The sequence below is a fragment of the Schistocerca serialis genome, chromosome 11 (genome assembly GCF_023864345.2).
Source record: "Schistocerca serialis cubense isolate TAMUIC-IGC-003099 chromosome 11, iqSchSeri2.2, whole genome shotgun sequence".
NCBI classification, from domain to species: domain Eukaryota; kingdom Metazoa; phylum Arthropoda; class Insecta; order Orthoptera; family Acrididae; genus Schistocerca; species Schistocerca serialis.
In genome coordinates this window covers 144,847,226-144,980,061 of record NC_064648.1, presented here as the reverse complement: position 1 = coordinate 144,980,061, position 132,836 = coordinate 144,847,226, and the positions used below count along the sequence as shown (strand labels likewise).

The window sequence follows — 132,836 nt, the reverse complement described above, 5'->3', positions numbered from 1 at the left end:
CTGACACATGGTCGCCATCTATTGATCAATTTTCACAATATTTTTTTTTTTCTTCTGCCATATCTTTTCCCCCTTCTCTCATAATATTCTGTTGGAATTTGACATCATTTTGACCAGTAGCATTATTTCTACAGCGTTCTGAAAGTTTGACTTTTATTATAACCACCCTGTATTTCTATCATGAGTGGGGTGCTGAACTGTCTGTTCATGGTAGTTTCAGAGAAGTAATTTAATAATGTTTCACAGGATGTCTTATTATGTGCACCACGAATAAAACTATAATTTTCCCACTTTATTGTTGGTTGATTAAAGTTTCTACAGATAGTTACAGTCTGATTGGAGAACTTAGGTACAAGTGAAGTGAAGTTTCCTCTAAAGTTTATCATTCCATCAGCTGAATCTGGTGGGCAACAGAAATATCCAGTTATCATTTTATACCCACCCCTGATACTGAGTCTTGCCCAGTCTCACATGCAGGTTCAGTTTCTATCTTGGTGGATTTGAATTTCTTGTGTACTGCAACAAATACACCACCTCCATTTCCCATTTGTCTATCCTTTCGGTATACACTTAAAATTTTCCCCAAAAATCTCACTGCTATCAATTTCATGTTTCAACCAGTTGTCTGTACCTAGAATTATCTGACCTTCACTGCTTTTTAGGAGCACTTCAAACTCTGACACTTTGTTGTGAATTCTTCAGCAGTTAACTATCAGGATTTTAATAGCATCACCTGTCGGAGGTATTTCTTTCGATCTTACACTGATACTTCTTGGTTTCCTACAGCTATTGTTATGTGGACTGGATGGACAGTCGCCACTAATCTAGAAAAACTTTGCATGCACACCACACACAGTTAATTATATGGATATGGTGTCTGTTCTTTCGGAAATGGCCGAAAGAACAGACACCATATCCATATAAGTATATAGTTCTGGCAATACTGGCCATGACCTTCTTCTTCTGTGCAGATGCACACACTTTCCCCGAACTCTTACGGGACTTGGTAAGAATGTCTTCGACGAGTAACGAGTGTGTTGGGGTGGGACACTACGAATGTAGTGTGTGGACATACAAGGTAAGAATGTGGGTCTCACAGGTGGTCTGCGCGAGATAGTCCCTGCAGTCGCACTATCCTCTGTGTCTTCGGTGACTCAGACGGATAGAGCATCTGCCATGTAAGCTGGAGATCCCGGGTTCGAGTCCCAGTCGGGGCATACATTTTCTTCACCTGTCCCCGTTGATATATATCAATGCCCATAGCAGCTAAAGGTATTAGTATAATTCTAACATACAGTTAGCTACCTGAGTAGCAGCCTCTGATGTGTAATGCACATGTATTTCGCAATATTGCAATATAAATGGGTACTGACACAATCAATGAAAGATTATGCAGAAGTGACATGATTAGTAAAATGTGCAAATTTAGAATTGCAAATTGGCACAAGAATCTTGTACACGCAGTCTCATACAACGAAAAATCCTGAAGTCAATGTGTGAACTGCACTTCTTTCTTCATTTGGCTGTTTCTGTGCACACTTCTGCTCTGGTGTGCTAAATAAGAGTGTAGTATCATTGCCACAGATACTACTACTACGCCGTGCCAACACAGGATTGGCAGCCCGTCGTGTGCTGAGCACAGCACACTCTAGCGGGCTGTGCACCTCGACAGAACTGGAGTGTGCCTCGTTCACTTCTTAGCTAGATTTCAACCTAGGCAGATGCACTTTCATAATCAGCCCTCAGCCAGTAATGTTTGCATTATCTGAGGAGGGCCCATCAGGCTTAGTCCCTTAGAATATGTTGTAATTATTCATGGTATTCCATGTTTCCAGTTGCAGTCCTACAAACTACTGATGATAAGTAATTTTCATTGTACTATGTGTTTTCTTGAATAATAATCCTTCTCTCTAACAGTGTGCCGTACCGCATATTATTGCAACCTAGACTCCTTCAGCTCCTATCAACTCGGCCTCCTACTTATTTGCATTTAGTATCGAGCTGAAAACACCCACGCGTTTTGTGCCTCTAAACAGTGAGACACAATAAAGAGCACTGCAACATGAGTTTATGTCGATCAAAATTGTTAAAATGTGCAGCACCAACAGAGCACATCTTGTGCCCGTTGCAGCTAACAGTAACTGACAAGCTTTAAACTGTCCAATTAACAGCTGTAAAAATGTTCTGGTCGATTCGTTAGCATCTGCACTGGATATTATTTTATCCAGTTTTAAGGAATTCAGTTTACTTGTCAACTGGTTTAGCTCTGGGTTGTTAGGTTTAGCTCTGGGTTGTTAATTGGTCTTATAATTATTCTATTTTCAATGGAAGTTTGAATTCTTTTGCTGTTAAGAGTCTGTCTGAGCCATAGTCCCTCTTGATATGAAATACACTGCAAGCTGTCTGTTGTCTGGCTGTGGGAGGTGTGTCGTCACGGCCTCCTAGCCACCTAGATGTCATCTGCCACCCATGGTGGGTGACCACAACCATCGCTGCTCATCATCGGACATCTAGTGTCAGCTGTTGCTCCCGAAGGCACGACATGGGGACCATGAGTAATCGTAGGAGCGCATATCTGGCCAAACTTTGGAGGTACTGAACTGGCCACAACTCAGAGCGACAGATGTTGCAGGGTTCGTTGCGGTACCAGCGCATTCCACGGGCAACTGTGACAGCATGCACTGGGTGGTCTAGAGGATGGCCATCATGCTATACATTGCTACTGGAAATAAAAACTTATTAATGGTACCACTATTTCATTGTGCCTCAGTGTAAATCAGTCATCTCCCACACCATTTCTCTCACTCATCCTGATGCATAGTGGCCCCGAATGTGCTGGTTCGCTACAATATCACAAAATATTGCTATTCTGTGATCTTTATGTTTTAATAGTAAGAGTATCAGTTCATTCAGCAGCTCCACAAACAAGTCTTCATTGTGATTTGTGGGGCAGTATACTGAAAATACTAAGTTTTCCAGTTTGGCAACATTTTGGTTGCAGTTCCAAATTTTTCCTCTATGCACAGGTCAGTAATGCCTATAAATTCACAGACTAGATTCAGAATATTTTTAACATAGACAGATACACCATCATGTTTAACACTTGTTCTGTAGCTGCTGGTGTGTATTTTTAGTATTGGAAACAATTCTTAATGAAATGGTACTCAAAATTTTAATTCTTCATTGTTAAGCCAGTGTTCAAGCTAGTGTTCATTTACTGAAAGCACACTCCAGTTTAATTTTTCAAGCCAGCATTGAGATTCGTTAACTTTATTATTAAAAGATTGCACATTAATGCACAAAAACATTGCACTTAGTGATATAATTGGTAACAGGATGTATGATTTTCTTCTGCACACTCCATAGTCTTAGCTTTATTTGCATATTATGACAAGTGCATTCTGAACAAATTACATTCACAACTACACTATAGTGAGAGTACACCTACCACTTGTATGAACTCAGTAAACATTGTAAGGGATTAGAATTCGTGTGAACCAACATATTTTACTTTGTATGTGTAAACATCCTTCAGTACTGTGTTTAGGTGCTGATGTCGCACATTTCTCGACACATTAGCACAACAAGTGATACTAAAAATACACATACTCCAAAAAGAATTCGTCAAATACATGAGGTTAGTTTAAACTGTATAGATAGTGGAAAATTGTCAGACTGGGGTTATTTATTAATCAGTGAAAAGGAGGATACAATAAAGAGACAAATTTCTACTTACATAAAGTGTTTAAACATTAAAAAGTAAAGAGGCGCAATGTAGGGGGCAAAATAAATATTCATCTGCAATACTGAAAATGGCTGTTATGGTTAGTACTTAGTAAGCATCAATTCCTCTTCATGATCTTTTGCATCTCTTTGGCATGGATTTCACCCACCAAGGGAGATATTCTGTCATTTACAATGTAATTTTATGCCATTCCTCCTCTAGAGCATTCTGTAGATCATTTCTATGGGATATCTGATGATTCCTCATATTTTTGTCCAGTACATTCCACAAATTTTCTATTGGATTAATGCTTGTGTTTGCAGTGGTGTCTGCAACCAGTGGGGACTGTTATACAACAGCCACAGTCTTCAGAATGAGATTTTCACTCTGCAGTGGAGTGTGCACTGATATGAAACTTTCTGGCAGATTAAAACTGTGTGCCAGACCGAGCCTGGAACTCGGGACCTTTGCCTTTCACGGAAAGTGCTCTGCCATGGTAGAGCAGTTGCCCGCGAAAGGCAAAGGTCCCTAGTTCGAGTCTTGGTCTGCCACACAGTTTTAATCTGCCAGGAAGTTTCAGCCACAGTCTTGCATCAAGAGCTGTAATAGTTTAGATCATTATCTTGTGTGGAGATGTAATCCCCAGAAAGAGCCATATTATACAGGTTTTTGGATAGATTGGTTTTTAGGATGCTTATGTAAACCTTGTGGTCAATAAACCACAAATCCCCTATACCACTTGCACTCATGCAGTCCCAGACAAGTACTGAACCTCCTCCATGTTCAACTGAGGCTGTTATATTTCTCTTTTCAAGTTCACAATTTTTTTTCTTCACACTGTTACTCACACACTTTACTTAATCAGCCCAAATCAACTCTCATCAGTATGTACAACCTTATTCCAGAAATGAAACCCACTGGATTCACATGGTGTGTGTAAAAAGTTCGCTGAATGATGGTGTATTTGAATGGCAAGTGGGTGCATTTGTGCGTGCAAGTGCATGGGTCTTCAGAGACTTGAGGAGAATAAATACATGGCATGCACCGCATGTCACTGGCTATGTTAACAGACTGCGACCAGTTGAACTTAGCCAGTGTGAGGGGAAGTGTCACAGCGCAATGGAGCAATGTGGAAACATCAAGTTCTGCTACAAATTGGGGAAGACTGCAACGGAGACACATGGAATGTTGGTGCAGGTGTGCGTGAGGGAATCTGTGAGCAGAAAATGTGTTTCTGAATGATTTAAACTATTCTGTGAAGGGAAGGAAACAACTGAGGATGAACCACGTTCAGGTCAGCCATCGAGAAGCACAACCCCAGAAAAGATCGAGAAAGTGAGACAAATGCGGGCACAAGATCAGTGACAGACTCTCAGACTGATTGCAGAGGAATTGGGCATTTGCAAGGACATGGTGCACACCATCGTCCGAGATGATATGGGTAAGTGGAAGATCTGCTCCTGATTTGTGCCACACAAACTCACATAATGTGCTGCGAATACATAGAAAGGAAGATCCCTTATCATTTAGCTACAATATAGCAGGTCAGCAACTGGAAGCAGTTAATTCTATAAATTATCTGGGAGTACGCATTAGGAGTGATTTAAAATGGAATGATCATATAAAGTTGATCGTCGGTAAAGCAGATGCCAAACTGAGATTCATTGGAAGAATCCTAAGGAAATGCAATCCGAAAACAAAGGAAGTAGGTTACAGTACGCTTGTTCGCCCACTGCTTGAATACTGCTCAGCAGTGTGGGATCCGTACCAGATAGGGTTGATAGAAGAGATAGAGAAGATCCAACGGAGAGCAGTGTGCTTCATTACAGTATCAGTTAGTAATCGTGAAAGCGTTACAGAGATGATAGATAAACTCCAGTGGAAGACTCTGCAGGAGAGGCGCTCAGTAGCTCGGTACGGGCTTTTGTTGAAGTTTCGAGAACATACCTTCACCGAGGAGTCAAGCAATATATTACTCCCTCCTACGTATATCTTGCGAAGAAACCATGAGGATAAAGTCAGAGAGATTAGAGCCCACACAGAGGCATACCGACAATACTTCTTTCCACGAACAATACGAGACTGGAATAGAAGGGAGAACCGATAGAGGTACTGAAGGTACCCTCCGCCACACACCGTCAGGTGGCTTGTGGAGTATGGATGTAGATGTAGATGTAGATGTAGACAAGCAGAAAGCAAAACGGATGGAAACTTCCGTGTGTGATCAGGATTCGTTGCTTTTGAACACAATCGTCATGGGAGATGAGACCTGGTGCTACCAGTTCGATCCGGAATCAAAACGGCGATCGATGTCATGGTGTTCACCATCTTCCCTGTGACACAAAAAAAAAGCCGTCTGCAAAGATCCGAGGTGAAAACACTGTTGATTGCCTTCTTTGACAACAATGGCACCATCTACAAGGAATTTATTGCTGCAGGTCAAACAATTAATGCTGCATTTTACCAGTCCGTTTTGAACCAATTGCTACAGCTTGTCCGGCGGGTTCGACCAGAGTTGCACAGGGCTGGAAAATGGATGGTGCTCCATGACAATGCCCTTGCTCACTGTGCAACTTGTGTGTGCCAGTTCCTGGCACAGAAGATGGTAACCGTTCTTGAGCATCCTCCGTTCCCTGCTGACGTGGCTCCTGCAGACTTCTTCCGGTTTCGTCGCTTGAGGGTGGCCATGAAAGGTGAACAATGTGTGGACGTGAATGCGATCAAAGTTCATGTGACAGCCATTCTGTGATCGATTCCACAGGAAGCCTTTGCTGATAGTTTCCAGAAGCTGTACAAATGTTGTCAAAAGTATGTTGTAGCAGGTGACGACTATTTTGAAGGGCGGTAAAGAACATTTGTTTTATCTTTTGTTTTGTTTGCTGTCTGATAGCATTCACTGAACTTTTTAGACACACCATGTGTGTTCTCTTTCAAAAGCACCTTGCTTCCGTCTGTCAATTTTACTGACACTGTTCAGCCTCCACACCCAGTTTCATAAAGCACATTTGTTACAGTCTGTACTGCAACAGACTTTGCTATATGGATCTGAAATCCCATGGCAAGTTTTGAAGGGCTTAGTTTTGGTTTTTTAATTACAATAGAGCATCGATTATCTGAATGTCGGTCAACCGAACGACCGCTTAACCGAACTGTGTACTACTCGCTCGCACCTGTTACTCTCCCACCCTACCATCCATCACCCCCCCCCCCCCCTTCCTCCCAAACCAAGTTTCCCACAGTAGTCGCCGCACTGGGCCACCACTGGCGGAACATTGCTTCTAATGGGGCCTTCACAAGGCACTGCTTACTGGCCGAGCCACCAGTTGCTGTGTTTCAACAATCAGCACACTTCTGTCAGCTCGGCACTGGCAGTAGAAGTAGCGGCAGTATCAAAGCTGTTCACAGCAACAGCTGCGCCAGCTTAGAGTTGAGGTGTGCCGCTGCGCACAGTTTGAAGGATTGTGTGCCCCCAAGAAGAGGTTCTCACGGTGCAAACTGTCACCTTCTGTTCTCTGTGACGACCACTTCTGTGCTGCTGCGTGAAGAAGTGAACTTGACGATACAAAATGCTTAAATGTAAACGTGTTGTTCTTTCTATGAGGGACAAGGACGAGATTATTAAAAGGTTAGAAGAAGGTGAATCTGCAATCGCTTTATCCAATTTTAATTTTGTATACTGTGTGTATTGTTCATGCAAAATGCGTATGTAATATGTATATATTTTTGTTTAATAAACTGTGTCACATGCTATATATTCCTACTGAAGTTGCCTTTGTATGTTACTTTGTAATACTAAAAGAGATGCCTGTTTTTATGAATAAATTTGCTGTACAATACTTCTTTTTGGCAAATAAACATGTACAGTTCGATTATCCGAACAAACCAGTTTTCCGAACACCCATGTCCCCCATTACTTCGGATAATCAACGCTCCACTGTACTTCTTTAAGTAGCTGTCACTTTTTTATGTCAGATACAATTGCAGGACTATGGCTTCGTGGTTGGTTTTCGTGTTTTGTTTTGATTAAACATGTGTATAATAGCCTCCACTGTACTGGTAGGTCTGTCAATGGTTTTTCCAATTTATTGAAAAGATGCTTGATGCACATTTCTCTCCCTTTTGTAGTTTTACAATGCTTTTGACCCATATTACTTAAATATCACTCAACAGCTTTGAAAACAAAGAGGGAACTATCCACTACAGTGGATGAAGCACAACTGCATGATGGAAGGGAAAATCGTACATATCAGTGCAGCACCATACCTGCAGTCTTGATTACAAGACTAAAACTTTTTTGGCATCAGCTGCGGCACAGTATTAAATAACGTGGATTTTTTCACAAATCAAGCAACGTATGAATTCAAATAGTGTTTCATTTCTCGTATGGATATTAAATGATTTAAAGAAATAGTTATTGTTTGTTATGGTTGTGCTTGTTATATTCTGTGTGTTATGGTTGGATGAATACCTTTTGGAGTCAGTGGATGTCACAACATAACAGATGGCGAGTGTTCATTAGAGACAAGGGTATCGACAGGAGTGCCCCAGGGAACAGTGATAGGGCTGTTGTTGTTCTCTATACAGGGTGTTACAAAAAGGTACGGCCAAACTTTCAGGGAACATTCCTCACACACAAACAAAGAAAAGATGTTAAGTGGATATGTGTCCGGAAACGCTTAATTTCCATGTTAGAGCTCATTTTAGTTTCGTCAGTATGTACTGTACTTCCTCGATTCACCGCCAGTTGAAGGAAGGTAATGTTGACTTCGGTGCTTGTGTTGACATGCGACTCATTGCTCTACAGTACCAGCATCAAGCACATCAGTACATAGCATCAACAGGCTAGTGTTCATCACGAACGTGGTTTTGCAGTCAGTGGAATGTTTACAAATGCAGAGTTGGCAGATGCCCATTTGGTGTATGGAGTAGCACGGGGCAATAGCCGCGGCTCGGTACGTTTGTATCGAGACAGATTTCCAGAACAGAAGGTGTCCCGACAAGAAGATGTTTGAAGCAATTGATCGGCGTCTTAGGGAGCACGGAACATTCCAGCCTATGACTCGCGACTGTGGAAGACGTAGAACGACGAGGACACCTGCAATGGACGAGGCAATTCTTCGTGCAGTCGACGATAATCCTAATGTCAGCGTCAGAGAAGTTGCTGGTGTACAAGGTAACATTGACCACGTCACTGTATGGAGAGTGCTACGGGAGAACCAGTTGTTTCCGTACAATGTACAGCTTGTGCAGGCACTATCAGCAGCTGATTGGCCTCCACGGGTACACTTCTGCGAATGGTTCATCCAACAATGTGTCAATCCTCATTTTAGTGCAAATGTTCTCTTTACGGATGAGGCTTCATTCCAACGTGATCAAATTGTGAATTTTCACAATCAACGTGTGTGGGCTGACGAGAATCCGCACACAATTGTGCAATCACGTCATCAACACAGATTTCCTGTGAACGTTTAGGCAGGCATTGTTGGTGATGTCTTGATTGGGCCCCATGTTCTTCCACCTACGCTCAATGGAGCACGTTATAACGATTTCATACGGGATACTCTACCTGTGCTGCTAGAACATGTGGCTTTACAAGTACGACAGAACATTTGGTTCATGCACGATGGAGCTCCTGCACATTTCAGTCGAAGTGTTCGTACGCTTCTCAACAACAGATTCGGTGAACGACGGATTGGTAGATGCGGACCAATTCCGTGGCCTCCACGCTCTCCTGACCTCAACCCTCTCCACTTTCATTTATGAACGCTCTCGTCTACGCAACTCCAGTACCAAATGTAGAGACTCTTCATGCTTGTATTGTGGACTGCTGTGATACAATACGCCATTCTCCAGGACTGCATCAGCGCATCAGGGATTCCATGCGACGGAGGGTGGATGCACGTATCATCGCCAATGGAGGACATTTTGAACATTTCCTGTAACAAAGTGTCTGAAGTCACGCTGGTACGTTCTGTTGCTGTGTGTTTCCATTCCATGATTAATGTGATTTGAAGAGAAGTAATAAAATGAGCTCTAACATGGAAAGTAAGCGTTTCCGGACACATGTCCACATAACATATTTTCTTTCTTTGTGTGTGAGGAATGTTTCCTGAAAGTTTGGCTGTACCTTTTTGTAACACCCTGTATACATAAATGATTTGGCAGACTGGTTGGGCAGCAATCTGCAGTTGTTTTCTGATGATGCTGTTGTGCTTGGTAAAGTGTCGAAGTTGAATGACTGTAGGAAGATACAAAATGATTTAGACAAAATTTCCCTTTGATGTGATGAATTGCAACAAACCTGTATTGTCAGATACAGCACTAATAGTGTCCTGCTTGACACAGTCAAGTTGTTTAAATATCTGGGCATAACGTTGCAAAGCGATATGAGGTGGAACGAGCATGTGAAAACTGTGGTAGGGAAGGCAAATGGTCGACTTTGGTTTATCGGGAAAATTTTAGGAAAGAGTGGTTCACCTGTAAAGGAAACTGCATATAGGACACTGGTGCGACCTATTCTTGAGTACTGCTCAAGTGTTTGGGGTCCGTACCAGGTTCGATAGAAGGAAAACATCGAAGCAGTTCAATGGCAGGCTGCTAGATTTGCTACCGGTAGGTTCAACCAACGCGTAAGTGTTATGGAGATGTTTCGGGAACTCAAATTGGAATCACTGGAGAGAAGGCGACATTCTTTTAGAGAAACACTATTGAGAAAATTTAGAGAACCGGCCTCTGAAGCTGACTGCTGAGCGATTCTACTGCAGCCAATGTACATTGTGTATAAGGACCATGAAGATAAAATACGAGAAATTAGGGCTTATACGGAGGCATACAGTCAGTCGTTTTTCCCTTGCTCTATTTGCGAATGGAACAGGAGGGGAAATGACAAGTAGTGGTACAGGGTACCCTCTGCCATGCACCGCATGATGACTTGTGGAGTATCAATGTAAATGTGGATTACAGTTTTATTGACTAATCCCCCCCCCAATCTGACTTCACATTTCCTTCACTCACAGAAAATGGCCAAGTTATATTGTGTATATAAGGGCTTCAGCCCTCTGTACATGGAGCTACTCAAATTAAATCTGTTGCCGATATGAACTGATAAGTGACCGATGATCGCAGATCATTTCCTGTGTATCTAAATAGGGCACCGCAGATGCTACAACTACAGAGTGACTCGCCAGTAACTTGGTTGTATCATATTATCAACTACTTGCTAGTGACTCAGTATTTGATTGACAAATGATCTGAGTTGCATTGTGTGCTCTAACAGAGTCTGTATTGGTTTAATATGAAGACGAGAGAGCCGGTTGTGAACATTAGCTTTGCACAGTAAGTTGAAAAACATCTCATTTTATACCTACAACTACAAGATGCCAGGTGGGATAAGACAGAGAAAGTGTGGCGTGAAGTGGGAAAAAAATTTCATATGACATGGATGTAGAGTACTGTACACCTATTGTTTAAAAGAAAATTACCATTACATCACTGGGAGCAAATGAATATAATAGCAGGAGTATTTTTTTGTGTGTGTGTAGCAACCTGCACCATGCTGTAAAATTACACTGTCAATTGGACATGAACAGTGAAAATGACAGAAACCCCACAAAACTCTGGTACATGTAAAAACAATGGTAATTGCGTACAAATGATTTGATGAGCACAAAACACACCACGTTTCCATCTATATAAAATTCATGACAGGCGTGTTTTCAAAATAAACGTAACACTGTGTTATAGTGGAAGACATCAAATATGCGAAATGACTGTGGTAATGTTTAGTCATTCCAGAAAAAACTATGAATTTCAAATCTGTCTATTGCAGTTCCTTGACTGCCATGTACAGCCTGCATTTTATGTTTCTTTGGATGTGTAGAGGAAACTTTCTTAATTTTCTCACACTTTTGTAGTAATAATAGAGAACCAGATCTTTCATTTTCTTTTGCTTGAGGCCCACAACCTGAATAAATTTGAAGACTGACAGTTTTCTAACAGACTGTGTATGTTTCCAGATACACTTTAGAATGGGCAATGCCCAAAACCAGTAGTATGAAAAATAAAAGTTTTATACACAGTCTGTTAGAAAAATGTCATTCTTCAAACCAGATCTTTCTCTGAGCTTGAATCTGTATTCAATATGTCGAATGTAACCAGTAGACATTTGGCAGTGAGAGAAATTTCTCCCTCTCCTCTATGCTCACATATGGGAAGTGCAGTGTTTTGTTTCAGAGTTGCGTCGTGTGTGGAACTGCACTGCCAGCTAGTCGGTTACCAGTTGCCAATTTAGTCATGGAAATATGATGGTGGTTCAAGCTCATTAAATCATATGTACATGAGCACAATTATATTTTCATGTATCAGAAACCCTGGCTTCTCTGCCATTTTCCTGTTATTTTCACTGTTCATTTCCACTTGACAATGTAATTTTATATAATGACAAAGGCTGCTAGTCACACAAAAGAATACTCCCAGTAAAATTTATTTATTTATTTTTTGTACATTTACTCCCATTGATGTAACAGAAATTTTATTTTAAACAGTATCTATACAGTATGCTATTTGGGAGCTCAATCTAATTCCGTCATTGCAATAAATATTGTTCAGTATTTGACAATAACTTTATTATGGAAGCATAGGATGAGCAAAGAACAGAAGATACACAAAAATTGTAAACAATGGCAATAACTACACTGACAACAGTGAAGATCCTTTTTATAGTCTGCGTGGCAAAGTGTACTGTATTGTCACCACATCAGCCCCATCCTTTTTAAAACCAGTTGAAACTGGCGTATGAAGAAACGTGCATGTAACCTGCCTGTTGGTCCTTGAGAAAATAGCTGGTGAAGGCAATGACTGTTCCTGGTGTGAGGTAGATGCTTTGGTGTCTTCTGTTGGTGCCAAAGACTCTGCCTGCTTATTGGAGTGCAATGTTGCGGTATGAGAAGAGGACGTAACCTCACGGCATATGCAGGCATGAGTTCCACTGTTGACACTGCCTCCTGTTTACTGTCTTTTTCAATCTTGAAGGAATGGCTCCCATGTTTGAATACTCTGTACGCTCCTGAATATGGCGAATGAGGATGGGGGTTGATCCTTGAGCCACACATGTGAAATGGAAACTCAGGGTAGGAATATCAACAATGTAGGAATAGACAGATTGCTATTTACCATAAAGAAGAAACATCAACTTACAGACAGTCACAATTAAAAAACACTCACATGTAGCTTTTGGTCACAGCCTTTGTCAGTAAAACACACACACAAGTACACACGAAGGCCAACTCCAGCATTTCAGGTCAGAATGCCGGTATTCTGATATCTTCTTCACAATGCACAGCAATCTGTCTTTTCCTACATTGTTTTTGCTAAGTCTCTATTAACAAACATCTGCCAGTCTCTGTGTCTGACAGGAAAGGTATGCTGAATGGACTTCATTCTGAGACTGGGTGCATAGCTTCGGAATGACTGATTGTGTGGATGTGAATGTAATAACTTTTCTTGAGACCAAGAACCTTATGTTCACAAATAACCACAGTTTTAGAAAGCATCGCTCATGCGGAAACTCAGCTTACCCTTTTCTCACATGATATACTGCGAACTATGGATGAAGAAATGAAATGAAATGTCGTGTGGCTAGGGCCTCCCGTCGGGTAGAGCAACAGGCAGATTCAATATTTCTGGAAGGTATTTGATACAGTGCTCCATTTCAGGCTGTTAGAGAAGGTATGAGCATATGGTACAGATTCAGAGATTATGTAACTGGTTCAAAGACTTCCTAAGTGATAGAAACCAGTATATTTTTCCTCAGTGGTGACTGTTCATCAGAGACAAGGGTATTGTCAGGAGTGCCCAAGAAAAGTGTGATAGGACTGCTATTGAAACTTCCTAGCAAATTAAGACTGCGTGCCGGATCAAGACTCAAACTCAGGGACCTTTGCCTTTCGCAGGCAAGTGCTCTACCAACTGTGCTACCCAAGCACGACTCACGCCCCATCTTCACAGCTTTAATTCCACCGGTACCTCATCTCCTACCTTCCAAACTTAACAGAAGCTCTCTCGTGAAATTTTAATCTGCCACTGTAGAGTGAAAATTTCATTCTAGGAACATCCCCCAGGCTGTGGCTAAACCATGTCTCCGCAATATCCTTTCTTCCAGGAGTGCTAGTTCTGCAAGGTTCGTGGGGAGCTTCTGTGAAGTTTGGAAGGTAGGAGATGAGGTACTGGCGGAATAAAAGCTGTGAGGATGGGACGTGAGTCGTGCTTGGGTAGCTCAGTTGGTAGAGCACTTGCCCGCGAAAGGCAAAGGTCCCGAGTTCGAGTTTCGGCCCAGCACACAGTTTTGATCTGCCACGAAGTTTCATATCAGCACACATTCTGCTGTAGAGTGAAAATTTCGTTCTAGGACTGCTATTATTCTCTACATACATAAATGATTTGGCATACAGTGTGTGCAGCAATCTGTGTATGTTTGCTGATGATGCTGTGGTGTACAGTAAGCTGTTAAAAGTTGAGTGGTTGTAGGAGGATACAAGATAACTTAGACAAAATTTCTAGCTCTAAACGTAGAAAGACTTTAAGTTAATGTGGATGAGTACAAAAAACAAACCAGTAATGTTTCAGATTCAGCATTATTATTGCCCAGCTTGACACAGTCCCATCATTTAAATATCTGAGCGCAACATTGCAAAGTGATATGAAATGGAATGAGCATATGAGGACTGTGGTAGGAAAGTCAAATGCTGGACTTAAGTTTCGTGAGAGAATTCTACGAAATTGTGCTTCATCTGTAAAGGGTGGTCCGACCTATTCTTAAGTACTGGTTGAGTGTTTGGGACATGTACCAGGTCGGATTAAAAGAAGACATCAAAGCAGTTCAGAGGTGGGCTGCTACATTTGTTACTGGTAGGTTCCAATAACACGTAAGTGTTATGCAGATGCTCCGGGAACTGATATGGGAATTCCTGGAGGGAACGTGACATTATTTTTGAGGAACACCATTGAGAAGATTTAGAAAACTAGCTTGAAACTCTCTGCAGAATTCTAGAATTATTAGTGTCCTACTTGACATAGTTATGTTATTTAAATATCTGGACGTAACATTGCAAAGTGATACGTAATGGAATGAGCATTTGAGGACTGTGGTAGGAAAGGCGAATGGTCGACTTCAGTTTAGTGGGAGAATTCTATAAAAGTGTTTTTCATCTATAAAGGAGACCACATATAGGATGCTGGTCCCCCCCATTCTTAAGTACTGCTTGAGAATCCTCAACTGCCTACCATAGACAATTTGTGCAGGTGAGCACTGTATGCCCTTCTCCACTGCCGTTCCCAACCTGAGTAGATCCAATGGCAATTAGGGCTCACGTGGAGGCATATAGGCAGGTGTTCGCCCTTGTTCTATTTGCAAATGGAACAGCAAAGGAAATGACTAGTAGCGGTACGGGCTACCCTCCACCACGTACCGTAAGATGGAGTGCGGAGTATCAGTGTAGATGTAGATACTGTCAAGACAAGTTTGCTCAGAATCCTGAACTGCTCACTGTAGACAATTTGTGCTGGTGAGCACTGGATGTCCTGTGCGACGAGCTCAAAGATGTGGCTACCAATCTTATTATGCTGGCATGTCAGGCACATATATGGCCATATGTGACAATCTTTCCGCAATCCTGGCCATACAACTAACTTGGCTGTCACTTGGGCTCACAGGTGTGCTAAGTTATGCAGCATGCCTAAAACTTCCTGATGGTATTGTTCCAATATGTAGGGTCACTGTTTCCTTCCTGCTGTGTCACACAAAATACTGTCTAGCATATCCTGAGCTGGCACACACCTGAGATGCAACATAATTCACTGTTCTTGTACGAGGCAGTGCAAAACAGGATCCTCCTATTGTTTTAACACTTATCTCCGCCCAATGAATAGAGTTTAAACTGGGAAAGTTATGAGACAGGCAATCTGCAACCAGGTTGTCTTTCCCTGCTATGTGGCACACATCATTTGATAACTGTACAATATACTCAACCTGCCTGTATTCCCCCAGCAACCTAGGATCAGTCTCTCACTGAAAAATGGCCACCAGTGGCTTGTGATCAGTAAAATTTCCAAAATGTCTCCATTTGATGGATGAGCACAAATGTTTAATTGCAAAATAAATAGCATGCAACTCATAATCAATTGCACTCCATTTTTGCTGCTGTTGGCCGGCCGCGTTGGCCAAGCGGTTCTAGGTGCTCCGTCCAGAACCGCGTGACTGCTACGGTCGCAGGTTCGAATCCTGCCTCGGGCATGGATGTTTGTGATGTCCTTAGGTTAGTTAGGTTTAAGTAGTTCTAAGTTCTAGGGGACTGATGACCTCAGAAATTAAGTCCCATAGTGCTCAGAGCCATTTGAACCATTTTGCTGCTGATGAGTCAGGTTCCTGGAGAAAAATGCAAGTTGCTTCCAACTGCCCTCAACTTTCTGTCGCAATTTTGAAAATGAAGAAACTGCATAACAGGTTGATTAATCCACAGTCTTTTATTGTGTACATGATTGGTTTTGGAACATGGAAAGTTCCATCACCTGGTGTAAAAAATAAAATAACTTGACCATCTCCGGTTACCCTCACCCCAATGTTGTCATGGAACCAAAGGTTCCATGCCGGAAGGATAACAGACATAAATTCCATAAAAACCATTCCATCCATGCTGCATGACTGGGGACAGAAACACAAACACAACCTGTTGTATTCTGTGTCACACAGCATGAGGGGGATAGTTTTTATGGGATTTATGTCACTTTTACATTTTGGCATGCAATCTTTGGTACCATGACAATATTGGGGTGAGTATGACCTCAAATGGTTAAGTTATTTTAGTTTTTACACCAGATGATGGAATTTTATATGTTCTGGACCAGCACATAAACAATAAAAGATTATGTTAACCAAGGCTTCCGTGGCTGTTGTCACAGTCAATAAAATTCTTCTGGCTTTGAGGCCACAAGTCAACTATAAAATTCCAACGTTTCAGCGAGTATTGCAAGACGCCTTCCTCTGGGTGTATTACTAACTGCTAATGAGCACTAGTTTGGTTACTTATGCACTATGGAGGAGTGCTGTCATTGGATATGAGGGTCAGGAGAAAGGGTATTACCGTATTTACTCGAATCTAAGCCGCACTTTTTTTCCGGTTTTTGTAATCCAAAAAACCGCTTGCGGCTTAGAATCGAGTGCAAAGCAAGCGGAAGTTCAGAAAAATGTTGGTAGGTGCCATCACAACTAACTTCTGCCATCGAATATATGTAGCGCTACACAGGCATGCTTTGTAGGCACAAAGATAAATACGGGTGCCAAAACCTCTGCGTCAGTAAATAAATTTAAAAAAAAAAGGTGAAAGACGAGCTTTTTTTCTCCGCCCCGAGTTTCGACCACTGCATTTTCATACATTATCCAATGAAGCAAATACAAATTCCGTATTGTTCATCTTCGAATGTAGCACAATTTAAATGTACTACTAAAATCCGACTGGCAAGACTGTTTGGGATGTTTGTCAATATGGCCAACTCTACGTTCTGAATTTTTTCCTACCTGTAAGAATAGATGGTTGCTAATAGGAACCTGATGAAATGTGAATCACATGCAGTATTCTCTTCACCATAAGATTAATATGAATATAAACATTTTGCCATGTATTCTTTCGTGTTTGCTGCTATCTCATTTAAATCCTGTCTGCCTAATAAACTACGAAACTTGAGTGAGACAATGGCAAACGCGGAAGAATATACGTATCATGTCATGTTTATATTCGTATTATTCTTATGCATAATAGTGATACAGTCAGAAATGAAGCACGGCAACTGACTAGATTTTTAAATCTAAGATGACTCTAATTTCTGTGCAGAATTTGATGTACTAAAGAAGCGGGCGCAAAGATTTTCAAACGGAGAAAAATTTTCGCCTAACTCTCGTTCAGAACATGTTCTATCATACGCAGTCTATTATTTGGTTCTTGTTGATCATTATCAAAGAAAGCAGCAGTGTAAGTAACAACAAATAGCAGGCTCTTGCCATTGTTTCGCTAATGAGACGATTATTCTCTTTTTTTTTTTTAATTGTAAGCGGCGGTAGCGCACACAAAAGCAAGCCATGCCGTGAGCAGCGACAGGCCGTAAACACGCACTATCAGAATGCGACAAACAATGCATGACACTGTACAGTAATGCATTTTCAGCTTAGAGTGACTGACGTAAACACCGATAACAAAGAAAACGGCACTTATCAGATCAAAGCAAAATAAGCAATCGATTCAAATCAGACGAAGCACGTGAAAAAGGAAGGGTACCCGTATAAATACGGACGGAGAGCCTGACGTATAGCAATGACTACCTGGTAAAGCTTAACTGCTAAGCTTACGACTCGAACCAAACTACTGTAGCTGTATCGTCATTCATTCGACCTAAATTGTGTCTCATATTGCAATGGACCAACTTTGTTTCGATTTGGAGGTGCGGCCTAAAACTTTTCTCTCCCCTTGAATTTCGAGTCTCAAATTTCAGGTGCAGCTTAGATTCGGGAATTTTTTTTTTCCTTTATTTCGAGTCTCATTTTTCAGGTGCGGCTTAGATTCGAGTGCAGCTTAGATTCGAGTAAATACGGTAGGTGTTCTTTTATTGGTCTTTGTCCGCCCCGATAGCTGAGTGGTCAGCGCGGCTGTCTGTCACGGCAAGGGGTCCGGGTTCGATTCCCAGCTGAGTTGGGAGATTTTCTCTGCTCAGGCACTGGGTGTTGTGTTGTCCTTCATTATCATTTCATCATCATCAGTGGAAGGCAATGGGAAACCACCATTGGAATCACTTCCCTAGAGGGTCATGCAGTGGACCTCTCTGACGAGGCTTCCCCCATGACAAGACCTGCCGTAAGGCAGAAGACAAAGTATTTTTTTTAATTTTTTTATTGGTCTTTGCATTCCGTGTTGTCTTTGGCAGAAATGGGCATTTTCCATTGGAGTTTCTGTTATTGGTTACCATTGGTGGAAATCGACGAATAGGAAACTGAACAGTGACTGCAGCATAGCATTGTTTATTAACTGCCTAGTATCGGCTAGGGTATTTCAGTGCTCTGTGTACTCTCCGCCACTGTGGCCCACCACATGCCTGTTGCATTGCTAGAGCTGTTCTTCCGCAAAGCTGTCACGGCTGGCAGCCAAGACGCTGGAAGTCGGTACCTGTCTTCTCTATTCATGTTGTCGGGTCGCTTCGCTATTTATATAGCCACTCTAATCTTCCTCCTCAAATTAAACTTATAATGATATTAAGCTGATTTTTCATAGCAACAACAAAATAAAAGACATTCTGGGCTTGACAAAAGATACAATTGACAAGTTTCATGCTGCTGGAGTATATGAAACTGGGTGCGAATGTGGACTGGTGTATGTAGGTGAGACTGGGCATCCAATAAGCAGGTTATCTGAACTCAAGAGAGATATCCGTCTCTAACAATACAACAAATCAGCAGTGGCAGAACTCCAGGAACAGTACAGGATAAAGATCGAATTTGGAGAGGCCCGTGTACTGGTGAAACAGCTGTTTAGTTTGAGGAAGAAGATTAAAGAGGCTACAGAAATAGCCAAGCGCCAACAACATGAATAGAGAAGATGTGCACCAACTTCCAGTGTCTTGACTGCCAGCAGTGACAGCTTTGCAGGACAGGTCTAGCAAAGCAGCAGGTGCGTGGTAGACCACAGCGGCGGAAGGTACACAGAGTGCTGACGCGCCCTTGCCGATACTAGGCAGTTAGTAAACAACGCTACGCTGCAGTCGCCGCTCAGTTTCCTATTTGCCAATTTCTACCGATGCCGAGCAATAACGGAAACTCCGATGGAAAAATGCCCATTTCCACCGATGACAACATGCAATGCAAAGACCAATAATAGACCACCCAATACCTTTCCTCCTCACCCTCATATCCAGTGACAGCACTGCTCCATAGTACATAAGTAACCAAACTAGTGCTCATTACCAGTTAGCAACACACCCTGAGGAAGGCGTCTTACAATAGTCGCCGAAATGTCAGAATTTTATATTTGACAATGTGGCCTCAAACCCAGAAGAATTTTATTGACAATAAAAGATTACATATTAAGCAACTGTTGTGCAGTTTCTTCGTTTTACAAAATGGACTTTCATAGTTGCGGCTGCCCCATGAGGAGAACTCTTTCTGTTGCCAAGCCACTTCTGCTGCTGTTTTCCTTGCATGTACCGTAGGTGCCAAAGGGATGTTCAGTCCTGGGTGTCTGAGTAACGTTGCCTTGAGCTCTCGGAAAGCTGTTTCGGTATCCGGAATCCACAGTATCTTATGATTCCCTGCAGTACTCTTCCCTGTGAGTAATGCCGTGAGTGCTTTTTGGATGGCATCTAAGAGAGGCAGCAAGCATAAGAATCTGTGAAGTCCCTTATAAGTTGTGGGAAGAAGCATCAGTCATACTGCTTTGATATGCCTGGCAATGGTAACAGTCCTGCCAGGTAGACAAAGTAACCCACAAATTTAACTTTGTGTTTTCCCAATATGCAGTTTGATAAATATAAATTATCCTAGATTCATGTAAGTAGCTGAAATGCTTTCAAAGGTGTACTTCATACTGTTCTACTGTGCCAGAAAACATGAGAACGTCATTCACTTAGCAAAAAACAAACAGTAACTCTACAGGCACTTCATGCACGAACTGTTGTCGTGTTTGTGTGACATTCCTGAGACCAAATGGTATAAAATGGCATCCATACAAGCGAAATGGTATAGTCAGTGATGGTTTTTTAATGTCTGCTGACACCATGGGACTCTGCTAATATGTCTTGGCATGTTCTATCACATTGAATATTACTAGTAATGCTCTTAAAATCCATTACATTGGCTACAGGGCAGTGGTCTGGAATTGTGAGTCCATTAAGCATACTGCAATCTCCACATATCCTCCAGGAATTATCTTTCTTATGCACTACGAGGATTGGGGAGACCTACACACTATCAGAACTGTCCACAATACCTGCTTTCAGCAGTCGGTCGAACTCTGCTTGTGCTGCAGGTAGTTTCTCCGGATGCAAACACCGCAAGCCGAATGCAATGGGTTCACTTTGTGTCATGCGGATGTGATGCTGAATACTATGTGAGGATTTTCTGGTGGCATTGAAAGCTTCAATGAGTGCGGAATGTCTAGGAGTAGATTATGAAAAAGTGGTTCCTCAGACAACATACCATATTTACTCGAATCTAAGCTGCACTCTAATCTAAGCCGCACCTGAAAAATGAGACTCAAAATCAAGGGGAAAAAAAATTGCCCGAATCTAAACCGCACCTGAAATTTGAAACTCAAAATTCACGGGGAGAAAAAAGTTTTAGACCGAACCTCCAAATTGAAACAAAGATGGTCCATTGTGACATGAGGCACAGTTGAGTTCGAATGGATGAAGATACTGCTACAGTAGTTTGGTTCGAGTAGTAAGCTTAACAGTTAAGCTTTACCAAGTAGCCATTGTTATGTGTCAGGCGATCTGTCCGTATTTATACGGGTACCCTTTTTTTTTTTCATGTGCTTGGTCTGGTTTGAATTGATTGCTTATTTTGCTTTGATCTGATAAGTGCCGTTCTGTTTGTAATAGGTGTTTATGTCACTCTAAGCTGAAAATGCATTGTTGTACTGTGTCATGCATTATTTGTCACATTCTGATAATGAGTGTTTACGGCCTGTCGCCGCTCGCTTACAATTAAAAAAAAAGAGAGGAATTGTCTCATAAGCGAAACAATGGCAAGAGACTGCTATTTGTTGTTACTTACACTGCTGCTTTCTTTGATAATGATCAACAAGAACCAAATAATAGACTGTGTATGATAGAAGATGTACTGAAGGAGAGTTTAGCGAAATTTTTTTTCCGTTTGAAAATCTTTGCAGATGCCTCTTAAGTATATTCTGCACAGAAATTAGAGTCATCTTAGATTTAAAAATCTATTCAGTTGCCGTACTTCATTTCTGACTCAATCACTATTCACCATAAGAATAATATGAATATAAACATGACATGATATGTATATTCTTCCTTGTTTGCTGTTGTCTCACTCTAGTTTCATAGTTTATTAGGCAGACAGGATTTAAATTAGATAGCAGCAAATGCAAAAGAATACATGGCATAATGTTTACATTGTTCTACCTTTTCTTTTAATTTATTTACTGATGCAGAGGTTTTGACACCAGCATTTATCTTTGTGCCAGCAAAGCATGCCCGTGTATCACTACATATATTTGACAGCAGAAGTTAATTGTGGCGGGACCTACCAACATTTTTCTGAACTTCTGCTTACTTTGACTCGATTCTAAGCCACAGGCGGTTTTTTGAATTACAAAAACTGGAAAAAAAGTGTGGCTTAGATTCGAGTAAATATGGTAATGATTTTGCCACAGCACACAAATCATTATGTCTCCCACGGTGGTTGTTGCATAAATCAAAGCTGAGGTCGCATCAACCAGAATTCGGGCTGTTTAACATTTCCATATCAGGTGTATGTACTCGCTTCTTGCATATTTCAGAGGGACAGTCGACTAAAAAGCAAACACCTGCCACAATGGGACCACGGAATGGTTCTTCAAAGGTAATCACCCCATGCTTTAAGAATTTATCCCACTGGGAGACGAGACAATCAATTCCCATTTCGTAGAATGTGGTCGCTGACAGATCCACAACCACATCCATTCTTGCAATTCCTCAACCAACTGAAACTGATGTCTGTGCATGTCTTTCTTCTGATCTCCAAAGATGTCAAAATCACACAGTGAAACATCTGGGCTGAACGGAGGATGTTGCAGTGTTTCCCAACCAGATCACTCGAGCATAGCCTCCATCTGATGTGCAGTGTGGGGGTGCGTGTTATCATGCAACAGGAAAATTTTATCCAATAGCCTGAGGGCAAACAGCAAAGCGAACAAGGGAAACATTCCACATCTCCCTCACCAAAGATGTTCACACAAGTTCCGGTAAGGTCGTGTTGACCTTTCACATTGACTGCAGGTGTCTCTCTGCTCATCTAGTTTCTCAAGTGTGGAACAAAAATCAATATGCAGTGCTATGAAGGGACTTCGCAGAAACTAACGTGCACCATAAAAGTCAAAATGCCCAGGAATGCTGTCACACAAAAGCATCCTGTTGCACGACATCCACCCTGACACACCACTCGGACAATGGCTACGTTTCACCAGTTTGGTTGCAAAACACTGCTCGACCTCTGTTCAGCAAGGATGTTTTACCATACAATTTTCACATCTTTGGTGACCAAAAGAAAGACGTGGACATCAATCTCAGTTGGACAAGGAAGTGCAAGAACGGATACAGTTGTCAATCCATCAGCCACTGGGTCCTACAAACAAGAACTGATCATCCCATCTGCCAGTGGGATAAATATCTTTAACATGTGTGACAAGTGTTCTGTTTTACTAGGTGTGGTGGCTGATGGGAGCAACCAATACAGAAATTCCATAAATTCACTGTAACTACATTAATTAACATGTTGTTGTTGTTGTGGTCTTCAGTCCTGAGACTGGTTTGATGCAGCTCTCTATGCCACTCTATCCTGTGCTAGCTGCTTCATCTTCCAGTACCTGCTGCAGCCTACATGCTTCTGAATCTGCTTAGTGTATTCATCTCTTGGTCTCCCTCTACGATTTTTACTCTCCATGCTGCCCTCCAATACTAAATTGGTGATCCCTTGATGCCTCAGAACATGTCCTACCAACCGATCCCTTCTTCTAGTCAAGTTGTGCCACAAACTCCTCTTCTCCCCAGTTCTATTCAATACCTCCTCATTAGTTATGTGATCTACCCATCTAATCTTCAGCATTCTTCTGTAGCACCACATGTCGAAAGCTTCTATTGCCTTCTTGTCCAAACTATTTATCGTCCATGTTTCACTTCCATACATGGCTACACTCCATACAAATACTTTGAGAAACAACTTCCTGACACTTAAATCTATACTCGATGTTAACAAATTTCTCTTCTTCAGAAACGCTTTCCTTACCATTGCCAGTTTACATTTTATATCCTCTCTACTTCGACCATCATCAGTTATTTTGTTCCCCAAATAGCAAAACTCCTTAATTACTTTCAGTGTCTCATTTCCTAATCTAATACCCTCAGCATCACTCAAATCAATTCGACTGCATTCCATTATCCTCGTTTTGCTTTTGTTGATGTCCATCTTATATCCTCCTTCCAAGACACTGTCCATTCCGTTCAACGGCTCTTCCAAGTCCTTTACTGTCGCTGACAGAATTACAATTGTCACAAAACTCAGCACTCAGGTATGAAAACACAAAACTTTTGTATTGTTGCAACCACTTCACATTTCTCCCACGAGAGCGAAGCAGTGAGCAGTTAGGCAACAGGTACTGAGAAAGCGTATGTTGTGTTTGAAACGCATTTACATCAGTCTGCCATAACAGTGCGACAACACTCCAGAGCAGAGTTCGACAGAGGCCTACCGGCTACCAACTCCATTTGACAATGATATGCACAGTTTAAAGCTTCTGGATGCCCCCGCAAGAGGAATTGATTGATAATGGCTGACCTTGTGTTTGCAAGTTTCACATGTAGCCCACATAAGTCAAAGAACAGAATATGCAGAGTGCTGAAAATAGCACAGCCAACTGTTTGGAAGATTTTAAGGAAATTACTGAAGCTGAAGCCTCATTGCTTGCAATTGCTCAAGTCCTGACTCCCAATAACAAAGTCAGATGTTTCAAAGTTTTGGCACAGCTTATGGAAGAGGATGGGTTTTGTGAAAAACTCATATTTAGTGATGAAGCAGTGTTTTTCATGAAAGGTACAGTGGAGCAGCACAATCTTTAAAGCTCAGGGACAGAGGATCCGCACGCTATCGTGCAAGCCATTTGAGATTCACCAAAAGTTAATGTGTTCTGTGTTTTCTGACAGTTTATAGTGTATGGTCACTTTAGTGTGAACTTCATCTACCGGCAGGGTGGTGCTCCATCCCTTTTCCATCATGAAATTCGTGAATTCTTAAAAAGGAAAGCGAGAAACCGATGGACTGGTTATGGTGGGGCTGATCAGCAAATCATGTCATAGCCTCCACCTCTCCCCACATAACCCATGTAATTCTTTTTTTTTTTTGTATGTGGGGTTATGTGAAAGACTCAGTGTTTACTCCTGCTTTACCAACAAACCTACCAGAACTGTAAGTGCGCATCACAAATCTATAAAAACTTTCTGTGCCAAAAATGATATTTGCAGACTCAGTAAGGGTTCCTGGGTTTTTCTAAGTGTTTGCCAAGCCCTGTGACAATACATCAAATAAGATGGCTAAAGCAAATATGTGAAACTGCTTCAGTCATTTACACTAATCTTGTACTCATGATTAAAACTAGCCCCTCAACAGAATGGAATGGGACAAAATGGAAGGAAACAAGTCAAGTGTTCTCAGGAAGAAAGTGTTGACATTGGATGGGGAGGCGGCATTGCTTGCTAACATTTCATATTAATCTAATCTTCCTACATTCACTCATGTTTCTGCTTCCTTAAATTTTATTGTATTGTTTGCTTTGCTTCGTGACGCACTGCGAAGGTTACAGAAAGACTCTGACATTTCACCGACAAGTGTGAAATCAAAAAATAAACCAATGAAAACTTCAGGTGGGAAGGTAATTTAGATTTTGCAATAAGTGGCTGGACAAATATAGAGCTTACATTATGCATCAACAAAAAGCATAAATAGGTTAAACAATTTTAGTTTTTTTCAATGGTGAAAGAGTCAGTCTGGAGAAGAATACACTTTTCCCGACATTATTTTGCACCTGGAAAGGAGGGAGGTGGTGGCAGAGGGTAACGTGAAAGGTGGTATGTATTGTCTCCAAAATATTGTTTGGCACATTTGTATGTTTGACCAAACAGATGATGACATTATGAAATGTTCAGATGACACTTTCCCTATTCTTTCAATTTCCAGCTGTGCGAAGGCTGTAACATGTGGCCTTCATTGAGAACATCCAGTATGAGTTTTGCTTTTGTCATTAATAAATTTTATCATTGCTAGTTCCTTAGTTCTGATATTGTGTTCTGACTTTCAGTGTCACAGATGGTGTTTCATAACCTCACTTTCAACATCTGATATTGGTCCAAGGCACACCCAGTGTGGAGGTAAAATAGCTAAAAAGCTTTAGTGTAAGGTAATCAGTGAGATTTTGGACAAGTTTAATCATAGGGTTCCAGCACACATCCTCGTTGCCATATATGCATTATGTGTATTGGGTGGATAGTCATAAAAAGTCAATAAAAATGGCGAGTTCCGCATTGTAAATAAACCTGTTATTTACTGAAATACAGCAGATGATCCATGTGCAGTCAGCATTTACAATTTCATAAAAGCCACAATTGGTACAAAAGTGTTACGTTTTCAAAAAAAAAAGGGGGGGGGGGGGAGACAACAACAACAACATAAGAGGATTGATAAAAAATAGCAGAAGGCCCATAACACTTCATTGGGGAATGCCAGAAATCAACGTTTCACTCAGTGACTTTCCGTCAGTTACTACGAACTGTGACCTCTCTGACAGGAAGTCACGAATCCAGTCTCACAATTGAGACAATATTCCTTACTCACGCAATTTCACTACAAGCCCCTTGTGTGGTGCAGAGTTAAAAGTCTTAGACCTACTGATCCCAGATGTCAGGGCCTCCACATGACATAATGATGATGTGCTGTGTGATGTGGTACATGTGGAAAATGGAAGGGAATGACAATTTTTTTGAATGTAGTTTGTGGTGACACTGATTTGTAGCATACCTCTTGGCCTGTGTTAGGTCAAAAGCTGACAGTTGGAAAAATGGCACTCAAGGCTTCAGTTAATTTGGACAAGAGGGCACATAACATAATGATGACACACTGACAGGGCCAAGTACAACAATCTTCAGATCAGGTATCAGGAATTATAAATACAGTAAAGCAGAATAATATTTCTTTATTTATTTTGGATTCTTCACTATTTTTGTAAACGATGTATTTATGAATTCATGTACACGACTGAATGGAAATGTATTAGACAGTGATGACAGCTCAGAGCATCCCCAACTTCCGCCACGCCTCCATCAGCTTCGGCTGCTCCACGCCTTCCCAGTGGCGCACTGGTATCTTTGCAAAGAACCTGCAGAAGAAAAGGGGATGAGTTTGCTTAACATCTACAGCTACATCTATACTCTACAAATCACTGTGAAATGCAAGGCTGAAATGCAAGGTGGAGGGTATGTCCCACTTTACCAGTTATTAGGGTTTCTTCCTCTTCCATTCATGGACAGAGCATGGGAAGAATAACTGATTTAATGCCTCTGTGCATGCTGTAATTATTCTAATCTTACCCTCACAATCCCTATGTGAGCAATTATATAGGGGGTTGCAGTATATTCCTAGAGTCATCATTTAAAGCCAGTTCCTAAAACTTTGTTAGTAGGCTCTCTCAGGATAGTTTACGTCTATCTTCAAGAGTCTTTCAGTTCATTTTCTTCACTATCTCTGTGACACTCTCCCACAGATCAAATGAACCTATGACCATTCCTGCTGCCTTTCTCTGTATACGTTCAATATCCCCTGTTATACTTAAATTCTTTTATCTTGGCGGCTCGCGCATCCTCGCCCAGACACGGGAGATTGCTGCGTTGCCAGTTCCAAACGACGCACGCGCCAAGAGAAGCAGCGCCATAGTATATTATAGTTCACAAACTTACGTTTAGAGGGGAGCGCGCAGTTTATGAAGTAAAGCCACCACGGGCGCATGAACCCTTTCGCTGCTACAGAGTGCTCCCCGCATTCCGTGCTGTGTGCAATTTTGTCATCACTGCACTGCTCGCCTGTGCAGACACATGGTGTTCTGACTGCCTTGACACACTTATTATTTGATTTCACAAAAACTATTTGGCGCAAAAATTTGATTTTTACACCTCTTCTTGACTGATACCTTCCCCCATAAAAGACTTAATTTTGTATCGATGTTCAATGCAGTTATTGTGCAGCAACCATTGCGCGTAATTTTGAAGAGTTTGTAGAGGTAAAAGTCCATAGCATATAATTTCCGTATGGTCGATTTTAGTTGCCACAATGTTGAGAATGAAATGTGGACAAGATATCTAAATTTCATACAAAGTTTACTGTATAACAATATCTCATTTAATTTAAGTACCAGATAGGTGTCGTATGTAATATTGAGAAATATCCCGTGTTTCGTGACTGTAATAAAAGTTTTATTTATACCAAAGCCATTTCGCTTTTTTCTAAAACGTTCTGATTAAAACGAAGTTGGCAAAGTACACAAAACTGAATTGTGGACGTAACAAAACATAGAAACTAAAATATATTGTCAGTGAGGCGCAGTGCCCAAACAATTTGTGTTTGTCACAACGGACAGCAAATACTTGCCAAAACATAGATCAGTCGACGAAAACATTGAATATGATGCTACCAAAGCAGCGAAGCAAAGAATTGCATCAGACAATCAAGTAGCTCGGCAATGTACGAGCCGAAATTTAACTCTAAATAATACTTTTAATACTGTCGCAAAAGAATATGCCTCAATATAATAGTAAAACAGCAACTGCGGAAGAGAAGATATACAAACAAAACAGATAACATGAATATTGTATGTGTGCCTTTTCATTGTTTTTAATTGCTGTGAAAAGAAATATTGGAGGACAAAATTAGAAAAACCGAAAACTTATTATGATTATAATGAAGACATAAAGCACTAGAAATATTCAAAAAATTACATTCAAACGAATAAAATTCATGAAGTAAGAAAGAAGTAAATAAAGAAAATATTAAGTGCCGATCGAGGTTTGAACTCAGAACCTTGTGCGTGGCAGCCAAACATTGTACCCATTATGCTAACGCAGCTCGTCATGAAACAGAGTTCCTGGAGGACCCTAAAATATCATGCAAAATACCGACAAACACTGTTGGTATGCCTATGAATTACTCACGTTTCGTTGAAGTACAATAGGAAATAAACAATTACTGCTGTTCTTTATTGCGAAAAAGCGGTTCGTGAGAATGATACAAACACCTTTCCTTGCTATCGCCTGAATTAGGAGGCTTATAGCTTGTTTGGTTTAATTAATTAATAGAATATGAAGCAATTAGTATAAAGAATGCTTTTTCCAGCAGAAAGTCTGCTATCAAGACATTGCTTTTGTTCAATTACTTTATTTGTGACAGAACGTTTCTAAAACTGAAGACACTCGTCCGTGCTCTGCACTGCAGTCGAGCTCTGGCAATGTCCTTCTCTGTTCATTGGCTGACCGTGTTTTGTGACGTCAGATGCGCAGAACGAACCTAAACTCGGCTGCCATTGTAAATGATGCGCACTTTAGTTCTATTTGGTATAGGTCCAACACACTTGAGCAATATTCTAGAACTGGTCACATGAGCGATTTGTTAGAAATCTCCTTAGTAGACTTAGTGCACTTCCCCTGTATTCTATCAATAAACCAAAGTCTAGCAACTGCTTTACTCACCACTGAGCCTAAGTGATAATTCCATTTCACATCCTTACGAAGTGTCACACCCGGGTATTTCTAAGAATTGGCTGATTCCAACAGTGTCTCATTGATATTATAGTCACAGTGTTTTGTGGAGTACACAACTTCACATTTCTAAACATTTAAAGTAAGCTGCAAATGTTTCCACCATTCTGAAATTTATCAAGATATAACTGAATATTTATGCAGCTTCTTTCAAATAGTACTTCCTTATAGGAAACTGCACCATCTACAAAAATCCTGATGTTACTATTAATATTGTCTGCAAGGTCATTAATACACATCATCAACAGCAAGGGTCCTGACACACTTCCCTGGGGCACACCTAAAGTTACTTCTCTGTCTGAGAATGACTATCCATCCGAGATACCACAGTCATCAACCCTTTCACAAATTTCACTTGATACCTCTTATGATTATACTTGTGATGAAAGCATAGGGGTGTTACTGAGTTAAACACTTTTCAGAAATCAGGAAATACTGCATCTACCTGACTGCCTTGATCCAAAGCTATCAGTAAATCGTGTGAGAAAAGTATGAGTTGGGTCTCACATGATCGATGTATTAGGAATCCATGCCGTATGGTATGGAGGAGGTCATTCTGTTCGAGATACCTCATTGTGCTCGAGCTCAGAATATATCTAGGACTCTACAACAAATCGATGTTAACAATATTGGACAGTAGTTTTGTGGATCAGTTCTACTACCCTTCCTGTAAGTGTGACCTGTGCCTTTTCCCATGAACTGGGTACAGTTATTTGTTTGAGGGATCTACAACAGATTATAGCTAGAAGAGGGGCTAACTCAGCCAAAAATTCAGTATAGGATCTGACAAGGATTCCACTGGAGCCTGGAGCTTTGTTCAGTTTTAACTATTTCAGCTGTTTCTCAACACCACTGACAGTAATATTTATTTCATTCATTTTTCAGTGGCATGGGGATTAAATTGGAGCACTTCTCCTGGGTTTGCCTTTGTAAAGGAATGCCTAAACAAGGAGTCAAGCATTTTAGCTTCTGCTCTGCTACCCTCAGTTTCAGTTCCTGTCTCATTCGCTAGGGACTGGACACTAACTCTGGTGCCACTAACAGCCTTTACATACAACAAGACGGGAGGACGACGGTTCAATCCCGAGTCCAGCCATCCTGATTTAGGTTTTCTGTGATTTCCCTAAATCGCTCCAGGCAAATGCCGGGATGGTTCCTTTGATAAGGGCACGGCCGACTTCCTTCCCCGTCCCTCCCTAATACGATGAGACGATGACCTCGCTGTCTGGTCTCCTCCCCCAAACAATCCAATTCATACAACTAGAATTTCTTTGGCTTCTGTGAAAGATCATTTGACAATATTCCGCTATGGTAGTCATTGAAGGCATCGCACATTGCTCCCTCGACAGCCAAACACATTTGCTTCAACATCTCTCTATCTATAGCCCTATGCTTCGTTTTACAGCTATTATGCTGTAATTTCTGTTTCTTCAGAAGTTTCTTTGAGTGATTGTATACCACTGTTTGACTGGCCACATACCTATCCAGTTCATGGTCAATCATTCTTTTCAACTTGAGCCATTGTTCCTCTAGATGCTCTTTCTGTGTGCTGGAAGTTTCAAGTTGTTTGCTGAGATACAACACTGTTGATTTTTCAACTAGTTTACTTAATGTCTAGGTAATGGCCTTGCCGCAGTGGATACACCGGTTCCCGTCAGGTCACCGAAGTTAAGCGCTGTCGGGCGTGGCTGGCACTTGGATGGGTGACCATGTGGGTACCATGTGTTGTTGCCATTTTTCGGGGTGCACTCAGCCTCGTGATGCCAATTGAGGAGCTACTCGACTGAATAGTAGCGGCTCTGGTCAAAGAAAACCATCGTAACGACTGGGAGAGTGGTGTGCTGACCACACGCCACTCCTCTCCGCGTTCCTCAGCTGAGGATAACACGGCAGTCGGATGGTGCAAATGGGCCACTTGTGGCCTGAAGATGGAGTGCTCACTTAATGTCTATATCTTTCTATTTGTTTTAGTTGTCCTTTGCCCTTTGTTAATCATTGTTGTCACAACCATGTCATGGTCACTAGTACCAGTTTCAATGTGGACATCCTCAAAGAGGTCAGGTCTATTTGTTGCCATTAGATCCAGTACATTTCCATCATAAGTACAGGGCTATTGCAAATGATTGAAGCGATTTCATAAATTCACTGTAGCTCCATTCATTGACATATGGTCACGACACGCTACAGACACGTAGAAAAACCCATAAAGTTTTGTTCGGCTGAAGCCGCACTTCAGGTTTCTGCCACCAGAGCACTCGAGAGCACAGTGATACAAAATGGCGACAGGAGCCGAGAAAGCATATGTCGTGCTTGAAATGCACTCACATCAATCAGTCGTAACAGTGCGACGACACTTCAGGACGAAGTTCGACAAAGATCCACCAACTCCGTTCGGTGATGGTATGCGCAGTTTAAAGCTTCTGGATGCCTTTGTAAGGGGAAATCGGCAGGTCGGCCTGCAGTGAGCGAAGAAACGGTTGAACGCGTGCGGGCAAGTTTCACACGTAGCCCGCGGAAGTCGACGAATAAAGCGAGCGGGGAGCTAAACGTACCACAGCCGACGGTTTGGAAAATCTTACGGAAAAGGCTAAAGCAGCAGCCTTACCATTTACAATTGTTACAAGCCCTGACACCCGATGACAAAGTCAAACGCTTTGAATTTTCGGCGCGGTTGCAGCAGCTCGTGGAAGAGGATGCGTTCAGTGCGAAACTTGTTTTCAATGATGAAGCAACATTTTTTCTTAATGGTGAAGTGAACAACACAATGTGCGAATCTGGGCAGTAGAGAATCCTCATGCATTCGTGCAGCAAATTCGCAATTCACCAAAAGTTAACGTGTTTTGTGCAATCTCACGGTTTAAAATTTACGGCCCCTTTTTCTTCTGCGAAAAAAACGTTACGGGACACGTGTATCTGGACGTGCTGGAAAATTGGCTCATGCCACAACTGGAGACCGACAGCGCCGACTTCATCTTTCAACAGGATGGTGCTCCGCCGCACTTCCATCGTGATGTTCGACATTTCTTAAACGGGAGATTGGAAAACAGATGGATCGGTCGTTGTGGAGATCACGATCAGCAATTCGTGTCATGGCCTCCACGCTCTCCCGACTTAACCCCATGCGATTTCTTTCTGTGGGGTTATGTGAAAGATTCAGTGTTTAAACCTCCTCTACCAAGAAACGTGCCAGAACTGCGAGCTCGCATCAACGATGCTTTCGAACTCATTGATGGGGACATGCTGCGCCGAGTGTGGGAGGAGCTCGATTATCGGCTTGATGTCTGCCGAATCACTAAAGGGGCACATATCGAACATTTGTGAATGCCTAAAAAAACGTTTTGAGTTTTTGTATGTGTGTGTAAAGCATTGTGAAAATATCTCAAATAATAAAGTTATTGTAGAGCTGTGAAATCGCTTCAATCATTTGTAATAACCCTGTAGGGTTCCAAACTATCTGTTCCACGTAGTTTTCAGAAAAGGCATTTAGTAATGTTTCACAGGATGTCTTATCATGCCCACCACTAAAAAAACTAATTTTCCCGGTTGTTTGTTGGATGATTCAAGTCTCCACCAGTGATTGCATTATGACAGAAACTTACATACAAGTAAACTGAGTAGAAGTAAACTGAGCTTTTCTTTGAAATTTTGAATTACATCAGGAGATGCGTCTGGTGGGCAATAGACGGTTCCAATTATCTTTTTACATGCACTTTTGATACTGAGTCTTGCCCAATCAACCTCACATTCAGCTTCAATTTCTATCTCGATGGCTATGAGTTTCTCATCTACTGTGATGAACACACCACCACCATTTCCCATTTGCCTATCTCTTTGATATACACTTAATGAGGAATACTGCTATCCCACTGCTATCAATTTCACATTTAAACCAGCTTCCTGTACCTAGCACTACATGATCTTCACTGCTTTTCATTTATCAATGAAGTTGTTAGTGAAGCACCTATTGCTCGTTTAGGGTACGTGTGCAGGAAGGAATCTGCTGGGCCCTTTTCAGGGGAACCATCCCAGAATTTACCTTAACTGATTTAAGGAAACCATTGATAAGCTACATCACCATCACCATCATCACCGTCATCATCCTCCTATCAAGGATTAGGCTGTCACCTGTTCCGAACTCTCAAACAAAATCATTCCCATCTTTTTCGAGGTCTTCCAATATCTCTTTTCCCATTTAGCTTATAGTTCAAGATCTTCTAAGTAATTCTGTGACAGGCATTCTCATGAGTTGTTGTCACCAGTCTTCATGATATTTTTGGATTTTTTAAATTCACGCTGAAAATATTTAATTCTGTTCTAATATTTTTGTTTCTAATCATATCTCTTCTTGAGTAGCCCTTTGTCTTTCTTAGGAACCTCATCTGCTGTTTGAATTTTTTTTTTCTTTGGTAACCCAGCTTTTGTTTCTATAGGTTACCCCGGTAACTGCCATTACTTGACAGAATTTCATGATGGTATGATGGTACCACACACAGCTTGGAATTTGCGTATTTTCTTTCAATATCAGAGCCAAATCAAAAGATAAGGGATTTGAGGCATTTTTTCTAAAACTGAGTTATCCAAAGCAATTCTTTATCTGACGGGATATTTTCCTCAGAATGTCATTATTTTTATTTTGTTGCTAGAAGTTTTAAAGTTGTACTTCTTGCAAATTTCGTTCAGCTTGTACACTGATCTTTGGAGGTAATGTTCATTCTTCTAAATAATAACTATGTCATCAGCAAATTTAAGTACATTCAGGTATTTCTCACTTGTTATCTTAATTACTTTGTTTACTTTCCATTTCCATTTGCCAAGAAAGTAGTCAATGTAATTATTAAAAAGAGTAGGTGATAGTCCATACCCTTGTATAAAATCTTGGTTAATATTTTTTTCTTCTAATCAAATCCTACCTGTGTCTATTACAATGTGTGTAGTTTTGTGAAGACTTTTCACTATTTCTCTATTAGATGATAAGGATATCCACATTCAGATGTAATCTTCCTTAGGCTATAATGGTTCACACAATCAAAAGCCTTCTCCAGGTTGATAAACGCAATAAGAGTTTCTCTGTTAAATTCTCTGTGTTTTTCCATGATGTTTTTATTTACAAACACTTTGTCTGTGCATGAACAACCTGATGTAAATCCGTTTTGTTCTGAGAAGAATATGGGTCCTATTGTCTGTCCAAAACCATTTCAGGATTTGCAGTGAGGACGGACGTGGTGGGGGAGGGAGCCCACATGACAGGTAAAGGCCACATTCCACCAATATCATGCAACCTGCAGCCACAGCAAACCCCCAAAGTTGCCAAGTCTTCACCCAACCATCACAATAGTTCCTGCTTGCAGTGAGCTTCAGCTGCAGTCAGCTTGCTGTCCTGTCTAATCATTGCACCCATTTTTATGGTTGTAGGAGTTATTCTTTTATTTTTTATTACTGTTATTTGTTGTCACCAAGGCCACTGCTAGGTGTTTTGCCACCCTAGGCAAGAATTGAAAAATGATATCCCCCTCTTTTTTCCTACCAACAGTCTCCTCAATATGCCCCCTCACAACCACCACCAACAGCCAACGGCACAACAATGAAAATCTATTATACTTTTCATTATTAAACTAAAGTGATCAGATGTCCTCATTTTCTGGGGATAGTCCTCAATATTTATGCTTTGTCCTCAATACCTTTAAAACTGATTGAGGACAACAAATGTCCTCTGTTTCTCATTTTTTGTCCTCATGTTTTGAAATTTCCCAAAATAACCAAAATAGGAAGAATGTGCCAAACATTTTACACTAGAACTCAACTGAATATACCAGTGCAACCAAATTTTGAATCAATTATTTATTTTATTTAACTGCAAGAAAATGGACTAATAAAGATGTGAAACTATTTTCTGATGTGAATAAATTTGTTCTTGAATTTAGAAATCATGTTATACTGATGGAAAACATGCTGAAGCTTCAAACTAGGTCATCTGGTATTTGTGATGTTATTTCATTTGTGTTTTAACTGAAATATTTTTAGAATGACGAATGAATCTCAGATTTTTCAGCACTGACTTTCTGCAGTTAAATAGATAAATAGTGAATTGTTTGTATTTTCTATTGAGAATTTTACAACTTCTATTAGCAGCCCCTGTGGCACAGTAGCAACTGCTTTAGTTTTGAGTTAGGTAGAGGTAATGTGTTTACCTTCGGCAAAGTAAGTGAAGACTTACTTCGTAACTGTTCCATATTCTCTTGAAGAGAATTAGGTGCTTTAATTTTTCCTATTTTTCATTTTTCTCCTCATTTGCTCAATCTTTTTGCTGTCTGATTTGAAATTAATTTTTACTGCCTTTCCTGACCTCTAAAATTTTGCCACCCCAGGTGACTGCCAGGTCTTGCCTTGTGGTAAAAATGGTCCTGGTTGTTACCGTTACTTGTTGTTACTATTATTCATTGTGTGGTACTCAAGGATGCCAGGAGAAAGTTCATCATTGATGTTGCTCTTTTGGCCAGGGGATTGCCATACGAGCACAGTCGGGAGAAATGGTTTGCATGTTACATGCGTACCTTGAGAATAAAAAACTGAATGGTGTTCCACTGCTCTCCATTAACAAAGTAATTGACAGAACTCATAACTTAACACCCCTGGGAAAATATGTCTTATGAAAAGGAGAATACCAATATCAATTCATTTGCAGAGGAAGCACTCTCATCATGTTTTTTATTATTATCACAGGAAGGAATGGCCAACTCTTTGGGCAAGTATGTGTGACCTTAAAAAAGTCCTGATTCTTTTTACACAACCTAGGCTTTCACTATGGACATTTTTGTGGCCGTAGGTTGTTGATAGAGATGGAAGATATAGTTGCATGGCAATGCCAACTTTTAAGAGACACCCATAGCATAAATATCAACAAAGTTGTGTGGCTTGACAAAAATAGGTCAATATTGGTCAAACTGTCAAGCAGGACTGCTCATAATGACACAGCTAAAGGAACAATGGCAATGGCTTTAGGCAAGGGGGCAAGCTTATTCTTCTTCATGAAGATAACTTGTAAGTTTTTCTGCCAGTCTCCTACTTTTCAAAGCAAAAGAAAACGAGATTATCATTAAAAAATGAACCACATTGCATTTACATGGTTCAAAGATTCACTAATATCAAATCTAGAAAAACTGACAACATTTGTTCTAGGTAATGCTCCTTGCCATTCATTTGTTGTTGATAATGCATGTACCATGGCAAACTATTGATAGGCTTCAGCATCATAATGTCGATGTAAGTGATTATCTTAAAAAGGTAGAGTTTATGGAAAAAATATCTCTCAATAAGCCACAACTCCATCTACATGAGATTGATGAATGGGCAGAAAAGCATGGGCATACAGTCATTAGGCTGCCACATTACCACTGCCATTTAAAGCCAATGGAGTTAATGTGGGCTCAAATTACAGGTTATGTTGCAAGGAATAACAACAAATTTACCCTCTGCAGTCGAAAGAATCACAAGAGAAACTGTCAGGAAGGTCATGTCTGAAGACTGAATGAAAGCTGTCAAACACACAGAGCATCATGGAAAGAACATGGCAGTATGAAGCTCTTTTGGAAAATTCAGTGGATGAGATAATAATTTCATTAAATGACAACGGTGCTAGTGACAATGATACTGACACTTCATAGAAATGAGAATGATGTAAGTGGACTTTTTCTGTAGAAATGGAGCACAGCTGGATTCAGCTGTATGTTTGAAGTGTGCAGTTAACACCCGTAAGTACCTACATAAGAAAATTATATTGTCGTAAGCTTTGACATTTTAATAAGAGAGCCTTAATAGCACCTAATTCCAAAGGAAGGTCATCTCAGGAATCCCATCTGTATCATACAAAACAAATATTATGTTTACAATATAACTGCTGTAATAAAAAGGCCCTATTATTTACGTCGCTTTTGTTCTTTCTAAACAAGAGAGGCTGGCCTATTTAAAGTACATTTTCCCACCATGATAAACACACTTGATCTTATTTTTTGCAGTGTTATAGCGATCTGTTTCTCGTGTCAAAATTGTACAGGCACCTGATTAGTAGTTGACAGACAAGTGGAGCATTGTGCATCATATTTAACTCAAATTATCTTGCATTAGGGACCTCTGACAGAGTTGTGGTTTCAAACATATGAAAATATGATGTATACTTAAGAATTCATTGCCGGCCGGTGTGGCCGAGTGGTTCTAGGCGCTTCAGTCTGGAACCGCGCGACCGCTACGGTTGCAGGTTCAAATCCTGCCTCAGGCATGGATGTGTGTGATGTCCTTAGGTTAGTTAGGTTTAATTAGTTCTAAGTTCTAGGGGACTGATGACCTCAGAAGTTAAGTCCCATAGCGCTCAGAGCCATTTGAACCATTTTTAAGATTTCATTCACATAACTTCAATAAGAAAAAGGTTTCTCACATGTCGAAAATTTGGTAATGTTGTGTGAAAAAGCATTTTTGTAAACCATCCGTATATCTTCTTAATAATTTGTTGTTACACAGATAAAACAAAAATCAAAACATAGTGTAACTCTTCCAGAATACATTGACACAGTTTCTATATTTATAAAGTGAATAGTTTGCCTATTTGTGCGAGCTGGATGGAATGTAAGATTATGTGGGTGGCAACTCTATCCTGCATTTCTGCATGCTCTTGCCAAACCGTCAATCCTAAAGTAATTTTGGACAGACCATATGAATCTGGCCATTTATGCTGTTACTTAAAGAGTTACATATATGATTGATGTATCTTCAAGCGCAATACATGTTAAAAGATTTATTTTTCATATTTACTTTATTTCTTTGATAGATTACAAATTTTAAAATAATGATAACAGAAAGTGTAAGTATCCTCCCAAGAAAAAACATACAAGATGAGTTTTTGAGCAATTTGTTCCTTTTGAACTTTCAAACCTTCTTGCTCACTCAACAGAAGTGATGTATATGTCCATAATTTCTGATCTCTACCACATTCAGGCAATGAAAATTTGAACCAAGGCTGGGATTCGAACCCGGGTCTTCTGCTTACTAGGCAGATGCGTTAACCATCTATGCCACTTGGTGCCGTGGTTAGACACAACTGCACAGACTATCCAAGCATGCTTCCCCCCTTAATCCAAATTCTGATTTGATCACTCAGTGCAGATCACTCTTCACCCGACACTGTGCAGGACTTCACATTATGCGAGAAGCAAAACGTGTAAAAAGGGCTAGGAGACACTGCTTTGGTTGTGTGCGGCAAATGGGAATTTGGACTGAGGGTGAGGTATCCTTCAGTAGTATGTGCAATTCTCACTGACCACTGTGTCAAGGTGGCGTATACGATTAACCCATCTACCTTGCAAGTGGGAGGTCCAGGTTCAAATCCCTGTCTTGGTACAATGAATTCTTGCCAATGAATTCTTTCAGTCTCTGAATGTGATAGAGATTGCCATTTGCGACAGCAGCTGTTATGTCCACTAAAGTTTCTTACGAAATAATTCTTGAAACTGAAATCTTTTGAAATAATTCTATAAACTGACAACAGAAGGCAGCACTAATCAAGGGACAAATAGCAAGACATCCATACATTGCTCTCATGTGAAATCAGTCCAGTTTTTTAGCAATGTATGACTCAAACATTGAGAAAATCACGGCCTGACCTATACTTGGGTGAGGGCTCCTTAACACAAAGTTGTGACCCAAGCTACAATTACATAGATACCCCGCAATCCAACATAAGATTCATGGCAGGGGGCACTCTGCTTCCCTGTTTCAAGAGTGAGGGGAAACATGACTATCTATATGCCTCCGTATGAGCCATAATTTCTCGTATCTTATCTTCATGGCCCTAACGTGCAATGTATGTTAGAGGCAGTAGAATGATTCTGCAGTCACCTTCAAATTCCAATTCTCGAAACTTTCTCAATAGTGTTCCTCAAAAAGAATGTTGCCTTCCCTCCTGGGATTTCCATTTGAGCTCCCAAAGCGTGTCCGTAACACTTGCGTGTTGCTCAACCCTACCAGTAAAAAATGTGGCAGCCCATCTCTGAATTGTTTTGATGTCTTCCTTTAATCCAAACTGGTATGAATCCCAAACACTTGAACAGTACTCAACTATAGGTTTCACTAGCATCCTATAGGTGGTCTTCTTTACAGATGAATCACACTTTCCTAGAATTCTCCCAATAAACCAATGTCAACCATTCGCCATCCCTAATATAATCCGTACACATTCGTTTCACATCATATTGCTTTGCAGTGTTATACACAGGTATGTAAAAGATGTGACTGTGTGAAGCAGACACTACTGCACTCAAGCTCGGCCTGCAAAATATAAACATAGCAACTTTGAAAGTTGGTCTGAAAATCAGCATAGTGTCTTACATAAAATGCAAAAACTATTCCTAAAATTGCGGAGCAGCAACAAAAAGGTGCATTTTGAGAGTTACTTGGGCAGACAGAACAAGCAAATGTTTCAGTGACGAGTGTGAAGTTGAAGCTGTTAACTCTGATTGTAAAGGCAATTCCGAGAAACGTAGCCGCGTGATGGGGTGACAGGTGGACTGCGGAAGTTCTCTGCTGAATTACAAAAAATGGGAAAAGACTATGATGACAGCCGGATGGGAGGCGTGTTTTGTGATACCAGAAAACAACATTTGGACTTCAATGGGCCAGCCCAGACGGACTAGGAAGAAATGCAGAGCACGAGCAGACGTGGCTTACTTCTCCTGGATGTCACGCAGCACCTCTTTCTCCGCGGGAGTCAGCCCATCACGCAGGATCTGCAGGTTGGACTGCAGCTCTCGCACGCTGTTGACACCGACGAGGTGCGTCGCCTGCCCCTCGCGCGTCAGAGCGTGGTGCACCGCCAGCCGCGCGAGCTCCACTCCCTTCTCCTGTGTCAAGAAACAGAATTGCTTCTGTCATTTCAGAATAGTGTATTCAATCCTAAATTTAGTGCAGGACCTGATGTTGTTGTTGTTGTTGTTGTTGTGGTCTTCAGTCCTGAGACTGTTTTGATGTAGCTCTCTATCCTGTACAAGCTTCTTCATCTCCCAGTACCTACTGCGGCCTACATCCTTCTGAATCTGCTTAGTGTATTCATCTCTTGGTCTCCCTCTACGATTTTTACCCTCCACACTGCCCTCCAGTACTAAATTGGTGATCCCTTGATGCCTCAGAACATGTCCTACCAACCGATCCCTTCTTCTAGTCTAGTTCTGCCACAGACTCCTCTTCTCCCCAATTCTATTCAATACCTCCTCATTAGTTATGTGATCTACCCATCCAATCTTCAGAATTCTTCTGTAGCACCACATTTCAAAAGCTTCTATTCTCTTCTTGTCTAAACTATTTATCGTCCACGTTTCACTTTCATACATGGCTACACTCCATACAAATACTTTCAGAAACGACTTTCTGACACTTAAATCAATACTCGATGTTAACAAATTTCTCTTCTTCAGAAACGCTTTCCTTGCCATTGCCAGTCTACATTTTATATCCTCTCTACTTCGACCATCATCAGTTATTTTGCTCCCCAAATAGCAAAACTCCTTTACTACTTTAAGTGTGTCATTTCCTAATCTAATTCCCGCAGCATCACCCGACTTAATTCGACTACATTCCATTATACTTGTTTTGCTTTTGTTGATGTTCATCTTATACCCTCCTTTGCAAGACACTGTCCATTCTGTTCAACTGCTCTTCCAAGTCCTTTGCTGTCTCTGACAGAACTACAATGCCGTCGGTGAACCTCAAAGTTTTTATTTCTTCTCCATGGTTTTTAATACCTACTCCGAACTTTTCTTTTTTTCCTTTACTGCTTGCTCAATATACAGATTGACCTACACATTGACCTGATACATATGTATTTCTCAAATCTATGGCTGGTCTTTTCAGTTTTTAGCATCGAGAAGTTGTAACAATGAAAAATTGTATGAAATGCAGGAGGATCTGCAACAAATTGACGCATGGTGCAGGGAATGGCAAATGAATCTCAATGTAGACAAGTGTAATGTGCTGCGAATACACAGAAAGAAAGATCCTTTATCATTTAGCTACAATATAGCAGGTCAGCAACTGGAAGCAGTTAATTCCATGAATTATCTGGGAGTATGCATTAGGAGTGATTTAAACTCGAATGATCATATAAAGTTGATCATCGGTGAAGCGGATGCCAGACTGGGATTCATTGGAAGAATCCTTAGGAAATGCAATGCGAAAACAAAGGAAGTAGGTTACAGTACACTTGTTCACCCACTGCTTGAATATTGTTCACCAGTGTGGGATCTGTACCAGATAGGGTTGATAGAAGAGATAGAGAGGATCTAACGAAGAGCAGCATGCTTTGTTACAGGATCATTTAGTAATCACGAAAGCGTTACGGAGATGATAGATAAACTCCAGTGGAAGACTCTGCAGGAGAGACGCTCAGTAGCTCGGTACGGGCTTTTGTTGAAGTTTTGAGAATGTACCTTCACCGAGGAGTCACGCAGTATATTGCTCCCTCCTACGTATATCTCGCGAAGAGACCATGAGGATAAAATCAGAGAGATTAGAGCCCACACAGAAGCATACCAAGAATCTTTCTTTCCACGAACAATACATGACTGGAATAGAAGGGAGAACCGATAGAGGTACTCAAGGTACCCTCCGCCACAAACTGTCAGGTGGCTTGTGGAGTATGGATGTAGATGTAGATGTAGGTTTTTGTACGATTTAGAGTAGGAAACTGACACATTTGGTTACTAACTTTAGGATTTTGCTTTTCATAATCGGTACAGTTAATATGCTGGCCACTCCATGTAGCTAATAATTTAAAAGACCTACACAAAGAAATAAGGGGCTGGACTTTATAAATTCTGGAATGGACTGAAATTATGCAGAGTCTGAAGCTATAGCCCCCACACACCCTTAACACTCAGGTGGGGTTAAGACATTGCAGTACACTGTCAAACTTTGCTGGCATTCTGATGACATTATGTCAGAGTTTGACTGCTCGGTTATTCATCCTGGGCTTGTTTTATATGTCCTTGCGTCTGGTCTATTTGGTTTTAATAATTTTCACACTGAAGTATTTTATAGTTTATTCGGTTATGCTGTGTAAAATGGGCCTCAACCATTCCTTCGATATTTGGATATGCACGAAAATTTTTGTAACGTCCCTGCTACGTGTACGGTGGTGACACACACGGGTGGTGTGGCCCCGCACATCAAGGCGGTTGGAGGGTTGCTGTCTGACGCTTCCTGGTATGAGATGAGTTTTCTTAACCATGGGTTTCAGTGTTGCTAGCTGGGGCTTTTATTTTTACTTGTCTTCTTATTTTGCCCTTTTCATTGTAGGAAAATGCACTTTTAACACGTCAGTTTTTCAACTGGTCAATTTTGACGTCCTGCATGTTGAGGGTATCGATATTTTATTTTGAGAAGGTTGAGCCCCCCTCCTTCCCATGTCAGGGCTTAATTGTTTTACTGGCAAATGAGTATTTCACAAACGTTGTCAAAGCACATAGATTATTGGGATAGGTATCTACCACTATAAATTCCAGGATGGAGTGAAACAATAGTATACACTACTGGCCATTAAAATTGCTACACCACGAAGATGATGTGCTACCGACAGGAAGAAGAAGCTGTGATATGCAAATGATTAGCTTTTCAGAGCATTCACACAAGGTTGGCGCCGGTGGCGACACCTACAACGTGCTGACGTGAGGAAAGTTTCCAACCGATTTCTCATACACAAACAGCAGTTGACCGGCGTTGACTGGTGAAACGTTGTTGTGATGCCTCGTGTAAGGAGGAGAAATGCGTACCATCACGTTTACGACTTTGATAAAGGTCGGATTGTAGCCTACCGCGATTGCGGTTTATCGTATCGCGACATTGCTGCTCGTGTTGGTCGAGATCCAATGACTGTTAGCAGAATATGGAATTGGTGTGTTCAGGAGGGTAATATGGAACACCGTGCTGGATCCCAACGGCCTCGTATCACTAGCAGTTGAGATGACAGGCACCTTATCCACATGGCTGTAACAGATCGTGCAGCCACGTCTCGATCCCTGAGTCAACATTGGAAGCGTGTATTCGTCATCGCCGTACTGGTGTATCACCCGGCGTGATGGTATGGGGTGCCATTTGTTACATGTCTCAGTCACCTCTTGTTTGCAATGACGGCACTTTGAACAGTGGACGTTACGTTTCAGATGTGTTAGAACCTGTGGCTCTACCCTTCCTTTGATCCCTGCAAAACCATAAATTTCAGCAGGATAAGGCACGACCGCATGTTGCAGGTCCTGTACGGGCCTCTCTGGATACAGAAAATGTTCAACTGCTGCTCTGGCCAGCACATTCTCCAGATCTCTCACCAATTGAAAACGTCTGGTCAATGGTGGCCGAGCAACTGGCTCGCCACAATACGCCAGTCACTACTCTCGATGAACTGTGGTATCGTGTTGAAGCTGCATGGGGAGCTGTACCTGTGCATGCCATCTGAGCTCTGTTTGACTCAATGCCCAGGCGTATCAAGGCCGTTATTACGGCCAGAGGTGGTTGTTCTGGGTACTGATTTCTCAGGATCTATGCACCCAAAATTGCGTGAAAATGCAATCAGATGTCAGTTCTAGTGTAATATATTTGTCCAATGAATACCCGTTGATCATCAGCATTTCTTCTTGGTGTAGCAATTTTAATGGCCAGTAGTGTAAAAAGGATTGTTGCTATTCACCACGTAATGGAGAAGTTGAGTTCCAGATAGGCACAACGAAAAGACTGTAGGAAAGTGACCTTTCAGCCGACAAGGCCTTCATCAAAATTAGACAAAACACACACACATACAGAGAGAGAGAGAGAGAGAGAGAGAGAGATATGCAACTCATACACATGATAACAGTCTCTGGCGGCTGAAGCCAGACTGCGAGCAGCAGAGCATGATGGGAGAGGCAACTGGGTGGTGGGGATAAGGAGGAGGCCAGAGAGGGCAGGGGGACGAAAGCAGGGTAGGGGTGGGGGATGGTAAAGTGCTGCTTGTGGGATATGCAGGGATGAGATGAGAGAGGGTAGGGCAGCTAGATGCAGCTGGGAAGTCAGACGGAGGGTGGGATGTGGGTAGTGGAGAAGGAGGAAAGTAAGAAGACTGATGGTGCGACGGCAGAATAGAGAGCTGTGTAGAGCTGGAATGGGAACAGGGAAGGGGCAAGATGGGTAAGAACAATGACTAATGAAGGTTGAGGGCAGGAGGGTTATGGGAGCACATGACATATTGTAGGGAGCGCCCCACCTGTGCAATGCAGAAAAGCTGGTCTTTGGGGAAGGATCCAGATAGCACAGGCTGTGGAGTAGTCACTGAAATGAAGAACATCATGTTGGGCAGAATGCTCAGCAATGGGGTGGTCCAGCTCTTTGTTGGCCACAGTTTGTCAGTGGCCATTTGCGTGGACATAGAGCTTGTCCCGTGTAGAATGCAGCACAGTGCTCGCTGCTTAGCTTGTAGATCATATGACTGGTTTCACAGTTAGCTCTGCCTTTAATGGGATAGGTGATACTTGTGACCGGACTGGAGAAGGTGGTGGTGGTGGTGGGAGGATGTACGGGACAGGTTTTGCATCTGGGTCTACTACAGGGATATGAGTCATGAGGCAAGGGATTGGAAGCAGGAGTTATGCAGGGATGAGGACATTGTGTAGGTTCAGTGAGTGGTGGAATACCACTGTGACAGGGGTAGGAAGCATAATAGGTAGAACATTTTTCATTTCAGGGCAACAGAGGTCCAGAGGTAGTCAAAACCCTGGTGGAGAATGTGATTCAGCTGCTCCAGTCCTGAGGGAAATGCTCGTCTATGGCTGGACAGTGGGACTTTGGGGGGTGGTGGGTGACTGGAGAGATAAGGCATGGGAGAGCTGTTTTTGTGCAAATTTGGGAGGGTAAAATACTATCCCTTCCCCTTTCCCACCCCACGCATTCCAGCCTGAGATGCTGAAGATTGGCGGTCGTGTGTACATGAGGTGTGCTTGCTTTGTGTGTGTGTGTGTGTGTGTGTGTGTGTGTGTGTGTGTGTGTGTGTGTGTGTGTGTGTGTCTTTTACTGATGAAGGCTGTGGTGAAAGCTATATGTGAGTGTCTTAACTGTGCCCGTTTGCAGCTTGACATGTTTTCTTTACAGTATGTAGCAATCTGTTTTTTCTTACATTGTTGATATTCTTACCTGGAGTTTCCATTGTCTGATATATTAACATTTTTGTACTGAATTTTTATTTATTACTAATATGTGTACTTGAATTATTGTGCAATTAGTAAATAAAAATGAAATGTTATTCTTTTTAAAAATTATGATTAATATTTATCAATTAAATTTTAAAATGAATAATAAATATGAAGTTCAAATAAAAATACATAAACAAATAAAAATGCTTCCAAGATGTCTCAAACCTCTGACTTTGCAATTTGTAGATTAGAACAATGCGCATTCAGCTAGTGGTGATTCTGTTGACAAAGAGCTTGAAATGTTTTATACTTTCTACATGACATCATGACATTGTTTGGAAAGTTTTAAAGTTTTCTTTTTTAGTTATGTATGAGGTTCTGTTCTTTTGGACATGTCAGGAAGAACAGACACAATTTTGACGCAGTAGCCATTACGAATTACGAAGCAAAGGAATTACAGACGTTGGCTGTGGGCAGGTGTTGATTGAAATCAAAGGTGAATGTTGACAATTAGTGTCCACTCACAGCCGACATGTGTAATTCCCTTGTGTCTTTAATTCATAATGGCTTCTGGATCAAAATTGTGTCTGTTCTTTCAGACATGTCTGAATGAACAGACACCACACAGTCCTTCAATTCCTTTGCTCTTTTTTGAGAAGTGAGTTGCACTGGGGAAACTGAGAGGGCCACTTTGATAAGATGTTGCTGTAAGACGTACTCTCCATCATATTATCTGTGATAGCTATATTTAGATTATATAACAAGTTTAAAGTGTTTAAGCAAACATGCTCTGCTCTCAAATCCTAGTGCACAAATACTTTGAGCTTTTACTCTGCACCCTGCGCCTTGTACCTTTCACCTCCCCCGTATGTCTTACCTTCCACCCTGCAACTCTTATTCTGAACCTTTTACTAATTACCCAGCAGCTTTTACTGTGCCCCCTTTACTCTGCACCCCTCAACCTGCACCTCTTACACTACATCCTGCACCTCTTACCCTACACCCTGCCCCTCTCACTCTGCATCATGCACCTTTTACTGTAAACCTCGTACCTTCTATCCTGCGAACTTCTCTACCCTGCCAGTAACTTGTGTATCACTTGCATGCTGGCTTCTTCACACCCACCTTGCAGTAGTCGGCTACCGCCCGGCAGGCCTCCTTCAGCTCCTGGGGTGCCGGGTGCCACGGCGCTGGACCTCTGTTGCTCAGCAGACCCATCGCCACACCCGCTGCACAGATCACGCCCACGCCCTTCTCCTGCACGAGGGATTAAACCGTGCCACTTCATTCATTCACTTACACACTGCGTTCCATAAATCCCATCGAGAAGGAAAGCCTTCGGGGATGTGGAATGTGTCGAGGCGGACGTTCATAGGCAGAAGCATCCGCTGCTGACTACTTCTCTAAACTATACTAACAACAAATTAAGACTGGCGCTAATCTGCTCATACAGAGAGCCATAAAGACAAAGAAAAATGTGATTAATAACCAAATACACTACTGGCCATTAAAATTGCTACACCACAAAGATGACGTCCTACAGACACGAAATTTAACCGACAGGATGAAGATGCTGTGATATGCAAATGATTAGCTTTTCAGAGGATTCACACAAGGTTGGCGCTGGTGGCGACACCTACAACGTGCTGACATGAGGAGAATTTCCAACCGATTTCTCATACAGCAGTAGACCGGCGTTGCCTGGTGAAACATTGTTGTGATGCCTCGTGTAAGGAGGAGAAATGCGTACCATCACATTTCCAACTTTGATAAAGGTCAGATTGTAGCCTATCGCAATTGCGGTTTATCGTATCGCGACATTGCTGCTTGTGTTGGTAGAGATCCAATGATTGTTAGCAGAATATGGAATCGGTGGGTTCAGGAGGGTAATACGGAATGCCGTGCTGGATCCCAACGGCCTCGTATCACTAGCAGTTGAGATGATAGGCATCTTATCCGCACGGCTGTAACGGATCGTGCAGCCACGTCTCAATCCCTGAGTCAACAGATGGGGACGTTTGCAAGAGGACAACCATCTGCATGAACAGTTCGACGACAATTGCAGCAGCATGGGCTATCAGCTTGGAGACCATGGCTGCGGTTACTCTTGACACTGCATCACAGGGCAGGAGCGCCTGTGATGGTGTACTCGATGACAAATCTAGGTGCACAAATGGCAAAACATCATTTTTTCGGACAAATCCAGGTTCTGTTTACAGCTCTCATGATGGTCGCATCCGTGTTTGGCGACATTGTGGTGAACACACATTGGAAGCGTGTATTCGTCATCGCCATACTGGCGTATCACCCAGCGTGATGGTATGGGATGCCATTGATGACACGTCTCGGTCACCTCTTGTTCCCATTGACGGCACTCTGAACAGTGGACATTACATTTCAGATGTGTTGCAACCCGTGGCTCTACCCTTCATTCGATCCCTGCGAAACCCTACATTTCAGCAGGATAATGCACGACCACATGTTGCAGGTCCTGTACAGGCCTTTCTGGATACAGAAAATGTTTGACTGCTGTCCTGGCCAGCACATTCTCCAGATCTCTCACTAATTGAAAACGTCTGGTCAATGGCGGCCGAGCAACTGGCTCGTCACAATACGCCAGTCACTCCTCTTGATGAACTGTGGTATCGTGTTGAAGCTGCATGGGCAGTACCTGTACACGCCATCCAAGCTCTGTTTAACTCAATGCCCAGGCATATCAGAGGCGGTTGTTCTGGGTACTGATTTCTCACGATATATGCATCCAAACTGCGTGAAAATGTAATCACATGTCAGTTCTAGTATAATATATTTGTCCAATGAATATCCGTTTATTATCTGCATTTCTTCTTGGTGTAGCAATTTTAATAGCCAGAAGTGAATAACTAACTGAAGGACCATATTTCGACTCATACACAACTTACAATAAAAAAATTTAGAAAGAAACTTAAACAATCAAAATGCATGGGAGTATCTTTCAAAGATTTCTTAATCAAAACTGGCACCTAACAGGGTGATGTACTGCCCTGTTCTCTTCAAGTGCATATTAGATAAGGGAAAACAAACTGGCTGGGAAAGAGTTAATGAACAAAGTTCACATTGGAGGTTCAAAGAACAGTGTAAGGGACATCTGCCTTGCATTTGCCAATGACCTGTTGATCCTATCAAGAAACAGAGAGACAGTCCCTGATAAATGGTTGGAGGAGGTAAGGGAGGACCTCAAGAGCACTGGACTGAATCAGGATGACACTTCTAATTGTTCCAAGTACAGATCACTATGATGGTGGTGAATGTCCTGAGGAATTTCTGACAACAGTAATGATTCCATTACCGAAAAAACAGGGAACCAATAAATGTAGTGAACACAGGACAATCAGCCTCATTTCACATGCAGCCAAAGTGATGTTAAGAATAATTAATAAGAGATTTGAAAAAGTAATGGAGGAGAATCTTCACGAGGAGAAGTTTGGCTTTAGACAGAATACAGGCACCAGAGATGCAATAGGGCTCCTAAGAATCTTGGCAGAAAGGTTTATTGAAAAAGGAAGAGACCTATATACATGCACTTCATCGATCTAGAAAAGGCATTTGACAGTGTGGTTTGGGACAAGCTGGCGACTATAATGAGGGAAAAGAGAGTGGGCTGGAGAACCAGAAGACTTGTTAACTCATTATATCTTAATCAAAAAGCCTCAGTTAAAGTGAGAGGAGAAAGTACAAACTGGATCGGACTAGGAAAAGGAGTAAGACAAGGATGTTGTCTATCATCTGCCCTTTTCAACCTCTACATGGAAAATATGATTGGCCAGTGCTCATTAGGTGACAAAGGAGTAGAGATTGGAGGAAGAAGTGTAGGGTGTTTGAGGTTTGCTGATGACATGGTCCTTCTAGCCACGGGATTTGGTGGACACCATTGAAGCTAACGGAAAAAATTATGGAATGAAAATTAACACAAAGGAAACAAAAGTATTGGCACTAGGAGGAAATAAAGAAATAAAAATTGTGCTGAATGGAGAAATATTAGAACAGGTGCAAAATTTTAGAGTATCTTGGAAGCAGGATAGACACTGACTGGAAGTGCACCACAGAAATTAAGAAACAAGGATAGCAATGGCAAAAAGAGGCATTTTATAAGAAAAGGAGACTTTTCTCCAGCAGTCTGGACAGGGAACTCAGGAAGAGACTCATAAAATGTTTTGTATGGAATGTTCTTCTGTATGGCACTGAAACATGGACTCTGAGGAAGAAAGACAGAGTAAGGCTAGAGGCTTTTGAGATATGGACATGGCAGAGGATAGAAAGAATAAGTTGGATGGATGGAGTAAAAAATGAAGAGGTACTGAGAAGAGTGGGAGAGAAAAGATAGTTACTAGGTGTAATAAAAAGACGAAAAAGAAATTGGATGGGGCATATATTAAGAAACAATGACAGACTGATAAAAACAGTTTTAGAGGGTTATGTAGAAGGGAAAAGGAAGTGAGGAAGGAAAAGATTTCAAATACTGGAAGACGTGATGGATGGTACAACATACAGCAGCCTTAAGAAGGAAGGAATGGATCGCAGAAAATGGAGAGGCAAAGGACTTGCTAATATAGCAGAAAACTGATGATGACAGATCACTGGTTCGAATGCTGCCTCGGGCATGGATGTGTGTGATGTCCTTAGGTTAGTTAGGTTTAAGTAGTTCTAAGTTCTAGGGGACTGATGACCTCAGATGTTAAGTCCCATAGTGCTCAGAGCCATTTGAACAGATCACTGGTTGGTGAATTTAATGCGTCCACAATGAGCAGAAGCAAAAATGTGGCAGCACAGAGGGAGAAGGTAAGTGGCCACAGAGAGAATGCAATATTTTTGTGCTGCAAAAAAGGCTTACAGAAAGTCATTATTGTTAACTGACTTGGTTCCTGGCAGCCCTAAATGAATAAATAAATAAAATAAAACCCTGCATGTTGTCAAGTCTAAAATGGACAGCTGGCATGACTGTTCCACATGTTAGAGGTGTCTGAAACAGTAGAATTTCTGGCTAACAACTTGGTCTTATTCTGGGAATCCAGGGATCATCCTGGACTTCCTGCTCTCTGCAGTTTATAACTTCAAATTGCAAACTGGAAAGTTTTCATAGTGGATAATTACACTACCTCAAGTGATAGTTCTGAGGAGGAATTCAGCATTACATCTTATAATGCAATAGTACCTTGAATTCCGGGGGAATCCAAACATTTGTGGTAAAGAAGAAATGGAATGTCCTAAAATGCCTTTTAAGTTGTAAGTTGAAATAGAAGTACTACATTGGAACATTAAATGTAAATTCTCTTCTCTCAGACTGGAAAACAGAAGGAATTGAAACTATTTCTTCAGAATACCCAGATCTAAAAGGAATATCAAGGAAATTTTGACTGATAAAGTAATGACAAATGGGCAGTTTGATTCAGATCATTACCTCTCTAAAGTTTAAATAAGATTTCTACCATCAAAACAAAAAAGAAAACCCAGAAAGTTATCAAATATAACTCCAGTATGGCCAACATTACAACAGAAAATTTAAAAAAGAAAATAAGACAGCTAAAACAGGAGTTTGGCACGAACTCCAGGTACAGATTACTTATGTCACAGAGAAAACATTAGGTTTGGTTAAAAAATAAAAAGACGACATGGTGTGACAAGGAGTGCAAAGAAGCACTAGAACAAAGAGCTCAAAAATGGAAAAAAATATCTTTAAAAAGGAACAACACCCAGAACAATTCAGACATCAAAGAAAATCAACATAAAAAACAATCCAGAAAATCAAAAGAATCTTTGAAAAATTTTATCTCATAGAAATTCTAGAAAATTCCACCAAAATAATAACTAGAAATTTTTACCAAATTTTTAAACATGTGCTTAAAGGGTATCAAGCACCAAGTTTCTGTTTCAAAAATGAAAATGGCAAAATAGGATTAAACAACAATGAAAAATGTGAAATAATAGAAACTTTTTTTGTCAGGTTGTTAAACTGCCCTGTTCAAACAGTTAAATTAGAGTTTCCAGCAATACCAGAAAATATTGAAGATTTCCCACCAATAGAGCTATAAATTCATGAAGCCACCAAAACATTCTAAATGAGCAAAGACAGTGGCAAAGACTCGTTACAGTAGAATAACTGAAATGGTCAGAACTAAAGATGTAGTCACGTACACTTGCTTTTTAAGAACTTTCGGAAAATGAAAAAGATTCCAGAGAAGTGGAAAATAGCACAAGTCACCCACACAGAAAAAGCAACACAAGCAAAATATCAACAATTACAAAGGAGTGTCACTTCCGCCATTGGCATACAAAATATTATCAAAAACTCTCCTGAACAGAGTTGAAGAAACATTAGATAAACGACTGGGTGAACAACATTCGTTTTGAAAAGTAAAATCCTGCACACGAGAGATTTTTAACTTAAAATCACTAATTTGCCACAGAATGTTAACCAGTTAACCTATAATAACATTTACTGATTTCAACAAAGTATTTGAGTTGGTAGCCACAAGAATAATTGTAAAATCATAATAGAATTTGGCAAAATTAGTGAAGGCATTTTACGAAACTCTAACAAATATTATAATCTTCATTGTGCGCTCTAAAGTTAGAAGTATCTTAACCAAGTGAAATAAAAGCTGGTGTTAGACAAGGAAGACAATTTATCACTGCTACTGTTTAACTGTGTTTTAGAAAAAATATTTCGATCTGGAATTTGCAGCTAAAAAAATCCCAAAATTGAACCAATAATTCCAGAATAGAAAACAAATGGAATTTACAGTGAACTGCCTGGCTTTTGCGGGCAGTTTTGCAATATCTTCAGAAAATCTGACAGAAGCAGTTATTCAAATAAATCTTCTGGAAAAAAATAATGAATAAAACTGGTCTCAAAATTTCAGCTGTAAGAATAACACTCATGACAAATATTTAAAAAGCTCAAAAATACATACAAACATAAATAGGTAAAATAGATAGCTAGTAAATTTAAATACCTGGGAGCAACTACATAGCAGTATGGACTAGACAGAAGTCAAACATAATAAAATGGAACAAGCATATAGCCTGACAAAAAACCCACAAAAAATTTATATCTTTAAAAAATTAAAACTAAAGACACTGTACAGTGGTAAGACCACAATTTTTAAACCTGTGTGAATGCTTAACAATGAATAGAGCTACGTAAAATTCACATATGCTATCAGTGCAAAATGCTTTGAAAGTGTAAAAAATAGTAGCTCCAGTGCTACCTGGGTGTATTGCAACATGTTTTTGGTCGATTTCAAAGTGTGATAAAAGGTGAAATTGCTATATTTCAGCAAAATTTATTAAAATCAGAATATTTCAGTGAAATTTATTAAAATTAGTATATTTCAATGATTTTACTACTTAAATGCTAAAATATCTCAATACACAGGTGCTAGACACAAGATTTTTTAATATATCCATGATATAATGTGAGATCATCACATAAATATGACAAAAGAGTAAAAATTGCAAATACTTGTATGATGCTCTACTAACCTGTCCAACACACATGTATTTATGCACTACCAAGTTAACACAGAGTAGGTAAAACAAGATACATTGTCATTGAAAAGTGAACACTAAACCACCGATCTTTTACTTTTACCTTGATAGAATAATGAACAAATAAAAGTGAGACAAGAAATAAACATCAAAGTCAAGATACATAGCAGGAAATCATCATCTGCAGATGTCTTCAAACATTACGTTTCCATGCTTTGTTGCATGTGAAAGTAGTAGAGTTGTTGATTTTGATGCTTATCAATTTCTTTGCTTCATTTTTATTTGCTAACATTCCTTGTCCAGATACAAATACAGCATCCTTGCATTAAACATAGAAATGTTTTTAGGAAAGCGGCAAACATACATTTGTCACATGAATTTTGGAATGGCTGTTTCTTCTGTCATCTGCCGTGTTCTTCCTCTTTATTTTTTGTAATTATTGAGCAAAATTTTCTAAAATACAAGTAAAGCTACATTTTTTTTTTTTTTGTAAATGTTTTCACCAGAAAGATATGGTGGTACTAGAATTGCATGCTTTTGATTAACCCTTATGGTGTAACATTTTGTTAATTCATGTTATAGCTTGCTCATTTAGAAGTGTAAGCACACTGAAAAACATAAATGCTAAATTCGAATTTCAAAATGCTGAATTTTCAAAGTTTATTTGCTAATTTCATGTAGCTTTAACAATGAAGTACATGCTGGACAGAACGGAACATTCAAAAAATGGATTACTAGAAAACAAATGGGCGCAACACAAACTACAGATGTCTGCAAAATGAGAAGTAATGAGGAGATAAACTAAAATATGGGGAAAATATCAGAAGCTGCACCAATGTCAATAATCAATCTTCTTTAGACACCTCCACCAAATGAATGAAAACAGACAAACAAAACAAACATTCTCATTTTTCAGGAAAAAAGAATTTGATAGTACTATGGATTACAGAGTTGTGAAAAGAACTAGAAAGAAGCATCATCAAAGAATTAGAAATGAAAGAAAAAACTTTTTCAGAATAAAATACTAAATTCTGAAGAATTTCAAGACAGAAGGAATAAGAAATGTGGACCATATGAGTAGAAGAATGGAAAGAAAACCTGGAGAGAAGATGATGGAGTACTAGAAAAATAAGAAAGAAAGAAGATCAAAAATTACATTTCTGACTTTGAGTTTTTGTGCAAATTTATGGTTCCAACAAGTTCCCATAAATGTAAATATGACTTTTCCTTCAACAGTTTCTAGTTCGATTTTGATAAACCAATTTGAAAGTTACTATCATTTTCAGATTTGGAAGAACTATCAATTACTTCTCTTGTTGAAGCATAAAACTGTAGTGTTTCACCTGCTGACACAGATGGCTTATAATGTCGCTGTCAGAATCTGTGGAGGGGTTAACACTTACGGTGACATCACACAATTCGTCCTCACTGTTGCTCTTCCTGAATACACTATGTGATGACTTACAAGTTCGTGGCACCCTCCGTCGGTAAAGCTGGAATTCAATATGGTGTTGGCCTATCCTTAGCCTTGATGAAAGTTTCCACTCTCACAGGCATACCTTCAATCAGGTGCTGGAAGGTTCCTTGGGGAATGGCAGCCCATACTTCACAGAGTGCTGCACTGAGGAGAGGTATCGATGTTGGTTGGTGAGGCCTGGCACGAAGTCGGCGTTGCAAAACATTACAAAGGTGTTCTATGGGATTCAGGTCAAGACTCTGTACAGGTCAGTCCATTACAGGGATGTTATTGTCGTGTAACCATTCTGCCACAGGCTGTGCATTATGAACAGGTGCTCGATCGTGTTGAAAGATGCAATTGCCATCCCTGAATTGCTCTTCAACAGTGGGAAGCAAGAAGGTGCTTAAAACATCAATGTAGGCCTGTGCTGTGATAGTGCCATGCAAAACAACAAGGGGTTCAAGCCCCCTCCATGAAAAACATAACCACACCATAACACCATCGCCTCCAAATTCTACTGTTGGCACTACACACACTGGCGGATGACATTCACCGGGCATTCACCATACCCACACTGTGCCATCGGATCGACACATTGTGTACCATGATTCATCACTCCACAAACGTTTTTTCACTGTTCAATAATCCAGTATTTATGCTCCTTCCACTGAGCAAGGTGTCGTTTGGCATTTACCGGCACGATGTGTGGCTTACGAGCAGCCACTCGACCATGAAATCCAAGTTTTCTCACCTCTCGCCTAACTGTCATAGTACTTGCAGTGTACCTCGATGCAGTTTGCAATTCCTGTGTGAAGGTCTGGATAGATGTCTGCCTATTACACGTTACGACCCTCTTCAACTGTCGGCGGTCTCTGTCAGTCAACAGATGAGGTCGACCTGTATGCTTTTGTGCTTTACGTATTCCTTCACATTTCCACTTCACTATCAGATCAGAAACAGTGGACCTAGGGATGTTTCAGAGTGTGGAAATCTTGCTTACAGATGTATGACACAACTGACACCCAATCACCTGACGATGTTCGAAATCCGTGAGTCCCACAGAGTGCCCCATTTTGCTCTCTCATAATGACTACTGAGGTGACTGATATGGAGTACCTGGCAGTAGGTGGCAGCAAAATGCACCTAATATGAGAAAGACGTATGTTTTTGGGGGTATCTGGATACTGTTGATCTCTAAGAAATAAACTTTCAACTATGACATCCTGTCATTCTCTTTGTAGATAGATGAAAAAAATGCTGTGATGTCAATTGTTGTGAACGGTAAGATGTAAAGTGATGTCAAATTCGACAAAACGAGAGCACTACAAGGTATCCCAATACAACTTAGAGGCCAGGACTGTGAAAACCTACTCACCAACAGCACTGAGCAGGGTGTATACGTGGACAAAGAAAAAAAAAATCCCGGATTTCACGGTAAAAAATACACGTTCTCCCGGGTGAAAATACACTTTTTCTTTGTTAAGTGACAATATACTCTTCGGCACTGTAAAACTCATCAATCCTTTGAACGTTTATGGTTTTATATACCAACGTAGAATTTCCCGGCACTTCAGAAAACGAAATTCCCGGGAGGGGGGCTATTACAAAGGTATGAATTTGAATTCCATCAAACTCCGCATGTCACTTTCCGAAGCATTGAAATCAAGATTGCGATGCAATTTATAAGCCAGTCATAGCTCATGTCACTTGATCTCGCCACCTGATGACAGCATAGGACACGTGACGTAGTCAACCGATAGCAAGATCACTCTTCAGTAGCGCGAACACACAAATAAGAACAGTTCATGGCTTAAATAAAGATACATCACACAAATGTGCCAGTAAAATGTTTAATAACAACGTAAATGTCTGATCTGGGCTCAAAATTCTTCCAAATGGTCGTCCTCAAAGAGTTGATTTTTAAATGTGAGTCAAACGCTTTGTGATTTAAGAAATTCATCGTACATTCTCGCACACAGTTCATCTTGTGCAAAAGGAAATTTGCTTTGAATGTAATGCTTTTCAAACCACCATTCGCAATATTTTCCTGCGACCTGTTAGAAATAGGTTCGTTTCAGCAGTTGCCATAGAGCGCCAGATAACAGGCGTCACCGCGCTTGCGCAGCTACGATGACGCAGGAAGCCCATATGTTCGTACGTGTAAAACATTAAAAGATCTTATATTATGTCATAAAAGAAACAAGACATCAGAGGATACTTCAAGAGCACCGGAATTTCGCGAACCACACTAAAATGCGTAATTTGGCTTAAAGTGCACATTCGTATGCCCATATTCGGATGTAAATTTTCTTGGAGTACGTGCTGTATTATCTCATGTTTGGTTCTTTATTATGGTATAATGCCATACACGGACTTGAAATGCAGTGAACAGTTGAAACCAGCCAAGAGTGTGAAACTAAACTCTTCATTCCAAATAAATTGACTGCCTCAGCAGAAAAGATTAATAAAAGTCAAATATCTTTAGCAAACCTACAAAAATAACTTGATTTTTCTGCAAGGTGATTAAATTCTTGACTGTCAGAAACGTGGTAATAAAATTTTTGCTTTCCGTCACTAAGCGAACGTATTTTAATTCATTTGATAGCTCCCAGCAACAAAAATCTGTTTCATCATCATTTAATGTGAGAGCAATAAACGAAGACGAAACAACAAAATCAATGAACGTAAAGATGGGTCACGTGGAGATGACCCACCTCCCCACCACAATTCTGACTCCTCTGTGCATCAGCCCCAGATTTACTATATTCCCGAACTGGGGCAATGTTAGGTAATGGCGCCCAGCCACACTTCGGTAACCAGAAGCGGGAGAAGGTACTACGCATACGCGACTAAACTGCGCATGCACAAGAGCCCGCCCATAACTGCTCAAACGACTTGTCACGCTCATCGGAGGCAATTTGTTGTTATGAAGCATTGCATAGTCCTCCTAAGCCTTCGACACTCTGTGCTGTTGGCAGACACTTGTATGTGCACTGTGTTTTGTTGTTGTATGTGGCGCATTTCCTTTGCAACTAAAGTTTTATTTTCATTTTTTTTCTCTCATTCACGTTTTCTTGCTGCAGTATTATTCTGCAGTAGCAGGATACAGTAATATCCTTAGTTTAAGTATTGGTTCTTAACAGTCAGAAATCACAGAAATTTAACGGAAAACGAAAACAATGAAAAATTCCTGGAATTCTAAACAATTCCCGGGTTTTTCCCGGTTTTCTCCCGGATGAAAAAATTCCCGGGTTTTTCCCGGATCTCCCGGTTGCCCCGGGTTGTATACACCCTGACTGAAGGACATGAGTGGTGACACATCTATAATTGCCATTAGTACTCAGGAGTTGGTGAGGAGGCCCGAGTGAACTTGTCACTAGCTCAGAAGGTAAACTTGGGGGCCGTACTCAAACTTGACGACAACACTTAGTGATCGGCAGAATATGTACGTTTACTTGTCGACAGTCAGAGGGTGAAGTTAAGCACCGTGAATCAAAACTGACTGGTGGACATACCTTGAAGAATGGCATGTGCCGCTGGAGTGTGTCATCTAGGAGAGTGTCTCTGGCGAACGACAGCACCGTGTCCACCTTCACACTGGTGCTCTTCTCGATAATCTCCCGGAGGGCCTCCGGATGGTACCCCGTGATGCCGATGAACCTCGCCTTGCCTGCCGCTACAAACTCCTGCAGCACCGGAAGAGTCTCCCGGATAACTAAGTCCGGCTTGTTAGCGAGATCCAAGTCGTGCACCTGGAAATGTCGAGAGGGGAAAAATTATTCACTTACCAACTGAAGTCAAAGGTACTGCGATGTTTCCGTACTTGCAGAGGAACACGACAATGTCAGTACTGAAACTTCCTGGCGGAAAAACTGTGCGGTGGACCAGGATTGAACCTGGAACCTTAGCCTTTCACCTGTGGGTGCTCTACTGACAGAGCTATGCGAACACAACTCGTGACCCACACTTGCAAGGTGGCGCTCCACATTTGTAATACGTTCAATGAAGGAAACGTTTATGTACACCATCAGCTGTTGTACTCTGTTGGAGTGTGTTACTACGAGCTGTGTCTGGAAAGTAAGTACTGTTTCATTCTACTGCCATCACACCACTAGGCTCGCAGTTCTGCACACTCACACTTGTCTCTGATCCATTGTCATTCCACTGCTGCTGGGTTGTGACACATTTACATTTGTTAGTGATAGTTAAAAAGGTTTAAGACAATCTCTAAGCCCTCCAACTGTGAAGTGCGTTCTGTAATACAGGTTCTGAATGCAAAGAATGTTAAGCCAGCTGAAATCTATTGTCAGCTTGTGTAGATTTATGGCGAAACTTAATTACTAATGGAATGTTGAGAAATTGGGTGGGACAATTCAATGATGCACGGAGCGGGCAGCCTTCTGTTGCCAGTGAGGGTTTGTGTGAAAAGAGGTGTTCACAATACGAATGCTTTGTAATGACTTCCCAAAAATTTCAAAAATTGTTTTGCACGAGATTGTCATAAATTGCATAAATTTTAGCAAGTTGTGTTCCCATTGTGTTCCGAAAACGCTTACGGATGTCCACCAAATGAAGCGATTTGGCAGTGATTACCTGATACAGTGATGGGGGAGACGAATTCTTAAACAGAATTGTGACCAGTAATGAAACATAGATTTGTCATGTTGCTCCAGAATGAAAACAACAGTCGACACAGTGGAGGCACTCATGAACCCTCAAAAAACAAAACTTCAAAACAACTTTGTCAGCACAAAAATCAGGTGCACTGTGTTCTGGGACAGACAGGGCATTCTGTTCCTTCTCAGAGGTGAAACAATCAATGTGGTACAATACTGTGAAACACTGAGAAAACTTTGATGTACAATTCAAAATAAAAAGGTGCGGAATGCTCAGTTTGTGCTGCTTCATTACAATGCATGCCCTCCCCCCCCCCTCCCCCCCCCCCACCCCCCATTCAACATCTTATTCAGCAATTCGGTTAGGAGCAATTCAATCACCTGTCATACAACCCAATCTTGCACCTGACTACCCCTTGTTCTTGAACTTGAAGTGTGATTTTCGAGGAAGACGCTCTGATAGCGATGATGATGCAAGAAACATTGTCAGCAGTGGCTGTCTTTACTGTTGGTGTCTTTCTATGAAGAGGAGACAGGAGACAGAAAGGTTGGTTTCCCACTATGACAAATGTGTGACCAATGATGGTAATTATGTAGAAAAATAATTCTTGTAAAAATAAATTCTGGTTTGAAAAAAAAATGTTTTAATGTAATGACACAATTTCAGAGACTTTACTGGTCTCATACAGATATGATTTTACGCATCTAGACTGAAATGGCAAGTGAAAATTTGTACCGAGGCCAGAAATCGAATTCAGGCCTCGTACTCATTAGGCAGGTGCATTAGCCACTAAGCACACTGGTTCACACAACAGCACGGATTATCTTGGCATGCCTCCCTCCTTGGTCCAATTCATACATTAAATCATATCTCTATGAGACAAGTAAAATCCCTGAAATTGTGTCATTTCATTTGCAGGTACCTGCACCTGGGTTTCTGGCTGGATCCCCATTTACGTCCAGTGCTGAGGTGCTATTCCAGAACATGGAGAGCCTTGGCAATTATAGAATTAAATTTTCACTCTACAGCGGAGTGTGCGCTGATATGAAACTTCCTGGCAGATTAAAACTGTGTGCGCCGGACCGAGACTCGAACTCAGGACCTTTGTCTTTCGTGAGCAAGTGCTCTACCAACTGAGCTACCCAAGCACACCTCATGCCCCATCCTCACAGCTCTAATTCCGCAAGTACCTCGTCTCCTGCCTTCCAAACTTCACAGAAGCTCTCCTGCGAACCTTGCAGAACCAGCACTCCCGAAAGAAAGGATATTGCGGAGACATGGCTTACCCACAGCCTGGGGGTTGTTTCTAGAATGAAATTTTCACTCTACAGTGGAGTGTGCACTGATATGAAAGTTCCTGGCAGATTAAAACTGTGTGCCGCACCGAGACTCAAACTCGAGACCTTTGCCTTTCGCAGGCAAGTGCTCTACCAACTGAGCTACCAAGGTTCGCAGGAAAGCTTCTGTGAAGTTTGGAACGTAGGAAATGAGGTACTGGCGGAATTAGAGCTATGAGGACGGGGCGTGAGTTGTGCTTGGGTAGCTCAGTTGGTAGAGCACTTGCCCACGAAAGGCAAAGGTCCCGAGTTCAAGTCTCAGTCTTGGCAATTCTGTTTGTGTGAATCACTGTGCCAAGGTGGCTTAGTGGCTAGTGCACCTGCCTAGTAAGCAGGAGACCCGGGTTTGACTCCTGGCCTTGGTACAACTTTTCACTCACCATTTCAGTCTACATACACAAAATGTTTTTATGTGTTTTTTTTCCCCAAAATGGTACTTCCTTTCCAGACACACCTCATAGTTCTGGTATATGTGGACATCTTTTGGCACTGGACAAATATCTATTTCAGCATCTTGCATTCAAATGTATTAAACATAGCTGCCTTACATACCCTTAAATAGGCAGACATCTCTATTCATATTGTATGTCAGTAACACATTTCTGATAATTGGACACATCTATACTACCACTGAAAAGGTGGCATATATACTTCTTGCAAGACCTGTGCAAGTTACTCTCATTACGTTCATATTGCAACTGCTGTAAAAATTTTGGAACTGCCGTGGTGAAATACACATTGCACTTTCCTGTAGGCTACAGCATTGCAATTTTACTGTGTAATTTCTCTTATAGCAAGCTCAGTGAGTACTGACAGCTTGAGAACAGCACATTCCAACAAAATTTATAGAGCAGCTGACGGCATATATAAATGTGCGCTTCATTTTTCACAGCTTAACTCTCACCTTCCAAACCTCACTCACAGTCTACTGTCAAGTAAAAATTCATCCTGGCAGCGTAAACACCCATCAAATATATTGTGTGTAGTAGCCACCAGAAAGATCGCGGGAGGCGCACATTGGCACGGCGCGTCACGGACGGTAGTTGCCGCAAGTAGAGTCCCGTCCACCAGAGGGCACGCGAGAATCCGGAGGCGACCTCTGCCGGCATGACAACAACAACTCCGGCACCACGGGCCGTGCCCAGTCAGTTAACATCGGGCATGCCTAGGACACAGTCCCGGTCTACGCTAAGTGCAGTGCAACGTAAACGTGAACAGTGTTACTACACAATTGGCGACGAGTAGGGTCGTTCTTTCGCGTGTTGCGTCGTTGTTCCGGTTTCGCAGCTTCTCCACGGCATGGAGGATTTGGTGCGAGTTTTGGTTGCGCAGCAGACGGAACTCATGGCCACCATGAAACAAGTGCTTCCGGCGTTGCTCTCCACGCCGTCTGCTCCGGCGCCGTTCCCTCCTCCCTTTCCCCCGTATGACGAGACGGCGGAGGATTGGGACGCATATGAACATCGCCTTCGGCAGCATTTCCAGGCGTTTCATGTTTCCGATGCGGAGGTATGTCGTGCTCTCTTCTTGTCTTGGATATCTCCCTCGCTGTATCAAGTTTTGCGGCAACTACCGTCCGTGACGCGCCGTGCCAATGTGCGCCTCCCGCGATCTTTCTGGTGGCTACTACATTGTGACAGTTGAAAGTGTTTGTCAGTCTCAGCACGTTCCAGAACTGCTGCTGCTTCCTTGTGCAATTTTCTGAACAGCATGTTTAATTCAGTTCTTACATATCACATGTGGTTGGGTAAGCCACAGACCACTGCCAATTCCTCTCCATCAGTGGTACTATTAAGGTACACGAAACAAGCCTCCCTGGAGATTACGATTGAGAAAAGCAATCAGGCGTATCCTGGGCATCGAGAAATGACGGCTGATCCTTTCACACGAGAAACATCCATGTACAAGCCTTTTTTAGAGCCACAGCTAAGTGGTGGTACTATTCCAAAATTCCCTGTTGGAAAATCAGTAGTATTAGCATTCTAGGGTCAACTGTACATACCGTCATGGGATGTAATGGTGTTGTGGCACATGATGTTATGTGAGCAAAGAGAAAGGACACAGAGGACTGATAACATTTACTTAATTTAGCCATTTTACTGGTTTTTCAGTTCTGCGCCTGTGAATTATATTACTTTATGAAATACAGCAAACATCTACTTTTTATCTATTTCTATTTACATCAATATGATAGAGGGAAACATTCCACGTGGGAAAAATATATCTAAAAACAAAGGTGATGTGACTTACCAAAAGAAAGCGCTGGCAGGTCGATAGACACACAAACAAACACAAACATACACACAAAATTCTAGCTTTCGCAACCAACGGCTGCTTTGTCAGGAAAGAGGGAAGGAGAGGGAAAGATGAAAGGATGTGGGTTTTAAGGGAGAGGGTAAGGAGTCATTCCAATCCCAGGAGCGGAAAGACTTACCTTAGGGGGGAAAAAAGGACGGGTATACACTCGCACACACACACACATATCCATCCACACATATACAGACACAAGCAGACATATTTAAAGACAAAGAGTTTGGGCAGAGATGTCAGTCGAGGCGGAAGTGCAGAGGCAAAGATGTTGTTGAATGACAGGTGAGGTATGAGTGGCGGCAACTTGAAATTAGCAGAGATTGAGGCCTGTTGGATAACGGGAAGAGAGGATATATTGAAGGGCAAGTTCCCATCTCCAGAGTTCGGATAGGTTGATGTTAGTGGGAAGTATCCAGATAACCCGGACATGCACAAGGCATGTTTAGCCACAGGGTGATCCTGATTACCAACAAACACTGTCTGCCTGTGTCCATTCATGCGAATGGACAGTTTGTTGCTGGTCATTCCCACATAGAAAGCTTCACAGTGTAGGCAGGTCAGTTGGTAAATCACATGGGTGCTTTCACACGTGGCTCTGCCTTTGATCATGTACACCTTCCGGGTTACAGGACCGGAGTAGGTGGTGTTGGGAGGGTGCACGGGACAGGTTTTACACCGGGGGCGGTTACAAGGGTAGGAGCCAGAGGGTAGGGAAGGTGGTTTGGGGATTTCATAGGGATGAACTAAGAGGTTACGAAGGTTAGGTGGACGGCGGAAAGACACTCTTGGTGGAGTGGGGAGGATTTCATGAAGGATGGATCTCATTTCAGGGCAGGATTTGAGGAAGTCGTATCCCTGCTGGAGAGCCACATTCAGAGTCTGATCCAGTCCCGGAAAGTATCGTGTCACAAGTGGGGCACTTTTGTGGTTCTTCTGTGGGAGGTTCTGGTTTTGAGGGGGTGAGGAAGTGGCTCTGGTTATTTGCTTCTGTACCAGGTCGGGAGGGTAGTTGCGAGATGCGAAAGCTGTTTTCAGGTTGTTGGTGTAATGGTTCAGGGATTCCGGACTGGAGCAGATTCGTTTGCCACGAAGACCTAGGCTGTAGGGAAGGGAGCGTTTGATGTGGAATGGGTGGCAGCTGTCATAATGGAGGTACTGTTGCTTGTTGGTGGGTTTGATGTGGACAGCCGTGTGAAGCTGGCCATTGGACAGGTGGAGGTCAACGTCAAGGAAAGTGGCATGGGATTTGGAGTAGGACCAGGTGAATCTGATGGAACCAAAGGAGTTGAGGTTGGAGAGGAAATTCTGGAGTTCTTCTTCACTGTGAGTCAAGATCATGAAGATGTCATCAATAAATCTGTACCAAACTTTGGGTTGGCAGGCCCGGGTAACCAAGAAGGCTTCCTCTAAGCGACCCATGAATAGGTTGGCATACGAGGGGGCCATCCTGGTACCCATGGCTGTTCCCTTTAATTGTTGGTATGTCTGGCCTTCAAAAGTGAAGAAGTTGTGGATCAGGATGAAGCTGGCTAAGGTAATGAGGAAAGAGGTTTTAGGTAGGGTGGCAGGTGATCAGCGTGAAAGGAAGTGCTCCATCGCAGCGAGGCCCTGGATGTGCGGAATATTTGTGTATAAGGAAGTGGCATCAATGGTTACAAGGATGGTTTCCGGGGGTAACAGATTGGGTAAGGATTCCAGGCGTTCGAGAAAGTGGTTGGTGTCTTTGTTGATGAAGCAAATTTGATGAGATGGGAGGGGGCTGGGCAATAACACTCTATAGCCACAATTTTACTTTGTGTATCTTCTTTCCATATTATAATCAACTGCTGAATATCATCAAAAGCTAACTCGAAGATAAGTGCTATAGACAGCATATTTATCTGCCAGTATCACATTTCCTGACACTATATCGCAACAAATGATTACTAAAAGACGCGTTTAGAGAGATCTTTAATGCTGTGTATCTTAGCTCTGATGGAGCTTAATGTTCTCATGTTTTCAGTTCTAAACTTCATATGTTTAATATTTTATGTGTGTGCAACCTGTGGCATTTATAAGTTTGCATGATTAAACAGTGATGTTTCGGTGAAATGATGGCTCTTGTGCTGTGATTGTGATATTTGGATGAATGTATGAATACTGAATTGTGATCAAATCAGGCAGTGACGCAGAAACAATCTTGTAGTCCGTTGGTCCTTATTCCCTGTCATATTTGCATAATGCAACAAACAACTGCTGCGAGAAAGAGAGATATCTTATTTGTACATAACATTCCATATTACAGAACACACTTCTATTAAAACCCTTTCACAGCAACAGACATGCTCTCCGCATTATATGCTGAGGGCGACTTTTGTTCTGGCTGCACTGCTCACCAAATGTTGGTACCTGTGCTGAGAGATGACATTCTGAGTAGTATGAAATACTTGTCATCCAATTTTTTGAAAACTGTAATGTGAGAAAATTTGATTTTTGCACACCTTACAGTCGGATATCCTCACCCGATAAATAATTGAATTTCTTTTCGTTATCTGTCATATTTGCTGCACTGCATCAGAGTAAGTAAAACATTGCATGAAATCTTAAAGAGTTTGCATAGATAAAAACACACTGTATAAACATTGCATATGGTTGACTTAAGCTCATACTTTGCAGTGAATGAAATGTAGATAAAATTTTGAATTTTATTTAAAATTGAGAGCTGAATGGTATCAGGTCATTTCGAGTTGTTGAGTTTTATATCCGACGGATGGTTGTGTGAGATATGCCTATTCACATCCTTGGGCATCGTGATTCATGTGCTCATAACAATCGTCAAATTTCAAACAATTCGTGACATTGAAACAAGGTTTTTAGAAAATGATAGCACACAATGAGGCAAATATGTTGTGTGATAAACACTCGAAACTTTTTTATTCACTGAGATATGGAAGTAACCCGTCCACAGGAGTGAGAGGTTGGCAACTCAGGGTGCATACAGACATCCGTAGCACCGTAGAAAAACCCAAGCAGCGCATGTGTACACATCCTCAGCACCTGGGGAATGGTGTAGCAGCATTTGTATCCATATCCACAGCAGTGATAGAGTTAATAAGGAAGTCTCAGATTCTTTTAGAAAATGTGATGGTGAATAAAAAAAATTTGGAGAAAGGAGGATCTAACACTGACATCTTTAGTTGGTGTCTCAAACAATTATACTACAATGCAGTTCAATGCACACATGCCTTACTTATTTGGCCCTGTTAAGGCATTCATCACCAATATGTCATTAACTGACATTAAGTTATAGTAATTGTAATAAGAATGATGGATTTCAATACATCTTCAATGCACCATTGCCTTGAAGTGATGTACTTTCATACCATGCAAGCTATAATATATAAACAACCAAATATGAAAATTCTTTAGCCATCAACATGATGTTTTCTGTCATTTTCTTTCAATAAGATGTATCTATAATCACACATTTTCAAAAAATTGTTAATGGTCCGATGCTTTGAAACAGCGCATATTCATAGGACATAAGTTATAATGTGAAAAAAACCTATTATGAGTACAGCAAAATCAATATGGCATCTCTGAAGTTCTGCTTGTGACGTAGATCTGATGTAGAATGACTGGGCCTAAGGAAATGAGCCTCTGGGAGGCCCATAACAGCTGTACCCTGTAGAACCCACACCCCAAACCCTCTTCTGCATGGAGCTAACCAGCATTTCAAGGCACAGACTACTACCTGTTCAAAAAACATCACTCAGTTACTACAGTTCCAAAAATGTTGACTGTCATTGTGTAGACTTGTGTGGGAAATATTCAAAGTGCATCCTGATAATCTCAGTTCTGTTATCCATTAGTCAGAACTGTATATTAACATATATTTTGGGACAGCTCTGTCTCAAAGCCTTTAACTACAACCTGCATCTCCTCTGCACATAACTGGAGTAGGAAGAGAATGTGGTGATTCGTGTTCAACATACCGCTGACAACGAGGTCATTAGAGATGGACCATAAGCACAGATTAGGGAAGGATAAAAAAGGATAGTGGCCATGTCCTTTCAAAGGAACAATCCCAGCATTTGCCTTAAACAATTCAAGAAAAATCTCAAAATACCTAAATTGGAACAGTCGGAGGCGGGTTTGAACTGTCGTACTCCCAAATGCGGGTCCAATGTGTTAATAACAGTACTACCCCACTCATGACAACTCGATTTGTATTTGGCAATCGACATATCGACGTACACCGTGAATGCTTGCCTCCATCATTTTAACATCACTTCCTTAACTCATCTGAAAGCAAACAAACTATGCCCTTAGCACAATGAACAAGGAAAATTTTACAAGCAATATGCCAGTATGCTGCACTGCCACTGGCTACAGAAGGAAAACACACCCCACCAAATGTTAGATTCCAACGCTTTTCACCATACTTCACAGTTTTCAGTTTAATTGACCACGTTCTGTTTAGCAAAAGTGACAAAAAGCAGATTACAGAGTACCTGACGGCTCAACACAAAAGTTTTGTCTCAAGTACAGATAGTGTTGAGGATCAGTGGACAAAGTTCAAAACCATCGTACAATATGCGTTAGATGAGTATGTGCCAAGCAAGATCGTAAGAGATGGAAAAGAGCCACCGTGGTACAACAATTGAGTTAGAAAACTGCTGCAGAAGCAAATGGAACTTCACAGCAAACATAAACATAGCCAAATCCTTGCAGACAAACAAAAATTACGTGAAGCGAAATGTAGTGTGAGGAGGGCTATGTGAGAGGCGTTCAATGAATTCGAAGGTAAAGTTCTATGTACTGACTTGGCAGAAAATCCTAAGAAATTTTGGTCTTATGTCAAAGCGGTACGTGGATCAAAACAAAATGTCCAGACACTCTGTGACCAAAATGGTACTGAAACAGAGGATGACAGACTAAAGGCCGAAATACTAAATGTGTTTTTCCAAAGCTCATTCACAGAGGAAGACTGCACTGTAGTTCCTTCTCTAGATTGTCGTACAGATGGCAAAATGGTAGATATCGAAATAGATGACAGAGGGATAGAAAAACAATTAAAATCACTCAAAAGAGGAAAGGCTGCTGGACCTGATGGGATACCAGTTCGATTTTACACAGAGTATGCGAAGGAACTTGCCCCCCTTCTTGCAGCGGTGTACTGTACGTCTCTAGAAGAGCATAGCGTTCCAAAGGATTGCAAAAGGGCACAGGTCATCCCCATTTTCAAGAAGGGACGTCGAACAGATGTGCAGAACTATAGACCTATATCTCTTGTTGATCAGTTGTAGAATTTTGGAACACGTATTATGTTCGAGTATAATGACTTTTCTGGAGACTAAAAATCTACTCTGTAGGAATCAGCACGGGTTTCGAAAAAGACGGTCATGTGAAACCCAGCTCGTGCTATTCGTCCACGAGACTCAGAGGGCCATAGACACTGGTTCACAGGTAGATGCCGTGTTTCTTGACTTCCGCAAGGTGTTCGATACAGTTCCCCACAGTCGTTTAATGAACAAAGTAAGAGCATATGGACTATCAGACCAATTGTGTGATTGGATTGAAGAGTTCCTAGATAACAGAACGCAGCATGTCATTCTCAATGGAGAGAAGTCTTCTGAAGTAAGAGTGATTTCAGGTGTGCCGCAAGGGAGTGTCATAGGACCATTGCTATTCACAATATACATAAACGTCCTTGTGGATGACATCAAAAGTTCACTGAGGCTTTTTGCAGATGATGCAGTGGTGTATCGAGAGGTTGTAACAATGGAAAATTGTACTGAAATGCAGGAGGATCTGCAGCGAATTGACACATGGTGCAGGGAATGGCAATTGAATCTCAATGTAGACAAGTGTAATGTGCTGCAAATACATAGAAAGATAGATCCCTTATCATTTAGCTACAAAATAGCAGGTCAGGAACTGGAAGCAGTTAATTCCATAAATTATCTGGAAGTATGCATTAGGAGTGATTTAAAATGGAATGATCATATAAAGTTGATTGTCGGTAAAGCAGATACCAGACTGAGATTCATTGGAAGAATCCTAAGGAAATGCAATCCGAAAACAAAGGAACTAGGTTACAGTATGCTTGTTCGCCCACTGCTTGAATACTGCTCAGCAGTGTGGGATCCGTACCAGATAGGGTTGATAGAAGAGATAGAGAACATCCAACAGAGAGCAGCGCGCTTCGTTACAGGATCATTTAGTAATCACAAAAGCGTTACGGAGATGATAGATAAACTCCAGTGGAAGACTCTGCAGGAGAGACGCTCAGTAGCTCGGTACGGGCTTTTGTTAAAGTTTTGAGAACATACCTTCACCGAAGAGTCAAGCAGTATATTGCTCCCTCCTACGTATATCTCGCGAAGAGACCATGAGGATAAAATCAGAGAGATTAGAGCCCACACAGAGGCATACCAACAATCCTCCTTTCCACGAACAATACAAGACTGGAATAGAAGGGAGAACCGATAGAGGTACTGAAGGTACCCTCCGCCACACACCGTCAGGTGACTTGCGGAGTATGGATGTAGATGTAGATGTTCATCAATTTCTGCTTTTCTCTGGGTGATCACAAAGGAAAGATCTCTCAAAAACATGTGTTTTGACATATAATTTGTGATCATATCACGTCGGAAAATAGCTCAATTACCTTGTACCCAGATAGCGATTTCATTTTTTTGAAGAGTTTTTACCTGCTCTTACCCATCAGGTGAAACTCATTACCACTAATTTTGTATAAACACTGTGGTGAACATTTAATTTCCTTCACATATGTAGATTTTATACAATGTATTGGAGAGGATTACAATTTTTAATCATCTATGTCAATTACATATATTTTTGCTGGTATTTTGGGGGTTTTAACATTTTCGTGGATTCTGCGTTTTTTCCTCAATTTTGCATTTTTTATGTGTTGACAGCATGAAAATGTAAAATAAGAGTTTCATTATATTTTCAAAAGTTACGAAATATGGCATTATCCCTATTCTATATAAAAATGTTGGAAATGAAAGGGTGGCAGATTACTTGTATTATTAATAACTTCTTAGTTATTTTGTGTTGAAATTGGATACTGAATTTTTGGTTTATGGCTGAGGTTTGTGCATGACTTTAAAGTGACAGTCCATTGTCCACATTAGAATATGATATCACACGAATATACTCTACTTTCAATGAACTCTACTCTGGTAACATTTTTATTCTATGATGTCACATTTTTTATCCTTTTGCATCACAAATCTTGCCATAAATGTCATGTTTTTTTAGAGATATTAGAGCAATGCATCAATTAAAATGTTTATCTCCATACAATACAAGTATAAATGCGAAAAACGAGCAAATACATCACTTTAACTTTACATTCACTTTTTTAGTACAATTTGTTGTGCAAAAGTTTCGGGAAATGTGGTGTTGGCAGATAAGACTGTAACTTCTATTCCAACTTTTAAGATGGCTCCATTAATAGGGGAAAATGAATTTTTGGCGATGAAACCGGGATACAAATCCCTTCAGAATTTGAGGGAAATGGAACCTGCCATGCCAGTGATGAAGGGCGACATCATCAAATGCCTTCTGTTGTGTTTAAGGCAATTCGTCTTTCTCATTATAATACAGATTTTGCGAAGCTTTAACACTAGTCAAGCACTGATGGATAAATCGAATAGTGACTCACCGAGCTTTGGGTTATGACAATGCTTTCTTTTTGGAAACTTTAAGTGGTGTGAGTCTTACATTCTGACAACAGTGAGGTCATTAGAGATGGAGCAGAAGCTTGAATTATGGAAGGATGATGAAAGAAATTGGCAGTGCTCTTTTGAAAGGAACTATTCCGACATTTGCCTGGAGTAATTTAGTGAAATCCTGGAAAACCTAGATTTCTATGGTTGGATTGGAATTTGAACTGTCGTCCCCTCAAATGCGAGTTCTGTGTGCTAACCACTGCACCACCTTGTTCGATCCCATTAATTTGATATAATAATAGGTATAATGTACATGCTTGTTTATCTTCTAATGTGATAAGTATGATGCCAATAAGCATAATGTAAATGGTAACTATATTTTTCGCTTTAGCATAGCAATGAAAAACAATGACATAAAGAACATACAGTAGTTCTTCAAAACCAGGCCATTGGAAAATACACAAAAAGTGACAAAAAGTAACACCAACATTGCCCATAAAATAAAATGATTTCTCCCTGTTCCAACAAACAGGTAGGCACCTAACCTCCCCTTTCACTGTTTCTAACTGTAACTTAGGAGGAGACTCATCACCTGTATGACGTCTACGTAGTCCAGCTGCAGCAGCTCGAGGCTCTTCGCAAAGCTCTCCCTCGTCTTCTGTGCAGAGAAGTCGAAGATGGTGCGTGGGTCTTCCATCGAATAGCGCGCGACCTTGGTGGCGATGTAGTACGCCTTCCGAGGGATGCCCTTCAGGGCCTGCAGAACAGGTAGCAGTGGGCAAACATTAGGAACACTGGCTGACCAATTCTTTTACACAAAGCCGAATATTTGCTGCGGTGTTCAATGAACTTATCAGAATGCAGCCGTGTGACTTTTTTTGATAACTGCTAATATACTGACAAGTGGATGCCCTATCATTTTTGAAGCACAAGTGTGTGATGAAATTTAACAAAACTGATAATTCACATTGCAGACTCATTCAGTTTTAATCTGCAAAGTTTATCAGACTTCTGCCAGCAATGGTACATTTCCTCCCTGTGGAGGTAGACAGTGTTAAAATTGAGTTTCTAGGTGAAGTTACGTAAACTTTACAGTAGAAGAGTGATATTACACTGTGCACTTTTGTTTTTGCTAGATTTCCTTGCACAGTTCTCTCTCACTCACTCACTCAAGTGTCTCAACAGCCAGGGTCAATACTTCTAACATACATGTACTGGTTTCTGTAATTATGCCTCTGGCTCATTTCTTTTTGAATACCCCTTATACTTCACTGTGCAATGTGCATACTTATTACTTACATTTCCTGCCTTTTATATTATTATTGAAGAAGTAATTACTGGGTATTTTACCATTTTGTAATGAATGTACAATGCTTATCTTTATACAGGCACAGCCAATCATGGTTGAGCAGTTAAAGTGTATAGAAGTAAGTGTCACTCAGTCCTCGCCCAGTGCTCCGTGTGTGAACTTCATTGTCAGTTCCACTTCAGCCAGTACCATTCATTTGCCATCCAGCACTGAAGGAACAGAGTTGCTAAGTTAGCTGTCTGCGTTACCACTTGTGAATATTTGTTAGATAACCACAGGCTATATGAGTTGCTGACCCATGCTATTATATGGGGTGTTCAAAACGTCTCTCCGCAGTGCCGTATGATTGTTAGCCCACATGCCGTATGCCGCAGTGAATATACCGAAATGAAATTCACTGCAGTATCATTGTTTGTTTATTGTTTCATTGAAAAATATGGGACCAACAATCTGACATCTAGAAACTGCAATCCAAACTCCTATTTTCACAGAATGAAGTGGTCCCTCATGAATACATAATGGATTTGCAGTACGCCACATATGAGAATTTTGCGAGTTCATGTACACAGATAAATGAAACCATGCCTCATCAGTAAAAAACATTTCATTAAGAATATCCCTTCCATTTTGTTGAACGAAATTTTTGAACCATTGACAATAATGCAGTTTCTTGCCATGATCAGTATTTTTCAGTTCTTGCACAACAGTCATTTTGTATGGGAAAAGTTCTAATTTTTTCCTTACAGCTGTGTGGGCCATTCCGACACTAACATAGATTTCATGGGCAAGTTTTCTTACTGACTTATTTGGACTCATGGACATTTTATGAGAAATATCAAGTAGTTTATAATCAGACAAAATGCTAAATGACCACTTCTCGGTGCATCTGTCACTGAACCCTTACTTCGAAATTTGTTAATCAAATCTCGCACAGTATCGTGATGTGGGAGTGTTATCTCTGGGAAAACTGAATTAAATGTTTGATGAACTGAAGCTGTGTATTTATCGCCAGCTCTGAACACTTGTTCGACTAAAAACACACGTTCTTCAATGTTAGCATTTTAACACTGACAAAAATTAAACAAACGAACTAAACTTAAATGTTCACGTCAACACGTAACAACACACACCAATGATACTACTGACGCTGGCTGAGATCAACGAAACAGTGGAATATTGGGAGAGTCCACTTGAAGGGAAGTAACCCAGGCAGGCGAACAATCATATGGCACGGGCAGCTAACAATCATACGGCACTGCGGAGAGACTTTTTGAACACCCTGTAACTGACACAGTTACTACTTGCGCTGATCTTTAGTGTTTAGTATAAAAAATATGAGAAGAGAATGAAATTTATTTTTGACAGCTTTGTGTACCATTATTTAATAACTGCTTAAAATACAAAATACTCATCAGGAGCTTAGCAGTAGGAGGAGGTCTACAAGACTTAAGAGGTAACCAAATCAGGTTGGTAGTGTTACAGGTCAAATACGGTTTGCATTCACTGATGTTCACTCGTGTTGCAGTGGTGTTGGTCTTTCAGTGAAACACAATAGAAGTTCGCATTCCCTCAGCATTGACCAAGCACTAAAGTAATCTTTTCTCTGCTGTTTTGCACACAAAAGGTGTACGGTAAGTGATGGTGTGGTCTGCAGAAATTGTAATGTGTAATGCTAGTGATAGAAGAATGTGGGAGTCCAAGAGATCCACAGCACAAATATTGATGAAAAGATATGATTGGCAGAAAACTGCCGAAGCCACAAAAGGTTCAACTGGGGATGCGAGAGAGACAACAAAATCATTACTTCATTTCATTAAAAAGGAACAGTATAATAAATTTCCTTAAAAGCAAGCAAGTATGAATACATATGTATTATGTTGCCTAAAATTAAAAATACTCAAAAGACTTGATAATTCTCATTGATGACATTGACAGTAGCAACAATTACATGCCTGATATCTCACTGGTATTTTAGATGTTTTTTATATAATAACCCAATAAATAAAAACTGGTTTCTGGCAGTTACACTACTTGCCCTCTAACAAATTACTTGGCAGATTTTACAGGTAGTCTAAGTGACACATAGTACGTACATTTCACATTTCATTAATCATATTTTGTTGACAGTATCTTCCTTATATATACTTAATAAAATCCTTGAAGTGTTTCACATGTTGTAATTGCAGACATCAAACCTATCTGAGAAGTGTCAGCTAATGAACTGTGAAACAACTACTAATGCAAAGATTTTCAGTTGCCAATAACCACAGAGAAAATGCTAGCGTTTTCTCAGGTTATGTTCATCATCAGTAATTAGTGTTTTGCATATAAATATCCTCGTCAACTGTAATGAGAAGCCAGTGAAAGGTGCCAGCTGACAGAAGTGCAAAGTTTTGGAATAATGATAAGCTCATTCTATGTCTTCTCTCTTGTTACAGGCACAATCAAATGATAGTGAACTCTGACTCTGTGAATGTTCATTTGGTTCAGCACAAACACGGCCTAAGCAACTGGTGGTGGTGATGGTTCTCGTGTCAATGATGATATACAAGTGTCAAATCATGTTTAAGTAAAGAATAAGAAAAGAAAAAAATCTCTTTTTTCAGACAGTACAATTTTTAAAAAGCAAATATAATTCACAAACAGAAAAGCGACAATAAGAGCTTCCATCCTCGCCAAGAGGATTAAGCGATTAAGCCTGTGCAGCTCAACCTCACCTTGCCAATAACTTCTTCAGACCTGCCGAGGCCATATAATGGCGCCGTGTCAATGTAGTTGATGCCCTGCCGGATCGCCTCCCGCACTGCCGCGATCCCCTCTTCCTCGGGGAAGTCTCTGCAACAGCGTAGGTTTCATCAGTTACAGGCGAGTTGTCCCATCTCTGTGCATTAATATGTCTGGGAATATCCTGACCTGTTCTATAATTACAGGAAGAATAGTAAATATTTTAGGTGCGGTAGTATAGATTAATTCGAGTGAAATATTCCTTATAATGTACAAGGGGTACAACTTTGCTTCCGCCGTTTGCCGATTGGTGGCGACAGTGGTAAGTAACGGTTGAAAGAAACAGATCGCTGATGTCAGGCAGCTAGCTTGGACCTTGGTCAACATAACATCATTTAAACATTAGTCGATTTGTGTCTGCATCATAAAGCTGTTCTTGATTGGAAATGTCAGTTTACGAGCCTAATTCTGTTACTGTTTTGTTTCAGTATGAAGAAAACAGGGGCTGAGTCAAATGTTCTCAAGTACATACGGTAAGGACGCTATTAGTGAAAGAATGTGTCGTGAGCGGTTTCGAGGCTTCAAGAACGGTGATTTTAACGTCGTAGACCGGCATAGTGATGGAAGAGAGAATGTTTTCAAAGATGCAGAATTGGAGACATTGCTGAGTGGAGACTTGCGTCAAACTCAAGAAGAATTGGCAAATTAGTGGGAGTGACACAGCAAACCGTTTCAAAATGTCTCAAGGCTATGGGCATGATTCAGAAAGAAGGAACTTGGGTCCCGTGTGAGCTGAAACCGAGAGATGTTGAATGGTGTTCGTGTGTTTGTGAACAGTTGCTTCAGTGGCAAAAACGGAAGGGATTTCTTCATCGTATTGTGACCGGGAACAAAAAATGGGTTCATTAAAATAACCCTAAACACAAAAAATCATAGGGATACCCTGGCCACGCTTCCACATCAATGGGCAAATCGAATATTCAGGGCTCCAAGACCTTGCTTTTTTGGTGAGACCAGCTCAGCGTCGTGTACTACGAGGTGTTAAAACCAAGTGAACCAATCACTGGTGCTCGTTATTGAATGCAATTAATGCATTTTGAGCAGAGCATTAAAAGAAAAACAGCCACAATACAGTGAGAGGCACGATAAAGTGATTTTGCAGCAGGATAACGCTTGACCCCACGCTGCAAAAGAAGTCAAAATGTACTTGAAAATGTTAAATGGGAAGTCCTACCCCACCCACTGTATTCTCCAGACATTTCCCCCTCAGACTATCACCTGTTTAGATCAATGGCGCATGGCCTGGCTGACCCACACTTCAGATCTCATGAAGAAGTCACAAATTGGATTGATTCATAGATCACTTCAAAAGATGAACAATTTTTCGATGTGGGATTCATGCACTGCCCAAAAGAGAGGAGAAAGTAGTGGCCAGTGATGGAAAATACTTTGAATGATACATGTGTAACCAATTTGTTTCATTAAAGCCTCAAATGTTGGGTAAAAAAGGTGGAAGCAAAGTTGTACACCTTGTATATTCAATTTTCATTGGCTGCAGAGGTACAGCTGGTTTAGGTGTAATTGGCTTATTGGGACAACAGCTTACTGGAATACCCGGTACCAATTCATATATCTACATCCACACTATAGTCTGCAAACCACTGTGAAGTGCATGGCAGAGGGTACATCCCATTGTACCAGTTTTTAGTGTTTCTTCCTGTTCCATTCACATATGGAGTGCGGGAATAATGATGGACTGAATGCCTCTGTGCATGCAGTAATTGTTCCAATCTTATCCTCATAACCACTATGTGAGTGATACATAGGGGATTGTAGTACACTCCTAGAGGCACCATTTAAAGCCATTTCTTGAAACTTTGTCCATAGTCTTCTTTGGGTTAGTTTACGTCTATCTTCAAGAGACTTCCAGTTCAGTTCCTTATGTATCCCTGTGACACTCTTCCACGGATTAAACAGACCTGTGAACATTCGTGCTGCCCATCTCTGTATACATTCAATATCTTGTGTTCGGCCTATCTAGTATGGTTCCCACACACTTGAGCACTATTCTAGAACTGGTTGCACAAGTGATCTGTGAACAATCTCCTTTGCAGATTGATTGCATTTCCCCCATATTCTACCAAAAAACCAAAGTTTATCACCAGCTTTACTTACAATTGAACCTGTGTAGTAAGTCCATTTCATATCCCCAAATTATAGCCATAGAGTATTACCTGTGCAAAATTTTACATTTCTGAACATTTAAAGTAACTTGCCAATCTTTGCACCTCATTGAGATCTTATTAAAATCTGACTGAATATTTATGCAGCTTCTCTCAGATAGTACCTCATTATAGATAACTGCATCACCTGCAGTAAGCCTCATTTTACGATTAATGTTGTCTGCAAGCTCATTAATATACAATGCGAACAGCAAGGGTTCCTTCACACCTCCCTCAGGCATGCCCAAAAGTTACTTCTACATCTGATGATGACTCTACATCCAAGACAACATGTCGCATCCTCCCTACCAAAAAGTTCTCAGTCCTGTCACAAATTTAACTTGATATCCCAGATGATTGTATTTTTGATAATAAGTGTTGGTGTGGTACTGAGTCAAATGCTTTTCGGAAATCAAGAAATACAGCATCTACCTGATTACCTTGATACAAAGCTTTCAGTACGTTAACGTAGATAATGCACACATCCAGCGAATTATGCAATACATTATTTTTTATTATGCTGATGTGCATTCACTATTGCATTTTTTTCTGTTACACATATTAATCATTACGTAATACCATTTGACCTAAAGTGATTAACTCCAAAGAACAAAGTTCATCATCTCATTTCTTACAAAGAGTTACAATTTTGTACAAACTAGAATGGTGTGTACACATATTTCTGTTCAATCAGTTCAATAGTTTCAAATCTGGGAGACATAAATTTGTTTATGTGCTGCAATTTTTGTAGAAGATACACAGAAGCCTTGGGAGAACATGGTAAAATGCTGTAGTCAAAAGGTACACATTTTGAACATTAACAACCTTTAACACAATTTAATGATATTTCTTTGTATGAACCACTTTGACAGTGAAACATCTGTAAATGTATGTAATTAAAATAGTGAATTACTAAAACTGGAATGTACATATTTCAATGACAATTATTTACTTCTAAATTTTACAAAAATTTTTATAAGAGGTTATGAATTTTTAAATCAAAAAAAGTTAAAATTATAATAGAGAATTGCCTATTTGTAATGGTTACTTGTTCGTATAAGGGAAAACTGCAATCTAAGATCATTTAGCTATTTATTTGCTTGTGGAGAAGATAGTCTGTATGGCAGGTTTTGAAAGTGAATGTACAATTATTCAACCAGTTTGTTTTTGTGGAATCTTCATGCTGCAACTGATAATCAGGCAATGTGCTAACTTCACCAGGAGTATATATTTGGTGGTTCATTTTACCTGTTGGTACTCCAGTTGCTATGGCTTCATTTATTTAGTGCTACAGTATTTTTATCTGAAATTCAAGTTGTGAAATTGTGCTTGATTTTACGTAACTTAAATTTTTAATTGTGATTGTGATTTGTTGGTGAATTCTACTGTATCACTTAAACATGCTCTACATATTAATAAATGCTGATTTGGCCGATATAGCAGAGAAGCTGAGTTGCAGAGAGGCATGAAAAAATGGCTCTCACAATTAAAGCTTTCACACACACACACACACACACACACACACACACACACAATCACACACACCTCACATAAATGACTGTAGTCTCAGACAACTGAAACCACATGTTACATTCCAATCTTCCATTGTTTGATTAGGCCGACATGGTATTTGTATATGGGTTTTGTAATGCATGGAAACACTGGTGATGCTGATTGTAAAGAATATGGAAGATGATTTCCGAACTGCAGAGTACCAGATTCGAGACTGTTCCCCATGTTTCCACTAAACTGTGTGTGACTGGTGCAGTTCCTAGCAGTCATATCTCATTTGAATGTACAAATGAGCTTTGTGCACATGAAGCAGAACATAGACCTTCAACAAGCACATGCAGAATTTCTACACATACTGGAGTTCCACGTACAAGAATATGGCAGAAATAATGTATGCATGACCTTCATCATTATCTACAATGCATTCAACACCTCCAACAAGGAGATGAAAGTTGACAATTGGCTAATTGCAAATAGCCAAGTAATCCCATTAATACTGGTTAATTGTGAAGCCACTTTCACTTGTGACAGTATCAATAGTGTGTGATTCATATTGAGATGATATAATACACCATAATATGCATTGTAATACAGGTCACGTGATGTGATGCTTATCTGTGCAACATTCATGTTCCCCCTGGGGCAATACAATTTGTGATGTTGCAATCGTGAACACTACTGAAGAGGATGCTATTGCGGCTTATCAGTATTTAAAGCTCAAACAACTCATACAGAAACAGAAGTACTGGGTGCACCTACTGTGTAAACCTGAACAGTACCTCATTTGTTCACCAGACAGCAACGGAAATCTTTTATTTGGAGCTGTATGTTTAAATGTACTGAAACTGGGGCTTGCTTCATTTCTATACCTGCAATTAACATTTCCACAACCTTAAATAGGGCGTCCTATATTCATGTTTCGAATGAAGTAATGTTTAGAATACAATTAATACTCGTATTCTACAGTCACCAACCGAAGCTATATGTTATCTGAAAGAGAACCTGTAACAATGAAGATAATGAGTGAAAAACAATGGTGCAGATTTCACAGCAAATTCTTACCTCTTTCTTTCATTTCTGTTGCTACATTCCTACATGCCAAGCTGATCACATCTACTCTTGAATATGATTTCATAGTGTAATCTCACAGACAAGGACTTTTCTCAAGAAGCTGGAGAAAAGATATCATCCACTAAGAGCCCTCGCGTGTGAATGACAAATTGATTATACGCAGCATAAAAACACACGCACAAGTTTAGACATCTTTCCAACTTGAAAGCACTCGAGTGAATGAATTCTTCGGCTTGTATCGATAGCAATGTCAGACAAGTCTGCAGAGTGTGCTGTGCAGTCATAGCATCAAATACGTTGCAGAGGCCAAATGCCAAAATGTATCACATACCTACTTGGGGCTGGAAAGAAGTACAGTTCTCCTCCCAGTGTTAAAAACAATATGTTTGTTGCATTTCTTGTGGCAGTATACACCGTAAAATGCACCAAATGTAAACTGGCGAGTGACTACAATTTTCACTGCAAGCTTTTCAAAATATGTGCGGTGCCGTACTTTACTTTGAAATACCACAATAACTACAGAAATAACTACAATAAAACCAATTCATTGTCAAGCTGTGATGTGTGGCTATAAGATAATAATAAATAATTTCTCTTTACCAAATAGTTCCTTCAAAATCGGATGAGAAAGACTGCATAGCAGAGATGCACATGAATCTCAAAACAGTGGTGTTTATTTTTTGCACAAAAAGTATAAGATTTACTGAGAAACTAACTATAGAAACAGACAAAGCCTTGCTTTTTTTAGGCAAATCAGATAACTTGAAATTTCACTCCCCGTGATGTGTGGAGCAACCAGCACTCTGTGTTGTGCCAGGTAGTACAATACAAATACATATTCTTGTTGTATCACAGTCATTACAGTGAAACCATTTAAGCCGCTTCCATTACATACCTATGCAGTCCACAGATGTGACTCACTTCTGCATTATATCACATATTGCATTGCAAATCGTACTATGAGTTCAGTGTGAACTGCGCCTATTGCTCGTTAACTCACATCAGGGGACTGACAAAAACCTTCATGCACACATGTTTTCAAGTACTCTATTCTGTACATGCGTGGTGTTTTGTGGTAGACAATCAGTAGGTTGGGCATGTTGTGTTAGCACTATCAAGACTTTTTTGAAAATGGGCTTCCACATTTGTTGGAAAAGGTTCCTTTGGCTCCAAGGTCGGATGTGTTCTATCGACTAGACAGGGCCTTCGGACATCCTAGTAGTCAGGTGACAGTTAAACTTAACACTTCCCCGAAAGATGGGTTGGGGATACGGTCACATTTCTTGGCCACCAAAGTTTCCAGACCTTTAGCCCTTTCAGTTTTTGCCTGTGGGACAGTTGAAAGGTGAAGGCCACAGTCATAAAGTAAACACAAAATACACACTGATCATTTGGATTACAAATAGAGTTCCCCTCATAAAAGAATGCAAGATAAGTTCAGAAGAAGAGCTGCACTTGGTGTTGTCAAGAGAATTCAAAAGTACATTGAAGAAGGAGGTGAAATTTATGAAAATCACCTCTGGAATTTACTAATTAACCTTTGCTTAACACATTGTGTGTGTATTTGTATAGGTTACATCCTAGCAGATGAATTTCTCTAGCGTATACTAAGTGGACACGTGTTATGTGGCACATTTTATTCAAATTAGTCTACACTACAACCTTTTAAAATATTTACTATTCCTCCAGAAACACATCATATAGTGTGCTGTGGCTAGAGCTCAGTATATGTTACACTTATTCAGTTTATTCTGTATGTATATTATATCAAACCTTGTATGTGTATCAGATGTTTGCATTGAAATGGGTCAAAAAATACATAAACAGCCTAGGACATTGACAAGTGCTGTCAGGGAAAATACATTTAATTTACATAAGCCATTGCAAATAAAACAAAAACATGAAACTACAATAAAAACAAACACAAAGTGAAAAAGCATACTAAAGGATCACTGCAATTTAAATATATGTGTAAAAGTAGTCTATCTTGCGAAATTCATTCAATGAATAACATGTTTCATCAATTAAATATTTATTTTTTCATTTTTAAACTACAGACCTGACCGCACTTCATAGAAGTAGCACTAAACATCTAGAACCAGACAACTTGTCTGGCATAGAGGTAACAAATTATATACACAATCTTTCCTTGTGAGTCTCTTAATTCCTGAGATTAGGCTTCACACACAAACAGAAAAATACATGGGGGACTTTTAAATTATGTATAGATATGTAGTTCATTTGTATGGAGTTTACTTCTCTATGGAAAGATAAATTGAAAAGGAATAGACTTGAAGCTGCTGAAAAGCAGATATGGTGGAAAATGATAAGAACAAGCTGGACAGAAAGAAAAACCAACATGGAAGTCTTAAGGGAAAAGAAATGGCCTGGCATTAAAGGCCAGTGGAGTCATATATTAGTAACAGAAAACAAAGGTGCACATTATCAAGTGACAGAATAGGAATAAGAGTAGATTCAGAGTCAGTAAACATTAAATATGCTCCTGTTCTAGGTTTATATAAATTATTTACCCAGGACATTGGAAGACTCTTCAAAAACTGTCACATTTGCTGATGACAAAAGTACATTTGCTGATGACAAAAGTATATTCATAAAAAGATGAAAACACACCCACACTGCACACATCCAGGAGAATAATGGAACAGGATTACAACTGGTTCACAGCACATACCTTGAACCCCAAACTTGCAAAAACTCATATTATGGAGTTCCAAAAACTATCCTACAGGTAGCAGAAGTAGAGATTAATGATCACACATTGGGCCACGTTTGAAGTTCCTCCACATCCAGATGGATAATAAACTACGGCTGCCTCAGCATGTGATCAACTTATGCAACAAAAAAAAAACTCAGTTATGCCTGCTTTGCACTTAGGAATCTCTCTCACTGTGTTGACGTGTATACAAGTTTGCTAGCACATATTTGTGAACTTGATTCATTTCTGTCCTATTATATAGTCTTCTGATTCATTGTAGCAAAGGTAGGGAAAATGTTTATCCTCCAGAAGTGTGCAATAAGAATATTGTGTAAACTTGAATAACAGGACATCTTGCAGAAGCCTCCATAGCAGGGTGCCTATTGGTCAGAGAAGTCATGAGAAAGTCATGAAAGTGAACAAATGCTCATGAAAGTAAGGAAAAAGTAATGGTGCAGTTATAGAAGGGAGTGCCAACTTAGTGCTACTCTAAAAAATGTTATATCCAGCAGTCCATTTAATAAACAGTAATGCATAACTATACATTTTATAAAGATTTACCCAAACTCTTACAAAGTCTCTGTTATCTGTAGGGGACTGGGATGTCCATCTGTGCAAGCCAGGTTAGCACAGCCTCTGCTACTGACATTTGGAACCTTGAGGGTCAGGTGCAGAGAGGGAAATTTGGAAGTGTTGCTTTGTTAACACAGAGCTATATGAGATGTATACACCAAGTCAAAATGAGGTGTAAACTGTAGTTCCGTCCAAGATAATGCTGCCATCTAATGTGTCACTAGAGAAGTATCAGAATAATTGTTTCTGTTATTCTGTTCACCCCTTCTTCTGTTTAAATCTCATTAATCAGCATCTTTTTTGGAAAGATATTTTTAAAGGTTTTTCATAATTAATATGGAACTACTGTAATTCTAATCTCTTATGGAAGATGTTAATGATGATCAGAGTAAAATCAATTTCTCACTAGCCAAAATGTTACCCATGCTTTACGAGGGGTATTTGAAAAGTCTGTGCAAAGTCCGAGAGATGGGACCACCAGGGTGTATCGAGGTGATGTTTAGTTATTAGCATCTTTGGAAAGAGTGCACACCAAGTTTCAGCCATATTGGTCTATTTCTTTGTGTTTGGCATTCATGTGAACAAGGAAGTCAAGTGATTATTCAAAATGGGCGAAAAAGAATTTCGTATGGTGATTAAACATTACTTTACGAAAGCCAAAATGCCTCAGGAGACTAAAGAGAAGCTTGATAAACATTATGGTGACTCTGCACGTTTGATTGGAACAGTCTATAAGTGGTTTCAAAATTTTTGGAGTGGCCATATGGGCACAAGTGATGCTGAATGTTCTGGGCACCCTGTGGAATATACGACCCCAGAAATCATTGATAAAATCCATGATATGGTGATGGATGGCAGAAGATTAAGGTTCATGAGATTGCTAGTGCTGTGAGCATCTCGAATGAATGGGTACGTAATATTTTGAATAAACATTTGGACATGAGAAAGCTATCCGCAAGATGGGTTCCACGATTGCTCATGCTGGGCCAAAAACGGAATCATGTGAAGTGTTGCAAGGATGGTTTGCAGCTGTTCAGGAAGAATCCACAGGACTTTAAGAATCGTTTCGTCACTGTGGATGAAACATGGATACATTACTATACTCCTGAGACATGGATACATTACTATATTCTTGAGACATGGATACATTACTATACTCCTGAGACCAAACAACAATATAAACAATGGGTTACCAAGGGAGAATCTGCACCAAAAAAGTGAAGACCATTCCTTCGGCCGGAAAGGTTATGGTGACTGTCTTTTGGGGTTTGCAAGGGAAAATCCTCATCGACTATCTGGAAAAGGGTACAACTATTGCAGGGAAATATTATTCATCATTATTGGACCATTCGAAAACCGAGCTGCAAGAAAAACACTGGCGATTGGGCTGCAAAAAAAGTCCTTTTGCATCACGACAATGCACCAGCACACCCCTCAGCAGCTGTGGTCGCAAAATTAATGGAAATAGGATTCCAACTCGTTTCACATACCCCCTATTCTCCAGACTTGGCTCTCTCGAACTACTATTTGTTCCCCAATTTGAAGAAATGACTGGCAGGACAAAGATTTTATTCAAACAAGAAGGTGATTGCAGCAACTAATAGCTATTTTGCAGACTTGAACAATTCCTATTATTCGGAAGGGATCAACAAATTAGAATAGCATTGGATGAAGCATATAAGTCTAAAAGGAGATTATGTGGAAAAATAAAAAAGGTTTACCCCAAATAAATGTAAGTAGTTTTTACATTTGCATGGTCTTTTCGAACGCCCCTCGTATTATTAGTATATAGTACCCTCCCCTTTTTTTTGTTTTGTTTGGGGGGGGGGGGGGGGGCACAAAACTGCTACGCTCATAAGCACCCATTCTGTGGCTTAGTGAAGGGTAAAAAACTGAAATTTAAGTCAGCAGCAATGGGAGCAAACCTCAAGAAGGAGGGAAACTAAAAATGGAAGGGAATCTTAGAAAATTGCTATTGAAGGGGGACTGTTTTCCCCAAAAAGAGCATCAAATGAAAACTCAAGGATGCGATCAGCTGAGCGTGCGTCATCTGCTAAAAGGGAAGATATATCAGGCGACAGCTGTAAATGGGCACACAGTGGATTAAAATAGCGGCACTGAAGTGAAAGGTGTCTCACTGTCGACAATTGAAAGCAGTAGGGACAAAGTGGGGGAGGACCACCACTTAAACGATGTCGATGGCTAAAAAGACAGTGCTCAATCCAGTCTAGTTAAAATTACCTCCTCCCGATGACGAGGCTGGGAGGAAGAGGCCCAAGCACAGGGAAGAGGTTATATGTCCTGTAACTTATTATCGGGAAGTGCAGACCAATGTGTGTGCCATGAAAGAGCAACACGACAACATAAAATGCTATGTAGATCGGCAAAGGAAACCATGCGAACGGCGGGCCAAGGAAGAGAGATGGCAGCCTTTGCCGCTATATCAGCAGCCTCATTTGCGGATACCAGTGTGCCCTGGGATCCAGAGGATTGCCACAGAGATGCCCCCCCCCCCCCAAGTGGAGCATGTGGAGGCAGTCCTGAATCTGGTGGACCAGAGGGTGGATGGGATAAAGAGCTTGGAGGTTGAGAAGAGTGCTGAGTGAATCCGAGTATATAATATACTGTATCCGCTGATGGTGACGGATGTATTGGACAGGTTGGAGAACAGCATAAAGCTCCACAGTAAAAACTGAACACTGGTCGGGAAGCCAAAATCTAGTAGGGATGGCACCAACAATATAGGCACTCCTGACATCAAAGGTGGCCTTGCAGCCATCAGTGTAAATAAATGTGGCATCCTCCATTAGTGCGCATAGAGCAGCAAATGCCCAATGATAAACTATGAGGGCAGGGGGGGGGGGGGGGGTAATATCCTTGGGAAGCTGACAAACGTCACAGAAAAGGCAGGTCCAGGGGCAAAGCCAAGGTGGCATTATACCCCCATTTGTTAAGGAAATTGAAGGAAAGGGAATGTAGCAGGTGACAGAAGCAGGCTCCCAGTGGTAGTAGAGAGGCAGGGTGACCCGCATATCCTAAATCCATGGAGGCGTCAAAGAAAAAGGATATGTGTCAGATGAGCAGGCATAATGACTCAGAAGGACAGCTTGCTGATTGGACAGTGGAGGTTCAGCAGTCTCAGCATAAAGGCTCTCCATGGGGCTGGTGTAAAAAGCTCCAGACACTAAATGCAATCCACAGTGATGGACAGAGTCTAGATGCTGAACAATAGACGGTTGTGCAGAGTAGTAAACTATGCTTCCATAGTCCAACTTCAAGGTGCAATAGAAGTGGAGGAGAGTCAATTCCCCAGGAGGTACCACTCAGAACATGGAGGGTGTTGAGGGACCTTGTAGTTGTATTTGCTGTTTGCTGTCTAAGTTAGTTTTCTTCAAGCCATGTGAGATTTTAGTGTATTACACAATAAAAATAGCACAACACTCTTAATGTACTGTGAGTGAAATGAATGCTATAAGTATATTTTTAAAAAATCCATTTTTGAGAATATAGTGTAACTGAACAGATGAAAAATCCTCTCACCTAGCAGCAGCAGGAAAACTCACATATAAAGGTATTTTAAATGTGTTTATATGTGTGTTCTCCTGCCGCCACTTGGTGAATGTTATAAATAGTTTGATTTGTAAAAGTAAGAAGATAATCAACCACAAGTGTTTTACTGTGACACTTCTTCACTTCATGTGGTGAATACAGCTTTGAAAATAGTTCATATTAAAAGTAACTGGAATGCTCATGAATTTCTAGGGTAATCTGGTGCTTTATGATGGATACTCTTTCAAGCAGTGTAACCTGCTCAGACATCACTGGGTTTTCTAAGTTTCCTCTCAAATTTTTTTCTTTAAGATGTGTTGGAAATACTGAAGTCATGAAAAGAGCACTTGAACTTATTCTGCATGTGAAGAAGTATGTTGCTGAAGTACATAAAAGACCTCCAGAGACTAGAGACATTGAAAAATTTAAACGTCTTTTAGAACACAACTGTGCAAAACATGAGTTTCCTGTATCTGTATCAACTGAACCTGAGGAGCTTTTAACTACGCATCTGTCAACTGACTCTTCTCTACCCATTTTTGTACAGAGATTTGTTCAGTTTAATGTATAGCACTGTATCTCAGTTCATAAAGAAACTGTTATGGAAATGGCGACAACGTCTACCAAATTTTACTTGCTACTGATGTTTCCGAAGCATGTGATTAAGAAACAAGTCATTATGCAGATATTGTATGTGGTGCCATTGCTGCTAGAAAGAAAACACAGAAAGTGATGTCCTTATTTCATAAAAGTATGCACAGGTACTTTGCAAAGTCTATATCTACAAATTACTAAGAGGACTCCTTTGAAATTAAAGATTGTAGGCAGTTCATGTTTATCACCCTAAGTTATACAGCGCTCCATTCTGAGAAATTCTTGACTGACAATGCATTGGAAGAATTTGTGTCAAAAAACATATGACTCCATCAACAGCTGACATACTGAAGAGCGAATATTTTAAATTTTCTGAGTATTCAGAAAAACAACTAGAACAATTCAATCCTAAGAAGGATGAACTTGATCATTTTCTGATGAATTTATTGCTAAGTGCGAAACATGACTTCACCAAGTTTGTATAGATGTTATGCATGTTTCATGGAAATGCTGCAGTTGAAAGAGGCTCCTCTGTTAACAAGAAGTTTTACTCTGAAACTTAGAAGATACAGTTGATGCAGAAAGAAGTGCTTACACTGCAACACAATCAAAGATCAATAAATGATTACAGAAAAGGTCATGGAAGAATCTGAAGCTTTAGATGTTGAAATTTCAAGTTTAGCTAAGAAATTTAAAGACTGAATTTTTTACAGTGCAATTTTACACAAATTTTGAATTTTCTTAGTTCTTATACTGTCCTAAGGAAAACTGAAAGTTGTCAGTGCAGTACTACTTTAAAACAATGTGTATTTTAAATAATGTGATGATACAAGGACAGTTTGGAAAGTAATCTCCTTTTGCCTGAAAATAAAAAACTTTCATGGAAAAATGAATTTTGTTATGTCCAACCTGAAACTATGTCCATTTGCTAGTTTAGTATTTGTCATAGGATTTCACTAATTTACAAATTCCTTTTCCACAAAATCTCCTGTGTGGGTGTGCAACCAGTCTTTCACAGCATTTTGGAGTTCATTGTTGTGCTGTGATGCAAACCACTTCCTCATATGAGTGAACAGATGAAAATCCCTTGCTATCAAGTCTGGAGTGTATGGGGAATGACGAAAAATGTCCCATTTGAATTGCTTCAAAATCTCAAGAGTGTTTCGGGCACTGTGAGGACATGCTTAGTTATGTAAATGCAAAACACCAGGTGTCAGCATACTGTGATGTTCTTTTGAATGGCAAGCCTAAGTTTCTTCAAAGTTTCACAGTACACATCAGATGTGATCATCATTTCACAATCCATAAATTCAACCAGCAAAATACACTCAGTGTCCCAAAGCCATAGCCATAACCTTCCTCAATGACAAAGTTTGGCAGGCTCTGTTTGACCTGCCTGGGGAATTGGTATGGCTCCAAGCGACTGACCGTTGTTAAGTTTCGGCATTTACATTTGCCACCCAATTGTGTGAAGCAGACAAAAAGGAATACAAACGTCTCAAAAATGAGATCGACGGGAAGAGCAAAATGGCTAAGCAGGGATGGCTAGAGGACAAATGTAAGGATGTAGAGGCTTATCTCGCGAGGGGTAAGATAGATACTGCCTACAGGAAAATTAAAGAGACCTTTGGAGATAAGAGAACGACTTGTATGAATATGAAGAGCTCAGATGGAAACCCAGTTCTAAGCAAAGAAGGGAAAGCAGAGAGGTGGAAGGAGTATATAGAGGGTCTATACAAGGGCGATGTACTTGAGGACAATATTATGGAAATGGAAGAGGATGTAGATGAAATGGGAGGTATGATACTGTGTGAAGAGTTTGCCAGAGCACTGAAAGACCTAAGTCGAAACAAGGCCCCAGGAGTAGACAACATTCCATTAGAACTACTGACAGCCTTGGGTGAGCCAGTCCTGACAAAACTCTACCATCTGGTGAGCAAGATATATGAGACAGGTGGAATACCCTCAGACTTCAAGAAGAATATAATAATTCCAATCCCAAAGAAAGCAGGTGTTGACATGTGAAAATTACTGAACTATCTGTTTAATAAGTCATAGCTGCAAAATACTAACGCGAATTCATTACAGATGAATGGAAAAACTGGTAGAAGCTGACCTTGGGGAAGATCAGCATGGATTCTGTAGAAATGTTGGAACACGTGAGGCAATACTGACCCTACGACTTATCTTAGAAGAAAGATTAAGGAAAGGCAAACCTACATTTCTAGCATTTGTAGACTTAGAGAAAGCTTTTGACAATGTTGACTGGAATATTCTCTTTCAAATTCTGAAGGTGGCAGGGGTAAAATACAGGGAGCGAAAGGCTATTTACAATTTGTACAGAAACCAGATGGCAGTTATAAGAGTCGAGGGGCATGAAAGGGAAGCAGTGGTTGGGAAGGGAGTGAGACAGGGTTGTAGCCTCTCCCCGATGCTATTCAATCTGTATATTGAGCAAGCAGTAAAGGAAACAAAAGAAAAGTTCGGAGTAGGTATTAAAATCCATGGAGAAGAAATAAAAACTTTGAGGTTCGCTGATGACAATGTAATTCTGTCAGAAACAGCTAAGGACTTGGAACAGCAGTTGGACGGAATGGACAGTGTCTTGAAAGGAGGGTATAAGATGAATGTCAACAAAAGCAAAACAAGGATAATGGAATGTAGTGGAATTAAGTCGGGTGATGCTGAGGGAATTAGATTAGGAAATGAGACACTTAAAGTAGTAAAGGAGTTTTGCTTTTTGTGGAGCAAAATAACTGATGATGGTCGAAGTAGAGAGGATATAAAATGTAGACTGGCAATGGCAAGGAAAGCGTTTCTGAAGAAGAGAAATTTGTTGAAATCGAGTATTGACTTAAGTGTTAGGAAGTCGTTTCTGAAAGTATTTGTATGGAGTGTAGCCATGTATGGAAGTGAAACGTGGACGATAAATAGTTTAGAAAAGAAGAGAGTAGAAGCTTTCGAAATGTGGTGCTACAGAAGAATGCTGAAGATTATATGGGTAGATCACATAACTAATGAGGAGGTACTGAACAGAATTGGGGAGAAGAGGAGTTTGTGGCACAACTTGACTAGAAGAAGGGATCGGTTGGTAGGACATGTTCTGAGGCATCAAGGGATCACCAATTTAGTATTGGAGGGCAGCGTGGAGGGTAAAAATCGTAGAGGGAGACCAAGAGATGAGTACACTAAGCAGATTCAGAAGGATGTGGGTTGCAGTAGGTACTGGGAGATGAAGAAGCTTGCACAGGATAGAGTAGCATGGAGAGCTGCATCAAACCAGTCTCAGGACTGAAGACCAAAACAACAAACAACACCCAATTGTCAAAATTCTCTTCAAGAAAAACCTACTCCTTCTCCATCGTAGCATGAAAGGAAATCTAAGGCAGAGACCATTCGTTTGGTTTTGTGGATATCTGTGAGAAGTTTCAGTACCCACTGAGCACAGTACTTTCAGTAGGCTAAGTTATCAGTGACAACCTCATACAAAGCTGTAAGAGAAATTTGCAGGAATTGTTCAAAAAGTTCAGAGATTGTGAATCTTCAATTTTCACAAACTGTTTCATCAATTTTCTTGATAAGATCATTACTCACAGCAGAAGGCTCACAACTCCTCTCTTCATTAGAATGTTCTATCACTTTTTTAAAAAAATCAGACCCATTGCCACACAACACCTTCACTCATATATTGGGCTGAGAGGCTGCAGTTGGCAGTCTTGTGTGCATGAGGTGTGCTTGCCTGTGTGTATGAATGGTGTGTGGCTCTTGTTTACTGACAAAGACTGTGACCGAATGCTTTTTGTAAGTTCTTTTAATTGTGCATGTCTGCAACTTAATGTGTCTTCTTCACGACAAGAAGCAATCTGTCTTTTCCTACATTGTTGATATTCCTACCTGGAGTTCCCATTAGCCTTTTCATAATATTGTCACAAGTCATATATAGTTCCATTATTCGTGTTGGCTTACAGTTTAAGTGACATAGGAATTTTACATTTAGCTTTCACTTCAGCCAGCTTCCAAGTTCATTACAAAAATGTTTTTGTCATTGTAGGATCATGTACATTTTTGGGAGGGTGAATCTGACTAAAGAGATAATGGAAGAGTCACAAAAAAAGACATGAATTTGATACTCTGACAATAAGCAGAATTCCTGTATAGTTACCTAGGGATTCTTACACTTATAGCCCAGTAAATATACCGCCTACGGGTATTTGTGTTTAGAAAAAAAGAGTGAATTTAGAATGAATTCAATGGTTCACAACCACAAAAAAAGAGTGAATTTAGAATGAACTCTACAGTTCTTAATCACAAATGTAGAAATAGAAATAATTTCCATACAGAGTATGATCCCTCTCTAGGGTTGGGAATGGAAACTTATATTCATGTGCAAAAGTCTAACAGGTTGCCAGTGGACATTAGGCAGAAAATCGAAAATCCCTTAATACTTAAAAACAAAGTAAAAACATACCTTATTAGCCACTACTTGTTCAACGCGTGAGCTTAGGAATGTCTAACTCTAATGTTTGTACCAGATAGACCCTGATTTTTCCAGTACATAGACTGCTAACAGTGATCTGTATAAAGTTAAAATGTTTTGTTTGATGTGTTGGATAATGTGACCAGCAGAGTAGTATAGGACGAGAAGCAATTGTTTTATTCAAGGTAGCTGTTTTTCTCCTAACATAAATATGTAAGTAATCGAGAATTACTATAATTATAAGTTTAAGTAGATTAATACTAGTCACAATTTGTTGCTAGTCACTTTACAGAAGTAGCCAGCAGTGATTGGTCCTGCCTGTTAACACGTTCACTGTGGCTCACACTTAAAAACATCAACAAAAGCCACCAGTCTATTGCTGCTAATGGTTATGAGCATTTCCACCACCAACTAATCAGTGCAGCAGTTGATTATAGGTGTGTGTGTTAACAGTTGTTAATATTCACTTTAGTTTTGCAGCTGTGACCACGTTTTTTTTTTTTTACAAACAATGAAGTTTCTGGGAACAATTTTTTGCCTACATTTAAAAAAAAAATTATTTTATTTATTTTTAATGTGCTTAATTGTCTGTGAGATAGCTTATTTGAAATGGCAGGTAACCAATGGACACTGGGACCTTCTAAAGCTAAAAAGTGTAGGAAGAATGAAAAATCCACTGCCGATCAGGTACTGAACATGTTACAAGATAGCAATTTTGAATTTGAAGATAAGAAATTGTAGGAGGATAGTTCGAATCTCAAGGATACAGAAATTTACCTTAGTGATGATAATGTGGAGACAGAGCATTCAAATGGATTTTGTAAGAGTGTGGGTTCAGAACATATGGATGATGATGATGATGGTGGTGGTGGTGGTGGTGGTGGTGGTGGTGGTGACGAAAATATAGATGGTGAAGAATCCACACTGGCAGATGATGAAGTACACAACATGCAATATCATCCATTTACAAAACAGGCCATGTTTACCATGTCATCCGACTAGCAATGGACCTATGGATTTTTTAGGCTATTGCTTACAGAAACCATCCTTCAGCATATAGTTGATGAAACAAATGACAATGCTGTGAGTGTATTTCTCAGTGACAACACAAAGGACAGGTCTAGGATTCATAGTTGGAAACCTGTTAGTGTACAAAACTACTTGTCTTTTTAGGTATTTCATTACATATGGATTACATGAAAACCTCTCAATTACACAATTACTGGAAGAAAGATCCTTGGTTTCAAAATAAAGAAATAGTGATGATCATGAGCAGAGACAGATATATGATCATCTTATACTTATTACATTTTGCTACAAATCCACAGACAGGACGCTCAAAACTGAATGACTGATTATATGAAAATATGACCTACCCTCTAAACTATTTTGACAATAAAATGTGTCAAGTATATTACCCAGGGAAAGACCTATCTTTAGATGAATCGATGATTCTTTGGAGGGAGAGATTGTCTTTTAGACAATATATACAAAATGAAAGACATAAATATGACATAAAAATGTAAATGCTAAGCAATTTGGATCGTTTTATAAATAACTGCACTATGTAAACAGGAGTGCTTGATGAGATGAGGGGAAAGTCTCATGCTGAAAAGATCATTTTGCATTTGTTGTTGGAGAAACTGCATGGTGGCCATCGTATTTACACGGACAATTACTACAATAGCTTTGCTTTAGCTAAAACCTTACTGAATCTGGAAACATGCAGTACTGGGACATTATAGGAGGAACACTCTCGAGGAAGTAGTATCTGTAGAAACGAGTAAAGGAAACACAAATGCTTGCTATTTGGAAGATGTGATGATCAGAAAATTTTATGGAATTTCAGAACACAATGGCACAAGTGACCAATTAATACCAGCAAGCAATCTCAAAACTACTGCCAATTGTCAAATACAGTGCAAATGTGTCTGGGACTGACTGGCAGGATCAGACACTCATGTTATTTACATGAACAGCAGACCATCTGCTGGCCTGGAAAACTATTCTTACACTTAATTGACATGCTACTTTTCAATTCATATTATTTTTACAACAAATATTTGGGGAATAAAATAATACTGTAGGATTATAAAATAAAAATAATAAATGTACTACTTCCTCCAATGGAAATTCAAAGAGATGTGCAAAGCAGACCTCATAATAAAACACACATTGTGCAAAAGCAGGAACCAACTGAAAGGAAAAGGCAAATCATGAGGCAGAGGTGAAAAAGTGAGCCAGACAGGGCATGTTCTGACACCCCATGTAATACTACGAGAGTCTGAACAGTTCTTGATACTGTTTGAACTGCTGTATGATAACACATGTTTATTGAGGTTTTTGTTTTACAATGGATATTGTTAATATTTCCGAAGAGAGCTATTTTTTTATATGAATAATGTCAGATTATATTTTGCATTGATGTTTTACCATTGTTTCAATGTTCTCATTGCCACATTTTTCTGCTTTGCAAAATATGCACATTTGCTTGTTGTTTCAATTGTTTCTTTTCATTGGCGATAAATCAGAGGAGTATGTAGATAGTCTGAAATAATGCTTATGACGCTTACACATTTATCAAAGAACCCAAGTCAGCTGATGCTTATATGTGTTAAACAAGCTGACAGTATTTCAGGTACAGGATAAAAACAGCAAACTTTTTCTCGAGTAATATTTCATCTCATAGAACACACAAGCTTAAGGGTCCCCAAACGAGCGACCGATCACTGCAATTTGCCCCCACGTGTGATCTACAAAGCGATCTGTTGTCCACGTGACAGATCGCTGTGATCCGTTGCTTATGTATGGAGCCCTTTAGAAGTTTCTGTCTTGTAGGTTAATAGCTCGTCTTTAAGCCTGCAGTGAATTTGTTGACTTGATCCATATCCCCGAAGGCTATCCTTCATGCTGGGATTGACGAAACATAATGAGTGAATGAAAGAATTCGTAAATGGCAATTTCAAACACTGAAGAACAGAATTATATTCTTTTGTAGAATTTTGTGTTAGTAATATAAAAAGGTTTCACTGCAAATTATGTCATATCTCCTACACAAAAAAATCACATTTCACCAGCGCCACTCACCCAAAACACCCCAGTGCGGCACCGCCAAATCCCAGATGGGACACCTTGAGACCTGTCGTGCCGAGGTCATTATAGCGCATCGCCCTCACAGCTGCCTCATCGTGGAAACCCGGAACATAAGTCGGGGGCAGCATTTCTAGCAGGATCTCGAGCTCTGGTGTTTCTACAAAAGACAAGAGAGACTTGTTGGTGCTTCCATACTGTGATTACAAATATTGACAATAACCCAGCTGTCTTATACAGCTGAGCGACAATTAATTATTTTAATGTATTTATACTAGCAATATTTCAATATATTCACACAAATGTCTTTCCTTCTCTGTATCGTGTACCACTCTCTCAATTGACATGGAGCTTTCTGGATCCGGTCACCACTGTGTGTGTGCAATGATGCAGTCAGATGGATACAGTGTTTCTTGATCTCCAAAGAGCATTTAAGTCGGTACCACATCAATGTTTCTTAAGAAAATTACAACTGTCGAAGGACTGACTCAGCACACAGGAAAGTCAAAACAAACTTCGGTGACATTAAAAGCAAGGGTGATAACATTAAGAGTGCAACAGGAATTCCGCTGTTAAACGCAGACGAGAGAGCGGATAGGTGGAAAGTATACATTGAAAGCCTCTATGAGGGGGAAGATTTATCTGATGTGATAGAAGAAGAAGCAGGAGTCAATTTAGAAGAGATAGGGGACCCGGTATTAGAATCAGAATTTAAAAGAGCTTTGGAGGACTTAAGATCAAATAAGGCAGAAAGGATAGATAACATTCCATCAGAATTTCTAATTGGGGGAAGTGGCAACTAAACAACTATTCACGCTGGTGTGTAGAACGTATGAGTCTGGCGACATACCATCTGACATTTGGAAAACTCTCATCCACACAATTCCGAAGACAGCAAGAGCTGACAAGTGTGAGAATTATTGCACAATCAGCTTAAAAGCTCATCATCCACGTTGCTGACAAGACTAATACAGAAAAATGGAAAAGAAAATTGACGATGCTCTAGATGATGGTCAGTTTGGTTTTAAGAAAGGTAAAGGCACGAGAGAGGCAATTCTGACATTACGGTTAATAATGGAAGCAAAATCAAGAAACATTCATAAGATTTGTTGACCTGGAAAAAGTGTTTGAGAACGTAAAATGGTGCCAGATGTTTGAAATTCTGAGAAAAATAGGGGTAAGCTATAGGGAGAGACATGTCATATACTACAATATGTACAACAACCAAGAGGGAATAATAAGAGTGGATGAGCAAGAACGAAGTGCTTGTATTGGAAAGGGTGTTAGACAAGGATGTATTCTTTTGCCCCTGCTGTCCAATCTGTATATCGAGGAAGCAATGATGGAAATAAAAGAAAGGTTCAGGAGTGGAATTAAAATTCAAGGTGAAAGGATATCAATGATATGATTTGCTGATGACATTGCTATCCTGAGTGAAATTGAAGAAGAATTACTTGATCTGCTGAATGGAATGAACAGTCCAATGAGTACAGGGTATGGATTGAGAGTAAATCGAAGAAAGACGAAGGCAATGAGAAATAGTAGAAATGAAAGCAGCGAGACACTTGATATCAGGATTGGTGGTCCCAAAGTAGATGAAGTTTAGGAATTCTGCTACTTAGGCAGTAAAATAATGAATGACAGATGGAGCTTGGAGGACATCAAAAGCAGACTAGCAATGGTAAAAAGGACATTCCTGACCATGAGAAGTCTACTAATATCAAATAATTGGCCTTAATTTGAGGAAGAAATTAGAGAGAATGTACATTTGGAGTATAGCATTGTATGGTAGTGAAACATGGACTGTGGGGAAAACAGAACAGAAGAGAATCGAAGCATTTTAGATGTGGTGCTACAGATGAATTTTGAAAATTAGGTGGACTGATAAGGTAAGGAATGAGGAGGTTCTGCGAATCGGAGAGGAAAGGAATATGTGGAAAACACTGGCAAGGAGAAGGGACAGGATGATAGGACATCTGCTAAGACATGAGGGAATGACTTCCATGGTACCAGAGGGAGCTGTAGAGGGCAAAAACTGTAGAGGAAGACAGAGATTGGAATACATTCAGCAATTGAGGATAAAGGTTGCAAGTGATACTCTGAGATGAAGAGATTAGCACAGGAGAGGAATTCATGGTGGCGGGCCACATCAAACCATTCATAAGACTGATGAGCTTCAGGTGTGCCTCACAGAAACGTGTTGGGTCCCTTGCTGTTTGTGTTGTATATTATTGCCCCTGCAGACAATATTAATTGTAACCCCAGATTTTTCACACATGATACAGTTATCTATAAGGAACTGCTGTCTTATGAAAGCTCCACAACTATTCATCCAGATATTGACAGGATTTCAAACTGGTGCAAAAATTGGCAACTTGCTTTAAATCCCCGTAAATGTCAAATTCTGCACTAAATAATGTGAAAAATATAGCATCCTTTGACTATAATATCAGTGAGACACAACTGCAAATCAGTAACTCGTACAAGCACCTGAGTGTAACAGTTGATAGAGATCTAACGTGGAACACTCACATAGGCTCAGTCGTAGGTAAGGCAGCGGCCAGACTTTGGCTCATTGGAAGGTTACGGGGAAAATGCAGACATTCTATGAAAGAGATTGTTTACAAATTGCTTGTGTGTCCCGTCTTAGAATGTTACTCAAGTGCATGGGGCCCCTATCAAATATGAGTAAACAGTAATATTAACAATACAAAGAATGGCAGCATAGTCACAGATTTGTTTGACCCACAAGAGACCATCACCAGAATGGTGAAAAATGTGAACTGACAGACACATGAATGTAGATGCAAAAGATACTGTGGAAGTGTGCTTAGTAACTTCCATGAACCAGCTATCAATGGTCAATCTACTAATATACGAGGGCAGTTCAATAAGTAATGCAACACATTTTTTTCTGAAACAGAGGTTGTTTTATTCAGCATTGAAATACACCAGGTTATTCCCCAATCTTTTAGCTACACAACACTATTTTTCAATGTAATCTCCATTCAATGCTACGGCCTTACGCCACCTTGAAATGAGGGCCTGTATGCCTGCACGGTACCATTCCACTGGTCGATGTCGGAGCCAACGTCATACTGCATCAATAACTTCTTCATCATCCGCGTAGTGCCTCCCACGGATTGAAGAAGGAGAAGTTCGTTCAGATTTTTGTGCCTACGAACACACTGAAGTTGTTTCTTCAATTTCTGAAGAGTAGCACAATACACTTCAGAGTTGATCGTTTGACCATGGGTAAGGACATCGAACAGAATAACCCCTTCAGCATCCCAGAAGACTGTAACGATGACTTTACCAGCTGAGGGTATGGCTTTAAACTTTTTCTTGGTAGGGGAGTGGGTGTGGCGCCACTCCATTGATTGCCGTTTTGTTTCAGGTTCGAAGTGATGAACCCATGTTTCATCGCCTGTAACAATCTTTGACAAGAAATTGTCACTCTCAGCCACATGACGAGCAAGCAATTCCGCACAGATGGTTCTCCTTTGCTCTTTATGGTGTTCGGTTAGACAACAAGGGACCCTGCGGGAACAAACCTTTGAATATCCCAACTGGTGAACAATTGTGACAGCACTAACAACAGAGATGTCAAGTTGAGCACCGAGTTGTTTGATGGTGATCCGTCGATCATCTCGAACGAGTGTGTTCGCACGCTGCGCCATTGCAGGAGTCACAGCTGTGCACGGCCGGCCCGCACGCGGGAGATCAGACAGTCTTGCTTGACCTTGTGGTGATGATGACACACGATTTGCCCAATGACTCACCGTGCTTTTGTCCACTGCCAGATCAGCGTAGACATTCTGCAAGCGCCTATGAATATCTGAGATGCCCTGGTTTTCCGCCAAAAGAAACTCGATCACTGCCCGTTGTTGCAACGCACATCCGTTACAGACGCCATTTTAACAGCTCCGTACAGCGCTGCCACCTGTCGGAAGTCAATGAAACTATACGAGACGAAGCGGGAATGTTTGAAAATATTCCACAAGAAATTTCCGGTTTTTTCAACCAAAATTGGCCGAGAAAAAAAATGTGTTGCATTACTTATTGAACTGCCCTCGTACTTCAGCCCTCTACATATTGCTTCCATAGGGATTGTGAGAACAAGATTAGATTAATTACAGTATGCTTGTGGCTTTGAAGCACTTGTTTTTCTTCCACAGTCCATACATGAGTGGAACAGGAAAAAGCACCAAGTCTGTACTTTCAGAAGTACCCCACTTTATCCACTTTACCGCAGAATATAGATACTGATGCAGATTCTTGAGAGCTTGGAAACTTGTCAGTAGGAGTACAAAGAGAAGATACACGAGCAGAAATTCGCTCTTGTAGTACTCCTGTAATACATCTTCTTGCGATCTGAAGTCGCCATGGAAGTAGAAGAAATAACTCCTTGTCTATAGGTCACTGAGCTTAAAGAGCTATTGTATCTAACAAGAAGTTAGAGATAATGAAAAACTCTGCGATCTACCAGCTGTTAGCCTTAACAATAAATATGATCCAAAAATAGTTGACTCCAAATACAACAAAATTATAAAAAGGTGCAACAATTAATACACTACTGATCTACAGAGAAAATAAAGTTTACTGCCAGGACATACATAGGTAGGATGTCTGACAAAATTGAAGATTTTTTTTGAAATAACGATATAAATATATCCTTCAAAAAAAAAAAAAAAAAAAAAAAAAAAAAAAAAAAAAAAAAAAAAAAATTGAAAACATATACCATAGAGAAGAGAACAAGTACGAACACTCAGGAGGTCATTTGAGTGGAATGGTTTGACAACCAAAATCAGGACTGATGGGAAAGTACCTAAGTATGTGCACTTTTTAAATGAACTGGTTCATTCACTTCAGTAATGTACAATTACCACAACATGATTAAAGTGACCAGCAGATTCTGATATTCTGTTTGCCTTGCTGAAATGCAATTGCTGAGCTGATGTACCATACTTTTGCTTGACTTTAAAGTGCCGTTCAAAACTTGCAATCTCTACTGATGACATAAGAATACTAATCAAGGGTCCAAGCTGAATCTCAGCAGACACAGCTCACATCTGGTGGAATGTTTCAATACACACTCCACCGTCCTTAAACTGCCAAATATACAATCTGAACTATCAATTGCATTACAGTCTTATTTTTTTGTTGTTGCCATATGTCGACATGCGTCGGTGTCTCCTAGACTGCGCCTTGTGAACTAAACACCTGTTTTCTGCAGTATAGTATGAAATGTGGTCACAGGAATGTGTATACTTTAATGATATTAAGCTTGATGAAATTGTTAGGTGGTGGTTAGAGGAAGATGTCAGTGGTATAGATTAAGAAAAAGGTAAAAAAGACGACGATTTTGCAATACCCAATGCTGCTAGCAAACAAGAGGATCACTCAGAAGAATTTCAGGTTAGTGGTGAGAGACGCCTTTCTGTTTCTCCAAAAAGAATTTATAGTGATAGTTAAAATCAAATGTGTTATGAGTGGTGGTAAAGAAAAATGTAGATCCCAGCATTGAGCAACAAACCCTGGAATTTAGTTCTGAGTGAAAATTTACTGGCTAAAGAGATATTATATATTTTTTTCAGAATGTAAAACTCAGTTCTCTGATAGTTTGTTGTTGTGTACTATTTAAATATCTATACAAAAGTATGTGATTTTGTGTGATAAAAAGCAAAATACTGCGGGCTTTATTTAGTGCAATAAAATCAACAAGGAGTATTGAAAAACACTTAAATAATTGTGAAAGTAAATGTTATACAACTTCAGTTAAAATTTTCAAGTGATTTATAACTTAAATTTCAGTTTAAACATAAGAGTCCCATTGACCACGCTTTGTAGTATATTTTACAGAAAAGTCACCTTTCAAGTTCAAGGGTCAAGTCTAAGTCTCACAAAGACTCATATTGTTTTATTTCAAACCAGTAATAATGACCTGTAGGTACCAGAAGCAGATATTAATGGTCATATACTGAATGACGTGCAGAGTCTGAATTTCCTCGGGGCCCCACTGAATAACAGATTAAAATGGAGTCAACACATGGATAAACTAACCATGAAGCTCAATTCAGCAGGTTACTCCATTATAAGCATCTCCCAATGTGTTTACCTAAAGACAAGAGAATAGTCTTATCTCTTTTATATAAAAGACAACGTCTTGACCGTTTGACTCATCACCATCCAGCCCAAACCGCTAAGGGTACAAACTTGAAACTTGGAGACAGTGTTGATCTTATACTGTACACCTCATTTAAGAAGGGATTTTTTTTTAATTCCACCCCTAATAGGGTAAAATGCAGATAAAAGGTTTTTTAAAAAATCTTGTTATTAATGCAATTTTGAAGCTAGAAATACGAAAATTGGTATTTGGTTTCTCATCTGAAATAATGAAATATGTTTCAGCATTTTTGGGAATTTAACCCTCTTGGGGATGAAATAATGGGTGAAAGTATTTTTGAAAAAAAAAATCATTGTTAAAGAACTACTAAAGCATTTTTAAAGCTACATTTATGAATACTGGTATTTGACTTCTCAGTTTGAAATTAAAAAAGTAAGTGTTTCACTGTTTCTGGAAATTCATCCCTAAGTGGGCGATTCACTGACCCATCATCACTCAGCATAAACCAATATGGATGGAAACCTTGAAATTTTACTATAGGCATTATTTAGTACAGTGTTGTTCAAAATTCCACCCCTAAGGGGTGAAATGGAGCATGAAATACTTTTTGAAAATCTGTCATTCCTAAGGCAACTTTGAAACTAGAACTACAGGAATTGGTATTTGGTTTTGCAAACAAAAATAAAAATACATGCTTCAGCATTTTTGGAAATTCAACCACAAAGGGGGTAAAATAATGGATGAACAAAAATGTTTTTAAATAAATCATTATCAAAGAACTACTAAAGCATTTTTAAAGCTACATCATTGAAAATTTGTATTTGTCTTCTCAGCTGGAAATAAAACATATGGGTCTCAGTGTTTCTGGAGACGAAAATTTTTATGAAAATATTTCATTATGAAAGCATTTTTAAAGCTAAATCTAAGAAAATCTGTATTTGGCTTCTCGGTTCAAAATAAAAAATAAATGTTTCAGTGTTTTTTGAAAATTCAACCCTTATGGGGGTAAAGTGAGCGAAGAAAATTTTTATGGAAATATTTCATTACAGAAGTATTTTTGAATCTAAATCCATGAAAATTTGTATTTAGCTTCTCAATTAAAAATTTTAAAAAAAGAAATAAAACATGTTTCAGTGTTTTTTGGAAATTCAGCCCCTAAGGGAGTGAAGTAGGGGATGAAATTTTTTATGAAACTATTTCGTTACATTAAAACATTTTTAAAGCTAAATCTATGAAAATTTTTATTTGGCTTCCATTGAAGTATGTGTTAGGGGATAAAAATTCGTATGAAAATGTCACCATAAGAACTCAAAAGGCACGAGCAGCAAAGGCCTCTGACTCTAGCTACCAGAACTGCTTTTTGGTCAACAGTACATTCAGAAAAGGCCATTCCTCTATGGTCTTAATTTGTGTACAAAGTTTAGAAGATGTTACAATCTGTGAACAACATAGAAATTCGATTAAAGAAAAACGAAAAGTATATGTCCAGATCATGCAATATATGTGAGCAAAGTGGTGGGTGCTAAACTACTTTTGTATATTTTCACTTGCTGTTCTATGGAATTATCTCCTGGGACAGTACGCAAAAGTAAATAAAAAGTTTATTCAGCACAAGCGAGCATTAAGAATATTGTGAAAAGCAGATATCCGTACATCTTGCAGAGGTCTTTAACACATTTTGTTGCTGATAATAAAAGCCTCCTTCAACTGCACTGCAATATCCACTGTTAGAATACAAGATACAAAAATAATTTTCATGTAGAATTTGTCTTTTTATCCATAGTTCAAAATGGAATTGTGTAAGCTATTGGGAAGACTTCAACAAGCTCCCATCTAACATAAAGCAAGAAATTGGGAATATGTACCACTTTAAGAGGAAAGTAAATAACACATCCCAGTTTCCACTCTTTCTATAAATTATCCGAATGTGTAGGGGACATCGTTTAAATATGTGTGTATAATGTGAGCGGTATGAAATGGAACGAGCATGTGAGGTTTGTGAGTGGAAAGCCGACGAATGGTCGACTTTGGTTTATTTGGAGAATTCTAGGACAGTGTGGTTTATCAGCAAAGGAGACCACATATAGGACATTAGTGAGATAAAGGCTTGAGTACTGCTAAAGTCTTGTGATCTGTACAGGTCAGATCGAAGGAAGACATCGAAGCAATTCAGAGGTGGGCTATTGTGCACTACTGGCCATTAAGATTACTACACCAAGAAGAAATGCAGATGATAAATGGGTATTCATTGGACAAATATACACTATTGACGATTAAAATTGCTCCACCAAGAAGAAATGCAGATGATAAATGGGTATTCATTGGACCAATATATTATACTAGAACTGACATGTGATTACATTTTCACGCAATTTGGGTGCATAGATCCTGAGAAATCAGTACCCAGAACAACCACGACTGGCCGTAATAATGGCCTTGATACGCCTGGGCATTGAGTGAAACAGAGCTTGGATGGTGTGTACAGGTACAGCTGCCCATGCAGCTTCAACACGATACCACAGTTCACCACGAGTAGTGACTGGCGTATTGTGACGAGCCAGTTGCTCGGCCACCATTGACCAGACGTTTTCAGTTGTTGAGAGATCTGGAGAATGTGCTGGCCAGGGCAGCAGTCGAACGTTTTCTGTATCCAGAAAGCCCCGTACAGGACCTGCAACATGCAGTCGTGCTTTATCCTGCTGAAATGTAGGGTTTCCCAGGGATCGAATGAAGGGTAGAGCCACGGGTCGTAACACATCTGAAATGTAACATCCACTGTTCATAGTTCCGTCAGTGCAAACAAGAGGTGACTGAGACATGTAACCAATGGCACTCCATACCATCACGCCGGGTGATACGCCAGTATGGCAATGATGAATATACACGATTCCCAGGTGCGTTCACCACGAAGTCGCCAAACACGGATGCGACCACCATGATGCTGTAAAAAGAGCCTGGAGTGATCAGAAAAAATGACATTTTGCCATTCGTGTACCCAGATTCGTCAATGAGCACACCATCACAGGCGCTCCTGTCTGTGATGTAGCGTCAAGGGTAACTGCAGCCATGGTCTCCGAGCTGATAGTCCATGCTGCTGCAAACGTCATCGAACTGTTTGTGCAGATGGTTGTCATCTTGCAAATGTCCCCATCTGTTGACTCAGGGATCAAGACATGGCTGCACGATCTGTTACAGCCATGCGGATAAGATGCCTGTGATCTCGACTGCTAGTGATACGAGGCCGTTGGGATCCAGCACGGCGTTCCGTATTACCCTCCTGAACCCACCGAATCCATATTCTGCTAACAGTCATTGGATCTCGACCAATGCGAGCAGCAATGTCGTGATACCATAAACCCCAATCGCGATAGGCTACAATCAGACCTTTATCAAAGGCGGAAATGTGATGGTATGCATTTCTCCTCCTTACACGAGGCATCACAACAAGAATGCTGTTTGTGTATGAGAAATTGATTGGAAACTTTCCTCATGTCAGCACATTGTAGGTGTTGTCACGGCGCCAACCTTGTGTGAATGCTCTGAAAAGCTAATTATTTACGTATCACAGCATTCTCTTCCTGCCGGTTAAATTTCGCAAATATGGGGCAGCCACATCAGCTTTTTAGCAAAAAGGAGGCCCAAGAAAAGGGATTGTGCTACAACATCTAGGTCCTGATTGCCTAAATAAAGTTCTGGATAGGGGTTTACTGTGGGTCGATGGCAAAAATTCGTAACCAACATTTTGAAGGGAGGAAACTGGAAGTCGTGGGAAAGAGCCCATGCAGAGGCCTACAGTATGGTGCCTTGCAGCTGGTGTTCAGCAGAGCAATGAGGGGGAGCTGCACCAGATGCAAAACTTGTCGACAAACAACACTGGGGTAACCAGAGGCCCAACAGAGGTTACGAACCCATTGATGGCAATGAGGAAGCGTGCAACACTTCACACAGAACCCTGTGGGATACTGTTCTCCCAGATCAAGGGTGCTGTGTAAATTGCCAATTCTAATCCAGAAGAGCTGGTTCGATAAAAACCCACGCAAAAAATCAGAAGTGCGTCGCAAAAGCCCCAGTCGTGGACGGTAACTAAAATGTGACGGCACCGAGATGTGTGGTATGTCTCGTGTAGGTCAAAGAACACCTCAACAAGCAGTCAGCAGTTAGAAAAAGCCTGCTGAATTGCTGTTTCCAGTCAGAGTAAATGGTCAGTTGTAGATCAACCTTGCCAGAAACCACAGTGATACGGGGTCAAAAGGCCCCACGATTTGAGCATGCACCATAATTGGAAGCTAACCATCCCCTCAAGCAGTTTACAAAGGAAGTTGGCCAGGCTAATCTGTTGGTAGCTGTCGAGAGACGTTGGGTTCTTCCTGGGATTAGTATGGGGAATACTGTGCTGTCTCGCCACTGTGAAGGGAAGACACCCACGAGCCAAATGCTGTTGAAGATCCTGGGTAGATGTTGTCTCCGAGTGTCGGATCATCTGATTGTGGATGGAATCTGGGCCTGGGGCCAAGTCATGTGAAGAGATGAGGGCCTGCAAGAATTCCCATTCAGTGAAGGTTCATGTTAGGCTTCAACTTGGCAGGGATTGAAGCAGGGGGTTTCTTCAAGTCGTTGCTTCTGCTGGATAAAGATATACTAAGTGATCAAAAGTATCCCGACACCCCCAATAACATATGTTTTTCATATTAGGTGCAGTGTGCTGCCACCTACTGCCAGGTACTCCATATCAGCGACCTCAGTAGTCATTACACATCGTGAGAGAGCAGAATGGGGCGCCCCGCAGAACCCACGGACTACAAACGTGGTCAGGTGACGGGGTGTCACGTGTGTCATACGTCTGTACGCGAGATTTCCACACTCCTAAACATCCCTAAGTCCACTGTATCCGATGTGATAGTGAAGTGGAAACGTGAAGGAACACGTACAGCACAAAAGTTTACAGGCCGACCTCGTCTGTCGACTGACAAAGACCGCCAACAGTTGAAAAGGGTCATAACGTGTAATAGGCAGACATCAATCTAGACCATCACACACGAATTCCAAACTGCATCGGGATCCACTGCAAGTACTATGACAATTAGGTGGGAGGTGAGAAAACTTGAATGTCATGGTTGAGCAGCCACATGTCATGCTGGTAAATGCCAAACACCACCTCACTTGTTGTAAGGAGTGTAAACATTGGACGATTGAACAGTGGAAAAATGTTGTGTGGAGTGACGAATCATGGTACACAATGTGACGATCTGAGGGCAGGGTGTGGGTGTGACAAATGCCCAATGAACATCATCTATCAGCATGTGTAGTGCCAACAGTAAAATTCAGAAGCAGTGGTGTTATGATGTGGTCATGTTTTTCAAGGAGGAGGCTTTCACCCCTCGATATTTTGCATGGCAGTGTCACAGCGCATGCCAACATTGACTTTTAATCACATTCTTGCTTCCCACTGAAGAGCAATCTGGGGATGGCGATTGCATCTTTCAACACCATTGAGCACCTGTTCATAATGCACGGCCTGTGGCAGAGTGGTTACACGACAGTAACATTCCTGCAATGGACTGGCCTGCACAGAGGCCTGACTTGAATCCTATAGAACACCTTTGGGATGTTTTGGAACGCCAACTTCATGCCAGGTCTCACTGACCGACATCGATACCTCTTCTCAGTGCAGCACTCCTTGAAGAATGGGCTGCCATTCCCAAAGAAACCTTCCAGCACCTAATTGAACGTATGCCTGCGAGAGTGGAAGCTGTCATCAGGGTTAAGGGTGGGCCAACACCATATTGAATTCCAGCATTACCGATGGAGTGCACCACGAACTTTTAAGTCATTTTCAGCCAGGTGTCCAGATACTTTTGATCACATAGTGGAGCAGAAAAGGAACAGGACGCCAATGCTGTCACAATGTGTTCTGCAAGGACTGAAGGCTCAGTACACAGAGCACCTCGAACGATAAGACCCTGGACAGTTGATTGTCACTGGTGACCCAGAATGCCTGGACTATAAGATCCATCAGAGGCTAAGCCACCTGTGAAAGCAGCCATGTCATACACCAGCTCTGCTGCAATCACTACACAGCTTTTTATGTTGGTATGACTAGCAACCAGTTGTCCACTAGGATGAACAGCCTCACCAAACTGCGGACAAGAGAGGTTGACCATCCGTGGCACAACATGCGAGAAATAACACGCTAAATTTCAATGGCTGCTTCACACCTCAGACATCTGGATCCTCCCCTCCACTACCAGCCTTTCTGAACTGTGCAGATGGGAGTTATCCTTATAACACATTCTCTGCTCCCAAAATTATCCTGGCCTCAACATACAGTTTTCACACCCTCTCTCCTGTCACCAACTCACTATTCAGTATCCCTTCATTTTTGTGTGCCATCCTCTGCCAAGGCACCTGCCCATCTTTCCCCAGTCCTCTCCTTTTCCGTTCTATTTTTCCCACCTCCCTGCCCCACATTCTCCCTACTCTGCACCTGTTGGCAGTACAGTACCTGCACACTTTGCCGACAGTGCTCCTCCCCCCCGGTACACTGCTATCCCTTCCCCTTTCCCTTCCCTCACTCCTTCAGTTAGCTGGTTCCATTCCACGTCACAGCTGCATTCTGGTCTGAGCTGCCAGAATTGGTAGTCACATGCACGTGACGTGTGCTTGCTTGTGTTAGTGAATATTGTGTGTTACTCTTCTTTTTCTGATGAAGGCTGTGGATGAAAGCTAAAGTTTAAGTGTCTTTTAATTGTGCCTGTCAGCAACTTAATATGTCATCTTTATTTTTTGGTAAACAGCAGTTTGTCTTTTCCTTACACTGTTTCTAACCACTTGACTCAGTTCTTGGTTCGTGGTGCACAATCACAGTTGCAGAAGTGTATTCATAGCAAGTAAACTTCCACAAGTGCCTTCCAGAAGCTACTATAATCTGGTTAAAAGTACTTCATAGCTGACATCTGTCACTTGCCTCTACGACGTTGTCACATCTGATAGCAAGTCACTTCTCAAATGCTGTGAATGTGTAATGCAGAGCAGTGTTAGAAGTGGCCACCTCGAGGTATGTCAGAATTCGAGATGCTCTGTCAACAACTAATTTTAAGTGACCAATGGCTGAAGTGTGGTAGACGGTGCATTTTGTAGCCCTGAATTTAAACTCACGTTCTAACTTAACCACAGTCTCGTGATGTGCAATGTATCTGAGGAAACAGCAGTCAACAACCTGTGGCAGAACTAAAATCTCAATTACTTTGTTCATGGCAATTTAAGCTAACCTCTACAAAAAAGACTTCAAATCAAAGAAAGTTCAGTTTCAGTGCTAAAAGGAAACTGTAATTTCTTGCTACCATTGGTTACCTAAAAGTATCTTTTCACTGGCTACATGAGCTGCCACATTACCAACCGGTGAGCAGTCCTCATTGACACTTGTTTGCACATTATAGACAACACAGGCAGATTCCAGATGAAAAAAGAATGATAGGTAGAAAAACGAGAGAAAGTAAAACAGTCAATACGATAATGAAAATGACGTGACAAAGAATTAGAAATTAAAAAATTACATTGAAACCAATTATTTGGGTAAAAATGTCAATCAAACTCTTTTAATTAGCTTTAGAAATTTAAAAAAATTCACATCATTTGACAATATTTGAACCTGCAGCCTTCAACATGGGTTAATCCCTAACCACTCAAGTTGTTGTTTTACACATGATTACCCAGTTGCAATGATGAATTGCAGCCTTCAAAAACTTGGTTTCATGCAATGTCGTGCAAAGCTTATCTGATATAGGCTGATCTCTGTGATTATAATAACCACGTAAGTGATGTTGAACTGCTTCTTGTGCAGAAGTATCCAGTATCATATATCATGAAATACGAAATTAAAGTGCCAGACCCGTGATTCGAGATCCAGACACATCGAGAAAGAATATCGGAAAAGTAGCTGGAAGTGAACTGACTGTTTATTGTGATGGTTTGGCAATGGCGAATGGTTTGACGATGAGCGCTCTTATTGGAGAAAACCAGCTACAACCTGTGAAGTGTCAACTATCACGTAATTTCTATCAGACTATAGTTCTGCAACGTGGAGACACCCCGAGCAAGACGGCTTTAACAACTCTCGTCTACATCCAGAAATAGCTTCCACAAATTAGTAGAAACAGTTTCATGCATCTTGCTGCAACTACTTGTCAAAACTGCCAGTTGCTGGAAGTTTTTGCTCAACCTTGGAAGAATTTTCTGTGTTCAGTATTGGTACAAAACTGTCAGTGTCAAAAACAGCCAGGCTGAAACAAACGTACCATTACAACCACTAAAGATACACTCCCTTTGCCAGAAAAGTCCCAGGACAGCTTTTTTTTCTATTTTTTAAGTTGTTGTTGTGGTCTTCAGTCCTGAGACTGGTTTGATGCAGCTCTCCATGCTACTCTATCCTGTGCAAGCTTCTTCATCTCCCAGTACCTACTGCAACCTGCATCCTTTTGAATCTGCTTAGTATATTCATCTCTTGGTCTCCCTCTACGATTTTTACCCTCCACACTGCCCTCCAGTACTAAATTGGTGATCCCTTGATGCCTGAGAACATGTCTTACCAACCGATCCCTTCTTCTAGTCAAGTTGTGCCACAAACTTCTCTTCTCCCCAATCCTATTCAATACCTCCTCATTAGTTATGTGATCTACCCATCTAATCTTCAGCATTCTTCTGTAGCACCACATTTCGAAAGCTTCTATTCTCTTCTTGTCCAAACTATTTATCGTCCATGTTTCACTTCCATACATGGCTACACTCCATACAAATACTTTCAGAAACGACTTCCTGACACTTAAATCTATACTTGATGTTAACAAATTTCTCTTCTTCAGAAACACTTTCCTTGCCATTGCCAGTCTACATTTTATATCCTCTCTACTTTGACCATCATCAGTTATTTTGCTCCCCAAACAGCAAAACTCATTTACTACTTTAAGTGTCTCATTTCCTAATCTAATTCCCTCAGCAACACCCAACTTAATTCGACTACATTCCATTATCCTTGTTTTGCTTTTGTTGATGATTTTTAAGTATGGAGTACTAAAAAGGAACAAATGATTTTATATTACCTGGTATGTGTGCATCCTTGAAATGACCTCAGCCTTGTTTCTGTACAAACTCACTATGTGGCAGGGGTGTGCTTAGCATAGCTGACAAAGTGAATCCTAGTTGTGAGTGAAGATTGAACATTAAGTTCTGCACTAAGCTCGGGAAAACTCCTAGTGAAACGTTGACAATTATTGAGCAAGCATATGGACGTGAGGCACTTTCAAGAAGTCACATTTTCGATCGGCACAAAAAGGCAGAGATTCAGTGCAAGACAATCCCAGAGCTGGTCCCCCTTCTACAGCACGTACCGATGCAAACGTGCAGAGTGTAAAGCAGTTATTGCAAGAAGACTATGATATAACTGGGCGTGCAATATCAAAAGCACTGAATTTCAATTGTGACATGTGTCATAAGATTTTACACGAAGATTTACGAAAACAAAAACTTAATGCAAAACTCGTCCCTCAAACACTAACAGACAAACAGAAAGAGGAAAGACAAAGAATATCTGCTGAACTACTGTAGAGAGCCAGACCTGATCCCACATTTCTGTCAATGACAAAGGTTGACGCTAACAGTGAGACCTCACACAAAGTGTCAAAGTGCTGAATTGTGGAGACCCAGATCACCAGCCTCAAAAAAAGTCAAACAAAAACTTTCGAGAACATAGACAGTGTTGAAACTTTCTGGCAGATTAAAACTGTGTGCCGGACCGAGATTCGAACTCGGCACCTTTACCTTTCGCGGGCAAGTGCTCTACCAACAGAGCTACCCAAGCACGACTCACACCCCATCCTCACAGCTTTTGCTTCTGCCAGTACCTCATCTCCTACCTTCCAAACTTAACAGAAGCTCTCCTGCGAACCATGAAGAACTAGCACTCCCGAAAGAAAGGATATTGCGGAGACATGGCTTAGGCACAGCCTGGGGGATGTTTCCAGAATGAGATTTTCACTCTGCAGCGGAGTGAGCACTGATATGAAACTTCCTGGCAGATTAAAACTGCGTGCCAGACCGAGACTCGAACTCAGGACCTTTGCCTTTCGTGGACAAGTGCTCTACCATTCTATAGACAATGTTGATCACATTCTTTGACAGTAAAAGATTAGTTCACCATCAGTATGTTGCTCCAGGTGAGACAGTGAACCAAACTCTTTACATCAAAGTCTTGAAACGTTTGCAACAAGCAATTTGACATCACTGCCCTGATTTGTGACATTCTCAGGGCTGGTTCTCACTGTATGATAATGCACGACATCATACTGCTTTATCTCTTACAGAGTATCTGGCCAGACATTCTGTTATTGCCATTATTTAAAATCTACAGAGAAAATGTTATGAGAAAAAGTCTTGATTGCTGTATTGGTGGGATCCAAATTGGAGGACGACAAATCAGTAATTTAAGATTTGCTGATGATGCCACACTGTGCACAGAACCAAAAGTGGAAATGATGGAACTACTGGTTAGGGTTAAGAGCAAAAGTGAGAAACCTGGATTGTCAATTAATAAGAAAAAGACCAAGATCATGATAACTGACAGAGGTGAGTCACTACCAGTTGCACTGTCATGGGTAGGGATGCTGCATTGAATCTGACAATGATTTGGAAAGTCTGCACCCTAACAATTCGTACTAAATTGAGAGTGCTGAAATCTCTGTTGTTTCCAGTCTTCCTTGGCACTGAAACATGAACAATAACTGAAGGGGACAGCAAAAGAATGGACACTTTTGAGATGTGGGTATATAAGAGATTGCTGAGAACATCATGGATTGACAAATGGACCAACAACTCAGCCTTTCAAGACCTCAGTCTTTCAAGAACTCACTCTTTCAAGAACTCACTCTTTCAAGGAGTATTTGCTTCCAGTGAATCCTACAGTTCTTTGGTCACTGAATTTGACAACAGGAGGATAACTTGGAGATGATGATCATCCGAGGCAAAGTCAAATGATAAAGATTGTAGGGAAGACCACTGAGATGATGCATAGACCAGATAAAGGAGAAGAGTCATGAAACATGGGTCAGCTACTCTGAGATTGAGGAAAATGGAGACAGACTGTTAAAGAGGATTGTGTGATGGGTCACTAACTTTCAGCTATGAAAGACGGAGTGTTGATAATGTGCATTACATCTATAACACAGGTAATAAATATGGTTTGCAAAAATCTAAGAATAATTACAAGGCACTCTCTTGGTGATATAGCTTGCCACATTTTTATATCCTGTTTTTGATTATTTGATTGTACAATAGGTAAGAGTAGCTCGAAACTGACACGTACGACATTTTCAGAAAGTTTTTAACTGAGTGAAGTCCTCTGATTTTAGTTCATTCAATAGTGTTTCTTGAGAATTTAAATTGTACACCTCTGTATCAAATGAATTGGTGAGTAGGAAAAGGGGTCATGTCCCAGAAAGTAAATTTGTCAGGAGAGACAAAAAACTGTGTGACTACAAAATGGATTTAAGCACAGTGTCTTACGAGTTCCCACGTAGCAAGTGGCCCCTGGATGAAACAATATACACCATTACAACACACTTCAGCCACAGACTGTAGTCAGTAATTGAGTTTGAATGTACTGGGTTCAAATGGCTCTGAGCACTACGGGACTTAACAGCTATGGTCATCAGTCCCCTAGAACTTAGAACTACTTAAACCTAACTAACCTAAGGACATCACAAACACCCAGTCATCACGAAGCAGAGAAAATCCCTGACCCCGCTGGGAATCGAACCCGGGAACCCGGGTGCGGGAAGCGAGAACGCTACCGCACGACCACGAGCTGCGGACGAATGTACTGGGGATGACCCCTTTCCGAACTTGATGATGTCTATGAGGCAATTAGCATTCTACTTGCGGAAAAAGGATTGTGTTTATGCAAGTTTAAATTATTCATATTCATTGAAGTAATGAAAAAGTGTGTTATGAACATACATGTTTATTCATAATGTAACCAAAATACAACCACACACAAAAAGTACAGCAAAGCATTGTGAGTATGCTTCATCTTCATCTTGTCCATCCTTCGCTGGCCACTGGCAGATACTGTTATAAAATGGTTTCTGCTTGTCAGGTATTAATTGCAGAATTTTGTTTATGTTGTCTAATGTCTTCTTTTTAATTGGAACAGGTCCTATACAGGGTGTTACAAAAAGGTATGTCCAAACTTTCAGGAAACATTCCTGACACACAAAGAAAGAAAATATGTTATGTGTACATGTGTCCGGAAACGCTTACTTTCCGTGTTAGAGCTCATTTATTACTTCTCTTCAAACGTACTGACGTGCTTGATGCTAGTACAGTAGAGCAATGAGTCGCATGTCAACACAAGCAGCGAAGTCAACATTACCTTCCTTCAATTGGGCCAACTGGCGGTGAATCGAGGACGTGCAGTACATACTGACAAAACTAAAATGAGCTCTAACATGGAAATTAAGCGTTTCCAGACACATGTCCACATAACATCTTTTCTTTATTTGTGTCTGAGGAATGTTTCCTGAAAGTTCGGCCGTACCTTTTTGTAACACCCTGTATATGCCCGTTTATACAGATGTGGCCTCTTCTCTAAACCAATACCATTCAAGTGAGCTCTTCCGTTGATTGGACATGATCTCCTGTTATACCAAATGATGCAAACTGATATGAAGATCAGTTATCTCTGGTAAATGTAATCTGAAAGAAAATTGGATATGACCCTGTTTCCAACTCATCAGTTCAATTTATCCACTGAAACATTTATTTTTTCTTAACTTCTTGTCGTGATTTTTCTTCAATAATAATGCAACAATGAGGGCAGCTGCCACGGTTCTTAAGTACGACACTGCAAACTTCAACGTGCATTTGACCTCACCAAGTGCTTGAGGGAGTTACCTGCCTTAACAGCTATCTTGGGCAACAAAAATTTGATTTTCAGTATTTCATATCATTACCGACCAAATTTAAAATGCTATCATAATCTATTTATTAAGAAGTATAATTGTATGTTAAATGTTTAGCATCAGAACACAAGTAAATTGTGTATATATCTTGAGGCACCATAACTCACCTTCTCCAAACACCCAAGATTATATTCATTTAGCATGTGAGAATGAGAACATTTAGTGACTTCCAATGAGTTTCACATGTAATTTCAAACTTCTACGAAACTTTTTCTCACTGACACTTCCCACCAAATGATGAAAGGAAAAAATTTATTGCTTCCTACACTTTTGCTGTTCATACAGTAAAACTGCTGACATTTTAATTCATTACTTCTTTCTCGCAAATTCTATTCGCAACACATCTTGCAGACAATATCCACGTATACCACTGATTGTACCTATAAATTATATCACTGTACGACACACATTTCAAGAAATAAAAACCATAAACAATGAAGTAAAAAACTAGCTTGTGCTTAAAATAGGGGTGCAAATGATTCAGACAATACTCATCTAGTGTTTCATAATAAAAGCACTTAGCGACTTCCAACAGATTTTAATTGTAATTTCAAACATTTTCTCACTTACATGTTTAAATCATTATTTACTATTTTACCCCTTTTTTGCGATGCAAATATTTTATTCATTTCTACAAAAGCAATGGAACTTTTAGCTCTGAGTGTTGTACTTAAACGTTTGACTGACTGCTGTAATGTCTGCTGATTGAAAAGAAATAATTTCTCTGTAATTAGTTTATATTAGAAAATGTGCATATTTATCTTTGCACTTGGCTTGACTGTATGCCTGCTGAAAATTTCTGTACAACAATGAATTGTGATTTTCTTGTCTGAGGGCGTGTGTGTTAGAAGCAAGTGGATGTCTACCAGTACGTAACATTCAGGGCAATATTAATTTATTTTGTGTGTCTCAATAAAGGGAAAATGGTATATTATTGCACATTTGTTAATATACCTCATTACTGCAATACCAGTCCTATACACAAAACTTACTACTTGCACTGTTGGGATCTGTTTCCCTTGCACTGTATGGAATTTTCTCCAGGGTTATCAAGTTCAGTGAAATATTTTCTTTCACAGTTTATGATTCTAATAGGATAAAAACATGCTGCATGGAGTTCAGTTGAAGAAGTTGTAACAGACAGAACTGGTAAGTTATGGAGTGAGTGAACGTGAAGCTGGTGACTTAGAACTGATGATTATTCACCCAATGCAGATAAAATAACAGATGAAGGGGATATTGAAGAAAATGTACTGAGCAATGACTATAATTTGTACAAGGTGTAGCAGGTTCTTTAGAACTTATAACCCGCAAAGATGAAGCTAAGGTTACTGATTTATGCCCAGAAGCTAAACGAAGAAAGGCTTTAAAATGTCTTCATCTACACATATATCCATACTCTGCAAATCACAGTGAAGCTCGTGGCAGAGGGTAATGGAGTGGAAAGTGATGTATCATCCACAAAAACACAAACATAACTGTTAAAAAGATGAACCAACATACACAAACACTAATGAAACATTTGAAAAAAAAAAAGATTGTTGCAGAATGGCTAGCAATCAAGACAATGCCCCAGGAGTATGAAGAATTTTTTCTGAGGGACTGGTGAATACTCTTATAGAAAAAAGCAAAATCTATGCTTGCCAACAGAACAACATAAATTTTCTTCTAACCAAAGCAGAACTAAAATCCCTTTTTAGTATACTACTGCTGAGTGGGATCATAAGGCTCTCCATGAGAAGACGTATTGCAATCAGGCTCCACATGTCAGTGCTCCTTTAGCCTTCTACTCCATGCCAAGAAATATATTTCAGGAAATAAAGAAATTCATTCACCTGAATGACAGCTCAAAAATAGACAGAAGGGACAAAATTTACAAACTGATTTTGTACTTTGAAAAACACAAGAAGGAATTTGTGGTAAATTTGGCATACTTCATTCAGAATGCTCAACTGATGAAATTAGGGTACATTATCATGCCAAACATTCAGCCAAGATGTTGCTGAGGGAAAAAGACTGCCACATTTGGATATAAAATTTGATGTCTTAAGAGCTCCAATGGCTGCAGCATGACAGACAACAAACAGGGGCTTTAAGTGCAAGAGCAATAAATGAGCTACTTTGCATGATTCCAACATGCGAGTATCCGAATCACAAGCTTTTCTCTGACAGCTTCTGCACCAGTGTTGACACACTCATCACCTTAGGAAAGAAGAAAAAGCTACTGGAGCAACATGTGAGATAAAAAAATGGTGTAATAAATGAATGAGGACTGTATGGCTGCATGTCTGACAAGGGGAATGAAGTTGTAGTAGTGAAATGGATGGGGGAGGGGGGGGGGGGGTGGCAACAAACAAAAGATTATGATACTATTATTTCTTGGAGCTGCACTAAAATATACTTGTGGGCTCAGAAAAATGATGTATATGTTGCAATGACAATACCCAACTGGGTGGCTTTGACTTACTGAATAAGCAGATATCAATTTATAGGTAGAAGATATGACCAAAGAAGTGTTGGTGGCCATTATTCATCCAGATGACTGATATCTGCAGGGTAAACACATTGCATGCATATCAAACTGTTAATCCAAATGAGAAGCTCTCTCTCTCGGATATCTGAAGGAGAATAGTGATGATGTACCTTTCAAAGAAAACAAGATCGACACTGAAACACAGAGGAAATACAGAGGACCACAAGAAAGCAATATGACGGGAGAAAGGGTGAGCACAGATGTATGACTAGATCCTGGAAACCAGTTTATTGTGCCAAATGAAACACAGCAGAGATCTGAAAAAAAAATGATAGGTGCAATGTTGGCATACACAGCAAGTGTTTTGTTTCATTTCATACTGAATAGTAGTAGTAGTATGTTATTCTGCCTTACGGCAGTTCTTATCATGAATTAAGCCTCTTCCACTTTTGTCTGTCCATAGCCACTCTTTTCATTTCTGAATATTTGCCTCCTTTGATATTGTCCAGCATTTGGTACCTTCTTTTTCCTCTTCCCCTTTTTCCCTCCACCGTTCCTTCTACTCCTTCCTTCAATAAACAGTTCCTTCTCAAACACTGTCCAATCCAGTTCCATTTTCTCTTTCTGATGACTTTCAGCATGTTTCTTTCTTCACCAACTCTTCTTAATACTTCTTCATTCCTTACTTGGTCTTCCCATTTCATTTTTTCCATTCTTCTCCATATCCACATCTCTAGTGCCTCCAATCTTCTTTCATCTTCCTTCCTCAATGTCCAGGTCTTTGCACCATACAGTGCAACACTCCAGATGTAACATTTGGCCAGTTTTTTCCTCAGATCTTTGTTTAGTAGTCTGTAAAGTAATTTCTGTATCCTCTTAATCCTTCTTTTGCCATTGCAATTCTTTTCCTAATTTCTGTTGAGCAATACATATCACCCATTATTACACTTCCTAAGTAATGGAGTTATTCACTTGCTCTATTTCCTCTCCCCCTATTTTCATATGGCATTTTCTCTCCTTTCCTCCAGTTATCATACTTTTCATTTTCTTCTTGTTAATCTTCATTTCATATTTTTCTAATTTTGTGTTTAGATCATCTAACATTTGTTCCATCTCTCTTGCACTCTCTGCCATTACAACCATGTTGTCTGCAAATCTTATACACTCCACTCTCTGATCCCTACACAAACTCCTCTCCCTCCATCACAACTTTCATTGACAATTTCTTCCAGACAAATACAGAACAGTGTTGGTGATAAAAAACAACCTTGTATTACAGCTCTTCCCATACTGAATAGGCTCAATAATATTATGAACAGTTTCTATTTTGTTTATAATGTTTCTTATGGATCCTCCATGTCAAGTGGCTTACTGATCCCCACTCGACCCTCTTTAAATTTTGATAAACTTTATGCAGGATGTACATATAAGTCTTCTAGGAAGTTTTGCAAAATTATAGCTCCATAAGTAGATGGTTGGGCCACTAGCTGCCTTTTTGTCAACACAACATTTTTTGACATTGTGAGATGAATAAATAAATCATCAAGTTTGTTTTACCATTGCTCAGAATGTAAGAAACTTGTCGTGCTGAAACTTAATAATCCTTTTCAACTTCTTGGGTGCAATACCTTAATTGTAGAGCAAAAGCTCAAGTTGTGGTGAATTTATCATAATATGCTATCAAAGTGGCTCACGAATCTTGTAACAAATTTGGACTATACTTTATTAGCCTGTATGTACTGAAAGAATAGCTTTCTGAAGCTAATTCTTTAGTCCTCTGCAGCCTGTCAAAATGTTATGCAAGTGGCAATTTGATTGCACAAATAATAGCCGAGTTATTTAAGTTTAAAGTCTACTCAAAAATTTAAGTACTCAGTCTGGCTCATTTTCAAGAGGCCATAGCTCAAAAGCAGTCACTCAAATCCGATTTCTCTTTGCACCATTCGAAAGAGCTCACTTTGTTTTACCACAAAAGTCTTTCATTCTTGAGACAGACAAATTGAATGAGAACCATGTAGTTTAAAAACATGCTCTGAGCTTGATTGCAAAGGGCACTTTTGTGTGACGGAGACTGTTCAGATTTAACGGGTGCATTTTTAAATGATGTAAAGTCTTGTCATTATAAGTTAAATGTGTTTTTTATGTAAATAAAAATTATTTCAAGCTGTCTGATTTTTTAGAAATGTTTATCCGATCATTTAAATTTCTTTCATTCTATTCCAAAATTTCCTACTAAAGTACAACAATCATCATCTATGATTGTTTAATATTTTTCAGGTGGAAATATACATCACCTTTACATTATCAAATATTGAAAGCAAAGGTAATTGGAAGTAAAAATTCAGTTGTAGTTTCATGGATATTAGAGATGTTTCAGTGCCATACAGCATTGGTCTTGCAGATAATTCTGCATGTCATCTCAAACCATAAACACATCAATAAGGCTTCATACAAATCAAAGAATTTTCAATAGAACAACAACAATTACTAAACCACAAAGAAGTGAAATACGTCTTACTGAAAACACTCAAATATTCTTTCATCACAAAGCAGTTCTTTTGGACAAGCATGAATTCCTACAGAATCCTTGTAGCCCTTTAGGTGCTAAGAAACATTCTTTAAAAAAAGGGTTTATGGATTGTTTATGGGGAAACAGTACAACAATTGAAAGCTGGTCAGAAGGTCTGTCCAACTTGCAGGAAACAATTCTCAGGAACAAAAGCTGAAAGTCTCAGTCAACTTCAGCCTGTCAGAAGATGAATCAGAGTTAGCATATCCATCAGGATCACTCAAAACAAATCTAACTGCTTTTGGGGTCTCCCCTCTGAAACATCACAGAGTGTCAACTAGGGGTGCCAAAGGTTGTGCAAAACGAAAAGTAAGTGAAAGTCAAGAGGCAACTGTGAATAACATTGCTGGTGCTGGAGGCTGCCCAAAAGATTTTCAAACACCTGGTACAAGCAAGACATGTCCTGAACATGTGAAAGAGAAGTTGCAACTGTCAAGGCAGCCTGAAAACTTGCAGATTCTGACATTAGTACTTCAGGATTGCATTAGAAAAAGAGGTAATGGAAGAATCTGGTCTTCTAGAAAGGATGGTAAAAGCAACTAGAACATTAAAGGCAGAAAATAATGTATTGGCACTACCAAAGAACAAGTGTTGCCCAATGATTATACTGTATTATAAAACCGCGCTCTCCCCAGCCATTGTCAAGTGGTACACGACTGCCGTGTCACCGTGGCCTCACTGCTATATAGCCGTGCTACTAGCTGTGACATCATTGGTGTGCTCTTCCTTGCCGACTGTAATAATGTTTATGTCCCGTGTTCATTGCTCCCGGTTCAACCTCGCAATGGCCAGGTACCGGGCTGTGCTGAGCTGCAAATTGCCATCCTTGTTGATGGTGTTTTCACATATTTTTAGTTCTACAGCTTCTTTTATGATTCTATCCCAAAATCTCTTCATCCTCACAATCACAGATCTTTCGTCTAATAGAATTTGGTATCAATTTTCTATGCACGTTCTGCCAAGGCTAATTATTCAGGATAGCGTAGGTATAAGCACCATTCCTGTTCCATCTGGCATTGCTCCACAGTGCGTACTGTTTTGCCGACATAACAGCAGTCAAAATGATGAGGTATCTTGTACACTCCAGGTATTCCAAGCCCTAGATCATCTTTCACAGGCCTCATTAGCTGCTGTATTTTCACTGGTGGCCTGAAGACTGATAAGATGTCGTGTCTATTTATCTACATCTATACTCTGCAAACTACCACAAGGCACATGGCTGAGGATACATCCCACTGTACCAGTTATTATGCCTCCATGTATGCTGCAATTATTCTAATCTTATTCTCACAGTCCCTATGTGAGCAATACGTGCAGGATTCTCATTGGGAGCTGGCCAATCTTCCCCAACACTGTGCCACAGAAAGGCAAAAACACAAGTCTCTTGTTTTCTTCTTCAGTGCTGTTTTTCCTGTCCCACCAGAAATAGCCTGTGATATCTGGCGATGATTGTAGCCATTTTCCCAGAAAATTTTTTGTAGGTGGCTTAGTTCTAGTGACAGATATTCAGCATCTGAGGCAACTTTAGCACAGTGGATGAAGGTGTTCAGAATACCACATTTTTGTGCCAGATGGTGGTGGCCAAGAGCATGCTGGCACGAATTCCTGTGTGTATAAGTTTCCTGTACACACTGTAGTTGAGGTGTCCATCGGGTCATCCAGTGAACGAGGATGTCACAGAATGACGATGCACTATCTATTTCTATTTCCATCGTACACCTAATAAGGTTATGAATGCCATTCAGGTGTTCCTGGAATTCTCCCAGCTTTTCACATCCGTGGGACCAGATGATCACGTATCATAGATGTACGGATAAAAGCAACTTGGTTTATCTGGAGCCGTTCCCAAAGCGATGTCCTCAAATTTTTCTATAAAAAGGTGGGCTGTGGATGGTGCTAATGGACTTCCCGTTGCAACACTGTCCAACTGGTCGAAATACTGACCACAGCATAAGAAATATGCTGATGTCAATGTGTACATAAACAATCCTGCCATCATATTGTCAAATAACTGAGAGAGATCTACGCAGTTTTTGACAGGAACACACATAAATAAGGAGGCCACATCAAAAATTGACCATTGTATAACCTCGCCCGTGATGCAGATGTTTAATTCGGTTGATAAAACTGTCGGTGTTCTTGTGTGATGCTTACAGTGACCCACAAGCAGGTGTGGTGAGACTAGGGCTTAGAACACCCGGAGTGTATAAAATACCATGTCAGCTGCGTCAGCCAAACAGTACACACTGTGGAGCAATGCCAGATGGAACACGAGAGGCGTTGATGCCTATGCTATCCTGAGAAATCAGCCACGGCAGAACACACTTCACAAAATCGACACCTAATTCTATTTGACAAAACATCTGTCATTGTGAGGACAACTGGATTTTGGGATGGGTCGTAAAAGAAGCTGTAGAAATAAAAATATCTGAAAAGCCCGAGATCCGGCCATCGCGAGTTTCAAGCAAGCCTGACGGACGCGGGATAAAAACATTACAGCAGTCAGTAAGGAATAGCAAACCAGTGACATGACAGGCAGCAGTGTGTCTATATAACAGCGAGGCCACGGCGACACGGCAGTAGTGTATCACTTGACAATGGCAAAGGACAGCTTGGTCAAAAGCTCGTGGGATTTTAACCAGCTGACATGGCTGGTCCAAGATTCAGCTCAATGTTATCACTGGGATAACAGCCAAGCAGCCATGCGTTGTGTACTTCAGAAATAACTTAGCCATCAATAGCATTAGCTACTGTGTCATAAGTGACAGCCTGTGGCATGACACAATCATTGTACATGCTTTTTTCGTGAAGCTCATACAAGATCTAAAGTGTCACCTCGAAAAAAATCTACTTCAGTGATGGGTCGGCAACACAGTATAAAAACTTCAAAAAAATCCTGAATCTTTGACATCATCAACCATCAAAATGACTTTGGAATCTCAGCTGAATGGAACTTTATTGATATAAATCATGATGGAAAATCTCCTTATGATTGAGTAGGAGGAACCGTAAAGCACTCCACATCAAGAACAAGCCTTCAAAGACCAAGCAAGGACCAGATTTTGACACCAACTGATTTGTTTAAACACTGCAGAAAGAATATCAGTGCAATACAATTAATTTTGTTTCAAAAGAAGAAACTGAAGCATTAAAAACTGAGAAAGAAGAAAGTTTCAAAACTGACTGCTCACTATCAGGAACATGAGATTTGTGGTAATATCCCACAGGACCAAACTGCTTAGGTCATTGGTCCCTAAGCTCTCACACTACTTAATCTAACTTACGATATGGACAACACACACACACACACACACACACACACACACACACACACACACCGATGCCCAAGGGAGGATTCGAAACTCCGAGAGGAGGAGTCGGGCAGACCGTGACATGGCACCCTAGACCGCGTGGCCAGAAACATGAGAGAATCATCAATTTGTGCCACTGAATGAAAACCAAATATGCATTGTAAGAGTATTCAATTATATAAATTGTTTTGTGTAAACATTGGCCAAAGTCAGTGAATAGTTTATCACAACCAGGCCTATACCCTGTCTGAATTTATGTTGGAAAATGGTGAATTGGTAATGTCTCCGACATTTCAGATGAATAACATGACGTGTTAATCAGTTTCATGCATCCCAATGGACCTGCACATTCATTCTACTTGCCAGCCATCAGTACGTTTGTTGGATTCCAGACCAATTCATTATTTCTGTCATTTCAGCTCCATCATCAACAAGCATGGGTCAACATTACAGCTTGCCAGAATCAACTGTAATTGCTGTTATCAGCACATTTCAGCAACTGAATCAATGAGAACTGAAACCATATAGCCTGGCAACCATAAACAGTACAATTGTAAGTGGCAAAGCCACTACTGACCAAAATAAAACTGTGCAAATGTATATGGTCTTAACCTAATGAAAACATAAGTTTATTTGTTCTTAAATGCAAAGTCTCAAAAATAAAAACAACTTTTTCTGATCAAACAAAATCTACTCTTTTTAATGAAGCCAAAAATCTGAGTGATCCCCTTTAAGATACGGCCTCTTGATAATGAACTAAAATTGACTAATCAATCATTTGAGTAGACTTTGAACTTAGGTAACTAAGTTGTTATTTGAGCAATCAACGTGTCATTTGTTGCAGGGCTTCTTGAAATGCTGACAAGCTGCAGTTGACTTTAAAAATCGGCATTCCTTAAATCACGAGCAATGATACACCAAAGTTGATGATTTATTCATTTAAGTTATAATATCAAAAATTTATGCTTCACAAAAGGGAGTCTAGTGGCCCAACCATAGTACTTATGGAGCTGTAATTTGAAAAGGGCTCATGTAATTCCCTTGTACATCCTGCAAAAATATTATCAAAATTGAATATGGTCAAGTGAAGAGCTCACCTAAATTTTGGCCACTTAACATGCAATGACACTTATAGTTTTCTGCATTGACAATAACACTGTACATTTCGCTACCTAATTTTGCCAATGTCTCCCAAAATGGGTTAGTTTTTATACTGATGTAGTGAAATTTTTCGAACCAGTTGTTTCTTTTTGCCAGGAAGTTTCAGTTTTTTCTTTCATTTATTGCTTCAGTAGTTTGAAGCTGTTTTATGTTTAGGAGGTCGAGTCTTTAAGGAATCATTGGTATAAGGATACGGCAAACAAGGTACTAAAAATGCGAGGGTGATCTATATATAGCTTTTACCCAATTTTCATGTCTTACATTGATTCACTGCACATCCCTGAACGTTCTCCGCCTCTGTGGAGGCTGCGGTACAAGAAAGAATAAAATTAAAAATTAACCTTACGAATGAACGAAAAAAAACTAACCTTACTATTTTCTGTCAAAAATCCCTGCCACTCGCTACGAACACCATTAGCTAATGAACTGTGGGTACCAGAAGCCTTTTAAATAGAGAACCTAGACGTGGGTTTGCAGATAACAGCTCCTTAAGTCGTATCTGTGTCGGATTACGTAAAAGGGCACCCGATGTATCAGTTAACTAAATTATCAGAGGTATGCTATCAGAAAACACTTGTTTATGTGTAGACAGTGCTTCAATAATGTTGTGCAATACTGCATAAGTTCTCCCTCGATAGCTCAAGAGACACGTGCAATAATATTCTGCAATACTGATTCTGGTTAGTATTTTTTTTTTTTTTTTTTTATCAAGACGCTGCTGCTGTGTCAACACTTCCACTTTCTGGAAAGCAGAAAAAACGAATATGGATGAAAATTGGCATAAAGGACCTTCAAAGATTCGCTCACGAAAAATTGTTGACAGAATGAAGGTTGGGGAAAAAAAAAAAAAAAACCATTTCACGCCATGATTGGTCAAAGTCTACAGCAAAAGTAAGAGTGGCAAGGATATTGTCGATACAGCACAGACGCGCAGCGAATGTCTGCGCTGAAATTCCGGGAATGGAAATCGGTGTAAAGTCTCCATAACATATATACACTGTAAAGATAGAATACCTATACTCTTAAACAAGGGCTTGTAGGAGTTTCTAGGTTTATATACTTTATGATTCTAATGGCCTCTTTCTGTATTCTGAAAGCTCGCTTAGCTGTCTGCAAGTTATTCCAGATTATGACCCCCTATTTAAGGTGGGGAAGAAATGCATAATAGATACCAGTAACTGTGTTTTTACATAACATCCTCATTTCAAATAGCATTGAAGCTGAAGCTATTTATATTTACCAGCACGAACTCAGTGAAAGAGTTAATAAGTAGCTCAATCAGGTGCTAGATCTCAAATTGCGATGGTAGGCACAAGTAAGCTATTAAAAGTGGTTTTAGTATTCATAAATTAGGACCTATTGTAAGCGGAAAACAGCTGCTTGCAAACTACACTTTCTTCTGTATACGAGTCTCTGTACTGTACACTAACAGTATTCCTGTGGGGGGGGGGGGGGGGGGGGGGGGGGGGGAAAGAAAAATAATCAGAGTTATCAAACGAATATTGAATAGATCAAAATGGTTCAATTGGCTCTGAGCACTATGGGACTTAACTTCTCAGGTCATCAGTCCCCTAGAACTTAGAACTACGTAAACCTAACTAACCTAAGGACATAACACACATCCATGCCCGAGGCAGGATTCGAACCTGCGACCGTAGCGGTCACGCGGTTTCAGACTGTAGCGCCTAGAACTGCTCGGCCACCACGGCCGGCTTGAATAGATCACTGCATCTTATAGGCCATCCTTCTCAGTGACTTACAACATTAAATGTATTACTGTAATACACTAAAAAACGTACCTTATTCCAAAAGCAAAGAAAAGTTGGATGAGTCATTATCACAAAGACGTGCTGTTCATGGATGTGACCTTTCATATGGTAGTGATCTAGATTTCGGTTTCAGACTTAATAAATCTTAGTAGTTTCAACTTTTCTGGGGTAAAGATGTCAATGAGTCAGCCTTACCAGTGATGCAGATGCCTAGAAAAATATGAGAGTTCTGTGTCATACACCAAGCACTAAAAGAGAAGTGTTTATGTAATTTGAAGGTTGTTTACTTGGTTTGGACAAATAGTTATACAATGTTACAGCAATTTACAGGCATAGAGTAATAATTACATTTAAAATACAAATGTATTTAAAGTAATCACTAATGTCCCAGTATGGTATGGTCCTGTATTAATTTTGTCAGAAAAGCTTAAATACCTTAGTATATTTCTCAGTATTTAATGCACAATCATAATTAATGTGACCACATACATTACAACAAATGTTGACTACAGTTTAATCTTGAGTCTACTTTTACAATGTGGTCAGACACATGTGTTCCAGAAATAGCAATTACACGCTTTCTTTCAATCAGGTGAAAGTTCTTAAGCACAAGTGAAATGTAATTAACACCATATTTTTCTCTTAATAGCAGTCAGCCATTTTAGCACACTCGCTAATATTTTTAGTGCACCTATATAAATGAGCGATCAAAATGAGGAAAAGTACACGAATTTTATAGCCGCAAATATAAAATCATTTTCCACTTGATCGTAGAATTTCGTGTCAGCTGTTCATATGCTGAAGCACCCAGGTGAGACAGTAGTTAGTCATGCGGTGCCGCTTTCTAGTTTGAAATGTCAACGCAGCTAGCCGTTTTACTAGCGCAAGACACTCCTAACACGCACAATGTTTCCAGGAAACGCAATATATTTCAGATGTTTCCATATGATCAATAATTTTGCACAAATTGCCAATATAATCCCTACATGTTCAATATTACTGCACGTTTAGAAATATTGCGCAATAATTTTGACATCATTGACCGCATAAGCTGCCTCTACATAGTCTATGTTATTGTGTAGTTTTTGTAGGAAGTTATTGAAGTTCTTCGTAGACAGTTCAGTGAAATGTACAGTAATATTGTCTGATATTTACTCTGGTTTGAAATGTTAGACTATCAAGATGCTGCAACTGTTATAATTGTTCCACTTTGTTTGCAAGCAGACAAGCAGAATGGGAATGAAAAATGGTTATGTCCACTAGCAAGTAACTTCTGCAAATGCTTACGGAAGTGTTTACATTAAGGCCTGCCCACATGCAAAGATCTCTCTGCACAAATGCCTGTGCACACAATATCTGTGCAGACAGATGGTTGAGAAGATATGAGTTTTGCACAAACTTAGAAGTTAGAGTTGGAGGTTTTGCGAAATTACTCAGATCTGTTGGTTCAAATAACATCTGTGCAGACAAGTTGGAGCCTATGGACAGGAGATCACCGCAAATATGACCCACGAAACCTGTTTGATTCAGCTGTTCGTTCAGTCTACAGCCTGCCCAATGTTACTTTGTGATTAACACTTCTGTACGAGCACATGGAGGTATGGAACAGAGTTGCCTAAACCTACATAGAACACAAGTATAATCTTACATTTCATCCAGCTCGCTCAAACAGGCAAACTATTCACTTTATGAACATGGAAATTGCATCAATGTGTCCTGGAAAAGCTACACTACGTTTTGATTTTAATTTTATCTGCGTCAAGATATTGTTACAACGATGTATGTACAGTTTACAAAAATGCGTTTTCTCACGATATAACCAAATTTTCGAGATACCAGAAACTTTTCTTGTTACAAAAGTGAGATGAATACTTTATGTGAATGAAATCTTAAGAATACATAATATTTTCGTTCTGTTCGAAACCAGAACTCTGTCGGAGATCTATAATGCGAGACAATCTGACTTAAATATGATGCATAATGATCCTCTCATGCGTCTTTGACGTGAGAAACAGATCACTATAGTTTTTAATGAAACTGGTATTAATTTTGTTGATCTGCCTTCTGAATTTCAACACGAAAAATAGATTCAATGGCTTACATGGTGGAAAAACGTGTCTTCAATAGATGAACCTCTGTTGTTTAGGAAGAACGAAGGTGATACAAATGACAGGGTCTCTGTATAATAGCAGTCATATTGTAACCAGTAATATTTATTTTGTGTAACACAGACTGAATTCCTGAGATGAACTTCTTTTTGAATTAGTTCTATCAAGACCTTAGTAAACTTTCAAAAATTATGGGACATCATTTTGTTATGCAGGTACTTGCAGATGTTAAATGCACACTCCAAACATATAGCTGAATCCACCCATGCTCTGTTGAAAACCTCCACCAATGTCGTTCTCGTCACTGTCATTGTCACTGTCACTCTTTCATTTAATGAAATTTTCATTTTCTCCTTTGCCTTCTGAATTTTCCAAACAAGCTTCATTCTGTCATGCTCCTTCAATGATGCTTTATGTTTGTTGGACAGTTTTGAGCCCCCTTCAGAGGTGACATTCCTGACAGCTTACATTGGGAGTGCTTCGATTGCAGACATGATACATTTATTATTATTCCTGGCAATGTCTAATTTGTGCCCATAATAACTCTATTAGGTTTAAATGGCAATGGTAAGGTGGTAATCTAATGACTGTGAACCCGAGTTTTCCTCATCTATTTCCTATAGAGGAAACTGTGGATTATGAATAGAAATTTTTTCCATAAGCTCCACCATTTTAAGATAACCACTTACATTGATATTATTATGCTGAAGCCAATCAATAATTTTCTTCTTTCGGTTTGCCATGGTATGTGCATTGTTAACAACAACTGAATGGTAGGCTAAACAGTATTACCTGGAATAAATGTTAACTGTTTTTCAAAATTTTATATTAGAAAATCTTCGAACTACTTTGTAAATGTAACATGGTTCATTTCTTCGTAATAGTCTCCTGTTTTCTCTGAAATGAAAAGGAAGAGACTGTTTGGAGAAGTCCTAGTGGGTGCTGCATGGAGAAGACTACATTGGCCCCACATGCCAGAAGGCATTGCCATTGCCCCATAAGCTGTGTCTTCTGTCCCGCCCTGCTTGATGACATGAACAGAACCAACCCACGTTTCGGCAAGCCACATCACTTCGTCGATATTTATGCTACGGCGGATGTACCTTAAAAATCGGCATCGCCATGCAGCTATATCTTACCTCTCCACCAACTGCATAAGGCCCAGAAATGTCCATAGTGAAAACTGTGGACAGAGATGTGCAACTACCGTGAAAAAGTGCTGGTTCTTTAAGCGTGACGGGTAACTTCCTGAGCATTAAATCACCCGTCCTGCGAGAATAATGATAAACCTCTGCAAATAAATCTATACTGGTAATCCGCTTATCAATTCGACATTTTTTGCCAGAGGTGCTATGTTTTGATGGTTCTTCAGCTGTCTTTTCTTAGTCGAACATTTTCTACCTAATCTTCACAATAGTGCTTTAGTTTGGATTCAAAGCAGCAGTAGTTCTGTCGATTTCTTTGTTGACAGAGAGCTGCAGGCCATCATTAAGATTTTCATTCTCAAATTTGGTACATAACATATAAACTATTTCGATGCTGTCATAAGACAATCACTTTTCCACTTATGGCTTGCGAGGAACATCCTGGTGACATCATAGAGTTCTACACAACGAATTATACTAACAACGAACAATCGTTATATTGAATAACAGTAACAAAGAATAACAGTAACAACAAATAAAAGAATAACTCCTATAACTGTATAAATGAACACACAGAAAGTCATAGGTCGCGATGATCCTGCGTAGGACTGCAAACTGAAGCCCACTGCAAGCAGGAAGTGTTTTGATGGAGGGCTGGCTGCAGATAGCATGATTGGTGGGTCTGCAGCTTGTGGTCTAGTGGCTACTGTTGCTATCTCCCGATCACGGGGTCCCAGGCTCAATTCCCAGCCAGGTTGGGGAATTTCTCTGCCTGGGAACTGGGTGTTTGTGATGTCTTCATCATTTCATCACCACCATCATCATTCGTGACAGTGGCTAAATTGGACTGAGTAAAAAAATTGGATGGTGTGAAAAACTGGGACTTTGTACGGGCGCTGATGACTACGCAGTTGAGAGCCCAACAAAACTAAACATCGTCATCATCGTGATATTGGTGGAAAGTGGCCTGGCCCTGCTGGTGGCCTTCAGCGCCCCCATACCCTACCACTTCTGTCCTTGCCGTCAATCCTAAAGTAATTTTGGACAGGCGATAGTGTTTCTTGTCTGTGTGTGCACAGTGTATTTTAAAATGGCACATAAATGTAAGTTCTGTCGAGAGTTGATTGCCGAATTTATCGAAATGTATGGGAGTCATATACGTTTGTGGAAAATTAAGAGCCATGAATACAGTAACAGAGATAAGAAGGAGGTTGCGTGTATTTCTTTAATAGAGAAATTACAGGCAGCTGACACTCCAGCAAATGGGGAAACGATAGTAAAAAAACTATGTGGCTGTTTAAAGCAAAGATCTGGGCAAAGTAACGAAATCTATTCGACCTAGTGCCAGGGGATTGCTCGTATACTTTCATTTAGTACTGTCTCATGTGACAGGGTATCAAAAAAAGTAAGCTCTATTTCTTCTTTAGAAGGGTGCAATCACATTACTGTGTTAAGCTAAAAATGGAAGATATTGAAATAATGGATTTAGAGATAAAGGGATTATCACACTTGTCTTGCTTTCTAGCATAATACATAGTTCATAACAAGAGTGATTTAGAGGTGAGCTGTAGAATTCACTATCACAATTCTAGAAGTAAAACTTTCCAAACAAAATATGGATATCTTTATAGAGTTCAAAATAGGGTTTTATAATCTGGTACGAAGGCTTTAACAGGTTGCTACTAGATTTCAGCCAAAGAATTGAAAATTCCGATTCAGAAGCACACTAATCGATAGCTGAATGGTCATGTATTTAATTTCTGAGAGTAAACTATTTTTCAAACACTTCTAAAACTGTAAAAATATTATCTGTAACTTGTCAGAATTGAGGTACAGTACTTTATTTCAGGAAGCTGAATAAGGCTAAATATGTATTGGGTATAATTTCACTCAAAGCATTTTTCGAAGTTACAGTAGAAAGTGCTATATCCTAGCAGCTCTTTCCTGTCGCCAGGAATCTTAACATCACCGTCAGACGCACATGTGGAGAAATTGCTATCCTCATACAGGTATTTTCTGTATTATACAAGACGTCATGAACATCAAAAATGGTTATATGTATCCTAAACGATCTGAAAATTACACCAGTCGCTGGGTTCGCCCTGCAACTAATACAGTAAATTTATGTGTGAGAACTTCCTACACTTGAGCCAGGTTCACACAGGCAACTAACGTGACGCCACAGCTTGCGGCTTTCTCTAGTGGCACACTATGCTACCATTCACACAGAACGCCACAAATTCTGTGTAGCTGCACAGCTTTCAGAATGGTGTCAATTGAAATCGTATGGGTAGGTATTATTGTTATAGTGCATGTTATGGTATTAGAGCTGTAAATACGTGGAAGACATAAACAAAATGTTTGGCCCAAAAATAGATAACTCAGAGGATTAAACCATGAACCACAAACTTATTTGTAAGGGAAATAAGGCTTGGAAACACAAATGATATCCAGGAATGTATTGTATCTGGAAGCAGTGCAGTTGAATCAGATCCCAGCCGATCACTCATCCGATTACTGATTATCTCATAGACAACTTCCTCATTGTGGAATTGGGCTGCTAGCTCGTAAACAGAGTCATTTTCTTGCACTGAAAGCAAATTTTTCTCATAAAGCTCGCTGTTTATTTTATATTAATGCTGCTCACTTACGGGAACATGTATGAGAACACAATTTACCACTGCATTAGCTGAAGTAATAAAGAAGGAATCAGCATGAGCCCACAATTGTGAAACAATAATGGAATGGTGCAAAACAATTTTATTTGTGGTTGGTGCGCTTTATATATAGGTGTATCTGCTCCAGGGTTAATGACCAGTGCAAAAAATTGATAACTTTTTTGCTGTGTGGGAAGTGGATAGCTATCATGACAACAAAATTATGTGAAGTATGATTTCATTCTGTGTGGTAACGAGCAACTCTGACAGTGTGATGTGTGTTTTTATTCTAAACGGTATGTGCTCAGAACCCTGACAATGTTGTGTGTATTTCTACATTAATATTCCTAATATTAACATTCTACATTAGAAGTTGCTGGTAATTAAAAGTTATGACATTGCAGTTATCAAAGTAATAAATATCTTTACTATTTTGTGGTTCGATAAGATTTGTGTTTGAGTAGACACTACTGAGTTAATAGAGAAAGGTGATTTGTAGTTTCCAAGCAGATTACTCCATTTTACAAATGGCGAAGATTAATGCAGTTGTGATAGTACTTTCACTACAGCACTTGTCAACAGTCATGTATGTGCTGAAAGCAGTGAATCCACAAAATTTCTTGATTTAATTCAGAAATAGGATTTCATGTTAAACAGTAGATCACTGACTTGCACAGTTAACAGTATTACAAAAATATGTCCGAAAATGCACATAAATACTGCAGACAGCTAAGTATTTACTATTACTCATTTGCATTTATTGATATCCTGAAATCAACAGCCTTGATAAAACGAGTAAAAAGAAATTTCACCAAAAGTAATATGTTGTTTTTTATTGAATAAACCATGCTGCAAGCTGGCCTGTAGACAACTACAGTTCAAGCACTAAAAATTATCACAGTTTCTTAAATTGTTTCTTTAATGTATCTGCTGAAATTACCCCTCAGAAACTTCGCAAAAAAGTAGACTTGGGTGGATTAAACCTAGAATTAAAATCTCTTGAACTTGGAAGAAGCAGTTCCACCATCAGTTAAATTATAACAGAAATCCTGAAAATGTATATGTGTTAAACACTAGAAAACTTTGTGATCTATTGTGAAACTGGAATTACGCGTCAAAATTGAAATTGAAGAGATCTTGAAAATTCTGTTTAACAATGGTGCAGTAAACACTGTTCATATGTCAAATTATTTCAATTAATTCACCTTATTATGTAATAAGGCGATAAGTGAATGTCACAGCTTATCAGGACAAGGCAAATTTCGTAAGCTTGGAATACAAATAGGACATATCTTTTGAACAATTTGGAATAGTAACCCTTTGAGATGTAGAAAATGAAATAGTGGTTTTAAAAAACAGAACCTAGGTGGGATGGAATAATCACCTCTGTAATCAAAGGTGTGTTATTACACAATATTATAAACGAATATTATAAACAAATCCTTTGAGCATGGATGTTTCCCAAATGTACTGAAATACACTGAGATAAAAAAGTTGTTGAAACAGGTGTTAGGTAATATGGGGAATTACCAACTTACCTGCATAGCAGAACGCTTGCACAATGAGGCAACGTGTGGACATGGGAACGCGCATGCTTTTGTATGTTATTTCCACTGATTTTTATGCCTGCGCTTTTATTCCCGTGCATCTGCGATTTCGTACGAAGAAAGAGGCATCCTGTGGATATACCGGTAAGATATGTCTACCTGATGCCTCTTTCCACGTGCTCGATGGCAGAAGCAAGGGAATAAAACTCCATGCACAAGAGGAAAGAACGCATGTACGCATGGGTGTTCTTGTGCCCACATGTTGCTTCATTGCACAAGCAGTGTGCTATGGATCCCCTTTTTTTTGCTTGGGAGCTTATGATGGGTTTATTGTGATGAAAAGGCAACAGAAAAAGAAACGCAAAAGCGACTCTAAGTAAAGAAGTATCTAAATAACAGATGTATGAGAAATACAACGTGACGACAAAGTGTTTTCTTTTTTTCTTTCTTTTTTTCCTTGAGAAACTTCACTGATAAGGATGGCAATAACATTTCGTTGGCTAGTAACCAGGGGTATATATACCAGCTCAAAAGATTTATTTCTAATCTTAAAATAAAGCATTTCAGTAATTATTCGTTAAGGTGAGAAATACTTAAGAGAGCTCGTGAGTCCTTATGTGAAGGTCAAATAACTTTCAATTTGTCATTTGTATTTTATTTTACAA

The 132,836-nt window shown here is 40.1% G+C and overlaps 1 protein-coding gene and 1 pseudogene across 1 annotated transcript; one reads left to right on the top strand and one right to left on the bottom strand.

The window, feature by feature from the left end:
- Window positions 1–26,705: 26,705 nt before the first annotated feature.
- LOC126427232 (uncharacterized) lies at window positions 26,706–123,597 on the bottom strand. Its single transcript, XM_050089469.1, has 8 exons — window positions 123,314–123,597; window positions 94,292–94,454; window positions 74,484–74,601; window positions 71,050–71,214; window positions 58,027–58,263; window positions 46,651–46,782; window positions 40,046–40,218; window positions 26,706–26,904 (listed from the first exon to the last, which is right to left on the bottom strand). The coding sequence occupies exons 2-8, from the start codon at window positions 94,423–94,425 to the stop codon at window positions 26,817–26,819; spliced, it is 1,047 nt and encodes a 348-aa protein (XP_049945426.1). The 5' UTR covers window positions 94,426–94,454; window positions 123,314–123,597; the 3' UTR covers window positions 26,706–26,816.
- Window positions 30,950–31,066, top strand: LOC126427449 (5S ribosomal RNA; annotated as a pseudogene).
- Window positions 123,598–132,836: the final 9,239 nt, after the last annotated feature.

Coding starts and splice junctions, on each gene's coding strand:
- LOC126427232 (XM_050089469.1), bottom strand. CDS start 94,425: ATGCTGCCCCCGACTTATGTTCCGGGTTTCCACGATGAGGCAGCTGTG. Junction 74,602..94,291: donor GCCGCACTGGGGTGTTTTGG/GTGAGTGGCGCT, acceptor ACGCTGTTGCAG/AGACTTCCCCGAGGAAGAGG. Junction 71,215..74,483: donor CTGAAGAAGTTATTGGCAAG/GTGAGGTTGAGC, acceptor CCTGTTCTGCAG/GCCCTGAAGGGCATCCCTCG.